The sequence below is a fragment of the Adiantum capillus-veneris genome, chromosome 12 (genome assembly GCF_014529385.1).
Source record: "Adiantum capillus-veneris isolate H3 chromosome 12, ASM1452938v2, whole genome shotgun sequence".
NCBI classification, from domain to species: Eukaryota; Viridiplantae; Streptophyta; class Polypodiopsida; order Polypodiales; family Pteridaceae; genus Adiantum; species Adiantum capillus-veneris.
Window position 1 is genome coordinate 18,913,963 of NC_140942.1, and position 121,896 is coordinate 19,035,858.

General features: G+C 43.9%; 5 protein-coding genes and 1 pseudogene across 8 annotated transcripts; 2 read left to right on the top strand and 4 right to left on the bottom strand.

The window, feature by feature from the left end:
* Positions 1 to 10,554: 10,554 nt before the first annotated feature.
* LOC147445398 (transcription factor RF2b-like) lies at positions 10,555 to 45,053 on the bottom strand. Of its 3 annotated transcripts, none has more exons than XM_086524906.1 (5): positions 43,779 to 45,053; positions 43,300 to 43,432; positions 43,096 to 43,180; positions 11,858 to 12,016; positions 10,555 to 10,765 (listed from the first exon to the last, which is right to left on the bottom strand). In XM_086524906.1, exons 1-5 carry the CDS (start codon positions 44,528 to 44,530, stop codon positions 10,686 to 10,688), a joined length of 1,209 nt encoding a protein of 402 aa, XP_086381032.1. In that variant the 5' UTR covers positions 44,531 to 45,053; the 3' UTR covers positions 10,555 to 10,685. The 3 variants fall into 3 exon arrangements, with proteins under 3 accessions (XP_086381032.1, XP_086381034.1, XP_086381033.1); XM_086524908.1 differs by having other exon boundaries at positions 10,555 to 10,758; positions 43,779 to 45,052; XM_086524907.1 differs by lacking the exon at positions 10,555 to 10,765 and having other exon boundaries at positions 11,492 to 12,016; positions 43,779 to 45,049.
* Positions 27,471 to 30,196, bottom strand: LOC147445399 (uncharacterized). Its single transcript, XM_086525958.1, has 5 exons — positions 29,297 to 30,196; positions 28,585 to 29,192; positions 28,119 to 28,485; positions 27,867 to 28,028; positions 27,471 to 27,746 (listed from the first exon to the last, which is right to left on the bottom strand). The coding sequence occupies exons 1-5, from the start codon at positions 30,194 to 30,196 to the stop codon at positions 27,471 to 27,473; spliced, it is 2,313 nt and encodes a 770-aa protein (XP_086382084.1).
* Positions 45,054 to 52,964: 7,911 nt separating the features above from the next.
* Positions 52,965 to 53,526, bottom strand: LOC147445400 (uncharacterized). Its single transcript, XM_086526022.1, has 2 exons — positions 53,333 to 53,526; positions 52,965 to 53,226 (listed from the first exon to the last, which is right to left on the bottom strand). Exons 1-2 carry the CDS (start codon positions 53,465 to 53,467, stop codon positions 53,005 to 53,007), a joined length of 357 nt encoding a protein of 118 aa, XP_086382148.1. The 5' UTR covers positions 53,468 to 53,526; the 3' UTR covers positions 52,965 to 53,004.
* A 9,120-nt stretch (positions 53,527 to 62,646) lies between these two features.
* Positions 62,647 to 117,587, bottom strand: LOC147445401 (SNARE-like superfamily protein). 2 transcript variants are annotated; one of them, XM_086524913.1, is made up of 4 exons: positions 117,219 to 117,587; positions 63,193 to 63,307; positions 62,996 to 63,117; positions 62,647 to 62,911 (listed from the first exon to the last, which is right to left on the bottom strand). In XM_086524913.1, exons 1-4 carry the CDS (start codon positions 117,404 to 117,406, stop codon positions 62,860 to 62,862), a joined length of 477 nt encoding a protein of 158 aa, XP_086381039.1. In that variant the 5' UTR covers positions 117,407 to 117,587; the 3' UTR covers positions 62,647 to 62,859. The 2 variants fall into 2 exon arrangements, with proteins under 2 accessions (XP_086381039.1, XP_086381040.1); XM_086524914.1 differs by having other exon boundaries at positions 117,231 to 117,579.
* On the top strand, positions 86,161 to 88,638 carry LOC147445402 (uncharacterized). Its single transcript, XM_086525959.1, has 2 exons — positions 86,161 to 86,596; positions 86,843 to 88,638. Exons 1-2 carry the CDS (start codon positions 86,161 to 86,163, stop codon positions 88,108 to 88,110), a joined length of 1,704 nt encoding a protein of 567 aa, XP_086382085.1. The 3' UTR covers positions 88,111 to 88,638.
* Positions 88,874 to 113,197, top strand: LOC147445403 (uncharacterized; annotated as a pseudogene).
* Positions 117,588 to 121,896: the final 4,309 nt, after the last annotated feature.

A 121,896-nucleotide genomic window follows, 5' to 3' on the forward strand; every position in this document is an offset into this window, starting at 1 on the left:
GGTATGTATTTATTGCTTTTAGTAGTAGGCATGAGCAAAACTTAATTATGTTTTTGTATCATGTGTTTTGGTTAGGTGGCTTCTAGCTACATCATGGACTGGCATGATTACATACTTAACCTTTTTGTGGGTTGTGGAGGTTTTGGAATTGCGAGTGCAGAGGATGGATAGCACTATGTGTGTTTAGAGATTAATGAGACTCTCCACAAGCAATGTCTCTCCACCATTGCATGTGGTCCATTGCCTGTTAGGGAGAGAGGTTAGTTTTTTGAGATATGGGAGTGACATTATACATTGGATTTTGGTATATGTTAATGGCTTTTCATGACTCCAATGGATGGACAAGTACAATGCTTTGGTTTTCATTGTTTTATCGGTAGTTTTAGTCAATGATTGTTGCTATGTCATTTTGTCAATGGTTTTGCTCATTGATGCCTTCAATTCCCTATGGAAGCCCTATGATGGGTGGATTTCTTTTGGAATGGCTAATGGTCATCATACAAAGGAGACTCTACAAAATTTAGGTAGAAATGTTTGGTTCTCTTGGTCATTGATTGTTGTTATGTCATTCATTGATAGTTGTACTCATTGATGCTTTCATTTCTCTGTGGAAGTCCTATGATGGGTGGCTTGCTTTTTGGAAGGGATAATGGTCATCAAACAAAGGAGACTCTACCAAAATTCAGGTAGAAGTGTTTGGTTCTTTTGGTCATTGATTGTTTCTATGCCATTGATTGATAGTTGTACTCATTGATGCCTTAAATTATTCATGGAAGCCCTATGATGGGTGTCTTACCTTTTGAAATGGCTAATGGTCATCGTACAAAGGAGACTTTGCCAAAACTTAGGTAGAAATGTTTTTCTCTTTTGGTCATGGATTGTTGTACTGTCATTTGTCATTAATTTTACTCATTGATGCCTTCGGTTCCCATGGAAGCCCTATGATGGGTGGCTTGGTTTTTGGAATGGCTAATGGTCATTGTACAAAGGAAACTCTACCAAAATCTAGGTAGAAACGTTTGATTGAAAAAGCTTGTATTATAGTTGAAAAAGAATGAAAATGAAAGCTTATAGAGGAAAAATCCCCTCCTCTTGCAAAGTGGTTTCAGTGAGGTCATTGCACCTTTCTCTTTTCCTTATGTAGCTTTTTGGTCACTAGTTTTCTAATGGCTTGCACTTTGTGGTTTATGTGGTAGGGGAATTCTATTGTTGTCTCTAGCGATGTCGAGGGATGCTTTTACTCTTTCTTCACATTTCTTACCTCCATCTATTATGTCCTCTAGATTTGTCTTCGTCCTTTAATCTTCTAAAATAGATTCTTCTTCTATGGGTTCCTTCATATGCCTTTCCACATCTATTCTAGCCAGAGGTTGCATAGTTTGATTGGCAGTGGGAGGAATAAAGGGTGGAGATACTAGCTCCAACACCTCTCTTGCTAGGAGGAAAGTAAATTGTGGTCATAAGAGGCTCTTCAGCTTGGTGCCTCTTAACTTGAGATCTACCTTTCCCGCCATAGGTCTTCAATTTTTGCCCTTGAGCTTCCTTGATTGATTCTTGTTGCAAGAACTCATCAAGCATCTTCTATCACTCATTCTTCACGATTTTAAAACTCTAATAAGAGTATCTTCTATCTTTTGTTCTTGAAGTTTCTGGGTCCTTGAGGGAAAAACTCCTTGTACCCTCTCAACTACCTCTCTAATGAACACTACAATGAATTTCTCTTGAGCCCATTGCTTTGTTTTTTTATCTTTATCTTGCAATTTTTGTGACTTCTTGGCCTTGGAGGCCAAACTTTTTTAGTTCTTCTTCTACATCTTGTTCCAAGGGTGCATCACCCATGCAATTTGTAGCCTTTTTTATCGCTTTCTAGTGGGCCTCCCAATTTGTCTCAGTTGGCTATTGTGCCACCAATGTGTGGGTGTCTTCCTTGAGAGGCACCTTTCCTGATGATACAATGGGGTAAGATGGAGGTGTCGCCTCTTCTTGACGTGTGTGAGCTTTTGTCTCTTGTTGTTGGTTTTCTTGTCAAGAGTCCAAATTTTCCAAGAAGACCTTTTTGTCACTTCCACTTATTTTATCAAAGAATAGATCCTTGTCTTTCTTCTTAAATGCTCTTCATGACAACTAGTTGCCAATGTTCATGGTGATTCTATGGCCCACTTTCTCTCTCTCTCTCTCTCAGTTAGACCTACGACATAAAAACAATCTTCTTCTTCTTCTTCTTCTTCTTCTCTCTCTCTCTCTCTCTCTCTCTCTCTCTCTCTCTCTCTCTCTCTCTCTAAGTTAGGCCTTGGATCTGTGGGAGTGGGAATCCTTAGAGTGACTAGGTTTGGCAATGGCCCTCTGCTTGCCTTTGGCCATTGTTAGCCCATTATGAGGCTGATGAGCAAGTAACCAATGGGGTGGTAGTTCATCCATCACCATGAAGGCCACACAAGTAAGTGCAAGAACCCCTCCTAAGTATGGTTTTTTCTATTTTAAGGGCTTTTAATCCTAAATGTTTGACCAATGTATGGTTTCATGAATCAAGATTGGTGAACATCTCCACATAAGATAGTTTGAAGTGCTATGTGTATAGCTGCATGTGAAGAGCCACTTCAAGGTGTTTTAAATTCTCCTATGTAGGCTTCTTTGTACTGTGAATTTTCAATGTCATTTCCTGGGAAGTCTTGCTACTATGAGGTGTGCTAGAGCTTGGTTCTCTTTCTTCAAATGTAGAGCCTTATTAATTATGCCTTTTATTGTCCAAATTTCTAAGTAGCTCATAAGACCTTTGGCCCAATTTGATTCTAAATGGCTCGAATTGTTTCTAAAAATTTCTTCAAAAATTGCATTGTAGACCCCCTCCAAAAGTAAAATAGACCCTTTGATCATGGCGATGGTGGATGTACTATCAAAATTTTGATTATCACCCCTTGTAAAACTAGATAGTTTCTAAATCACCTAATAAGATTTTTCCATCAAAAGTCTTGTGCTGCCTTTTGGACACCTTGGATCACGTTTTTGAAGTCATTTGGGCCCGCCAAAACTTCCTCTAAACCTTTCAATTTTTCAAAAAACTTTTTTGGTCCCAAATTGCTCTCCTATTGAAACCTCTGGATTATTATTTTTCTTCTTAAATTGCTAAAAGAAGGATTCAAATTGTTTCTAAATTTATCTGCTCAAAATTTGCCTTCCACCCTAAAGTGTTTTGCACAAACAAAGTTGCAAAATATTAGCAAGGCCCTAAGTGATAGAGTCGCTCATAGAGCACTCTATATGTATCTTGAAGTGGATTGTAATTTCTCTTTTCTTAGCCTTGGATTGGGAAGGGTCAACTCTTGCTCATTTGGACAACAATAGATATGTTGACCACTATTTGGTATACACATGTCATGGTAGAAAGTTGCACTCTTTTTTAATGAGCCTACCTTACACATAGATGTTTGTGTATATTGAACCATATCCTATTGGAGAGAGGGCCACCAATACCCTTAGAGCTGCAAAAGTCTGACCATTTGGTATGCAAAAAGATGTTTCCTTCAAGGTAGAACGTTTATTTCTCTTTGTAGAGGGAGGTCCTTGTTAGGGCAAGGGACTTGTTTTAACACTAGGTCATATTTCTCTGTGATACATGCTTTTAGGAAAAAAAATTGGCATCCTCTCAAGAAATCCTATGCTAAATTAATTAACTATAGGACCGTTGTTGTGAGGTTCATAAGGGAACCACTTTTGGAACCACTCAATTTTTTAAAAAGTGGCATCAAGAATGAGCCAATATGTTGTTGATGGCATAAACAATTGCCTAGATTTATACGTAAAAAGGCCATTCCCATTCCGGTGCTTTCAAAATAGGTGCACTTACAAGAGCTGCTTTGTGTTTATCAAAAGTAACAATGCATCATGGGTCCATTAAAAAGATTTAAACAACTGATACACAGGCCACACTCTATGTAAATGTAGATTAACCTTTCGTATACTGGCAAGGGCTCATCAAAGCTTGCAAATTGCGAGGGCTTTTAGGTTTCCACAATAACTGAGATTTTATCCGTGTCGATCATTATGCCAAGTAGACACAATGTGTCTTGGCATGGTGTACCATGAATTTGCGCTTCTTGAAGTTAAAGTAGGTTTGATAAATGTGGCAATGTATAAAGATTAAGAACATGTGCTCACATGATCCATATGCTCTTTAAAATACACCATAGGTCATCCATGAAAACCTCCAAGATTTCTCATGAATGTGTGGCACATGAATTGCTAGAATGTGGCTAAGGCAATCCTAAGGCCAAAAGCATCACTCAATATGCAATGAGTCCTCATTCCATTGAGAAGGCCACCTCATGTTGGTCTTGTGGTGCTATTGACACTTGATTATTGCTACATGCTCCAAAACATGTTCGATGATGCATTTAAATGCATGTATGTTTATCTTTAAACAAAATGATATCAAACATTGAATTTCTTTTTATAATACGTAAATATCCATATAAAACAAGAACCTTAGGATCAAAAGATGTTTTCACTAGAGAATATTTTAATCAAAGTATTATTTGATCAAATCATTGTTCTATATAACAACACCCATCTTGAGCAAAACCTTAATTGCTCTCACAGCAATTGGAGTTGCGTGAGATTGCATGAGCTTACTGAGTTGTTAAGAGCTTATATAGAATAGTTTTTTAGCATCTCAGGTAACTTCTTGCACTAAAATATTTTTTTAGACTAGTATAGCTTGTGTTTTCTCTGCTGATTTTTGTTGTGTAGAGGACTGCCTTGCACTTCAAGATTGGTCTGCAGGCACATAGGTGTGTCCTGTCGCTATGTAGACTTCATCTTCGCACTCTAGAAATACTTTAGAAACTAAAAACGTGACCCATGGTTGACCTTGTGGTTATACTCTAAGGAGGGCTAGGGAGTGCATATACTCTCTTGTGCCATGTAGATGTGCCTCATACTTCAAGGACGAGTCATGATTTAGTAGCTAAAATGTGTTGTGTAGAGGCTTACTTTACATGTCAAGGTTGAGATTAGGAGTGCACAGTATTAGATTAGGTCTCTCTTTTCACTACAAACTAGTATATGTGTGAGACATATAAAGATATCCCATAACACATTTTTCATTCATCATTTTCCACATGCAATGGAAGGGGAGTGTTGAGCTAAAGTTTGCATTCTCTCTTCCTCTTTATCCATTGCATGTGCTTACATACCTTGTGTAAAAAAATGTTTGAATGTGTGAAAAATGATCGTATTCACTGCTACTATCGAAATTTGCATTGGTTGTGTTAAAAATTGGCACTTTGGTATTGATTGCATGTGTGAGAGATGTTTGATTTTGTGCATAGTGATTTTGTTGATTATTAGTAGTGAAAACTATATTGAATGTATTAAAAATTGGTGGTGTGTATTGATTCTTGGTGCATATTTATTGTAGTAAAAATTGGTGATTTGTATTGATTGCCTCTAAGAAGTGTCTTGAGATATCATGCTTGTAATAATTCTAGAATAAATTATAATACTTTTTTTATTTATGTCGCTCATTTTTTTGGCTACCCTTCTAGACATGGAAGAGGCAAATCGTAGCATGATGATTGCATATTCATTGCCAAAAGCTTGCAAAGAAGGATTTTTGACACCTCAATTGCTACTTGACCTAAGCTATTCCCCAACCCGATCAATGATTTGACAAATTTTTGTTTTTCCCACCTACAGCAAGCTTTTCCACTTGTGAGAGTACACTTAGGTGGAATGAAAAAGTCAAAGGAAATGCAAAGGTGGAATCACAACCTCCAGTTGAAGGTGATTTGTTATGACCTTTGTTCAATGTACAAGAACAAGGAGAATATTGCTCTAAGGTTTTCATACACATGGACAGATATGTATCCATAGCTTGCATAGAAATTGATGCACAAATTCCTTCTAGAATACCTTTGTTTTACCGCCTTTGCTTTTTGTGCATAGTCAAGAAACCTCTCAAATATATCCTTTCAGGGAAGCTTACAAGCAACAAAATTCCCTTGCACTTTAAAGAAACGCTCCTTTATTCTACTTGCATTTTTGCTAAAGACATGGGGATAATGTTTACATCTCAAACACATAGTCTTCCTTGACAATATTTTGCACATACATCCACTTGTCCCCTCACAGCATATTGTAGAATATTTTGAAAAAGAAAATCTATTAATCAGGCATATTATCCAACTCAAAATGCACACCTGGAAGCACCAACAATATATTTAATGCAACTCTGATAATTTGCACATGAATATATATTGGAAGCAGTATGCATCTTGGAAACAAGTTTAGATATAATCAAGTAATGAAAATCAACACTAGCAATTTTGCATACAATTTATCCCCAAACATGACCTTATTAAGCATATGATTACATCACATCTTAGATACAGCTCTATAATGCAATTACATGCATGACATGCAATTATTGGTTATATAAAAAAATCACTCATCCTACTTTGGCGATACATCTTGAAGTGTGAGCACATGACTCCAACACAACATGAAGATCAATTTTTTATGAATTTATCACATTTATTGTCAAAAAATCATAAGCACAAGCAAAAAAATCTTGGAATTGTTGAATTGAGTGGTAACCACAAAGTAGCACTAGGGTTGAGTGAACACAAGCCACTTTTGTGGCTATAAGCAACTCCTTTGTATATTTTTGTTCTCATGACCACAAAAAATTTCATCGAAACCGCTCAAGGATTTGTTCTCAAGGCATGTAGGGAGTTGAAAAAAGTAGAAAAAAATAATCTCATATAAAATTAATATTTTTCAAGAGCCATGTTTTAGGTACAATTGAATAAAAATTGATGTAAAGATCTGATATTCCATGTAGATCCCCTAAGAAACCTTCAAAGTACAATGAAACTTTTTGGAAAAATACTTGGATATGTCCACAATAAGAATCCATGCATATACTATTTTTAGAGAAAAGATTGTCAATTGGTTCTAGGTCTCAAATACATGTAATCTGTCAGATTTAAAAACCAAATTTTTGCTTTTTACTAATTTTTAGAAACTACATTTTTAAAATTTTCACTTTTCTAAGATAAATGATATAATACTAAAATGTTTCTCTATGTGTTAGGACCACATTGATATCCTATGCTCATGGTTTCTTGAAAATTAGTCAATCTTTGTAGAATTTATGAACGCATTATTGTGGCTCAATCCACTTAAGTGGCTCAAACACAAACCTAGTGTTAAACTAATCATGTAAACATAAACATTGACTCCCTTGAAATGTGAGCATATGCTCCAATACATCATGATAGATTTAAAAGTTTTAATTGAAGTATTAATGTCTTGTAGCCACAAGATAATACGCAAAAAATGTAGGATTTTCTACAATTGTATGTCTCAATTCTCTACCCAAGAGTGAGTCCAAATCCACCACAAGGATGCAGACAAATCATATATCTATATTCATCCTGAAATGGGGAACAATACATCCAACACAACAAGATCAACTAATTTTAATCACCATAAATCCTAAGGTCTAAAGTAGCTCGCAGAAGCCTAAATTACCTATAAATACTCTAACACAATAGCAAGAAATTATTATTTCAAAAAAAATTAACTCTATTTTGTCTCCAAGCATGTTAGAAGCCATACTATAAGAATGAAGCGGGTGAACACACTTAGGACCACTAGAGAGAAAAAAATTCCCTCACTAGGAGGTTTTTCCCCCTTGGCTTGTATATATGCCCATTTTCTACGACAAGCCATATTTTTTAATTAGCAAACTCAGCAAGACTACCTCTTATGATGTATGCTCTTGAGTCTCTCCTTCCTCCATGTTCTTGTGCATCCTTGTAGTGCATTTCCAGCAATTGGTATCAGAGCGAGCTTCTCATCATATGCAGCATTGCTAGCATTCTCCTGGCTGACATTCTCAAATTGAGGAGATTTTTGGTGAGCGCTTGCAAAGCAACATGACCTTCAGGAGACCTCTTAAATTTTGGTATCCTCTTAATTTTAATTCGGACTCATTTCAACCTCCGTTTACACTACAAAAAGCAGTGCATAGGCAATTTTATCGTTTTGTGTAATTTTTTTGAAAGTGCGTGGTTCTACAAAGCAGATGCTCTATCATCTTCACTAAGTTGTGCTACATAGCTAAGTTGGTTTTGTGAAATTTTTCCTCTTTGCATCAATTTTGATATCGCTAGCCATGACTGTCACATGGCCGACAACAATGATGTTTTTCACGTGTTGTCTCTTGTGAACAAACTAGATGGGGAAAACTACCCACTTTGGGCATGCATGATGCAACATCTCCTTGTTTCAAAGGGCACTTTGAACATTGTGTGGAGTTATGACATAAGACGGTTGTTGAAGCAAGCAAGATGGGGTTAACTTTCATTGGTAGAGGTCCCATTATAAGGTGACTACTACCTTACGCTAGGCCAGAGCTAATTTGAATAGGCATGATTCAACCTCTAACATGTCAAAGAAGTGGTGGATGTTGAAAATTTTGGTTCGACCTTTGTAGCACCCAAGGGCATGCAAGAGTGAGGGTTAGCCATTGCCACCAAATTAATTGATGACATGCTTCAAGATAGAATGCACCTGCATGAAAGAGCCAGACAATAGAGGGAGAGCTCTTGCATTTAGCCAAAACCAATATAGTGAAAAATTAGCCTTGCTAGCTGCTTAAAAGGAGATTGTTTTAAGTAAGCATGAAAAACTACAAGAAGAAAGGAAGAAAGAGAAGAAAATGCTTTAGAAGTATCTAAATAACAAAAAAGAGGCGACCAAGAGTGGGCAAAGTTCACTGACCAACATCAACAAATATCATTGCATCTTGCAAAGCCGCTTAGAGCTTGGAAAGTGCTACTGCAATTTTTAAAAAAAATATTACGACTCAAGTTCATGGTTGCTCAAGAAGCTAAGGAGGAAAATCCTCTATTGCAAACGTAGCTCATTTCCACATAGGAAAATCTCATGAAGGTGCTGAAGGCCCACAACTACAAACATTTCAAAAAGTTAATCATAAAGATATCCAAAGCATGCATCTTAAAAGTCAAGAATAGCTAGGCAAAGTGAGGACCAAGGATCTCTTTGGGGAGGTATAAGGAGCCGCCACTCGTGTATAATTATGGTGCCTTTAAAGGCAAAAGGATACCTTTTTGGAATGAACACTCAAAGATTATGTCATCCAAGCTACGGAAACTACACGTCCATTTTTCACACACATTTGAGTCCTAATCAATGAAGAAATTCTACGAAGTGCGAAAAAGGAGGAAGAAGAAGGGGTGAGGAGGAGGAGGAGGGTTTGGTGGTTGGTTGGGGGGGGGGGGGGGCTTTGCTTAATTGATTACCTAGTCCAAGTCATTGAATTCACAATGCATAACAAGGGAAGCAGAAGAGATATGGTGGCTCAAGTGACTAGGGGCATGAACGCTCATGCTCATTGGCAAGGCTTGGAAAAACTAATCTATCGAGCTGGTTTCAAATACTTCTCGGTGGAATTTGACAACATTTGAGAAGGTAAAATCTATCCAAATTATGGATCTCTAACTAGATTTTGTAAAATTTGAGACCAATTTGGTTTCCTTCTCATCCACATTTGAGAAGGTAATTTCTCAAGTTGAACAAACTTTGGATAAAGCCAACCTACCCTTTCTCGAGTTTTGTCAGAGTCATAGGAAACTTACGGCTACCAAGGGCCTTGCAAGCTAGACAAGTTGTTGAATCTATAAGTGGAAACTATCCTTTTCTAAGTTTTCCATATAAGTAAAAACTTGAGAATGCTATCCTTTAAGTCTAGTATGCTAGAAAGAGAAAGAGACGGAAGAAACACATTTATGTGTGTCCTATGCACTCTGGCCCATATGATCAATACTACACCAAACACTTATTTGTACCTTCCAACTATCCAGCAACATGGGTAACCTTCAAAAAAAAATGTTGAATTATTCCATGGTTTTCGGAAGCTTTTACTAGTGCAATCACCATCAGGGAGTGGAACAATTCAAAATGTTTAAAGGGCCTCTACCTCAATACTTACATGCTTATGAGCGAGGCCAATATCAATAGTGTAGGGTGGCTAGTCAAAGGCTATTAGATCCAACGTCTTTGGATGAAGTTGAGTCGCTATCACAGGAAGTTTTGAACAAATTCTCACAATAATTCCCCCATTCTAACTTACCTCAACATTGTGAGCTTCTGTGAGGCCTCTAGGCACCGCATACCTAGCTAGGTACGATTGGGGGTAGCGAACCGCTGGCCCCCATCGGGCCGACAATCCCCTATCGCCAATCGTACCTAGCTAGGTATGAGGTGCCTCTCGAGCAAAAGCTCATGATGTTATGCATTGTTATGAAAAACACTGAAAAAGGCTCCCTTTTCTTACATGCGAAAATTTTCACATCTTGTTGTGTATACATAGGCAATTCCCAAAGGAAAGCAAGATTATTTGTAAAGATAACTTTAATCAAAGTTTAAGAGTAATAAGTGGATAACATGGGTAGTTTCAAGACTTGAGAGGCCAAAGAACTCTCAAACACGGTGTTCACATACCTGGGAAATACCTTGCACACGATATCTGTAAATGTTGCACTTGTGAAAATGGACTAAGCTCATCCATAACTTTACAACCAAATACTTGAGTAATGCGGATACTGTACAAGGAGTGAGATTACAAGAGTTGGGTCGCCTTCCAAAGTCTTCTCCTTTCAGGAGATGATATTTAAAGAACTAGAGGAAACACTACATTTTCCATCAGTGCAGTGCCAAGCTCTCAAAAACCTGTAAACTAGATGAACAACACATGAAGAGCAATGAAGCTTTTTTTTTTTTGGAAGTACATGGAAAAGTCGATAGAAAACATTATTTTGTAAATTGAACAACTCAAGATGTGGGAAAAGAAATTGCTTGCCAACAATCCCAAAAACCAAAACCTAACCAAGATCTTAGTGAGATTGTGTTCTAATCAAGACATCACAATTATACTTTATAGAGAAAAATTGTCTCCTTTTCCTAAATTTTGTAGAACACTATCCTCCTCCATTTGTAGAAACATCTGAGAGTTAAGTCATTAAAATACAAAGTAAGACTTGTCTGACTACCTTTCTTGCATCCTTTTATTTGGAAGCAAATTCAATTTATGGGTTTCTTCAAATAAAAATATCATTTCTGCATCCTGGCAACATTTATTTGACATATTGCAGTGGGAAGAAATTGATTTTCCTACCTTTAATTTGGTATCTCAAGTCTTAGTTACAATAAAGCCAATACCCCTTGATCAAGAATAATATATGCGCTATAAGATCAACTTTGACAATGTGCAATGACCGCAGTACAGTAAAGTAGGGTACAGTTTTATACAGGAAAATACAACGTATTATAATTAATATCATACGGTCTACAATCATGCGGTGTGTGTTTTCTTTAAACTCTTTAATTAAAAAGTATTTAATATTGTACGGTGTGTTGTATTGTAGTCTACTAGTCATACAGTCCAGTGGCGAAGTACACCATATTCGTATGATATGACTATTGATGAGTCTCTAGGTAAAAAGTGTTACATATATCTTTTGTCAAATACGGCAAAAAAAGTCTAGAACATCCCAGTGGATGCACTATGCCAGGATGCCATTAAGTACCACGTTTCCATCTGTTTTATAACACTGTACATCATGCCTTCTACAAAAAGCTAACATGGGTACCATGCAGTTGAGGAAAAAAATTGTAAGACACATGTGCTCATTGCTCTGGAACTGTAAATAAATGAATCCAATCAAAAAATAAAGAATAACATAAGGCCAAACCTCCATCCCAAACAGATCTAAAGAACCTTAAGAATTTGCATGCATGAATCTGCTCTCTGCTGATACCATCGTTATACCTGTTGACAAAATCCCTCCGAACCCATTGACATGATAACTCGTTGGCTGTCCCTGTATTTGTCTTTGATGAAGCTGACTCAGCTCCCCATTTCCACAATTGATTTGGCCTGTCACTACCTTTAGCCTCTGAACCTCCTCCCTTAAGGCATCATTTAAAGCTGCAAATAAAAATTTAAAATAAATACCTCTCTCTCTCTCTCTCTCTCTCTCTCTCTCTCTCTCTCTCTCTCTCTCTCTCTCTCATGTGAGAGCGCGGGTGTGCACAAGCGTGTGTGTGTGTGTGTGTGTGTGTGAGAGAGAGAGAGAGCGAGAGAGAGAGAGAGAGAACACAAACGCTAGATGTGGAAGAGGGGGCGATCAGCCCCCCATGACTACCATGAGCAAGAGACCCAATACAATCAGGTGTGTGATCTCTGTGAGATGTGGAAGTGGGAGGGTACCCCCCTGGCCCCATAAATTGATGCCCAAGGGGAGGTAGGGCAAGGCTTGATGAAAATCCCCACGACCCAACAGATAAATGATATATGCAAATATATGTGGGCGCTCGGACCAAGTACAACCTAGACTATGGGTGGCCAACCCGAAGACATACTAGCCGTACAAGTATGCCCTAGACCTGTGAAGCAGCAGAGTGGTGTAAGTCTAACACCCCCTCTCAGCACCTGATGCTGAACAAACCGCGTGGACCCGAAGATGTGAGGCAAATGATGAAGATGTCTGCTGCGATGTCCACTAAAGGACAATACTCCATGAGTGTAGCAGCAATTTGGGGTGTCCGAACCGCCGAGAGATCTCCATGGTAAAGTGCCGTCACGAGCAGTGTAGCAAACTGCTGTACTCCGCTAATGCACTGTGAAGATACTACGTGAAGGTCCCGAACTGAGTGTGAAAACAACTCCTTGTCGTAAAAAAAGTGCCAATAGACCTGCAAGTGTCCTGCCCAATAGGATCTGTGGTGTCTGTAGTCAAACCGTCTGGAGAAAATGGAGAAGCCCAAGAACCGTCATGAGAATGCAAGGAAGCATGTCAATGCATGAACCTGTGTAAAACTCTAGGAAGGCCAGATGTAGTAATCTGCGCCATAAACTCGTTGGAATCAAGGAAAGCCAGACTAAACAGTCTGCACTGTAGAAGCTATCGTAAGCTGCAGCAATCACCGAGAGACCGCACGGACTACCACCGGATGGCGTCCTGTCAGTAGGTAGGGTAATCCAAGATGAGAGGAAAGCCAGACTCAACAATCTACGCTGCGGAGGGCCTTTGAGAAGAGGTGTGGTCAGACCAAGCTGTCTGCACCGTAATTATCCTGTATGAAGAAGGGAAGCCAAACAAAGAAGTCTGCGCTATGAAGATCCTCTAAGAAGTGGAAAGGCCATACCAATCTGTCTGCGTCGTCTTGCCTGTATCTCTTGCCTCCAATCCTCTGATGTCAACCAAAACAGAATCCGCATCAACAACGCCACATCTCGGTGTGGCTCTCAATGTGAATGAGCTGGGAGTGGTCTACTACCCAGGTCAGGGGATAAGTCTGTTGTAAGGTTACCGAGGGTGAGTGTAAGCAACTCTGAAGGTAGCAATCCAAATGATCAGGAGTGTAGAAGATCAACTGCACTACCATCCAAGCCAAGCTCCGGGTGACTCCGGATGTAGTCGCACGATGCCTGAACTCCCGCATCTCGCGCCAAAGAACTGAAGTCCCACTCCAGTCTGTATATCCAAGCAATGAACCTGTCCAGGAAGAGATCCAAGATCCTCTCCCTAAGTCCATGTAGATGCTCTTGAGTAAGCAAGTGATCTGACATGTCGAGGTCAAATGGTAAGTGATTGTCTACCTAAGATGGTGGTGTCTTCTCTACGAATGTCGGAACCCCATATGCCATGAGCATGGCCATATCTCGTGTGAACTCCTCTGATGAGTGCATAGGTGTGTCCATAGCAAACCACAAGTCACCACCCCCTCTAAAGTACGCAACTGCCGAATGATGGCTGGAATGAATGGATCTCCCAAGGATCGTACGCCCGTAGAGGATCAAGCCGATGTCGAAGCTTGTACTGCAGCAGTTACTGAGAGACCGCGCGGACCACCATCGGATGGTGTCCTAGCAGAGGTAACTTGATCCTCTGTGAAAAACGCAAGCCAAGTGTCTATTGTCCACCCAAAAACGCAACTGCGAGGTGATGAAACCGCTGCTGTCCAGCGATTTTCAGCGTGCTCGTACGCTCCCGGCAGGGTCCGGAGCGGTGTAGAGGAGTATGGAAGGGTGGTGAATCACTGTCACTGCCCCATATGGGCTAAAAACAGAGAAAATAGCATAGTTACCCGGAACGGGAAACGGCGAACGGGGAACGGCAACATCTTTGAAATGTCATTCCTTGTTTCGGATACTCACGTTAGAAACACGGAACGGGGATCCGGAACGGGAAATTGCGATGGGAACGGGGACCTAAAAATGGCCTTTCCCTGTAACTATGGAAAACAGCAAGGAGTAATGGCTGAAATCTGTAGATTTGAAGAGGAACTTCGTCAGCAAGGCACCGGATGCCAAGGCCGGGTAGGTGGTGGCAAGATCCTGGGTCCAGAAGCTGAGCGCTGCCCTCCTATTGCAAAAACGCAGATCAATTTGCAGCCCACTTTTGCTACAATTTTTGGCACAAAAAACCTTTTGTTTGCTGAAAAAACAAAGCCTTGATGGGTACCCTAGGTGCCCACCAACTTGTGGAAGGTGTCAATGACACAAAGTGACCAATAAAACCGCCGAAAATGGGCTGAAAACCCAAAGACGCAGATCTGGCTGACAAACGCAAATTGAGCAAAGGAAGTTTCATCTAGCACACTTCGCACTTTCTTTGCAACAGTCTATAGACATTGCAGGAGAGTCAAAGTCATCAGGAGATCATCTTCTTCCTCCTCATCTTCCTCACTCAAAGGATTTAACACCATGTTGATTGCCACTCTAGATTTCTTAGGGGAGTCTTTGAATTTATGTTTGCCTACACATCCATAGCATAAGCTTTCCTTCCTGGCTTTTTCCCTTTGCTACGGGGTTTGCACTGAACAAATAAATACTCTCTCTACCATAGAAGAAACTTTCCTTTTAATATCTGAGAGAATAGTGGTCATATGCGGATCCTTAGCTTCCTTCCCCCACATTAGACAACAAGGTTGTCGCTATACGGTCATACGGTAAAGTACAACAGTTTCGTACAGGAAAATACTGTGTGTTTCAAATTATATCGTACGGTTTGGATAAATACGGTGTGTTTTCTAAAAAAAACTCTTTAAAACCATAAAACACATATACAAATTACCTCATAACTTAGGATTGTACCAGTCTAAGGTTAAAGGGCCTAACAAAGTTATGAAAAATGACCTAGGGAATGAGCACAAAGAACAAAGACTCAAGGTACAAGCTACAAACTTTATTAAAAAAAGGTTGAACCGTATTTGTATAAGTACGGCCGTATGAATGTATATCGTACAATCGTGGGGTACGAACAGTCATACACTGTACAAAAACTTCCAAGTCCAACTAGACTTCTGCATCACAAGTGCATTAGGGACTAGAGGACGTGGAGACCTGCTCCATGAGGATCTTTGGCTACGTTGGACCGACTCCTTTTTGCTATCCTCTAACACAAGCAAGTTCAATAGCCTCATTCAATACACTACATTTTTCTTTGTGCATAAGAGGCCTCAAAGTTTCTTTCAATCATAGCGTAAGTTTGTGCACTTGTAAGAAGTTAGGAATATGTTCTCACACTTTCAAAACAAACTCACAATACTTGTCCACATACTCTTGTACGGTCATGTTCTTCTAAGACAAAAAGAACCATGCATCAAGTGCACTACGCTCATCAACACTCATAAAATTTCTTGTGAACATCGCTTTGAAATGGGCCCAAGTCTTGGGCACTAACTTATCTTACTCTATCCTATGCCACCTTCTATGTGCAATATCTAGTAAATTATATGTACCATGCATATCTTGGCAAGTTGGCCTCATCATTGTAACTGTGTCACTGTTTAAAGCGTTGCTCCCATTTAGAGAAACATTGCTCCATTGTATTGCCCTATGGTTGTGCAAAGACCCATTAAATTTAGGAGGATTAAGATCTTTGAGCTGCCATCTCGGCCCCTGTAACAGGAAGGAACCACGTGCAACTGAAAAGAACAAACTTTTAGCACTGCAAAACAACTTGAGAGAGAAGAAGAAGAAGAAGAAGAAGAAGAAGAGAGTTTTAACGTCGTAGGAAACTATCCTAAGAGACCTTAAAGATCTAGCCGACAAGGAGTGGAACTCAAGACCTGTTATTCAAGAGGGAAATGGCATAACCAATCTACCACACTTGGGAGAGAGAGAGAGAGAGAGAGAGAGAGAGAGAGAGAGAGAGAGAGAGAGAGATCCACGCAAGACAAAGTGGTTGAGTTCACTCCGAGAGAGCACTAGCCTCAAAAGCTTGGCACCCCTTTCGGTATTTCTTTTTGTATTGCGCCACAATGGTACAACAATCAGAGCTTTGCTCTGCTTCCACCAACTTGGAATGCCAGAGTGAGACTCCCAAGTACATATTTAAAAGCCCTTGGCCCCAAAAGCAATTGCTATGAAAAGCTTTGCTGCCCAAAAGCTTCGGTAACCCAAAATCTGGCCTCAAACAGCCGCTTCGCGTTTTGCAGGTGTACGTATAGTGATAGCGTTTTTAGGGCTTACAAGATCTCCGTCGGTTGTCCACACTTAGTTTGAGTGGCCCTGACTCCTAGGGGTGGTGCCACGTAACTAACTTATGACATATCCCCCTCTTGCAAGAACAGTAATCCTCCACGATTAGAACTACAAAACTCGATCCGATTCTTTAGCAGGCACTCCCTTATGCATACATACCAATGCCCATCAATCCAGACATCATATTATCTACCACGCATTACACCATACAATTCCACAATCAGATTTCATCCAGTCATCTCATCCGCATCTCAGCTCTTGACATGCTAGCGTAGCAATGTTAGCCATCACACCCAGAGTGCGCTTATCTTTAAATGGGTGTCTTGACTCTTGATGCACTAAGATCACATACCCAGGCAATCTCATCCAATTTGGAACTATTGATGCATCAGACTCATATGCTTCACAAAATGCTTTACAGATGAGACAAAGTTCACATGTGCAAACATACAACATAAAACAACCGAACGCTCCCCAGACCGCAATCGACGTCGTTCCAAGGCCATATACAACCAAACGCTCCCCAAACTGCACCCTATGTCGCTCGAAGGTTTCCAATTAAAACTAAACGCTCCCCAAACCGCAGCCTGCGTCAATTAGAGGACCACATACAACTAGACACTCCCTAGGCCACAAAAAGCAGCATCCAGAGGTTCTCAATCAACATTGTAACTAGCATATAAAACCAGAATCAAGAAAATTCAATCAGCACCAAGACAAGTTTAAAACAGATAAATTCTATTTCAAACAGATAATTCAATCAACATCGAAACCAGCATTTAAAACCACAATGAAGAAAACTCAATCGGCACCAAGACAAGTTTAAACAGGATAAATTCTATTTCAAACAAATAATTCAATCAACATTAAAACCCACATTAAAAACCACAATCAAGAAAACTGAAGTGGCACCAAGACAAGATTAAACCAAATAAATTCTATTTGAAACAGATAATTCAATCAACATTAAAACCAGCATCTAAAACCACAATCAAGACCACAATCAAGAAAACTCAATCAGCACCAAGACAAGTTTAAACCAGATAAATTCTATTTCAAACAATTTGTAAGCAGTATTCTCAACAGGGTTCGAAAGTATCTAAATACAGAGCAAAACTAAAATCATTTCGGGTTGGTTTTTGGTAGTCAAACTTGGAAAGACGATTCGCCTGCCATCCTGCACCAAAGTGATGGTTCACTTTCAAATATGAATGGTAGCATTGTTCTTGTCGTGCCACGACAAGCCCAAAAGAGCATCGCAATGCCCTAACTTCATGATGTGGAAGCTGTTAAAGCTTTGGCATCTCCAGTGAATTGCCTAATGTGATCCCATTATTTAATTTGGCTTTTAGGTATTTATTTTACTTGTTTGTAAAAGTCTGGGTAGGGTAATTTACTGAGGTTGCTATATAAGCAACCCTTAGACCCCATCGTATTATGTATTAGTTATTCATAGCCAAGGTTGACTGGTTCAGGAGACTCTCTCTCTCTCTCTCTCTCTCTCTCTCTCTCTCTCTCTCTCTCTCTCTCTCTCTCTCTCTCTCTCTCTCTCTCTCTCTCTCCCCCCTTGGTCTCTACGCTTCCGCATCGTTGACTTTGACATGGTATCAGAGCTTCGTGCTCCTTGATCTTGGTGGAGCAAGGCGACTTGAGAAGAAGAACCGTGAAGGGAGCCGTCTACCACTACACCACCCTCGTCGGCGTCGTCGCTCTCTGCAATTAGCGTTTTAAAACGCTGCCCATTGGTGTTCTACTAGCGCTGCTCCCTGCATTCCAAAACGCTTGGCGTTTCTACCCCCCTCGCCGACCTCCATTGTCTCCCCTCTTGGTGTCCGCTGGCTCTCTCTCTGCAAGCGTTACAAAACGCTGCAAACTGAAGTGGCAACTACAGCACTTGCACAAATGACGTTCTCTTTCCTTCTTTGCTTGTCGACAGCGACCTTCATTTGCACGCAACATTTTGATACGCCGCGACTTCAGTACCTCCCCTTGCCGGCGGCGTTTTGAAACGCCTCTCTCCCCTTCCCTTTCCTCCTCGTGCTGCCTTGGGTCTCTGGCAACGTTTTAAAACGTTGTGGGCAGCTTTACCTTGGTAATTTGGATCCCAAGAGAGGGTATCACAAGTCGATTAATTGGGTTGGCTTGGGAGAGTTTTGAGAAGCGGCTTCGAAGTAGAGGACCTTGGTGCCCAAGCAAGTGAAGGACTTCGACTCTCCCGTTTTGGCACCGCTAGAGGACGACTAGCCCAAGAGAGAGCATTGGAGGAGTTTTCCTCTTGTGTGGCTTGGAGAAGTGTGAGCCAGGGCAATGGAAATTTTTTGGAGAGCAGTGTGGAACGGCTTGGTGGAATTGTACGGCCCTTGGAGTGCGAGAAGGAGCAAAAGTATCCAGATCTTGCAACCAACAAAGTCCCCCCTTGCTCAAGCGCTAGCAACATTGACCAAAACCAGCAAATGGCTATGGATAGCAGATCAACCATCCAATTAGCGGCCTATACATTGACACATTTCTCAAAGAAACCGACAAATTGTTTGGCTCGAGATTGTGAAACCAACTAGAGGACAGAGGCAAAGGCACGCTTGAAAAGGATGGCATTATTAGTACTTAGTTAGCTGCCTCGATCCCCACGAGGTCCGGCCACAGTTGCTATAAATGTGACATGACGCTTTGTTTGGCTCGAGAGTTTGAAGCCAAAGACAAAAGCAGGAACTCACAGGAGGACAAAGGCAAAGACAAGCTGAACAAAGATAACGGTGATAAAGATTTCACAAAGTATCAACTAACACATCATCCTTCTTGTAAACAATCACATCTTCTTCATGCAACTCATCAGGCTTGTGAAAAATCACATCTTGATCATGCAAATCATCATGCTTATCATTGTCAATCAAATCATCATGCTCATCATTGTCGATCAAATCATCATGCTTATCATCATGCAAAGCATTATCACTCAAATCATCATGCTTATCATCATGCAAATCTTGTGTATCATGTTGTGGAGAAGAAGAGACTGAGAGAGTCTCCTTTTCCCGAATCTCTTGCATCTGTGCCTGAACTTGAGAAAAGAGTCGCAACATCTCTTGCATTCTTGCTTTGGTCTCGCGATCAAATCTTGCTTGACTTTCTTTTTCTTCCAAGTCGTACTTACGTTCTATGGCTGCCACTTCTTCTTTGTAGTCACGATCTATGGCTGCCATTTCTTCTTCGTAGGCCTTTCTGTCTGCTTCTCTTTCTTGGTCTAACTCCTCCATAGGAGTTAGCGCCATAGTTACAGGGGACGGGGGGGACCGGCCCTAGGGCCGGGGGACAGCCGTAACCGGGCCGAGGACGGAAGGGGACGCCTTGGGACGGTCGGATCTCTGGCCGGACGGGCGGGTCGCAGGGGGACGGACCGGGGATAGACCGGATCGGACGGGGTCGGACGGGGACGGCCAAGAACGGCAGTTTTCAGGCGGGGTTAAGTAGCCGTTTATGACCGTTTTAAACGGCTATTTGCAGCCCAACTGCCATATTTTGGGGGGCCTTGGCAAGCTCTCCTCTCTACTCAATGCTCAAGCCTCATTGCTCAAGGCTCAAGCATGACCATTGACTACTCTACACTCTACCCTTGAAAGTTGAGTCTCCACTCTCAAGTCTCTCCCTCTTCTACCCACTTTGAAGCTCTCCTCTCCCTCTTCTACCCACTTTGAAGCTCTCCTCTACTCTCTCTCCACACAAGCTCTCCTCTAACTCCTCTAACTTCTAAGCTCTACTCTCTCGAGTCTCTCCACCATCATGTCATCTCAAGCCAGCTCCACTTCTCAAGCCGGTTCTTCTTGAAGGAGGCCCGCCGTGCAAACATGGTCGTGGTGGGATAAAGTCGACTTTAGCACGCGTGGCAAAGGTGGCAGTGCAAGACCATGGACATGCAAGCTATGCCCATACAAGAGAACTGGTGGTTCAAACAAAGTGCGAGCCCATCTTCTTCATGAACCCGGTCACGAGGTGAAGTTTTGCCCTCATGTAGCTCCCCAGAAGAAGTTGAATCTTCTTGGAAGCTCACGGTGTATGAGGTTGCGGAAGCGGCCAAGAGGGGACGTTCTCTCGGCCACGGCGACACCGCGAGAGCAAAGGGGAGCCAACCTTGAAGACATCTCTCGAAGCTTCAAGAGCCATGCATCTACACCGTCCTCTTCCGTTCCGTTCGCCAAAGCACTCTCAACGAAAATTGGAATCCTAAATTGAAGGAAGAGGTGGATAGGTCGGTTGCCCGATTCTTCTTCCACAACCACATTGCCTTCCATGCTTCGCGGTGAGGTTCCCTTGGCATATGCACATTGCAATCTTCCATTTAATAGGTTATAACTTCTCGACTCTCGACTCTCCATACTAACACAACATGCTCTATTTGTGTGGATAGGTCTCCATACTTTCGAACCATGGTTACGAAAATAGGGGAATATGGCTCCTGTTATGTGCCACCTTCATCGGAGAGGCTTCGCACCACCCTCCTTGACAAAGAGAAGCTTGCCGTGGAGCAAGCAGCCCAAGCAACAAAGGATTTGTGGGAGACCAATGGCGTCTCTCTCCTTGTAGACGGATGGAGCGACACCCGCAAGCGGTCCATCCACGGGGTGGTGGCCTACTCTCGGGGGGAGATGTACTTTGTGGAGTCACATGATGCATCCGATAGTGGCAAGGCCGCCGAGATGCTTGGTGTGGAGTGGACAAGCACCATAGAGATCACCGGCCCGGAGAATGTCCTTTGTATGGTTGCAGATGGAGAGGCGTCAAATAGGGCAGCCGGAGCTATCATTGAGGGCATGTATCCCAGCATCCATGTCACATTTTGCATGGCGCATTGCCTCAATAACCTCCTCAAGGACAACTTGTCATGGATTTCACCCACCATTGGTGACGCCTCTCGAAAAGTCTCAACCATCAAAAAGTACGCCATGAATTCTCAAAGAGGAGCCACTTGTCCTTGCTCAAATATTCAGAGACAAGATTTGCATTCAATTGGCTTATGCTAGGCCGCTTGTCTACATGTGGCGGAGCCTTAAGGGGCCTCTTTCTCAGTGATGAGTTCCAGGACATGCCGGAGTCTACATCAGCAGTAGGATTGAAATGGCGAGAATGGGCCGATGACGCCACTTGGTGGGAGGAGGTGAAGACTCTTGACGCCATGGTCAAGCCTATTCTACACCTACTTCGAGTGGTGGATGGCTTGCAGCCATGCATTGGCAAAGTCTACGAAGCCATGGATCGGATGATAGAGGCACTTGAGAAGCTTGTGCCTGACCCTGTTCAGTATGCGGAGATTCATGGCTTGTGTGAGTCGAGGTGGAATGGATACTACTCTCCACTTCATGCGGCAGCTTATGTGCTTGACCCCGAGTTTCATGGAAGGCGTCAAGAGACCGACAAGGAGGTGAGCAAAGGATGGCGGCTTGCATTGGAGCGCCTTGAGCCTAGCAGTGACATTAGGCGCAAGATTAGAGACGAGCTACTCAACTACAGGCAACAGAAGGGCTCCTATGGATGTGTAGATGCACAGCTTGATCGCAACAAGATTGGCTCGGTTTTGTGGTGGGAGGACTATGGAGGAGATGGCCCACACTTGCAGCGCTTGGTTGTTCGTGTCCTTAGCCAAGCATGTACCACTACTTGCTTGGAGCAACTATGGAGTGTGTACAGCCACATTGCCTCTAAGAAGAGGAATCGCCTTGGGGTTCAGAGGGCCAATGATTTGGTGTTTGTGAGCGCTAACTTGCGCATGCTTGCCAAGAGCGTCACACACAAGGCAGATCCTTTCACTGATGGGAGATGGCACAAGAGAATCCATCTATGGCCGATACTCTTTTGGAGGAGCTAGAGGAGGACTTCGAGCCTCAATGCGAGCCTCCCGAGCCCTCATACGTCGCTGACGACGTCGACTACGACGACGATATGGAGATTCAGCAGGCGAGCACTTCTTGAGTTTGATGATCATTGATCACTCGACTCTCGAGTCTAAACTCTTGAGTCTACGACTCTACCTACTACATAGCCCTTTGTACTTTTTGTTATCCTTGAGGCCTCAGGCTTGTCCTAAGTCCTTTAGGCTTTTTGACTCTTGAGCCCTTGTGGCATGCACTTCTCATTTTGTATCCATCGATCATCGATGTTTTATTAGCACATTTCCGCCTATATGGCTCGTGTTCTTTGGTCTATTTAGTGTAAATTTATGGTCAAAGTGATGCTCTATGTGTGTGGCATGTGTGTAGGTCAAAAAATGCCAAAAAAACTCTCTTTTTTTTGTCGTTCCGACCCCCGTCCCCGTTTCCTTACTTTTGCCGTCCCGTCCCCGTTCTCGACCCCGACCCGCCGTCCCATGTAACTATGGTTAGCACAATCCTTGACGTAGATGGGGAAGGGGGAGGGTCGGAAAAACCTCCTAGTGGGAAAAATTCTTCTTCGCCTCTCTCATGCTCATCACCTCCAAGCAAAGTATCCATTCCGCTTCGAGTGATGACCATCTACTGAAGTAGTGGTTTCTTGTGGGTTCTTGTGGTCTTGGGTTCTTAAGTTCACGAGGAACTTGGGTTCTTGGGTTCTTGAGTTCTTGAGGTTCTTGAGAGTCTTCTTTTGCTTGCAAACCATGTGTTCGAGAAGGATCTTCTCTTAACCCGATTTCTGCTCTTTTTCGCGGGCGCACCCCTTGGCAGCCTTGCGCTCACACCAAGGTTGCTTTTTACCACCTCACGTCGATTGGCCGGCTGCTAAGTGCACGGTCCGCTCTCAATGAGTGAAAAGAGACACAAGGGGAGGCTAGACAAGCCCTTCTTTCTTGGGATTCCTGTCACTCTTCAACAAAACACGATTAAGAATCGACACGCCCAAGTGAACTTGGGTTCGTGCAACCGCAACAAGCAAAAAAATTCTTGTGATTCTTGTGGTTCTTTCCTTGAGTGATACAGAACACTGCCAAAGCTCTGATACCAATGTTAGGTGCAGCGGAATGAATATTTGCGCTTTGCTCAAGATGAGTGCTCCGAACTGTGCTCAAGGTTCCTTTTTGTTCTTATGGAAGGGAGAGCCTTCCGTTCTTAATGAAAGAATGCTATGATCACAAACAAAGTGAATGGACACTGTGCGTGCAAGTGAATGAGACTGAGAGATAGAGAGAGAAGAGAGATACGACACCAAAGATGTTGTAAAACCCTCCTCCGAAGGCCCCACTCTCGTCGGCGAGAGTGGTCTACTTATGATTGCACAAACTGGTACAAACTGAATGCATGTGACTGATGCAAGTCTTAGGCTATATCGGCGATGACGACGGTGATGACGAGACCGACCTAAGGGCTGAAATCTGCAATCTTTTATCTGCTGTCCAAAAACGCTATGGGCTGAAATCTGCTACAATCCAAAAACGCTGATTTGGGGGCCTGTTTTTGTGGGTCTTTGTCGCTGAAAATCTGCAGGTTTAGGGCTGAAAACTGATGGTCTTCCGGGCCGAATCTACTACCTCTTTTAGGGCTGAATCTGCAAGTTGTTAATTGCTGAAAAACGCTGCAGGCTGAGGTATTCTGGCGGTGCAGATCTGATGCAAAAACGCCAAGCTGATGATGCTTCCAAAAACGCTAGGTGTTGTGGGATGCTTGCGAGAAGATCTGATGCAAAAACGCCAAGGTTGAGGCTTGTTGGCGATGGTGCAGATGATGAAAACGCTAGGCAATGGCTGATGAAGAAAACGTTAGGGGAGGTTCTTCTTGCTTGGAGGAAATCCACCAAGGGAGAAGTTGCCTGCTGAGCTTGGCTCCTGTTGCCTCTTTTGCCAGAAAGTGCTAACTCTGGTTTGCTTTATATATTAACTTAGCAAAATTGCCCTACCTACTTTCCAACAAAAGTCACTTAAAAATAATAAGTGAAAAATGTCAAAAATAGGTAAAATAGGCTAAATGCACTAGAAAATTCCCCTGAAGGATTCTGATGGATTCTGATGGGAATGCTTATGATCATGCTGTGTGCAACCAGAGGATATGCATCTATACTAAGTGATTGGGCATGCACGGTCTACGAATAGACTCACAAAAGTGCCAGATCACTTCTAATCTAGACTGACTGGACTGACGGAACCCTGGTCATGCTATAACTTGTCCACGGACACATAGGGTTGGATGTGTCACATGACACCCCCCCCTCCTTTGTCTCTATCCTTTCGCATTGTTGACTTTGACAGAAGCCTGTCTTGCCGTGATGCCCTTGAATGGTGGCAAGAAGGGCACCAATGAGGGGTACAACTATCGGTATCCCTAGACACACACAGAGAGAGAGAGAGAGAGAGATCTCCACTCGAGACAAAGAGTGGCGGAGTTCCACTCCCAGAGAGCTGGCCCAATACCTTGGCAACCCTTTCGATATTTTTATTGTCTTGCTCCACAAAGGTACAACTATCGAGTCTCTGCTATGCTGCCACCAACTTGGAATGCCAAAGTGAGAGCCCCAAGTACATATTTAAAGGCCCTTGGCCCCAAAAGCAATTGCTATGAAAAGCTCTACTGCCCAAATGCTTCAATAACTCAAAATTTGGCATCAAAAAGCTACTCCACGTTTTGTAGATGTTCGTACAATGGCACATCAACCGGTTCCGTGATTCCTGAGATGGTTCGCACAATTGTGCCACGTCAACAACAGCTCCTCGTTTTCAGGGTTGGTCCGTACATTTGTGCCATGTCAGCACTGCCGCGTTTTTAGGGCTTGCAATACTTGGTTCGAGTGGCCCTAACGCCCTAGGGGTGGTGCCAACTTGTAACAGCCCATGGCCCCCACTCGCCACTAGGACCAGCCTCATGATCATGCATTCCTCACTTGGGTGGTAACATCTCCTGAGTTTCAATTGGTTTGATCCTCGAGAGTGGAGATACATTTATCCACATCACCCTCAGCTACATTTTGTGGAGCAATGTCCTCATGGACGGAAGCTTCATCATTGTATAGCTCGTTGAAAAAAACTGACCCAATCAACAAAAAGCGGTATATACCAACTAAAAGAAGTTGCGAAAGCCGATATTCACACTAATTAACCTCTACACTTTGTACATTGAACATTCATCATCTTTAGCACACATTAATAAGAGGCAGACTGACCGAACTCGCATACATAGTCTCCTGCATGCGAAGTTATGCGTAATCAGGGACTTTCAGAAGCAATCAAGCATAATCACAAGCATATAAAAGCATTGGTTAGCATATGGAGGGAGTGAACTCAATAAAGACATAAAGTCAAGGTGGGATCAGCAACAAAAAGTATGCAACAGTTGGGCCACATTGCACTTTTGGATGCGGTCCCAATGAGGATAGATGGTCAAAAGACCAGTGGGAGTCCAACGGAAGCATCTCCTAAAAATTAGGGAACTACTATTTTGGGCCGTGAAATGTGTTCGCGTCATTACCTTCGGAATGACAAGGTGAAAGTTTTAGAACTCTGTCGCAACGTCAATTGGGCAACCAATCGGGAGATTTTTAAGCGGCAACCTCGAAACGGGAAATTGATTGTAAACGTGCCAAGTGTAACATTTTGGTGCACTTTCCTCATGCAGAAGAAGGTAGCGCTGATTTTTAAGCTAGGAGAGGACTCATTTGTTGTCTGTCACAGATTAAGAGCTATTGACTGCAAGCTTTCCATTCTATGTACAATGTGGTGCTAGGAGTGATGTCTTGCACACCTCACACTGCTCATGTTGTAACAAACTTGGACACTCCAAGTCAAGAATCAACCGCGACAGCACCAAATAACCACCTCAAAACAAGTCACAGATCACAATAGATGTACACTGGCCCGGCGGAGTTCCGTGCCTAGAGATATTGGCCCCAAAGACTGGCGCCCCTTTCGGTATTTCTTTTTATATTAATCAGATCGTAGTACAAGAGAGTGGCTAGGGTTTCACTCTCAAACTCTGCGTGCAGATGCTCTGAGAAGTGAGGCCCTCACCACTAATTTAAAGGTTACAAGGGATGCCCAAAAGCTTCAAATCAAAAGCAATTGCTCTCTCTCTCTCACAGAGAGTCAAAACTTGAAAGCAAAAGCATTCTCTCTCTCTCTCTCTTTCTCATTAGGTAGAGAAAAAGCAAAATTTGCCTCCGCGATTTTCGGAAATTAGGGTTTCTGGCAAAAAATTAGGGTTTTTGCTGTCCGCCACGTCATCACTTTGTGACATACCTACCTCTTGAAAGCATTGTAATCGACCGCGATTACGCCTGCCATAGTAGTCTCGTACGGTCCCGTACGTTTTGTACGCGTACGATGATGTGCGGTACTAAACGAACTAAAAAAAATTATGATGTACGATGACGTTATGTACGTTCAAATTTAAAAAAACAAATAATTCTCAAGTCTAAGGGCCTAAGGCTTAGGCCTTAATACTTACTTATAGAAACTTGACATTTGTATAGATTACAAGTTAGTAGTTACAATACTACATAGTACATAGTACAATGTAAAGAGTCAAGACTCAAAGACTAAAGAGAATGAGCATTACATAAACCAAAATGATCATTGAAATTTGATAAGTAGAGACCAAGTGGCAAGGGCTACAAAGTACTCAAAAAGTGGCAAGGGATACAAAAAAGTGGGGGGACCAAGTGGCAAGGGCTACAAAGTACTCAAAAAGTGACACACCATAATAGAGAGACTAAATAGTAAAGTCACTAGTCACTAGTGCTCTCATCATCTTCCTCATCTTCCTCTTCTGAGCCTTGCTCATCAACATCATCCTCTTCCTCACAAGAGTCGAAGGATGACGGCTCATAATCTCCATCACTAATGAGGTTGCCTTCATCATCATACTCTGGCTCTCGAGGCTCTCTATCCTCCATAGTGATGGCCGCCGCACAAGAGCCGCTTCCGGAGCCTCGCCGCACATAGGTCCTAGGAGCCTCCACGCCGCACATAGGTCCTAGGAGCCTCCGTGGGTGTTGTTGATGCTTTGCCTCTACCTCTTGTAGCCCTGGCACCTCTGTCTCTTGTAGCCGATGTAACTCCATGGATGACGACCTTCTTGCGTGATCGTGTGCGAGAAACCCGGTGATCAATCTCCTCAAGCTCCAAGTAGAGCTCACAAAAAATCATTTGCTCCTCAGGGTCTTGCTCTTTATTGACACTCTTTAGAGTGTCAATGGTAAGTGTGAGCTCATCCACGTTGACCTATTTGACATTTACAACATTGGACAATGAAAACATAATTAGTATATTCAAACTAATTAAAGACTAGACTCTAGAGTATAGAAAATGGAGTGAGTAGTGATTATAATTTATAATTTATACCTGTCGAGCCATAGGCATCTCATGCATAGAGCGCAACATGCGTAAATTGGAGCGACAATAGATAAGTCGCTCTAATTGCTTCGTTGAGAGCTTGTTTCGGATTTTGGTGTGGATGAGGGAGTATGCGGACCAATTACGCTCACATGCTCCCGATGAGCAATCCTAAAACACATCAAGAGAGGCATAAGCTATAAGAGACAATAGTTGAAGAGATTAAGCATAGAATGTAAAAGGTTGAGGCTTGTCGCTTACTTGGCCAAGAACCCTCAAAGCAAGTCGTTTGAGAGTAGGCAATTGATAGCCAAAGCTCTCCCACCAAAATAAAGGCTTCACCAAGGATTGCCGCTTCCAACACAAGTTGGAAGTAAATGCGGTGCCTCGTTGGTCGCTATAGTTGATTACCTCTTGGAGAAATGCTCCAATGTCCTCTTCTTTTAGCACCTTAAAGAGGTAATTGTTGCGCTCCTCAATAAGCTCTTGATTTGCAAAGAGTTCGGGCTTCTTGTAAGCTGGATGCAAGAGAGCCGCAAAGTAATGGATAGGTCTCTTCATCCAATCCCACCGCTTTGTGATTAGGAGGAGAATGTCGTCTCTCTTGGGAGAGTCCTCGAGGTAATCACTACAAGAAGAGAGAGGAAATGTACTAAGTAGAGAAACAAGCATGTAGAATTTAAATATATAGAGAATGACATATGTAATAATAAATATGTAGTTATACCGTGTTCCATCGGGAGCCCCATCTAGGATTGTAGACTTCTCAATCTCCTTGTAAGCTTCCTCCATGAAGTGCCATAGAAGCCCAATAGTTGCCCCTTCCATGTCGGTCATGCGGAGAGCCTTGTACAAGGGCAAGATCGCAACGACAAGACCCTTAATTTCTTGCCAAAACTCCTCCCACAAGCAAAGCCGTTGGATGGCTTTTGCATCTTGTTGGGAAGCGGCGGACTCTCCATTCATCCACTCCTTAAACTCATCGGAGACCATGGTCTTTTGTATTTTGTTTTGCACGTCATAGAGCCGCTCTAAAAGTAGCCACATGGCGGCAAAGCGAGTGGCCGATGGCTTCTTCAACTCAAGGTCGGAGTAGGTGCGGTAAATGGCAAGCACCCTCACTTTGCCATTGATGAAATTGATGATGGAGAGTGCTTGGTTGAGGATATCTTTCACCCAACCTAGCTCCCCTATGTCTTCAAAGAGAAGGTCAAGGCAATGAGAGGCACATGGAGTCCATACTATGGATGGAAATTCCTTCTCTAGCCTCTTACTCATTGCCTTGCAATTTGAAGCATTGTCGATAATCACTTGCACGACATGCTCCGCACCAACCTACACAAGAGGCATTTGTGACAAGAAGAGTTAAAACTTAAAAATTAAAACATAGGACTCATTGGCAATTGCTCAAGACATAAAGGCTCGATTTACGGTTTTACCTCAAGAATGGCTTGGCGAATGTGCTTCCAAATGAATGCCCCGGTCACTTTCTTCCCTCTCGAACCCGCATCCACCGCCCGTAAGAAGTACGTGCCAAGAGGACAAGAAACAAGAATGTTGATGATGCCCCTCTTCTTGCGGTCGCTCCATCCGTCGGAGAGGATAGAGCATCCATACTTTGCCCAACCCGCACGTACGGGCTCAAGTGACTTGTCAATCCTTGCCCTCTCTTCATCAAGCTTCTTTGTTCTCATGTCATGGTATGACACACCCGTCCACCCTTCGCATGGACCAACCGCCGCAATTGCTATGATCATCCTCTTCCATCGCTCCAACCAAAGAATGTTGAAGGAGAGATTGCATTCAATCACCGTGCGGGCAATCTCTATTTCCGCGATTCTTTGTCTCTCCTTGAGGAAAGACAAGGGGCCGGAGCATCCACCCACCGATTTCGCAAGAGAAGTTTGCTTTGCCGTCTTCGGAGGCCGGCCACCATCACTTGAAGACCCCTTGGACTTCTTGGACTTCTTGGAGGAGGCACTACCATCACATGAGGCCGCGGTGGCACCGGTAGCCATGGACATAGTTGGAGAGGCCTCTTCCTCCGAATCGGAGCTATCAACATCCGGCGACACGAACTCATCCGAGGTGACTCTACCCTTGCGTGTCTTCAATGGAAGATACTTTCTCTTGCATTCCGCAAGGATATCTTCGGGGATATTAGGACATGGCCCCGCTTGTCCTCCTATCTTTGTCAAGTGGATGATGAGACGGGTGACGGAAGAGGTCATAGCTTTTGGGCAATATTTGCACCACCACTTGCAAGAGTTTTGCTTGCCCCCCACCCGCTCAAAATATCGGCAATGCTTCTCAAAGGCTTCATGAAGAGGAGGCGGCATTATGTAGTATGTAGCTAGTAGCTACTAGTATACTGTATGATGTACGATGTATCAATAGATTAGAGAGAGAGAGAGAGAGAGAGAGAGAGAGAGAGAGAGAGAGAGAGACCCAAGGAAGCTTGAAGGAGAGACCCGTCACGGTGTCACCCAAGGGACCTTGAAGGAGAGAGATGGTAGACCCAATGGAGACTCGAGAGCTTGAGAGCTTGAAGCTTCAATGGAAGCACATGGAGATGAGAGGGTAGAGCATTGAGAGGCTTAGGGCTAAAGCTTGTAGCTTGTAGTTGTAGGTTGTGTTGGATAACAAAGGGGAAGGGTTGCTTAAATAGGAGAGGAAGAGCATGTGAGGCTTGACATTTGAGCAATGGGCATTGGCCCTTGGGCAATAAGCATGGCAATGTGCCAATGGCCCATGGGCAATAAGCATGGCATTTGGCTTCAAAGCTGCCTGCAAACGGCTCCAAAAGGCCTATAAACTGGACGTTGCAAAACGGTCAAAATGCTGCCAACGGTCATAAACTGCCGAAAAAAACAGGCCGGACGGAACGAACGGAACGCACGGGACGGGACGGGTCCGGCCGGACGGAACGAGAGGTTCCGTTCGACATACGAAAACTACCTTGACGCCTGCAAAACCGACAAAAGCCATAAACCGTCTTAGCAGACACTGACTGTTAGTACCTACGTACTAGGAACACACATCTAGCACATGTACAAAATCGACAGTCACATCACACGACATCACCAGACATCACATGACATTCAACATTCATTCGGATCTTAGACCATGATTTATCGGCAATGTGGCTAGCAATCACATCTAGGTCCAATCGGGACCTCATCGATGTCCGATTGACTAACCCCTATTGCAACCATGTCTATTCGAGATCAATCAGACCAAAATGCTGCAATCATTTCGGCTATCAGTTCCTGAACTCACAAGAAGTCAAGAACAAATCAGTATCATAATCAGGAATTCCATTTCATAAAGTCATCTAGCAGAATACTGTCAGCTCTCAGTATCCCTGAAGCTCAAAGAGACATCAGTGACTTTAGTATCAAAATCGAGGCATCTGTTGACAAGGGAGCGGAGTGACTCCCCTCTTGTGCATCCCATTGCACCAGATCTCTGGCCAAGCTGAAGTTCTGGGTTCTGTTTGGAGTAGACTATGCTAAACCAAAACATCGAGGTAAAGTTTCACAATCCGAGGAGTATCTGCTAGGTCCTCCTCCTCCATCCACTTCGCATCAAATGCAGGAAAGTTCTTGAACTTAACAAAGAACCGCCTTCGGACTTTACCTTTCTTTGTATCATTATGTGCCAAAATCTGTTCACGAACAAGGATCTCCTCGTTTTCTTCCACTTCGGGTTGCTCATCAGGCTCCCCATCATCAGGCACATCACCCTTAACAGGTTTCAAGAGATTCACATGCAATGCATTGTGAATCCTCCAAGTATCTAGCAGTTTCAATCAGAAGGAGACATCATTTATCTTTTCAGTTATCTGGAAAGGTCCGTAGTATCGCATACTAAGCTTTGGAAAAAGCCTCTCCTTTCCCTTTTTCTTTCTTAGGCGTGCCTTCTCAAAACGTAAGAGCACCCAATCATCCTCCTTCAATTTCAAGTCGCGACGATGGCGATCCGCTGCCTTTTTCTGTCGTTCTTGAGACTCCTGCAAAGTCTAGCGAACCTTGGCAAAAGCCGTATCCAAATCTCGCCAATATTCATCCGCTTCCAATATCTAATCTTTCGTGCTAGGAAGGATGGAACCTTTGCAGCACTTTCAACAATCTCACATGGCGTCTTCCCCGTCGAAGAGTGTATCGTGTTATTGTAGGCAAATTCCACCAAAGGTAAGTTCTTTTCCCATTGAGTCTTCTGATCCGAGATACAAGACTTCAATAAATCTAAAATCATTGAATTGGCAATTTGCCCGTCAGTCTGCAAGTGGAACGATGACGAGAACTGCAACTACGTGCCAATGTTCTCCCAAATTGCCTTCCAAAACAAACTCATAAATCTGGGGTCTCTGTCGGAGACAATCGTCTCAGACGTGCCATGTAATCGGAAAATCATCGTGATCTTTTTGTGTTTTCGGGAGATCAAAAATGAAATCCATTGCAATACTTTCCCAAGGGTGGGTGGGTATGGGTAGAGGCTGTAACAATCCCTGTGCCTTATGCCTGTCAAACTTGACCTTCTGGCATACCAAGCAACTACGCACAAACTCTTCCACATCCTTTTTGAGTCTCGGCCCAAAGAAGTATCTCTCTACCCCCTTCATGGTGGTAGCAATGCCGCGGTGACCCGTAAAAGGTGGACAATGGCATTCAGTCATAACCTTATCCCTCAACGGCTGTGTAACGCACAACATAGTCTTTTTCATCAAGTAGCCTTCCCGAAGGGAGTATCCAGCTACTGTCTCCCCATCCCGTATCCGTGTGAAAAATATCTGCAAAATCTGTATCTGTGACATAATGATCGACCATATCCTCGAAGCTCCTATGATGTATCGCGGAAACAACCAGAACCAACGGTTTCCGAGACAAAGCATCTGCCACCACATTCTTCTGTCCCTGCACATGGACAATCTGGAAGTGGAACTGTGACAAGATGTTCGCCCATCGCATCTGCTTTTCCGAAAGCTGCTTCTGTGACAAGAAGTAGCGCAAACTCTGATGGTCTATAAAGACAGTAAAATCCGCTCCGAGTAGGTAATGCCACCACTGAGTAAGAGCATGGATAACCGCCAAAAGCTCTTTCTCATAGATCTGTATTGTCATCTCCTACCTAGAGAACAAACGGCTCTCGTAAGCTATCACATGGCCTTCTTGCATCAAGACCGCACCTAGACTACGACCACAAGCATCACAATATACTTCAAATGACTTCTGCAAGTCCGGCAAAGTTAAATCTGGTCCTGTAGTCAATTTCTCTTTCAATGTCCGAAAGGCAGTCACCTCTGTGGGTCCCCACGAAAAAGGTACTCCTTTCTGTGTCAAGGTATGCAAAGGGGAAGCAACCTCTGCAAACTTTCGTATGAACCGCCTGTAGTACGAACACAATCCCAAGAAGCTTCTAACTTCATGGACATTCCTCAAATCGGGCCAATCACGGATAGTCTCTATCTTGGCCGGGTCCATTTGCACTCCTGCTTGCTGACACAATGTGTCCCAAAAAGTGTATCTCTGGTAGGAAAAATTCACTTTTCTTTGCATTAATCACTAACGTGTGATCTCGTAATGCCTGAAAGACTTGAAGCAGATGATCTCTGTGTTTTGCCTCATTCTTGGAGAAAACAATGATGTCGTCAAAGAAAGTGCCAACAAATAGCCTGTACTCTCGAAAAATCCTATCCATCATCCGGTTAAATGTCGCAGGAGCATTGGTTAAGCCAAAAGGCATCACCAAAAACTCAAATAACCCAAAAGTCGTCCAAAAAGCTGTCTTGTAGACGTCTCTCGACGCTATCCTGATCTGATGATATCCACTCTTCAAGTCAATCCTGCTAAAGCACGAGGATCCCTGTAACCTGTCGAGTATATCATCGATCCTAGAAATCGGAAATCTGTTCTTGATGGTGATTTCGTTGAGAGTGCTATAATCGATGCACATTCTCCAAGATCCGTCTTTCTTCAAAACCAACAACACTGGAGAGCAATACGGTGAAGTACTAGGCTCGACAAGATGCACATTCTCCAAGATCCGTCTTTCTTCAAAACCAACAACACTGGAGAGCAATACGGTGAAGTACTAGGCTCGACAAGACCCTTTTCCAAGAGGTCTTTCACTGGGTTCATAATCTTTTCATTCTGTACTCGGCTCACACGGTAAGGTGGCCGATTCGATGACGTGCTTCCAGGTATCAGATCAATGGTATGATCTTCAGGCCCTCTGAAAAGCAATCGGCATGAGTGGAGAAAAATCTTGGCGTTCTTTTGATCAGGTCAAAACATATTCAACCTTTATCCATCGTTCAGTTCTCTCCCAAAAGAATGAGTAAGAAACTGAAGTTCATCAAGTACAATCTCTAAGCCCTTCATTTATCAAAGTCGCTTTCTTGGCCCGGTAGTCAACCACGGCGTAGTTCTTGTGGTACCAAGAGATCCTGAGTAGAACGTCACTCGCGTGCCCTGAACACCCCTGTCATTGCAAACAAAGTTTGCCAATGCTCGGTGTAATGGCAACATCCCATCCGGGTGTCAGTCGAACTACCTCTGCCTGTGGCGTCAGTCTATCGGGCGTAATTCCAAATCGAGCCGCCAATTCCAAGTGAAAAGAAGTTGGCCTTGGCTCCTTCAAAAGAGCTTCCTGATCCTTCACTTTGCCCCAAAAGCGGCAAAGTTTGTACTTTCATTCATTAGATTCAGTGCAGGTCCCACGCCATGTGGTACCAGTTCTGCTTTTCTATCTGCCTTTTCTGCCACATTCCTCAGCTGCTCTCGAACTCTCAGACCTGTCGTCGTCTTTATCATTCTGTTCTTTCTGTGCCTTATTAAGGCACTTCGCGGAGATATGTCCTTGTTCCCCGCATCCAAAGCACTTCCCCTCTCTAATGAAGCGAGCTCTCTCCTCAGGAGTAAGCTTGGGTCGTGCATCATTTTTCTCTGGGTTACTCTTTTTCTTTCTACTTTCATTCCCAGAAGTCTGTTCGGCTCGTTGTGTCATGGCCTCATCTGTGGGGTAGGTCAGACTGCCAGAGTGAATGACAAAGCCCCGTTTCGCATGACTCATCAACTCCTCAATAGAAGCTGACTTTTGTTCCAAGCAGTGATCTCGGATCTCTGTAGGTAGACCCAAGGTAAACTGCTCAATCTGTTCTCTGAACGAGATCTTCTTGAATGAAGAGGCGGGTAGAAAAGAGCTCTAGAATCTTTCACAATAAGCATTGATTGTGTCTTTCTTGGTCATCCGAAGATGGTTCCAAGCAGCTCGTATATCTCATTCATATTCTTGCGTTAACCAAGAAGAAATAAAAAGCTTCTTAAATTTCAGTCATTTAATTGGCGCAGTCTTGTTTAAAAGAAGAGTGGACCACCAAGTACGAGCATTCCCCTTAAAGTCAGAGGTAGCTCTCCAAATCTTGAAGTGCTCTGAATAGCGTCCTCCCGCGAAAGCGATGTCAAACTGTTGTATAAAAGACAAAGCCTTAGAAGCATCTGAGTATCCTGAAAAAGTATCAAACTTGATCGAGTGGCCACCTTCCTTAAACTCTCGGACTTTCTTGCTTTCATCTTCGAGAAAGTCATACTGGTTGGCTTTGTAAAAATTTCTTCTTGTTCGCCTAAAAGCTTCCATGATCAGAATCTGAGTCCTCAGTAGAACTGTCAGTCTCTGGGCGAGATGTAGCCTTCTTTGCCTTTTTCTTGCCCTTTCCGAAGCTTTGTTTCTTGCTTCGCTTTTTACCTTTTCTGTCTTCTTCGCTCGAATCCGAGAAGCTAGAGGAACTATCAAAAGAAGAAGAAGAAGAAGAAGAAGAAGAAGAACTGGATACTCCTTCAAATCGAACACGCTTCTTCTGTTTCTTTGCCTTGTCGAATGTCGACCGACGACCAAAATATCCCGGGAAGTCAATGCCTTCCTTCTACTTTTTGCCGAGCTTTTTGCGCGTCAAAAAGCTGAGCAATCCGTGCATCAACCACGTTCTCCAGTTCCTTCTCCGTATATTTTCTTGGAGGCAGAAGGTTTCTTCAGAGCGGGTTTCGAGAGTGGTGTTGTGGTTCTTTGCCAATCCATTTGTACCTCTTCCAAAGAGGTCTGGTTCATATATTTTGCCATCTTCGGGTCCTTGGCAAAATTGAGCATCATCTTTGTTGCATCGCCGATCAACTGGCAATGCTCCATTTCTCGTCGCTTCGCCTAAGTAGGCCAAGGCGGGCCATACTCTCTACCGGAATCTTCGTTGTGATCCCAGCCCGCATCTCCAGATGCAGAGGGAGTCGACTGATCATTGCTTGAAGCCATAGGTGCCGCGGAAAAAAAAATTTCGGGGATCGGATTTCTCGTAGAAGAGAAATCGGCCGTACCCTGATACCACTGTAACAAACTTGGACACTCCAAGTCAAGAATCAACCGCGACAGCACCAAATAACCACCTCAAAACAAGTCACAGATCACAATAGATGTACACTAGCCCGACGGAGTTCCGTGCCTAGAGATATTGGCCCCAAAGACTGGCGCCCCTTTCGGTATTTCTTTTTATATTAATCAGATCAAAGTACAAGAGAGTGGCTAGGGTTTCACTCTCAAACTCTGTGTCCAGATGCTCTGAGAAGTGAGGCCCTCACCACTAATTTAAAGGTTACAAGGGATGCCCAAAAGCAAAGCCCCAAAAGCTTCAAATCAAAAGCAATTGCTCTCTCTCTCTCACAGAGAGTCAAAACTTGAAAGCAAAAGCAAGATCGCCAATAACATCCGAAATCCTGGAAAGGACTCTTGCCGGCCTACTCTGATGTGTGGGTCATGCGATACTTGAACTTCAAAAATGTCTACAAAGTCTTCTTCTTTGGGCCGCGCCGAAAGCGACACAAAGTCATCTTCAATGCTTTCACTTCGTCTATAGTCATGCGTCTACCTTCTTCAAGAATCTCCGAGGCTGAAAATTCCTGAGACCACTTCCAACACAAAAACATGAACATATCCATTCCATGTAAAGTGACTGGAAAAAATCTCGTCTTCTCTAAAGACTATGCATGCAATGTAGATGAACAAATAGACGGAATGCCAACCCATTCAGCACACACACGCAAACAATGAGATCGAATCTTGTGTTTCTGATCTAATGTGCGGCTCTTCGAACACAATGGTCAAGTGACGCCTATGCTCCTCTTCATTCTTCTTAAAGACTATCATGTCATCGAAGAACGTCCCAACAAACTGTTAATGCGAGCAGAATATCCGGTCCATCATTCTGTTGAACGTGCCACGAGCATTTGTTAGATCAAACGGCATCACTAGAAATTCATAAAGATCAAATGTCGTTCTAAACGCAGTCTTGTGCACATCCTCTGGCCTTATACGAATCTAATGGTACCCATTCTTGAGGTCTACCCTACTGAAAATTGTAGCACCCTCTAAACGATCGAGAATATCATCAATCCTAGGAATAGGAAACCTATTCTTGATAGTATTCTTATTCAACGCACGATAATCAATACACATGGGCCGTGAGCCATCCTTCTTCTGCCCTAGGTGTACTGGCGAGCAAAAGGGTGAAGAACTAGGCTGAATCAGTCCCTTCTCTAATAACTCCTCAACCTTGCCCATAATCTCTTTCTGTTGCGCTGCACTAACCCTGTAGGGAGGTCTATTTGGTGGGCTACACCCTGGCACCAAATCTATCCAATGGTCCTCAGGTCTCTCTAGCAGCAATTGCGACGGTAATGAATCAGAAAAACAGTCACTAAACTCTCGCAAAAATGCTGACCTTTCTTTATCTAATACAGATAAATTTGATTGACAATTATCTGAGACACCACATGCAAAAATCAAGTACACAGAAAGATGATTCTTTATTACAAAAGTGAAAAGCAAAAGCGAATACAATAGGGACAAACTCCCCTTTGAGCTTTACATCCAAAACATGAGTTTTGCCCCTATGCTGAAGGGTGATCGTCTTGACAAAGACATCCAACACGCCATGCGCTCTGAACATCCACGGAATTCCACGTAGTGCATCGCACCCTTCCAATGGCATGATATAGAACTCTTCTGTGTCCACATACGACTGAATATGCAGACGCAGCTTTCCAATAATGGGAGTAACACACTTTGAGTGGCCAGGACATGCCAACCCTGCCTATGCTGTGTACCCCATCTCTTCAGCTCTGATGCCCAGCTTCATAGCTAACTCTAGTGAGATAAATTTGGCTTTGGCACCTGGATCAAAGAAGATGAGTGCCGTCTGATCCCTAACTTTACCCCATGCCCTACACACACTCACTAGCATTTGTATTGGGCCTATCACCCACCATATCTGGCACCAAACCTACCGTGGGTTTAGGCTTCTTGCCTTTCTGGTCCTCTTTATCATCTGAGTCAACTGGTCCTTTCCTTTGTGGACAATTGGTAGCAAAGTGACCACGTTGCTCACATATAAAGCATTTATTTTCAGCCATTAGGACCTTCTTTTCCTCGAGCGACTTGCACACAAAAGGCTTCCTTTTCTATTTCTTTGCCTGCGCTCCAGAAGTCACAGCTGAACCCTTGTCTTTGGTGGCCTTTTCTGACCCCTGTGACGCTTCAGGAGACGTTTTCACAAAGAGCTTCTTCGCTGAATTTTTCTTTTGCTGCCCTCCTTTCTCGTTGCTCGGAAACCCACTATCCTCTCCTTTCAACAAGGCAACAACAGTGTTAGCAACTTCCATAAGCTGAGCGAGGGTAGCCACTCTGTTCTTGGTACAGTAATCGGGAAGCCCTTTAGGCAGCCCACAACAATACTTCTCTATTTGCTCTGTCAATGACACAAATCTGTAGGAGGTCACTGAGAGTAACGCTTTACAAAACCTCCGATTGTACTCTAGCAAGCTTTTGCATGTAGCCGAAGTAAGCTAGTGCCAATCTGTCATGACGTCGGCTTCAAATTCATTTGACAGCCAAGCAGATGCAAACATTTGCTTGAAGTAAACCCAAGTGGCGGGTGCCTGTCCTTGCATTAACAATGTCATCCACCATGTAAGCGCATTGTCCTTTAAGAAAGTGGCAGCTTTCCTGACCTTAGAGGCCTCTGTAAAATTCCCTCCTGCATAAGCTGTATCAAACTGCTGGAGGAAAATGAGAGCCTTTGCTTTATCCTCGAAGCCAATGAAAGTGCTGAACTTTACAGCTGCACCACCTTCTTTGTAAGCTTTCGGCATTTCTAGCGTCCCCCAAATTGTCATAGGGGATAGTCTACAACATGGGCATTGTAGTAGGCATGACCGGCACATCTTGGCCATTCACATTTTGCGTCAGAGGTGCGATATCTGGCTGCTGCCCAGAAAAACCAGCATGCCAAAATGACCCTGTGGCACCCCAAATTGGCCCTGGTTGCATTGAAAACCTTGCTGCATACCGATGCTACCATGCATGGAGTTTGGCATCATGCCTTGCATACCCCCAAACACCGTTCCTGGCATGTACGGCTGACTTCCAGGCACATAACCAACCATACTTTGGAAAACTAATCCACCCCCGAAATACCCAGGATGTACAGTGGGTGGTGGAAAATTGGGCGCATTGCCTGGTAACCAGTTCCCTATTCATTCAAGACAGCATGCGGGCTCTAAAAGGTGGCGGGCCGAACTGGCATAACCTGTGGAATAGGCGTTCTGGCCACCTGTTCAAGCACGGGAGGAACTTGTTTTGGAGCCCCTGACTCCGCAACATGCGAGTGTTCCCTATCCTGCTGAGTCGCATAAAGTACTTGGGCTTGAGTCTCAACTCTGTACGCGGTGTAGGTTGCCTATTTTGCTATTGCACTGGTGGCGCTTGCAAGAACTTTATAAACCTTGGATTTTGCGCCAGTTGCGAAAAGACATTCACCGCGGCAACTAACTGAGTCCTGAGCATCATCCTCAAGTTGCCGAGTCATAAAGCCTTGTACTACTGGAGGGGCATTCACATCAATAGGAGGCACAGTCTAACGTGGCCGTGAGCTCTCACCAATCTCGAAGACCATAGGAATTTCCTGTCTGTCCTTCGAAGAGGAAACCTCTTCCATAATGCCCTTCCCTTTGTCGGCCATAGTGTAATCCCGCATTCCTGTACTCTGTCTTTACCCAAAACAACCGAGGCTCGCTCTTTGAGGAAAAAGTGATTGATGTCCCGGCAATGGAACCTTGAAACACACGTGTGGGGCGGTAGGCTTTGGCTTTCACCCGAAATTCCTTACTTTAGACACACACAAAGAGAACGTGCAAAGGAAACCTGCGACGGGAATTAACACTTAAAGCACACACACGGCTCCGATTCTAGAATGCTCCAAGCAGACGCCGACAACTTGTAGGCCCCAAAATTGGCGCCCCTTTCGGTATTTCTTTATACTTTGAGAGGGTAAATTACAAAGTAGAGTCTTGGGAATCCTTTACCTGTATCCCACTAGATACCACCTGTTTTGGCCAAATTTCGGCAACATAACAGCCCCAAAACTTACGCAAAACCAATTCCCCTGTTGGAACTCACTTCCACTGGCGTAAACCCTCTGATTCCTACCCGAAAACAGTAAATTCAGCACGCTGTATTTACTGATTTTTGCCCCGTTTTCAGCCTTGAACAGTCCCCGAACTCTCCTCTGTCAGTGGGGCACTGTTCCCAATGGTTTTGGCGTCCGTTGGGCTGAAAAACGGTCAAATTACAGCACATATGCAGCACTGAAAACGCACCTGTACGGTGAGGTTATGACCCTCACCGGTGCCTGCTTTGGAGTAGCAATTATCTACCCCTGTTCCTGCTCAAGGAGGCTCTTGCCTCAGCATAAAAGCATGAAACCACACAGCTGTACATCCGTCAAATGAAGAGCCCTCTTGTGGGGCATCACTTAACTACACGTAAGGGGGGGGGGGGAGAGCAGTGTGTAATGTGCAGGGCATCACTCCTAGCACCACAATGTACATAGAGTGGAAAGAAAGCACTGCATAGCTCTTAACTTGTTGGCAGGAAGCTTGCAAATGAGCCTTCTCTTTCTAAATTCAGCACCAATTTTTCTGTAAGAGGCAAGTGCACAGATTGTGCCACTTGGCGCGATTACAAGCTTTTTCCCGTTTCGGGGTTGCCGCCTAACAATCTCCCAACTGGTTGCCCAGTGGAATTCGCGGTCGGCAAAGTTGTAAAATGTTCCCCTTGTCATTCCGAAGGTAATGACGCAAAACATATTTCACGGCCCAAAATAACAGTTCTCTAATTTTTACGAGATGCTTCTGTTGGACTCTCACTGGTCATCTAACCATCTATCCTCATTGGGACCGCATCCAAAAGTGCAATGTGGCCCAACTGTCGGATACTTTCTGTCGGTGATCCCACCTTGACTTTATGCCTTTATTGAGTTCACTTCCTAGTATCCACCAACTTGCTAAGTGCGACAGGGGGACCTACATGACCTTGCACTGAGCCTAGACATCCTCTTACTATACGAATTCCAGTGCCGACCAACTTCCCGTCTGTGGGTGAAACTACCTTCACGTTGGCCATACAATGTCCGACCATTCGCAACTTCAAAAAGAGGGTCTCAAAAATAAAACAAAAATCATTGGAAAGAAACCAACAACTAAGGTTAGCAATTGCCACGTCCTCGTGACATAGTTAACACTTGCCACGTCCTCGTGACAAATTCCCAAGACTCTACTTTGTAATTTACCCTCTTAAAGTAAAAAGAAATACCAAAAGGGGCGCCAATTTTGGGGCCTACAGGTTGTCAACGTCTACTCAGAGCATTCTAGTTTCCGAGCTGTGTGTGTGCTTGAAGTGTTAATTCACATCGCAGGTTCCCTTTGCAAAGTACTCTCTCTCTCTCTCTCTCTCTCTCTCTCTCTCTCTCTCTCTCTCTCTCTCTCTCTCTCTCTCTCTCTCTCTCTCTCTCTCTCTCTCTCTGTGTGTGTCTAAAGTAAAGTAAAAAATTTCGGGTGAAAGCCAAAGCCTACCGCCCCATGGGCCGGTTTCAATAACTTATCAAAAATATGGATAGCTTATCACTACCTTTGAGAGCTTCTCATTGCCTTTGATAGCTTACCACTAGCCTCGAAAGCTTATGGTTGCCCTTGATAACTATGATAACTTATCAAGCCATTGACAGCTTTCCAAGCCCTCAAATAGATTATCACCTATTTGATAACTTATCATTGCCTTGAGAGCTTATCAGGCAACGAGACACTCATCTACTGAAGGCAAATACCTGGTCGCCTTGCTCCTATGAGGCCATCCTCTGCTCACCCCCTCCTTGCTCCTCTGCGCCCAAGTGGCGAGCAGCTCGGAGTTGTTTCCTCTACGCCATGAATTTGCCTTCTCAAGGCTCGCCTTCCCACGACGCACGGACTCTGATACCGAATGTGAAGAGCATGCTTCCCATGTTCTTTCTTGTTCACACACCCCCCCCCCCCCCCTCTCAGCTCTGCCTTGCTCTCCCCCTCTCGCTCTTGCTCTCAACTTCTTCTCCTCTCTTCCACGCTCGTCCAAAACCCCTGCAATCGATGGCATGCTCCATCCGACCATTTTGACCTCCCCTTGGGAGTGCGCCTGGGCCCAATTCCCATAGGGCTTGGCCCTTGCAACTTCCCCCTCTCTAGAGACTATCCCCCAACCGGGCCTCTGGCCTCGATGCCCCTCGCCGAGCATGCCTGATCAATTACGGGCTTCTCGACCACCTCGACCAGTACTAAAAGCCGTCATCGTCTAACAAAAGAAATCCAAATAATCAGAACAACATAAGCTATTTGAAGTATCAAGTACCTGAGGACGAGGATCCATAACAATTGTTACCACCATTATGTGTCATAGGTGCACTACAGATAGCATCTGCAGAAACTCCATGAGAACCGAGAATGACATCTACCATTGATCCTCTGTCTGGAACACCTCCCGGCAAGATATCACTCCACTCTCAGAGAGATTTGCTCTAATACGTCTGGTAGAAATATGCACACGTCAATACTAGACTGCTGCTAATACAGCAAGATCACAAGACCCTGCCTACCAAGCTTGGGAGAAGAACATGGGACTCTATTAAGCCACCACATAAACTGCAAGTTGTGTCAATAGTACTTGGAAGCACAAGATCTGGAAGGAAGTAATGCGCGCAAAACTGCCTACACACGAGGGGCTAAAGCTTTCAAGTGCGTGTCAACTAGACCTATCTTGTAAATACTCTTACAGTAGTGACTCCATTGAAACATTTTAATAGCATTGAAGAATTTGGTAGTAAAAATACCATCGCACAGTTGAGCTTGTTGTTCCATAGACTGGAGCCGGAGTTTCAGTTCACTATTTTCTGATGTCAATCCAGACGTATCCCTCTGCAATTGAGAAACAAATCAATAGGAAACCGAATCGTAAGAGTACTTCACAGATACAATGACAAGAAGTGCCAAAGACTATAATCTGTCTTCTGTCCTATCAATGCTCTGTTTGGTACCTGCAGCATGGTCAGTTGAGCCGATAAGGTCGTAGCCTCAGTCTGAAGTGTTTGTACTTTTCGCTCTAACTCCGCTATGTAACGAGTCTTCCGTTCTTTTGACCGCGCTGCTGACTGTCGATTTGCCAGTATCCTGTTTGCAGTTTATAAAGGCCAGTAACTTATATAAGATGTCATCATGGTTGCAAAATTAAGCACAACCCTAGGAGGATCATAAGTAGTGCGCCCACAAGATATCAAACAACAGTCCCATGCCGCTGTACAGATAATTTATTGACTTTAACACAAACCAGATACAACAACAAGCCTAAGAGATCCACACATAGTGCATAATCTAATTCCAATTTGATGATAGCCTAATCACAAGTCTATCTTTAAAAACTACAATGCTCCCTGGAGTCAATCAACCTCATACAACTTGCATGGTACATGGCCTCCGATGAAAAAAAAAGAAACCAAACCATCCACAAGCATCTAACCTCTTCACTCTCTTGGGATCGATTAATGCAAGCTCGGCCAGTTTGTTGGAAGCCATAGCCTTCTTGACCTCGATGGACTCAAGGATTGGGTACTCTTGCTTAATTTCCTCCAAAGGACTAAGGTGCCTACTTGACGCCATTTTCTGTGTGTCATTCCCTGAATGAGCATTAACACCATCCATTGAAACACTGCGCATGTGGTGTGGAGGCAGCAAAGAGTCGGAATCTGAAAGTGGCAATGAGCCATTGGCACTTGCCAATGTCTCCGCACTTGAGTTGAGCTGATCCACATCAATGTACATGGAGAAAAGGTCGTCGCATGCTTCATCTGAGACAGTGGGAGTTTCAAACAAGGCAGGCTCGCTCTGCTCAAAACATACATCATCAGGTAACCGAAATGGGACCTCCGAATGAGCTCTTCGGTGACCTCGATGTCGAGGTGGCATATCGGACATGAGATTCACATCTGTGCTGAAATTAAGCCCCAAGAGAGTCCTCGTTTCTGGCGAGGTGGCACTGTCCTCCATTGACACATCAGCAGAAAAAGATCCACCTGGCATGGATGTGTTGGAGAAAGAGGGGGAAGGCTCTCTCTTCACAGCCACATTGTTTGGCAGGGACCGAAAATGGTCCTGGTCTGACCTTGTATTCACATTCACATGCGCGGCGTGTTGCGCAGAGGCTGAGGCAGATGTGAGATCAGTTTGAATGCGTCCTACAAAAGTATCATACACCGGTCCAGGACCCCCCATGTTAGCGCGGAAATGCGAGGAAGCTCGTGCGCGCACCGGCACAGTGTGCCCCACATGCAGGAGCTTAGAGCTAAAACATCTGATGCAGAAAATGCTGCAGTAGATCTCAATGAGCTCACGCCTCACATTAGCTAGCTCATTAAAGAAGCTTGCAGGGTATGAACCAAAAACAATGGCGCAGCTGCAAGAACCCTACTTCGCCTACACTTTGAAGAATGTAGGATTGGCAGCCTGCAGGTTAAGGGAGGGGCTCACCGTTCCCATAGTGCTATGATGATGGGCGATGTCGGGAAGCAAAAAGGCCAATCCATCACTAACATGGAAACAGAAGCGAGATAGGGGGCTTGCGTGCGTGTGTGTGTGTGTGAGAGAGAGAGAGAGAGAGAGAGAGAGACTCACCTAGACGAGTGTGCAGGGTGCATGAGCGAATAAGAGAGAGAAGAGAGAGAGAGAGAGATCGCGCACATGGATGATGGCAGTGAAGAGCTCCTCACATGGGCACACGCCAGGGAGCATAATAACAAAGAGATACCAAGTTGAGCGTTTGAAGTGGACAAGAAAAGACAAATCAGCGGTGGGCTGCTTCTGCCATTATCCAAAAGCGACTAGGGAGTCGGGACTCGGGAGAGCCCGCTGCCTGGAGAGGTTTTTCTCGTGCCATGAAAGCCACGGAGTTTGCATCAAGAGAGACAAAATGTACATTACCATAAGGGTGTTCGGCTCCGGTTGATTCGGAGCTCCCGGGTGACGGTGGGACGGTGACCACCCGATTTCGGCTAGCCGTGGCACGGGCTGCGGGGATGCGCGATGGACTCGGTTGGGGACGACGGATGATGGGACATAGTCCTGATCTATGTTTTCTCCTCACCACACCGTCTAGGTACTACGGATGCGTGCGAGGGTTTGAGAGCGCCCGATAACGGGAGTGTCCCCCTCCACTTCATCACATGGAGGTAATCGGGGGAGTCCGCCACGCACGGGGACTCCATGACCTAGTTTCAGGGCCGTCGGCTTGTAGCCGGTAGGTCTGTTCGGTGAGCGTCGGTAAGGCGCCTCATGCGGACAGGTGATCCGTTTTGGACGTTCAAGTACTCCACGCGGAGGTCTTGACTTCCTCTACAAGCTCATCTATGCACATTCACAAACGCGCGTCCGAGGGGCTCTTCGTTCGCAGACGAAGGCTACGGCAGATTCGTAGTCAGTTTATTTCGGCGAGCGTCGGCTTGGCGCTACGCGTGGACGGTATGTCCGAATTGGACATTTAGCTGCTCCACGCGGAGACCTCGGCTTCCTCTTCGAGATCAGCCATACACATTCATGAACGCGCGCCCGTGGCGCTCCTCGTTCTCAACCGACAGGCTGCTGGCAGATTCAGCCCACCCCGACCCGAGGCGGTCCGGGGCTCATTTCGGCGATTTTCCAAGATAGCCCAAAGTGGCCTGAGAGAGTTCCAGAGGGACCTCTCAGATACGCGCTCAAGGCCCGAATAGCCTCGTTCGCTCAACTTGAACATACAGACGCTTCCGCACTCAACTAAACTTCAACTCCACGCGGTGCCACCAAGGCTTCCACGCGCGTCAAGCAAGACGTGATCTTGGGCCGTTTTCTGGACGAGCCCATCAACGAGCCACCAAAGGGACTCAAGTCAATGGATGCGAGCCTCCCATCATGTGAGCTCTAAGTTGCGGGCCCTTGGCCTCTTGGTGAAGGTGTTCATCTTGAGTGTCCCGGGAGTCCCCGTAACAAAGGGAAGCTTGTCTAGAGAGCGCTGAGGTTACTCAAAATTCATAAGGAAAAAAACTACAAAAATGTTCCAACCAAGCCACAGCATCCTAGGGAATCTAGTTTTGCCTCCCCTCCCTTCTTGATCCTTTGCACAATTTTCTTTTGAAATATCCTGCGCAATTTCCCTCTCCCATTCATCCAGTAAACATAGTTCCCTTCTTCAGCCTCTACAGGTCAACCTTGTTCGTACATAAAGCTCTGCAACATCTTTTACAATGGAACACCTTTTCTTCCACAAATGAATTTGTCCAAGGCATTTCCGTTTCTCTTGCAAGTGAGAGATCATCAAGAAACATTTTTGGCTTTCTAAAAGAAATCCTTAGTGTTGGGCTAGGTTAAGAGGACTTTCATAGTTTTCAGTGCATGATAAAGATTTACTTTTCATTTCACATCTTGTCTTTACTTTTCTTAGATTCTATTGTTTTAGAATGCTAGGCAACATTTACTTTCTCTGCATGCTTGAAAATGACTTTAGAGATCAAAACATTAAATAAAATATTCATAGGAGTTTGATCTTATGATGCAGTCTTCGAGAAAGTCCTTTTTGTCTAAGCGGCAAGTTTTCTCCTTATACAAATAAAGAATGGAAATACTAGTAGAAATTTTTAAATTTGCAAAATATTCAAACTATTTTCTAGTATATTTTATCGAGTTTTTTCTCTTTTGCCATCCTTTGCAACCGGCTAATCTCAATTTTCAATCGGCTTAAGCCTAAGTTCAGACACATCTTTCTCAAACACTGAGGTATTGATAAATGATTCCCTCATTTGAAGATTTCAAAAAAAATCACTTCACTAAATTGTTTAATTATTTTCTATGCTTATTTGAAAGCGCATTAAAATATTCTTTTGTTTTGATTTTTAATGTGTCTTTTTATTTTACTTCCTTTTTGTTTTATTTTGTTTCAAAATACTTATGTGCAATGTGCACCAAGTACCTTATTATTGGGACCCTTTCATAATATATAAGCCATTTGCGAGTAGGGAGTACCGACTAAAAGAACATAACAAAATAGCATGATTGAGACTTACCTTAAATGTTATTTAAATTTTATTTGTTTTCTCTCACATAACCTTATGTAGACCATAATGAACTTCACATTGTTTTTTTGGAACTCCATAAGGCCATTGTAAAAGGGTTACATTTTGGGTGCAATTGTGGACCATTGGTTAAAAAGCTTGTTGATAAGTGATACATGGCAACAAACTATCTTTTTTGGCTTTTTAAAAGAAGCCTTAGAGATGTGTTGGGTTAGGATACTTTGCAGTAATGATTGAGACTTATCTTAAATGTTATTTTGGTTTTACAATATTAAATGGATATTTTTATTTCATCTTAATTCTAGTAAGTTTTATACTACATACATACACATACACACACATATATATTAATTAGTTATATATATATATATATATATATATATATATATATATATATATATATATATATATATATATATATGAGCAAACCATGATAAAGAGAAGAAAAACCGGTGCAATGATGTCAAAATTTAGCTCAAAAATCTGACAAATTTTAAAAAATTTACTAGTATATTTGGTTTGCTTCTTTGCGAGGAGGACACTCGATCCCTTAATAAAAGAGATACTCTTGAATAGTGCTTCACCTTCTATAATTCTAGTTAAACTCAACCTAAAGATTTTATTACTTTCTTATTGTTTTAGAAAGCCATTGTGATCCTTTCACTTGTTAGACATGGAGTTTGGTAAGTCCCCCCATACAAATAAAAGTTGCTCTCTCGCCATATCATCCACAAGTAATTGAAAGCAATTCCACATCATCTCCTAAGGCTCCTGTCACAATGGGACGGGCAAAACGCAGCCCATTTGAGATGACATGTCCTCATAGGCTGCACGAAAATCAAAAGTTGGTCTCTTCACATTGTCAGAGTGCCAGCCTTACCAGGTCGGCCATCTTTTCTCTTGCGTGGCCATCCTCCAAAAGTGGAAGCACGACGTAGCTCACAGGCTTTGAGCCCTGACACCCAACGGGAATCGTGCATGCTATACCACCTGGCTACAGGCTATTCGTTGAAAAATATTCGCCGTCAGTAGTTATATAGCCCAGTGTGACATTGTGAGGCCACCTGGCCATCCAAAGGCAAAGTGGACCGGTGCCCCAGTGTGATAAGGACCTAAGATCAGTTGTTTCCAAATACACTACACTTTGGTCTTTTTGTGAACAATTAGAGTTATATATGGTTGTAATAGGGTGTTTTTTTATGCAAAGTAAAAAGCCAAAGACTAGCAAAGAGTCCCTTCGTTTGCATGCGATAGAGTGAGGTCCGCCCACGGGAGGAGGTTGAGAAAAAGAAAAACCAAGAAGTGTTAGGTTTAACACCTAGAGGATAGCCCATCCATAGGTTTATTAAATTATTGATAAGGATGGCTAAAATTGATAAGGTAACTCTTGGAGAGTGATGGCAAGGGTTAAATCTCCGAAAAGAATTAAAAGAAGATTTTGGCAACTCTAGAGTCTAAACTTAAGACAAGGTACAACTATCCATGGTACAACTATCCATGACAAATGTTTGTCCATAGGGAAGTCCCAAAGGGTATTTGAAATAGTTTTTGTACTTTATGGGGAAATTTTGAAAAACATTGTGCACTACCTTCAACTTTGGAAAGGAATTGTCTATGAAAGAACGCTAATTTATGAGAGAAGGGAAAGGCTTGTAAAGAATTCCTTCTTGGGTTAAGTTTGTTGATTTGATAGAGAAAGAGTTCTAAGCTTTACAAGAGTGTTGCTTAGGGATTTCAAAATATAAATTGAAGCTCAAGGAAAGACTTGTTGACCTTTTATAGGAAGAAGTGTAAAGTAACTAAGACACATTCAGAGACTGGCTAGTTAATTGTACACATCTACTTTGTGTAAAAAACCGTGCCTAGTGAGAGATGATGGTAAGTTATAAGGATTCCTTTGAGGTGCATGGTTATGGCATGGGTTGCTATAAGATACATAGAAAGGGGGGGGGGGGGGGGGGATCATTATAATGTGGCAAAGGAACCATCCAAAGCTTTTATTGCTTAAGGGTAGAACTCTTGTCAGATTATGGTGGGGAGAGGAGTTGGATTCTTGGGTTGAGAGTATAGAGATGATAGGTCAAAGGGTCTTAAATGGATAAGTTTTTTGGCTTGTGGTACATTGATAGGGAGAGGGTTTACGTTTTTGGGATTTGGATTATAGAGATAGATTGCTATGGAAAAAAGTTTCTTAACAGATTGCATGGTGGTTTGTGTATAGATCGTGGGTTTTTTGTTATGGGTATAAAGCTTATACTCGTTTAGTAAGCATGGACGCTTTTTAGTTGAAAACATAGCAAAAAATTTGGATATTGAGTACAAGAAGAAATTAAGGTAAAGAAAAAAAAAGTGTTTTTAGTAGGGCGAGAACTTAAGAGAACTTGTTGAGTAAACAAGGTTGTGCATTCTATACAAGGTTGAATGATGTTAGCCAAACAACCTAGTGTAGGTGAGGCTTTGGGCAAAACAAGTTGAGCTGGATGAGGCTAGAACCTCGAGAAGGGTTGAAAGATTATAAAGTGTGTGGAGGGTTATAAGAAAAGGTAACAAGGAGGCCAGATTAAAATAATTCAAAAGGGATGCTCTGCCATAGTGTCACCAGTGGGCCTTGCCTTACTTTTCCCATTGAGACAAGGGGAAGTTGAACATGGATTCAAAGGTCTAGAAGCACGAGAGAGCATCCGTTGTAAGAAACAAGCTTCCCTTTCGAATGATAGACTAGAAGAAAATGTTTTTCAAGATTAAAGAAAATTGAAGTAGGTGACTAAGGACTCTTCTCAAACCAAAAAGTGAAGGAAAAACCTACCATGATGTAGTTGCAATAGCTCAAGCTCTAGACATTTGGAGAACTAATAGAGTGGTTGGTTTGTTGTAGAAGTTTGAGTTCAGGTTTATAGACAACTTTGATGGTAGGGGATATGTCAGCCATCTATCCTCTTGGGTTTGGTTGTTCTTTAACCTATCATCATAAGCTTTCAAGATCGCATCCAAAGGGTCAAACACTTTGTCGACCAAGACTGGAACCTCCCGAGTTAGTTTTTGACTCTTTAGGTCCCTTTGCGTTTTTTGTTCCTTTCTTGCTCTTGTCTAAGCTGCTCTCTTGTTTGATTCAGTTTAGTTTCCAAAGCCGCTCTCTCCTTCAGCCTCTTCGCTTTCATTTTGTCTCGTTTGCCTTTCCATGATCTTCTTCTAAAGGTTCTCACCAATATGTTCTCAAATTCTATTTGAACAAGCAATGTGGCTTCTTTAACTGGTTTGTTTTTGGAAGCTTCTTAAGCTTGAGCTCGAGTCTCGCGTTTAAAGGAATGACGGGTTCTACCTCGGATCCGCTTGAAGAAGGCATTACGCTTACAACATTCATTGTTGCTTCCCCTTTGTAGTTTAGATTTTTAACACAATGTTGGCGTAGATGGTCGGTCCCACAACCGTCACAGAACACAAATAATTCTATTTGTTGACCCTTGTTTGGAAAACTTTGTGGCCAATGATCACCTCCACATTCATAGCATGGACCTTCTTGTTTCATAGATGGTGATCCAGCCAGTGGTTGTCCTTGTCTAGTAAGAATGCTCTTTGAGCCATACTCCTGATGATTGGCTATGAACATGAGCGTATTTTCATTCATGGAGTACTGATTTCTTGTGCTTGTGCATTTTGACCATGCATAGAACTTCTACTAATGCTTGATGGTAACTAGAGGATGGAAGGTTCTCCAAGAGGATTAAGGTCATTGTATTTACTACTAGATGCCCTTGCTAGGATGGATAACATCACTTTTGAGCTTGATGATCAAAAGCACACCATCATGAAGGAGGATGAATGTCAAGTCTGCACCACAATGAGGGATAGATAGGTGAAGAGGCGACAACAAATAGAGAAAGGGGGACACCCTCCTAATGGGTCTATAGGGAGAGGGTAAAAACATAGAAGAGAAAGTGTCTTTATGGGGATCCCATTATTCGCTTTCACAAGAAACGAGAGAAAGACTGATTTGTCTCTTCTGTAAAAAACAGAGAAAGATTGTGTGTGTTGCACCACGAGCTTGTGTTGATAGGGGGCATCCCTTCAAAATAGTGAATGAATCTACCAAGGTTGGATTTGTGCTCAACAAATAAAACTTTCCAAATTTTTCTTTCATGAAGTAGCTAGTTGGCGATGGTTTCTCACAACATACGATAGAGGATTTATGCCCCACAATGGATAAAGGGCTCAAGTAACTAGAGAAGCAGTCTAGGAGATGTAGCAAGGCACATTTCATGATGACATAAGCATTCCAAAAGGCACATCAAAACTAAAATGAAGCTACCTTGGAAGATGGGCATGAAGGGAGTGGACCGAAAGAAAACACCATTGCCATAGAGGTGATGATGGGTAGACCCTACAACAACAAGAATCATCACCACAAGAGTACAATGGAGCTTCCTAGGTAGGGTATGTGTGGAGATGTTGCAAAGTGGACATGGAGCTGTAGAGGAGCATCTGACTAAGAGGCTATGGTTGATTGCATCCATAGAATTTCGTTGTCTGTTGAAGGTATATAACGTGTAGGGGGAAAGCCAAATTTATTGGGTGATGGAGCAGGAAAGAGTTGTAGTGTAGCATGGCTAGGTTAGTGATAAAGGTCTATTGGCCAAAGAGTTTTGAACTTTAGGTGCTACAAATTATTGTTGTTTGAGAAGGCCGCCAATACAATGGTGATCATATACACAGGTAGTCGTTGGAGCCCGTGTGTGTAGTTCACTAGCCATTGTTGGTGCTTGTGGCTACCACTATAAGTGATGTGAGCAGGTGGATTAGAATCATGGGCTACTAAAGCTATTCATTGCATGCTTTTCCATACATGGAGAAGGCATAGGGCCATAGAAGTCCACCGCCATAAGCAACGAAGAGGGGGCCAGGGGAAGCAAAGAAACGAGGCAAGGTTTGAGAGATGGTGGTAGTTGGCCAAGTAACAAAGACAAAGAGGAAGCTGTCCAAACTTCAAAAGGTTTTTCAACAAAGCCAAGATTAGAAATGATGCATTTCTTTGATTTAGGTGTTGAAGCTAAGCAATAGGAGACCTAAATGGTTAGAATAGTGCAACACTTATCATCTTTAAACTCATCATGTAAATAAAATAACAATTATAATTACCAAGTATGCAAGACTTTTCATGATAGTAAAGTTGGGGCAAAATAGAAATGGGGGTTAGGGTATGGCATAAAGCTAGTAAAATGTTTTAATGTGTGTGGAGAGAGAGAGAGAGAGAGAGAGAGAGAGAGAGAGAGAGAGAGAGAGAGTACTACTAAGGTCAACACTTTTCAACCTCATAGGGTCTCATCAAGGCCAATACAGTGTTCCCAAAAAAGCATTTTACAAGCAAAAAGAAAAACCTACTACTTTCAAAAATTTGGATATTCTCCCAGCATGAAATTTCAAAAAATAAACATGCGAGGATTTTAATGTCATGCTCAACATGAGACAGCTGAAAAACTTTTCCGTTCATATTAACATGTAAAAAAAGGACAAATAGAGGTATGTCACGCCCTCCATCTAGACCCTCAAACAAAGGATCAATCCATGTACATAGAATATCTCAAGATATAGCCTTAACTACTTATTGTTGAAGAGCTTATACACATGAAATAACCCCGTTCCTCTTTAAAATTTTCACATGTAACTCAAATCCTCTAGGCCGGTGTATGCTAATAGCAAATACAAGTGTACAAAACATAGAGCAAAAGCAATATCAGACTTGAACATGCCCTCTCCAATGTCCAATGATAAAGCAATAGCAATATCAGACTTGAACATGTCCAATGCCCTCTCCATGATCTCGAGGGGGGACGCACCCATGAGCTGTAGCGCCAGCTCCTCATTAATGGCTTCCTCCTGCACAATTTTTGACAAAGGCCAACTTATCCAAATTAAGAAGCAGCAAGGCGTGAATTTTTAAATGCCAGACTGAAACTAAAACTTGTAGAGTAGTTGCACAAACCTGGAGCAACAATAGATGCATAGACATGGAAGCGAGAGGTGCTTGAAGTTCGTAAAGTAGATGCTCGTGCATGGCTTGCAAATAACTTGCGGCCAACATGCGGGCCTCGAGAAAAAATAATGCATTGGACCCCATCCCACGTAAGACCTCCAAATGCTCGTGCAACCATGTACCTTCGCTCGTGAATTGTGTTGTTGAAATTGCAAAGACACCTGGTGCATGCTTTGAGATGCAAAACCACTATTGAGATTTGCCCTTTAAAGCATTAGGAAAAGAAACTTAGACCTTAGGAATAAATGAAGCACACCAACCATTTGCAATCACCATCTGACTCAAAAGCTCAACTTGAATAGGCTAACCTGTTGCTCACCTTTACATAAACACTTTGCCTTTTCAAAGTTAAGTCATTCCCTAAAGCTAATGTTCGAGGAATCCTGCAAAGCATTATAGGCAAGGACATGATAGAGAGTTGGGGAATCGAACCCCATTATCATTTGGAAATGACAAAATCAAGCTCTCTTGGGGAGGTGAGGACTAGGGAAGTTGAGTCAAAGCTCCCCTATGCCGCACCCTCGGGTGTGCAAAAGACATGAATAATCAGTAGGAAATAGAAAATATTATTAAAAAAATAACAAAACTCATGAAAAGCTCATCAACAAGACCATTTCTTTGATGCGTCTTTGATATAATGGCAACACACAAACGTGCTGCCTCATCTATTTTCATTGGCAGTCAAATCAAAGATGGGTAAATCCACATCAACCATACATGAGTGAAACATGATTGTCTATTATGCAAGATCTTAATGAAACCCATACACATGCCGTGATGTTTTTGCACCATCGGGCCAGAGGTTGATAGCTTCGGTAAAATCAAATGAGGCTAAAGGAGGCCCCTTGATAGACATGCCCATCAATACATCCAAATTCCTTGTTTCCAATCTGTTGCGAAGCTTACGTTTGATAATGTTTTGTACACTGATCTCGTTTCTTCAACAAAATTTACCGTTTTGCAAAACTTTCAATTTTTTTAGTGGCCGATAAAACTCCAAACTTCACAGGTCCATTGTAACTGTTTACAGGTTTTTTGTGAACACTAGGCCAATACAATCTTTAAGATATGGGATTTTATAGAAAAGAGTATCGACTTGGGTTTGTAAGACCAAAGTTGGGTTAAGTTTAGGTTTGTGGTTCTAAGTAACTCTATATAAGAGGGTTAGAGGCTACACGGGTGACTCTTGGAGAGTGATGGCAAGAATTAAATGTGTGAAAGGAGTTAAATGGAAAATTTGACAACTTTTAGGTTGGACAAGGTGGAACTATTTGTTATAGACGTTTATCTATATGGAAGTCTCAAAAGGTATTTGACACATGGTTTGTGTATTTTATTAGAGGTCAAACTTGAAAATAATATTTTCCACGCCTTGAACTTTGAAAATCATTTTTTTCTCAAAAGAATGCTAATTCATGAGAGAAGGGAAATGCTTGTAGGCTAGACCACTCCTTCTTGAGTGAAGGGGTTTAGGTTGATAGAGAGATATTTATAGAATTGCTATGTAGGGACCTCCAAATATTAATCGAATCTCAAAGGAAAAACTTGCATACCTTTGTAGAAGTCTTAAGCAACCAAGATACATTCAGAGACTGGTTGGTTAATTGTGCACAATGTATTGTGTATCAATTTAGCAAAAAATTGTGCCTAGCCAAAGATGATGGTGTTTTAAGGATTCCTTTGAGGTCATGGGTTGCTGCAACTATGTCTTTCATATTTTGGGAAGGAGGTCTATTAAGGGGAATCTAGGAAGATGCTCTAGTGGGTTTGAGGGAGAGGGAGAGCACAAGAAGATTTAGAAAATTTCTCATGTAGGAAAACAGAGTCTTTTCCAGTGTTTTTCATACAATGAATAACATAATGTGCTTCTGTTCAAGAGGCACCGGAAACCTAACTAGGTACGATTGGGGTCAGGGGACTACCGGCCCGGTGGTCCCTTGCCCCCAATCGTATCTAGCTAGGTATGCGGTGCCTCCCTCACAGAAGCTCATGATGTTGAGGTAAGCCACAATGTGGGAATTATTGTGAGAATTTGTCCAAAACTTCTTGTGGAGGGGATGATTAGAATGTGACAAAGGAATCATTCGAAGGTTTAATTGGTTAAGTGTAAAACTATTATTGAGAGCTACGGTGGAGAGAAGGTTGGATTCTTTGGCTAAGCGTACATAGATGATAGGTCAAAGGGTCTTAATGGTTAAGTTTTTTTTGCTTGTCAGGCTGATAGGGAAAGGGTTTCTTGCCTCCCTCCCAATTTGATTTTTCTTTATAGAGCATAAATGCACCAGTAAATTATTTTCATCTTAAAAATACACTATTCACAGCCAGTTTATCTCTTCTTGAAGCCTGTTGGCAAAGTTCAAAGCCTCTTCATATTTGTTGGCAAGCTCTAGAACTTCATCCTTCATCTCCTGCTAACTATCAAGTTAATTGTTAAGGACCCTTTGTATCCCGGGGAGTATGGTAGGTCCCTTTTCGTATAATCAGAAACATTTCCTAGGCCTATGGGCCTTTCCCTAGATGTATCTAACTCTTTACCCCCTCGTTGGGTGATCAGATTAAATTTTGCTTCTCTCTTATAAATTCAAAGCGCGTATTTGGTATTAAAAGAAAATACACTATTAAATATGGAGTACCCACAACCCAAGCTCTAGTACCCTTTTTCAAAGTTTGCATTTTTCAAACTTTGCCTTAATCCTTGCCTTACAATGCTTTATTTCCATCTTGCTCTTGCACCTGTACTTCTCCTCTAGATTAATATCTTTCCATTTTGATTCTAGAAGCCTACAAGCTTAACTCAACACAACTTTACCTCTACAAACCCAACTTAGCACTTTTAACCTTTGAAATCCATCACTAGAAAGTATTGCATTTACTCTAATGAGACCCTTGAGGTGGAAATGTGTTGGCTCTTTTCCAAAAATCTCTCTATGGTTTTCCAAATCTCCCTTTTTTCCCCTCCTTATCTACATTATTCAAAAATTTCACTTTTTTTCTCACCCCTCTAGAAAAGTCTCGCATGTCCGCCAAAATTTGCCGCGCACTGACTTAGATAGTGACCTCTACAACGTGTGGTGGGCATGCAAGCACTCCTCGTGACCTAAAGCTTTTGAGTCACAGGCAATATAGCTCAGGAGAGTTGGACGTTGGACTTAGTTGCACCATCATGAACACCGAGGGTTGGGGGTTTTCTTTGCATTGAAGGGTATGCATCATATGAAAGAAAGTTAAAAGAGGTCCTTTAAGGCCCCAACGTACTTGCCAAAGGTCCATCTACGTGCCTTTGGGAGACTAAGAACAAGCACAACTACTCAGCGAGGAGAATGCAATCTTTGAAGTGAGTTTGGATTGTTGTTTTTTACTATTATTTTGAATGCTTAGCAAAACAAGTGTAACATGTGTATTGTATTTGTGTACCATATTTCAATTTGATTGTTTGAAATATGTTTCTTGCAAGCTGCAAAATACAAGAAAGAAGTGCATAAGAATCTCTATTTTGGAAGTTGGTGGTATCTAAGTCGAAAATTAAAAAGGATTATGAACATTGATGGTGTGAGGCAAAGAAATGTGGAGTGGTATTGTTTTTTTTTTTCTATTTTTATCTCACTTATCACAACTTTGAGCCACTCTTGATGTACCAGGTACCAAGATAGTCTCTTACTTCTGTGTCACTCCTACTTACGAGTTTATGGCCGTTTTTGTGAGGAGTTAGAGTCTATATATGGTTATACTAGGGCATTTTAAGCAAGTAAAAAACCAAAGACTATCAAAAAGTCCCTTGATTTGCATGTGTTGCCCAAGGAGGTTGGGGATGAGATAGCACACAAGCGGAGGTTAAGAAAAAGAAACACCTAAGAGTGTTTCTTAAGAGTTGGAGGATACTTATTAAATCAATGATAAGGATGGTTTGAATTGAGCAAAGCATAGGTGGTGGACATTTGCTCGAAAGGCCAGTAATTTTGCTAAGCCCGAGGGATGTTCCTCTTTGCAAAAGAATGTTATGCAAGTGCATAAGGACTCTAGAGAGCATCATGATGCAACAAAATTTGGATAGAGCATAAACAAACCATCGACGATGAGAAGGAATGTATTTTGTTATGTGTGCATACTAGTCCGTATGTCATGAAGAAGTCTTTACCTCTTGAAAGTTATTTACATATGTACGGGTTTCAAAGATTCATGCAAACTTTAAGCATGCTACTGCGAGTGAATTTTAGCCTTACATTGGCAAAGATGTAGGAAAAATTTGGTATTGTAATTCAGCATGTATGCTTTGAGAAGCTTAAGCATGATCTTAAAAGTAGTTCACTCTTCCTATAACAAGTGGACGAGAGCACTAACGAACATGATTTTGTATGTCACACACATTAAAAATGAAGGAATTAGATGTATATATACAAAATTTGTGAAACTTTCATAGTTGAACGGTGCAAGAGAGGCTTTGTAAGTTGCTTTGAATGAACTTTTAACAAATTAATTAAATATCAAAATAGCTTGCCTTATAAAATACACGAAAAGGTAAAAATTATATAAATGTAAAACTAGTGCAAAGCAAATACTCTCTTCGTGTGTACGTGTGCACGTGCACATGCTTAGGATGGATGACATGTCGTTATTTCTCTATAAGATCTTGTGTAGCACATACATGATCAGGGTAAAATGATTGCTCCTTCCCTGAGTTCCATCCATCAGACTTTGGTAAGGAGATTCCTCCAAGAGGAAGAAATAAGAAAAGAGAAGGTGAGAATTAAGGACAAGGACAATGCAACCCTTTGTTGGCATACCTTGGATTTATTAGAATACAACCGCATCAATGGCTAAGGCTCATACAAGCTACATATATGAAGGTAGAAGCTCTTGCACATTGAGGGAATTGATTGACAAAGACAATTTAATTGTGGGAATCTTGTTAGATAGTTTTCTTGATGCCACTCAAGACACGTATATTTGCTCAACGCTTCATTAAGTGCATAGGTATGTGTGAATGAAGGTATGGTATGCACGCATGTATCGACCTTGTTCCCCTTGGCTCTTGAAAATAGCATGATATGAATATGCCAACAGATATGTGACGCGTCCTTGGTGGAGTGTTAAAACCTATAGCTGGCTAAAATTTTACACAAAATCCCAAACACGTCCTTGGCTATTCAATGACACAAACAAGGTTTTCAGCCTTCATGGGCTCTATGAAGATAAAAGACACTAGGGTCACTACGGTGATTGCCCCCCCTTAACTCTACAAATGCTTTGGCTGCATAAACAACATCTACATGTGAAACCTTGAAACTGCATCAATTCATGGTTAGCAAGTAGTAACAAGGGTGTAACCTCTAGCCAAGGCCCCAACACATGCCCCAATAGCTAAATTTAAAGAGGAACCTCATCCAAGGGGTTGCTACTTCCGCTGAGGCAAATTTTTTTTACCATCATTGGACCCAAAGGAGGTTACAAAATTGCTCAAAAGCATGATGCCCCCAAACATTCATGGTGAGGACAAGGACTGCAACAAGGATATGGTGGATATTTTCCTTAGTAAATGGTTAGGTAGACATCGTTTATGTCATACTCTTGATGCATTCAAAGCATTGCAAATGAGTCTTAGCCTAAAGGCAAGGCCTACCAGTGGTGGATGACGTACAAAAGACCACTGATGAAACAACGAGCGATCCTCATAAACCAACTCAGATCTTAGTGGGTGGGGTCTTAGCACACCATGTCTTTATACATAACCATGACACAATTATCTATGAGGATGATTTCAATTGAGTACACAAAATAGTCAATAGAGGGAACACACTCTATTTGTTGGAGTGCAAAATCTATGTCTAATGTCATCGAATCAATGCCTACCGCTCAATTTTGAGACACATGGGGAATCACAATCTATAAGTTCAGGCGCACACTTGCACGGTTAGCGAGTCTTTCCAAGACATGAGAGAGTGAAAAAATCAAACCATAACCAGCATGTGCGCATTGAAGGGGCACTGCATGACCAAATCAACCTCACTACCAAGGCGAATACCCCACCGTTCCTTGATAGGGCTTGGAATTTGAGTTAAGGCTTAGGTTGGGGCCACAACAATAAGGAAAATGGGAAAGCTAATCATGTTTTTTGTTTTGGATCATTCATTATGGATAATTATAACGCCCTAATGATACTCGCACTTCAACATGGGAGACCGGAGATAATAGTCCCAAACCAGCTACCCTAGGAGATCATTTGGAAGCTACATTCTAATGATACTCACACCTCAACATGGGAGACCATAGATAATAGTCCCAAACCAACCACCCTAGAAGATAATTTGGAAGCCACATTCTGATGACTCTATATCAGGGGAGAGGGATCTAAGGATTTCAAGCCATTTCATTTTCAAAAACTCTGTAAGAGCTATAATGGTACAAGGCTACGACATACCCACATGACCATCTAGCCCAGCTTACACGTGGTCTATGCAAACAAAGTAACAAATGTGCACACCATGGTTTAAGGATTTGGCCTCACATTGGAAGGCAAGGCACTAGCATGGTTTCAAACCCTGAGTCCTTTACAATTTTAAGTTCATGATCTAAGCCTTTGTAGAGGAAAACACACAACCTGTCCTAAAACACCACACTCTAGCACAAATTTGAGTTTTACATAGGACATCAATGAGACTGTGAGGGATGGCATAGTTCAAGAAAAAGTAGATTTCCACGTGTCCCACAAGAGAAAAATCATCTGAAAAAACGTTGATTTTTTGAGCTTCCTAGTGGGACTCAAAGATAAAATCCTCCACATCCATATGTTTAATAAGCATCACACTAGGTTGAACAAATGTTATAGGGCTGTTTTTCTCTAGCTAGATAATTGTGGCTTGGGAGGAGCAACAAAGAACGTGGATGCCACTTCAACGGCCTCTAATGCTACCTCCTACCATGCCAACTATGTGGCTATTGTTGACCACGTGCTTTGAAGGATGAGGTTGGAGAACCGGGGCCCTACTTACTATGTGTGGAACCCACTGTTCTATAGTTGAGCTTATGTCTACGGAGTATGTGGAGGTAACCATCCCATGGGGGCTTACCAAATAGTTATGAATGTTGCTCAAGGGTGCTAGTGGACTGCTATGGCGTGACGTATGTAGAAATTTATGATACACAACTTTTAGAGCACGTGCACCTAATCATCTTAGAAGAAGGACCAATGTACCTCTTGCGCAAGGGCATGAAAACCCTTCAGTAGCGGGGGGGGGGGGGGGGGGGCTCCTCAAGGCCAAATTCGGATTTAGGTACCCAACCTCCACTTCCTAGACTAGTTGCAATTAATATGTGGACATAGTGACAGATGAAGGAACTAGTGAGCATATAAGGACCTAATGTTGATAGGCAACTACCATGAAGAAGAGGATGACCCAAGTTACTTCCCCTGGGGATTTCTCTTAGTCAAGTATGTGACTAGCAAAAATATTCTATCGATGGCACTCAACCTTTTATGCTTATGAACCCCCCACATGCCTGGACCTAATGATGGGATGACCACTTCCACAACCATCAAAAGATGGGGTTGCTTGTTTCAAGTGTAGAAGAAATCACTAGATGAGGGATTGTGGCTCAATATTGTGGTGAATTCCATATCACTCATATATCTTCATTTCTCAAAGGGTAGTGCCGATGCTTTCCTCCCACCGGTACATTCACAATGCATTTCACATAAGTCTCTTGAGACCTTTCAAAGGATCCTATCACCTCATCCAATCGATGATAATCCACCACTACTAGTGGACCGAGAAGAACAACTATGACACCTAGAATCTTGGTTGTACCTCTATTGGCAAGTTTTTGAACAACTTGGAGGCCCCTGCAACGTGGCAAAAGAGAGCAACCCTAGGTGGCCAAGGCATTACGTGGGGGTATTTTGAAAAAATATGTCAAGTTTGCCTCGTGGCGGCCAAGGTGAGGGCAGTTTACCCCCCCCCCCCCCCCCCCCCCCCCCCGGACTAAGTGACACGGATCATTTAAGAGGGGGGGGGGGGGATCAATGGACGGGAACTTTACGCACGACTGTCGAGGTGTTCTGGGCGTAGATGGCTTATTAAAACTAAACCTGACCAAGGGCCTTGTCCGGGTTTAGTTCTAAGCCATCCAGGTTTATCGTTTATATCATTGTGTAAAATGGGAGTTCTTTCACATGTGCGCGGACGGGCGACGTGGTTAGCCCATGCTTTCAAAAGCATTGGGGTGGGACGTCGTGGGTTCCAATCCCAACCCATCACCGACGCCTCCATTTTTAGAGTGCACTCCTCCACCTCGAGATGCCCGCCGTCCCCTTACTCGCCCCCATGTGTCACTTAGTGTCGTGGACCCCCCCCTCCCCCCCCCTCCCCTCCCCCCCCCCTCCCCTTTCCTTCCCAATGCCACGTGGCAAAAAGAGAGGTGCGAGTAGTACCCCTCTCTCTCTCTCTCTCTCTCTCTCTCTCTCAAACTTTACCGTCTGAGGGTTGTGCTAAGCATGAGCACGACAGGAGCCCACAACAATATCGCACGAAGGCCTGTTTGAGGGCAGGCATGAGCGGCTTAGCCAAGGGCATGGGAAGAGTTGGACAAGGCCTCAAGAAGGCTATGGAAGCTTGGGCCATGGCTTTCGCTCTTGGGGGGTTCCACAGGGTATGGCAGGCATGGAGTGGCTCAATTGAGGGCGCACCATCGCTGAGCAGGGCAAAGAGCCAATGCTGTGGGGCCTGTATTGGGTGAGAATTCAAAGGGATACAAAGGGGGCCAAAAGTTAGTTTTAGTAACTACTCTACAAGCTGCTAGGAAGAAGTCGTTTTAAAGATACTGCACTAAGCCAGAGCACGACGCTATTATAATTTTCATTCACACCTTTCTCATGCTTGATCATGAACAGCCTCTTGATCCATCTAATTGCTCTCTCTCTCTCTCTCTCTCTCCGGTTGGTTCTCTCTTTTCCCTCTGGGTAATAAGTCTTGAGTTCAAAACTCGTTGGACAGATCTTTGAAGTCACTTGGGTTTGCATTGAACAATACATGGTTCAAATAGTCTTTACATCTTGTGTTGAAAACCTCACGGATTTGTCAATATCTTCAAGGTTTAACAATACTTGGTAAATAGCCTTTAGAACTTGTGTTGAAAAAGCTCATGGATTTGTCATTATTTCTTCCTACCAATAAAATGCTCAATTACTCATGGACTTCTCCCAAAACATCCATCACATAGGAACATTAATAGATTGCCAAAACAAACGATTTTAAAAGATAGATGGAAAATTATGAACTCATTAATTTCATATTATTTTCCAAATGATCATTAACGTCCTCTGGCATCTTGTGATGATAACATTAGAAAGTAAAAAACCTTGAACAGGAGAAGATTTCATCAGATGGTTGAAACTAACATCAAATGGTGTGGAAAATTTAGATTCTGGCTGTATATCCAGGCTTAAATGATACAAAAAAGGTTATGTAATCACGTGAGACTACCTACTTCAGGGTTTTCACGTACTGGTCAAGGGCGGCATTGAACAATTCGCACCTGCCCGGAAACATCCATATGTAAGGGGAGAGAAAAATACCCCAAATTGTCGAAAGCGATGCAAACAAGTCCCAGACCACTCACCTGAAATGCTCACTGGGTTTATAAAGGGGATTCTTTATGACATACTCCACGTAGATGTTGCTGTAAATGTGGCGTAAAGCTTCACGAAGATCACCCATCCCGGGGTCTGTTACCAGAACTATCTATGCACAAAATGGTTAGAGGTGTCAAAAGACTGAATTATCCTTCAGCATTACCTGCACATTATCACAGAGTACCTTGATGCCCGATGGTGTTTCCAGAAGGCTCAACTTGTAAGTGTTCGTGGAAAAGGCATGAAATGAGCAGCCTTGGCCAGGTAATTGTGGCACACCCAAAATCCCCTTATCATTACTGAAAAGGCACAAATTCTTGATGAGACCAAAGCTGCAACTAAAAAAGAAACATACCAAGATTGAAACGACCTGAAAAGAACCAAAATATACGAATAATCATTGGAATCATTCATTAAAGCCAGCACACAGCTACTCAAAGCTTGTAGAGCACGCCACCCATAACAACAAAATTGTTCTCTGCCTAATAAGCTGTTTCCTTTCTGAAAGAACCTGCCAGCACACAAACCTTTCCATATCTATACAAAGCCCACATTCTCATCAACGTAACTCGAAGAGAGACAAAATAAGGAATCTATTGAAATTTCAACTTTAGACAAGGCTAAATCCTTTCTAAAACTTCTGCATATGTTCAATGTGGTGCCTTGATCATAGTTGCAGTGCAATGGGTGATCATACGCCCATGCAATGAGCGTAGAGGTATATAGACAATACCATCATTGGGACCACGGCATGTAGCTCATTCTTGTCAAAGGTGGCAACGGAAGATGCAATGAAGACAAGAACTGGCTCGTGATCCGGTGGACACCTCGACTCCGATCTAGAACACCTGCAATGCCACATACATGAACAAGGCACCTGCGAAGAAGAGAGATCACTAAGGTAGAAAGAGACGGGACATCTGAGAGAGAGAGAGAGAGAGAGAGAGAGAGAGAGAGAGAGAGAGAGAGAGAGAGAGAGAGAGAGATCGAGATCTGGGAAAGGCTCTCCATGCTGATAACAAGCTGCTCATACAAGTGACAAGGGTGGTCCGGCATAGAACTGTCATGCCCATTGGATAGACCTGAGGTACACAATTGCAACTACTATTGACACTGCCAATTGCTCCTGCACATGAGACCACTAACATGGTCTCCACATGGGCTGCCCTAGCCTCTTTAGAAAGCAAGGCTCTGGTGCAATCTCCTCCTAGCAAGAGAACTGATTTGGAGGGAGAGGGACATGCCTCATGGCAAGGGTGCCATCTAGAGAGCATAGGACATCTCCACTCCACTGCCTCCACCCTGGATGTGGTGCTCTGCATCAAGATGATCATCATCTCTGTCTGGGTGCTCTCAAAAGAAAAACGCAAGGAGAAATCCCCCTGCTGCCCATCATCTGCCTGGAGGTGCTGCACTACTGCGGGGGCTGATCTGTAGGACAACGTTAGGCTGATTTGCACCCAAGGGCTCGATGCAAACACAATCTCCCTCTAGGGTAGAGGGGCCAGTTGTGGTACGGCCCCCAGAGAAAAGACACATGAACCCCTAATTTTAATATGTTTGGGGACCAAAAGAAGCACAAAAAAGTGGAGTTGAAACGGCTAGTTCATTTGAAATAAAGCTTTCTCATTGGCTAGGGCGTGGGTTCAAGACGTTGTGGCTGCATTTTACCTCTTTTGGCCCCCATTGGTGTTCTTATTCATGTCGATTTTTGATACACTTGATTCCGAAATCGCGCCACGACTACCGACTTTCAAACCCGACCAATCCCAAATTATTTTTCCTGAAAGCTTATGAAAAGGCGATTAAATTGAGCTACTCAGCGCAAAAAATTGAGCTCGGAGGAGGGAGATTCAAGCTCCCCCAGTTACCCGTCCCCCTAGTGCCCTGCCTATATACCTCCATAAACTTGGGTTGGCCAGCTGTCCACCAGCCCCACGACCTCTGAAAAAGGAGAAAAATAGTAGGCACTGGCACTGGATGCCCAAAAGGGCTCTGGGAAAAAACAGACAAGGCTAGGAAAAATACTCCCAGCTTGCACGAGCCTAATGGCCATGGAACCAAGCCAAAACTCAAGGCTCAACATGGCTAGACATAACCCCACATGAGAAAACAACCTTGTTGAAGTCCCCCCCAATGCACCACTGCTCTGCGTGAGGCAGGCCCTCCACCAGGAGAGACCCCAACTCAGCCCGTGCACTCGCCTGCTTGGGCGCATAGACGTTCAAGAAGCCTACACGGCTCCCTTGAACCTGCATGGTGACCCACTGGGCCCTGTGTGGCATCACAATGCCTCTGCCCACAATGGCATGTTGCCATGAATCTGCAATGGTCATACAAACACCTCCCTGGATGCCACCTAGCCCAAAAGCAGCTGACCAAAATGTCTTATAGCGGCCACGCAAAATTTGTCCACATCCCGAATACAGCTCTCACAAAGGTGGTGCTCCTGCAGCACGAGAATATCAATAGGACCACCCACTAAGCATTTCTGCAAACCCCATCTCAAACAGCCCCAATAACGAAGAGGCGCGCAACAAGAGATCTCTAGTCAGATACCCCGGAGGTTCTCCACCCATGCTGCAGTTAGTTCTCCATGCACCTGGTACAGCGGTGTCACGTGCACATGGCTCTATGTGCCATGTGGACATGCTTCATCAACTTCTAGAGCCAATTTTCCAATTTTGGAACCCTCTTGCATAGATGGTTTGTACACACGTTTTGACAGATGTTATTACACTTCGGTGGGCATTTGACATGACGAAGATGTAGGCCTAGGTTAGAGGAACGTTTTGGTCCAATCGGTTCGTCAAATGGTTCACCGAGCAATGCGTTGTCGCTCATGTGCACTCATTTGCACATTTTCCCCGACTTGACCTAAGTTTCCTAACCTAGCCAAAAGTCATATAAAGGGAGCACCTAGGCCAGCGTTTTCGGTCATCGAGAGCTAGCGCCAGCAAGAGCCGAGTGTTTTTTGCAGTTCAGCCCCAACGTTTTGCGTCTGCTCCCGAGCCTCGCGTTTTTGGCCTCAATCCTTGCGAGCAAGTTCGGGATCAACATCTGAGACCAGTGTTTTCAGATTTTATTAGCCCTTTCCCTCGCCGAAAACGGTCCAGATCACCAAACACTAGCCGATTTGTAGCCATTGAGCTTTCGGCAGCACATCGAGCCTCTCTCCCGGCCATTCCCTCGCTGCATCGAGTGCTCACATCGTTGTCCATCATCTGCTCCATCATCAGCCTCGTTTTTGGCCGTGTTTCTCAGGACAGATCTGGTACGTTTTGCGTTCCAGCTCTGCGTTTTTGCAGCCAGCTTTCCGCCCTTCATTCCTCTCACATCGGGAGCACAATTCAGCCCCAGATCTACCCCTTGGTGGCCATCCGCAATCCCACATTGAGAAGGATCTAAAGGTGCATCAAATCAGCCCCGGAGGTGCCTTGTCTTGAGGAGTTACTGCGGCAACATTCACCATCGAGTCAATAGAGTCTACACTTGAGGTATTGCATGTGTGTACATTTCATTTACACAATCAAAAGCATATACCACGTCGGAGACAATGTGGGGATCCTTGAGAGGGTTGGTTGGGACCCCATCATGTGTCATTCTCTCTCTCTCTCTCTCTCTCTCTCTCTCTCTCTCTCTCTCTCTCTCTCTGTGTGCACATCTCTACCGCTCTCTCTCATTCCCTCTCTTCACGGAAATAAAAGGAACCATCATTCATGCTAAAAGCATTCATTAACGCAAGGAAGGAAATAAAGATTTGTGGAAGTGTAAATGTAATAGACTTGGACACTCCAAGCTGAAGATCTAATGCAACACACGCGAGAAAACTAAAAGAACTCAACAAAACAGAGAAAGACAACACGGCACAGCAAAGTTCCGCGTCGAGAGAGTCTGGCCCCAAAGACTGGCGCCCATTCTCGATATTTCTTTATTATTATGCTTCACAAGGTACAATATCTGAGGGTCGTCTTCTCTCGACAATGCTCCCAAGCTAATCTGTGGGAGAGAGGCCCTGGCAATTCTTTTAAAGACTCCTTGGACAAAAGCATCAAGTCTAAAAGCATCTTGCCTCAAAAGCTGGCGTTGCAGGCTGCTAACGCGTTTTACAAAAATCCGTACGACTACCACGTCATCAATGCAAAACGCGGGGGTCTAAAAGCATCTTGCCTCAAAAGCTTGCGTTGCAGGTTGCTAGCGTGTTTTACAAAAATCCGTACGACTACCACGTCATCAATGCAAAACGCGGGGATCTGTACGACTGCCACGTCATCCGCGCATATCGCAAGCGTCCGTACAATGCCACGTCAGCAAGTTTTTTGCGTCTTCCTTGAGTGGTAGAATGGGCCTGCTTTATTTAAATACCTAGTGTCCATAGGCCCCATCGGACAGGGGCCCATAAGCTTGAACTTTTAAAAAAAAGGCCACTCGACAAGACTTGCAAGTTGGTAAATCGTCTTCCTCACGAGGGGTTGGACCCCTCTCTGTCCAGAGTCCTTACTCTAGGTCATGCCATGTCATCACTTTGTAATATACCCCCCTCTTGAAAGAATTGTAATCGCCCTCGATTACGCCTACAAAAACCGACATAGGACAAAAATTAGTTCAGTAAACATTGACTTTGAGTACCGACGCACTAGACCACATTTATCCAACACTTGCACGAAGACGACAATCACTGAGCATTCACATCACATTCACATTGCTATCCTCGTCGAGATCTTAGATGGAATTCATGATCATTGTAACTTATTTAGTAATCACACCCACACCGCACTGATCTCTGACAGATGTCTTGGTTGACTAAATCTCGTTACTATCATATCCACATCATTCCTCGGGTGGACAAGACATAAATGTTGCCATGAGAGAGCACATGTATCATTTCAAGAATTCCCATTTCAAAGTACTTTACATAAAGTCATTCACCAAATACTGTCAGCCTGTTAGTATCCCTAAAATCTCAAAAGAAATCTGTGATTTTATTCCATCGAGGTAAAGCTGTGACAAAGGAGCGGAGTAACTCCCCTCTTGTACGCTCACTGCACCAAATTCAACCTGCCAATTCATCGGTAACTCTTGAAATAGTCGGAGCTAGACCAAAAGCTTCAAGGTAAAGCTCTAAAATCCGAGGAGTATCTGCTAGGTTCTCCTCCTCCATCCATTTTGCATCCAAAGTCGCGTAGTTCCTGAACTTAACTAAATACTGGCATGTCATCTTACCTTTCACTTTTCTTTCCTTGTGAGGCAGGACCTGTTTTGGAATGAGAATCTCCGCTGCTACTCCTCTGACTCCCTATCCACTGACACTTCACCTTTGAAAGGTCTTAATAGACTCCCAAGAAATGCATTGTGAATCTTCCAAGTATTTGGTAACTTCAATCTGAAGCATACATCATTGATCTTCTCTTGAATTTGAAAAGGGCCATAATATCGCATATTCAACTTTGGAGGTAGGTGTGTCTTCTCAAACCGTAAAAGCACCCAATCATCCTCCTTCAGCTATAAGTCACGTCAATGCTCGTCTGTTGCCTTCTTATGTCGTGCTTGAGACTTCTCAAGAGCCTCGCGCACCTTGGCAAAAGCAATGTACAGATTTTGTATGTACTGATCTGCTTCAAAAATCTTATCTTCGCTGCTTAGAACAGGTGCAACCTTCTTCACACCCTCGATAATCTCAAATGGTGCCTTCCTCATAGACGTATGAACCGTGTTGTTGTCAGCAAACTCCACCAAGGGCAAATACTTCTCCTATTGAGTCATCTGATCAAAGATGTATGAATTTAGTAAGTCCAAAAGCACTGAATTCGCTATCTTTGACTGCTCATCTGTCTGTGGGTGGAAAGAGGACGAGAGTTGTAACCGTGTACCAATATTCTCCGAGATTGCCCTCCAAAACAAACTTGTAAAGGGGGGATCTCTATTTGAAATTATTGACTTAGGGATACCATGTCATCGAAAAATCTGCGAGACAAACAGTTTAGCCAAATGATCGGGGTTAACTGTCTTCTTGACCAGAATAAAGTGAGCATGTTTGCTAAATCTCTCGATGACTATACCTAGATGAATCCAAGATAAGCCGAGATTCACCCTTAAAGGAAAGTGCAAGGTATAGACCCATGGTAGTCAACCACAAGACAATATAACCATCAACTTTATCATGCATAATATTGACAAAATACCACGACATCCCCACTAACGTTGTCACTGCCCAATAGTGGGTGTAGAACTATGTACTCAAACATATGCTCCCAAACACAACACACACTACATGCACACACATGAGCATACATCAGCACAAAGTTCGGCGTACTGAGTTTCTATCATGACTCCGGAGATCAAGGGTAGACTCAGCCATAATGAAGCCTAGAACTAAAAGAAGCATTAAATAGGAAAAATTAGCACAAAAATGAGGTAGTTGATAGGGCATACGCAACAAAAGATAGAAAGAATTAGCACAATTGCTAAATCTGTCAATGCCATCATGCCCACTCTGAGACTTGGGAAGATAAAAAATGAATTCCAATGCTATACTTTCCCACGGTCGGGTAGGTATAGGTAAAGGTTGCAGAAGACCTGGTGCCTTATGCCTGTCAAACTTGACCTTTTGGCATACTAAACAATTGAGAACAAACTCGTCTACATCCTTTTTGAGCCTCGGCCAGTAGAAGTACTTCTCCACATCTCTCAAGGTGGTGTCTATGCCACGATGGCCCAAAAAAGGTGGACCGTGGCACTCTGTCAAAACCTTATTCCTCAATGCCCGAGTAACACACAACATTAGTTTTTCGCATCAAATAGCCTTCCTTTAGGGAATAGCCTGCAACTACCTCCCCACTTTGTAACGTGAACGATGTCTACAAAATCTCGATCTGTGGCATACTGATCTACCATATCCTTGAAGCTATGATGATGAATCTGAAATAGCCAAAATGTGGCTTGCGAGACACTGCAACTGCCGCATAACTTTGGTGGTCGGTGAACACTGTAAAGTCGGCTCTGAGTAAAAAGTATAGCCATTGGGTAAGAGCATGGATGACTGCCAAAAGCTCTTTCTCATGAATATGTGCAACCCACTCTCGTCCTGAAAACATTCTACTCTCATAAGCTATAACATGGCCCTCCTGCATTAGGACCGCTCCGAGACTGCGACCACACGCATCACAGTAAACTTCAAATGGTTTTTGCAAGTCTAGTAACACCAACACTGGACAAGTTGTCAACTTTTCTTTGAGAGTCTTGAAGCACAAAAAAGGAACCTCTTTTTGTGTCAAAACATGCAAAGGAGAAGCAATCTCCCCAAATTTTTGAATGAACTGCCAATAGTAAGAGCACAAACTCAAAAAGCTTCGAATCTCGTGTACATTCTTCAAATCTGGCTAATCTCGAATGGTATCAATCTTGGCCGGGTCCATTTCTACACCCTCCACATAGACAATTATATCCCAAAAACTCGCTCTTTTTCTGTTGTGCCAGTGCCTAAAATACCCGTAATAGATGGTGTTTGTGCTCTGCATCACTCTTGTAGAAAACGATGATGTCGTCGAAGAAGGTGCCCATATTCTCGAAAAATCTTGTCCATCATACTATTGACCGTTGCAGAAGCATTTGTGAGACCGAAAGGCGTTACCAAATACTCGTACCATCCAAAGAACGTCGTGAATGCGGTCTTGTATACATCTCTGGGAGCGATCCTTATCTAATGATAGCCACTTTTCAGGTCGATTCTACAAAAACATGTAGAAATTTGTAGCCTATCCAGTATATCATTGATCTTGGGTATTGGAAACCTGTTCTTAATGGTGATTTTGTTGTGCGCCCTGTAGTCAATGCACATTCTCCAAGATCCATCTTTCTTTAAGACTTAACAACACTTGCGAACAATAAGGTGATGTATTGGGTTGGATGAGAACCTTCTCTAGAAGCTCCCTCACTTGGTTCATAATTTCCTCGTTTTGGGCTCTGCTAACTCTGTAAGGTGGCCGGTTAGGTGGCATGCTGCCAGGAACCAAATCAATGGTATGATCTTCAAGACGCTCACGAGGTAACTCTCCTGGTATGCCTTCAGAGAAACAGTCAGCTTGAGTTTGTAGAAAGCTTGTAAGGTTAGACAAATTTGACATTTTATTGTCATCCACCTCATGTAAGTAGATCGAGTAAACAAACAGACTAGATTTCATTAATTTGGAAATGGCCGAAGCCGATACAATTAAGACGGACTCGCCCTTTAATTTTACATCAAGAATTATATTTCTACCCTTCTCATTCTTCAAAGTTGCTTTCCTTGCCCTGTAGTCGACCGCAGCACTATTCTTGTGAAACCAGGGGATTCCCAAAAGGACGTCACACCCCTCCAGAAGCATGATGTAAAAGTCCTCATGCCCTAAATACCCCTGACAATGCAACCGAAGTTTGCCTATGACAAGTGTAATGGCAACATCCCGTCCTGGTGCCGCTGGAATTGCCTCAACGGATGGTCCCATTTCCTCTAGCATAATTCCAAGTCGAGCCGCCAATTTTATTGAGATGAAGTTGGCCTTGGCTCCTCCGTCGAAGATCAGGACTTCTTAATCTCGTACTTTGCCCCACGCTCTACTCAGCTTTGTACTTTCGCCCATCTGGTCAAGGTTTGTTACAAGTCTTGCTTTTGTCTTTCCTTTCATTGCTCGCTCCTCTGCTACTCTGGAACTCTCTGGCTTTTCCTCTGATTGTTCTTTAGGCGCTTTGTTGGAGCACGTGGCAAGTACATGCCCTTGTTCCCCACAACCGTAACATTTACCCTCTTTGAAGTAGCTCCGCTAACAATCAAGGACCTAAAGGTTTCTTTTTCTATTGCTTTCCCTTTCTTCTGTTACCATTGTTTGATTCTTGTCCAGTGCGAATTGTACCAGCTTGTCAATCGTGTGCGTAAGAGTGCCCCCATGCATTGCAAACCCTTGCTGGGCATACCGCTCCAAGAGAATGCATCAAAACTGGGGGTAAAGATATAAACTGTTGGTAGCCGGATCATTTCTCAACTCTCAAGTGCTCCACCTTTGAGGAAAGAGTCGGAAACCTGAACCTCTCGTCATATACCACATGCCAGAATCTCCAAGCTGCTACGGGAAATTTAAAGAATGGGACAACCAAAGCTACTGAGAAAGCAACTGTCCGATGACTAAGAACCAAAGAATTGCACCAACCACCATATAGAATGATGAACTACAAACTCTATGTGAAGGAGCTTCATTGGAATTGAGAGTGAAACTGCAACTGATCTTCATCTGTTTGGAATACATCCCGAGAAGATATCACCCCCCTCTCGCGGTGAATCGGGAACTAACATCCAACAGAAAGGAACACAAATCAATACTGAAACTGCAACTAATAGGGCAAGAACAAGGTGCTACTGAAAGCCACCAAATAGATTGTCAATCTTGTCCGCTACACATGTACTAGAACTGAAAGTAGGTCGTCTGCGGAAACCGACTCCCAAGCTGGCTCCACATTTCTCTCTAAAGGGAGAGCACCCGAAACATGGATAACTGTCATAACTCTTTTAAGAGTCTCTCTGTGTGTAACTTGATCACCCGACGTAGGTGAGTCCGAAAAAAAATATACATCTGGAACCTGGAACCAACTCTGGGAGAACCAAGAAGACTGTCTCCCCGTTGTAAATAATGCCGACTGACTTTAATTGCCTCCTAGTCCAAGGACCACGATCCATCTGTACGAAACATGCCAGTCTAAAGATAAGGGAAGTAGGTGTGTCCTGAATGGTACAACCTCCAAGGATCAATCTAAAAGACAAGGTATAGGAAACATAATTACCCGGAACGGGAAATCGGCGGGGAACGGCAACGGGCATGGTATGCCATTCCTTGTTACGGATACTCACGTCAGAAACACGGAACGGGGATTCGGAACAGGAGCTTGGAATGGAAACGGGGAACGGAGACCTCAAAATGGCTATTCTCTATAACTATGATAGGAAATACTGCTTGGATGCACTAAGTGTAAGGTGCAGCGGAATGAATGTTGTATTTTCTCAAGATTAGTGATCTTTATTTGCTCAAGGTTCCTTTTAGTTCTTAGGGAAGGAGAGAGCCTTCCGTCTTATGGAGAGTGCTATGATCACGAACAAAGTGAGTGGATATTGTGCATGCAAGTGAATGAGACTGAGAGAAAGAGAGAGAAGAGATACGACACCCGAGAGGTTGTAAAATCCTCCTCCGAAGGCCCCACTCTCGTCGGCGAGAGTGGTCTACTTTGATTGCACAAAGGTGTACAATGAGTATGCAATGGACTGATGCAACTTGGACTATGCCGATGTCGACGACGGTGATGACGACGACGACTTGATGGCTGAAATCTGGGATCTTCTATTGGCTGAATTTCGTGGCTGTTTCGGGGCTGAAAATGACTGTGTCACTGCTATCTTGAAGGCTGAAAACGTTGGACTTGTCGGGGGTCATGCTGATGGTAAAAACGCTGATGATGAAGCGGGTTCATGCTGCGTTTTGTTGGGCTAGCTTCTCTGCTGTAAAACCCTGTCAATGGCTGCGGTCTTCAAGGCTAAAGGGCTGATGAAAAACACTGGATCTGGCAGTGAATTCCCTGCTGAAAAACGCTGGAGGGACAGGTTATTCAATGCTGAAAAAAACGCTGGAAAGGGCTGGTTGCTAGAGTTAGTAAATTTGTTGCTCTTGGCTGAAATCTGTGAGTCAAAATCGCTATGGGCTAGGTCTGCTGCTGATGATTAAAAACTCCAGAGGGTGGATCTTGTAGGCGAGGCTTCTGTGAAGAAAACGCCAAGGAAAGTGAGTGGATGGAGATGGTAATCTGCTGGAGGTGCTGAGGGGGGGTACTGCTGAGAAGTTGCCTGTTGAGCGCGAAGCTCCTGCTGCCTCTTCTGCCAGTTACTGCTAACTTGGGTTTGCTTATATATTAACTTAGCAAAATTGCCCTACCTACTTTTGTTGGAAAGTCATTTAAAAATAATAAGTGAAAATAACCAAAAATAGGAAAATAGGCTAAATGCACTGGAAAATTCCCCTGACTGAATCTGATGGATTCTGAAGGGAATACCGATGATCATGTTGTGTGCAACCGGAGGATATGTATCTATGCTAAGTGACTGGGCATGCACGGTCTACGAATAGACTCACAAAAGTGTCAGATCACTGCTAATCTAAACTGACTAGACTGACTGAACCTTGTTGTGGTGTAGCTTGTCCACGGACACATAGGGTTGGGATGTGTCACGTGACATCCCCTCCTTTTCAAAGTGAGGTACTGGTACCGAACTGTATGGCGTCGAGGGAGATCGCCAACAGCTTCCGGAATCCTGGAAGGGACTCTTCACTGACCCACTCTGCTGTGTGGGTCAAGCGGTACTTGAACTTCATAAAGGTCTACAACGCTTGCTTCTTTGGGCCGCGCCGAAAGCAACACAATGTCGTTTGAATCTCCTTTCTTGCGTCAACTTCGTCTAGAGATCTGCTTCTTTCGTCTTCAAGAATCTCCATGGCTGAAAATTCTTGAAACCATCTCCAACACAAAACCATGAACATACCCATTCCATGTAAAGTGAAGGAAAAAAATCTTGTCTTCTCTACAGACTGTGTATGCAATGCAGATGAACATAGAGACGGAGTGACAACCCGTTCATCAAACACTTGCAAACAATGCAATCGAATCTTGTCTGTTTGATCGAAATCAATCAATTGTGGCAAATCACAATGGAAATGCCTATGCTTGGTGCTCATACTATCATGTGCTCGTTTGGAAACTGTGTCATGCCAAAGAAGAGACATAGAATGGGACTTCCTAACATACAGACTTTTCAACTTTTCATGAAAATTCCGCATACATTCGTGCTCATCCATGAGAGAAACGTGTTCAACATACAATATGTCATGCCTAGGAAAAGGGATCACATAACGATGCTGACTAAAATACAGGAAACCGTCACGAATGAAACACTCGAACAATGCGTGCGTAACAATCATGCGAACACATAATACTTCTTGTGAGGGTTCTTTGGACCAAGGCTCGAGAGCCAAGATCACTTCTTCGGGATTGATCGAATCTGCAACGAGGTTAGCTTCGCTAGAAAATCATTCACTAATACCTCATCCTTGTGAACAATCACATCATCTTCATGCAACTCATCATGCTTGTGAGAAATCACATCTTGATCATGCTTATCATTGTCATTCAAATCATCATGCTCATCATTATCATTCAAATCATCATGCTCATCATTATCATTCAATTCATCATGCTTCACACAATCATGCAAATCCTATGTGTCATGCTTTGGAGAAAAAGAAATTGAGAGAATCTCCTTATCCCGAATCCTTTCAACCTTGTCCTGCATATTAGCAATGAGAGATGGAGAAGGAGCAATGTCAACTCCATGAAAGACAGTAGGAGAATCAGTTTTGGCATTGAGAGTTAAAGTGTTAGCCTCAAAATCAATGAGAGCGTTAGTCTCACGAAACCATCGAATGCCCAAAATCATATCACATCCTGAGAGAGGAGAAACAACAAATCTTCTAGTGAAGGCAGTCTATTGAATTACAAACAACACATCAAGGCATTCCTCTGTGATGAGAGCGTCCATACCGGGACAAAAGCCAGAGACCTCGATAGGAGATCTCGGACTAACCTCGAGGCGGGCTCTCTCAACAAGAGAGGAACTGATCACATCATGCATACTACCTGGATCAAACAATATGACAAAACAGTGCCCCGACGTACGACCATAACATTTAATGAGAGAATCATCAATGGGAGGGTCCTGAGAAACTTGGGGCACACTCGTGTTATCATTCATTGCATTGACAGATGTAGTGGGTGTTGTGGGTTCTTTAGATTCATTCGATTCAAGCTCAGGACATGTTCTTTTTATGTGACCCTTAATGTGACAATGAAAACAACGACCTTCCTTAGAATAAGTGCTTTGTTCTTCTGAAGTGATGTAACCTCCTACAATTCCTTGTGCTACCTTTTCATATGGAGTAAGCTTAGGTTTAGCAGTTGTGTTAGCCTTACCCTTAGATTCATTGGAAGAATTCTTTGATGAGAGACTGTTGGAAGATTGGTTAGAAGAGTTATCATTCTTACCATTCTTACCGTTCTTACTGTTCTGAGAAGTCTGCGAGGTACTTGTGGAAGTCTTGTTCTCCTTAGCCTTTCCCTTGTTGTGCTTCATCTCTTAGGCGAGAGCAATCGCTACCGCCTTGTTGAGATCGATTAGATCGAGTACCTCGACATCGTACTTGATATACTCGTCCAATCCAAAGAGAAAAGCCTCTTTGCGCTCATCATTTGACATGCGTAATTGAGTGCCTAGCTACAAAACACGATTAGAAAAAGACATGACTGGCATACCATTTTGCTTGAGAGCTCGCCAATCGTCCTTCAATCGTGCAAGGTACTGAGGTGGCATAAACCGCGCCTTGAGCTTGTCTTGGAAATCAACCCAACTAAAAGAGAGGGGCGTGAAATCGTCGGCTACCTCTAGGTGCGCGGCTAATTGTGCCTCTTGCCATGCGTGGTACCAATTGATGGCATCACCGGCAAGGTACATAGCTGCCGTCAAAACTTTGCTATTTCTTGTCTTCTTAGTTGTCGCAAAATAAGCATTTAAATTGATGCAACCAAGAATGAATAACTGTGGCATCTATCTTACCGTCATACTTACTGAAAGTCAACTTTTCTGTAACTGGATGGTTGAAATCCGCATCGTGGCTTGCGCCACTTGACGAACTCCCACGATCTTTGGGTGGGTCGGTTTTCGAGACTAGTGCTTGTCGAAGCAATTCTTGAGTGCGTAGCTCTCGTTGAGCTTCACGCTCGGTCTCCAAGGCCAATCTATGAGCAATACGATCAGCCTCCAAAGCTGCGTTTCTTGCCACCTCTTCCGTCTTTATGAGTTGTTTCCGTTCTTTGCGTTCGTTGCGCTCGCGTTCTAAAGCAAGTTGATTGTCTTCTTGTTTTGCGGCAAGTCTTGCGTTTCTTTCATCGCGCTCACGTTCTTGAGCAAGGCGATTTGCTTCTTGTCTATCCATCATGGCCATATCTGCTTGACCATTGCCTCCATAGGGTTTGGTGCACTTGGTGGCGTAGATGGCAAAGGGAGAGGGTTAAAGAAATCATCTCCGGGTGGGGAAGAGTCTTCATCGCCTCTCTCATGCTTATCACCTGTATGCGAAGTATCTATTCGCTTTGGGTGACGACCATGCACTATGATCTTGGGTTCTTAAGCTCGCGAGGAACTTGGGTTCTTGAGGGTCTTGAGGTCCTTGATTCGTGAGAATCTTGGGTTCTTGAGGTGTTCTTTCGCTTGCCAATCGCGTTGGAGAAGGATCTTCTCTTCACCCGAGTTCTACTCCTTTCTGCGGGCGCACCCCTTGGCGGCCTTGCGCTCACACCAAGGTTGCTTTTTCCCACCTCACGTCGATTGGCCGGCCGCTAAGTACACGGTCCGCTCTCAATGAGTGAAAAGAGACACAAGGGGAGGCTGGACAATCCCTCCTTTCTTGGGATTCCTGTCACTCTTCAAAAAAACACGATTAGGAATCGCCATGCCCAAGTAAACTTGGGTTCGTGCAACCGCAACAAGCAAAAAAAATTCTTGTGGTTCTTTCCTTGAGTAATGCAGAACACTTCCAAAGCTCTGATACCAATGTAAGGTGCAGCGGAATGAATGTTGTATTTTCTCAAGATTAGTGATCTTTATTTGCTCAAGGTTCCTTTTAGTTCTTAGGGAAGGAGAGAGCCTTCCGTCTTATGGAGAGTGCTATGATCACGAACAAAGTGAGTGGATATTGTGCGTGCAAGTGAATGAGACTGAGAGAAGGAGAGAGAAGAGATACGACACCCGAGAGGTTGTAAAACCCTCCTCCGAAGGCCCCACTCTCGTCGGCGAGAGTGGTCTACTTTGATTGCACAAAGGTGTACAATGAGTATGCAATGGACTGATGCAACTTGGACTATGCCGATGTCGACGACAGTGATAACGACAACGACTTGATGGCTGAAATCTGGGATCTTCTATTGGCTGAATTTCGTGGCTGTTTCAGGGCTGAAAATGACTGTGTCGCTGCTGTCTTGAGGGCTGAAAATGTTGGACTTGTCGGGGGTCATGCTGATGGTAAAAACACTGATGATGAAGCGGGTTCATGCTGCGTTTTGTTGGGCTAACTTCTCTGCTGTAAAACCCTGTCAATGGCTGCGGTTTTCAAGGCTAAAGGGCTGATGAAAAACGCTGGATCTGGCAGTGAATTCCCTGCTGAAAAACGCTGGAGGGACAGGTTATTCAATGCTGAAAAAAACGCTGGAAAGGGCTGGTTGCTAGTGTTAGTAAATTTGCTGCTCTTGGCTGAAATCTGAGTCAAAATCACTATGGGCTAGGTCTGCTGGCAGATGATTAAAAACGCCAGAGGGTGGATCTTGTAGGCGAGGCTTCTGTGAAGAAAACGCCAAGGGAAGTGAGTGGATGGCGATGGTAATCTGTTGGAGGTGCTGAGGGGGGGTACTGCTGAGAAGTTGCCTGTTGAGCGCGAAGCTCCTGCTGCCTCTTCTGCCAGTTACTGCTAACTTGGGTTTGCTTACATATTAACTTAGCAAAATTGCCCTACCTACTTTTGTTGGAAAGTCACTTAAAAATAATAAGTGAAAATAACCAAAAATAGGAAAATAGGCTAAATGCACTGGAAAATTCCCTTGACTGAATCTGATGGATTCTGAAGGGAATATTGATGATCATGCTGTGTGCAACCGGAGGATATGCATCTATGCTAAGTGACTGGGCATGCACGGTCTACGAATAGAATCACAAAAGTGCTAGATCACTGCTAATCTAAACTGGCTGGACTGACTGAACCCTGCTGTGGTGTAGCTTGTCCACGGACACATAGGGTTGGGATGTGTCACGTGACACTAAGAAGAACCACCGTCGCACCACAAATCCAAAACACAAAGCAACCACCGAAGTGGCCAAAGAAGAACATCCGTAAAGAGAGTAATTGTACTGTGGGCTAAAGCACATCAACCTAAGCCACAAGAAATGGGCAAGGAAACCAAGGACTAAGGTACTCCTTAGAATGGAGCACCGGAAGTCAACTGAAGATAATAACGTGGAAGCTTGTAACCGGCCTGTAGGGCGGTAGACTTTGGCTTTCACCCGAAACTTTACTTTAGACTTTAGGACAGAGAGAAGCTTTGCAAGTAGAAACCTGTAACGGGAATTGACACTTCAAACACACACGGCTTGGCAGCCAAAAACGCTACCAAGCAGACGCCGACATCTATTGGCCCCAAAGATTGGCGCCCCTTTCGGTATTTCTTTATTCTTAATGCAAAGAAATGATCCGATCACTTTCACCTAACTCCCACCAAGCTGTCTGGACCTGTCCATGGCTGTAATCGTAGGTTTTTGACCCAATCTCGCCAACATAACGACGCAAAATCCCTGTTGGTGAAAAGTACACACCTAGGACGCTTTTCCCCGCATTTTGAAAGCTTTACGGTGAGCTGCAGGTCAATTTCAGCGGGCTGTAATTTTCTGTTTTGCCACTGTTAGGTGCCTACAGCCCTGTACGCGCATCCCAAGGCCCTTCCGAGGCTCCCCTGGCAATTCTCTGCAATTTAGGTGTGAAACCCTAAACCTGCAGAGAAACACAACAAGCTGTAATTGTCTGTTTTGGATTGTTTCGAGCGGAGCGAACACGTCTACGCGTGTCTCAAATGCTTCCCCACGCAATGGGATAGTTCCCCTTCGAATCGGATGAGTTTTCACGTGAGATAACTCTCCGATTTCGCAGTCCTTCGCGATGGAACTGTGCGTACCTGTCACGTGCACATCTAACCCTATGTGTACGTGGACAAGCTACTTCATGTCTAGGGTTCAGTTCAGTTAGCTGAGCTTAGGAAGTGTTCTGGCACTTTTGTGAGTCTGTTCGCAGACCGTGCATGTCCAAGCACTTAGAGTAGATGCATATCCTCTGGTTGCACACAGCATGATCATCAGCAGTACCATCAGATTCCATCAGGAGCATTTTACAGTGCACAAAACCTATTTTCCCTATTTTAGCCATTTTTCACTTATTATTAATAAGTGACTTTGTTGAAAAACTGGGTAGGGCAATTCTGGCAAGATAATATATAAGAAACCTAGTGCTAGTGTTTTCTGGCAGAAGAGGCAGCACGGACCAAGTGTTCGACAGTGCACCTTCTCAGCAAGACCCTTCTATAGGTAACCTAGCGTTTTCAGCCACCAAAGAAGCCAGCGTTTTGCAGTTGCAGATGAAGCCTGGCGACAACAGATCACAACAGACTCCCTAGCGTTTTTGCAGTTTGCAGATCCCTTAGCGTTTTGCACATTCTCTGCGATAGAACACCTATATGTATCAACGTTTTGCATTTTCAGCAGTCAACATCCATACCGCAGCCCCCAAACCTCGCAGGTCTCACCTTTCCGTAGCAGATCCTCGTCGCACAGTCAGATCAACAAGCGTTTGCAGATTCAGCCTGCATTCGCAGATTTCAGCATCCGCGTCTTTTGCGCGTCGTCGTCGCATCGTTGTCATCGCCATCGTCACCGACATAGAGTCAGAATTCAGCAAATACACAATTTGCAGATTTCAGCCCTTAGCGTTTGCAGATTTCAGCCCGTCTCATCGTCGTCGACATCATCGGCAAGTCCATTGCATTGTAGAGATTTATGCAATCAATAGTAGACCGCTCTCGCCATAGAGAGTGGGGCCTTCGGAGGAGGGTTTGACAACATTTTGGTGTTGTATTCTTCTCTCTCTATCTCTAAGTCTCAACACCTTCATTCACAGTGTTTACCACTTTGTTTGTGATCATTTGCACTCTCTCAATAAAGGAACAAAAGGCTCTCCCTTCTGTAAGTAAAAGAAACCCTTGAGCACAGTTCGGAGCACTCATCTTGAGCAAAGTTCAACATTCGCATCCGTTGCACCTTACAGTACTTGTGGGGGATTAGCAATTAGCTAATGTGATTCCTGTTCAGAAGGTTCTTGCCTTGGCAAACGCGCATAAACCCTCAGGATTGTACATGGTCACTGAGTAGCCAATCTAGTGGGGCATTACCTTATGTGCCAAAGGGGAAAGAGAGATACGCGAGAGCAAGTCATCGCGTTGCATGAGACAAGGGAGAAGGCAAGCTTCCATTAAACCTGTAATGGCATTGTGATTTGAGGTATGAAGTCACGTAGAACCTTGTTCATCCCATTCATCATATGTGCAACTGAATTTGTTGCTCCTTGAGGTAACGTACACATCCTTACCAGTCCCAAAGGTGTTTTCATAGTTGTCAGATCTCTACTCTCAACATCTATCTGAAATTGATCGTATCCTGAACAGAGATCCCCCATTGAGTAAATTGACCTTCTTGCAAACGCCTCTGTAAACTCATCCACTATAGGTTCTATACCCACATTCCTGATGGTAACCTTGTTTATAGGTTGCATATCTTGTATGAATCGCAAAGCTCCATTCTTCTTAGCCAGAGTGAACCACCTGTTCGAATATGGCGCACAAGAAGGCTCCAAGATACCCATGCTAATCTTTTCATTGAGTGGTTCTATTAACTTTGGTAAATGTGCTTTCGGAACCGGAATTGGGCGTAGATTCCAAGGTACATGAGGGATAGTGAAGATCACCATAGGTGCAACAACATTAGGATCAACACACCCTATCTCATGTGGCTGGAAAGCAAAAGCCTTACCATGTCTTGAAAGCATTTCTCTAGAACTCTTCTCAGCCAACTTTTATCTCTTTTAGGAATTCCATTATGAACTTGTGTCCAGTTCTTTTTGGATCCCTGAGACTCGGCTACAAAGAAGCTTGCTCTAGCTTTTTCCTGCAATCTGATGGTAAAGGTAAGGCCACTGGTCTCACTTTCTTTGCCACCGTTTTGTACTTGGTCTCCACACACACTTCCGGTCCTTCATTAGCATTGAAATCTTTTTTATCTTCAAAAGCCTCAATCACATCATACATTTCCATAGAGCATACTTCCACAATGTGGATTCCATCTTGCATGCTAGAATCCATTATAACTTCAAGCTCAAGCATAGTATCTACATGAGAAACTTGTTCAAAGAAACCTGAAATGTATTCACTATCCTCTATGAAACCATTTTCTTTCATGTATTTCTGTACACTATATACATATTGTCGCGCACTTCTTTTCATATCCTCAAGCTTCATAAAACATAATGACCCATGCTCTGTTAATCCCTGGAAACCTGTAGAAAAAGCTTCTTCTCACTTTGGGTCAGGCGAGAATCTTTTTCTTCTTGTACCATTGCAATCTCGCTTCACAATGGTACATGGCCAAAACCCCTTGTCTCCCTATACTCTTTGAACTCTTTGTTCGCTTTTGGTAGAGGATACTCACGAAGACTATTGTGGTTCCTCTCGTGATTCTCACACACAGTCGCTTCCCATCTCTGCTCTTTACCCTAGCATAAGCAGAACCATCATCCAAGACCTTTGTTTCCATGCGAACGGCTGTGATGTATGGCTGCCCAAGGATAAGAGGATAGGTAGACATCTCCTGCACAAAGAAATTTTGCTCATCCTTCACATTACCAATCGTCACTTTCACATTTGGACAAGCCCCATACAGCTCTCCTGATGAGTTATTTGCAGCTCTAATCATCCACCCATGCTCTGTGTCTATCGGCCACTTACCCTTCATGTAAAGACTCTTGGACATAAGATTGATCTCAGAGCCATGATCTATCAATGCAACATATCACCCACCTTGACTAGGTTTCTATTGTAGCTGTTGCCCAATGACTTTTGGAGTAGTGGCTTTTATAGGAGGCTTCATCATCATCATCATCATCTGCAAATCGAGCATGTGCATCTCTTCAAGAAGACTGGTAGCATCCTACCACATTTTCATCACAATCACTCTCTTGGACATGTATTCCATGTGCCTTAAGTGACTCCCCTTCACCCTCAGACTCTAGAGGAATAGACTCAGTGAGAGTTTGCCTCTCTCTTTTTATGATATCTATAATTTCTTCATGAAACTCGCGTTTAGCAATGCCAACACCCAAGGTAAACTCAACTTTGTTATTCAAAATCCTTTCTTCCAATACCTGCTTTAAGTTTGTGGCAGCTTCAATGTTAGATTGTAGTTTGTATGCAGGGCCTTTTGCTTTAGCTTTTCCTTGCTCTTTCTTCTTCCCTGTAGATGCCTCCTCCATAGGAATCTTAGGAGGAGGCACATGTGGTGGAGCCTCATAAGAAGGTCCTGGATCCTTTCTTCCACCAGCTCTTGTAACCCTCTTTGAAGTAGAAGGACCTGCATCTCCATTCTCACGTCTGCGCTTCTCTTCCACAATTGCTCCATTTGTTATAGCATTTTGCAAGATAGGCATGCACTGATAAAGAGTCCACAGGGTCATCCCAACCAGTTGTATGGCGTATGCAATCACCAGTTTCATGTAATACCTGTTTAGTTACCTTCCCTTTTTTGGTTGAGGCTACTGCATATGGCCACAAGCTATCAACCTCCTCAAAATCATCTGGAGTATACTAACACTTTCTTTGGAATTAGCTCTATCTTTGCCCCATAGGTAACAGCCTCCACTGTAGAAATAGCATGACTAGTTTCCATATCCTCCACTAACTTCCGCATACCTCCTTTTCCAAAGTTAGTTCCTATGGCATACCTGTCTCCCGCAGATGGATCTTGCCATCCTTAAAAAACACAAGATCTCTTTTTAAGGCATCACTAAAGCTATCACAATCCCTTTTGCCATGGTCCGTGCCATCACACCATATGCATATGTGCACAAATCCTTCTTTGCTTTGGGATTTTTGTCCTGCAGCAGGTTGTCGTTTCTCTTCAAGCCTTGTTAGATATAACTTCATTTCTTGCATGCCCTTAACAAGCTCATCAAGCATTGAATTATCACCTTTTGGACTCACAACAGTAGGCTTTGGTGGAATCTCTGACGTGCTAGGAGGAGAGGTAGTACCATTCACCACCATCTTGTCCCTACGACGTTGCCTCTTAGCAAGCAATGAGACTGCGTCTTCAACCTCTTTCCACTCAGTCTTTAGACCCTGTTCTGTATTCTTGTCTTCAAGGAGTAGCTCTAGCTTTTCTTGGAGCTCATGACCTGTAGCTTGAAGAAACAATTCGGTCTTTCACTATCCAAAGTAGCCCGCTCTGTTCCTGACAGTTGAGCATAGCGTCGTTCAAACTCTCTCAACAGTTCGGTGATGGAAAGTCCTTTTGGCTTTGCAACCCATTCCAAGAAGGTCCTTTTTGTAACCCTTTCAGAGTCCTCCATGAAGTATTCCTCCTTTAGGGTTAATTTGAATTGCTCCCAACCTTCTCCATGCTCCTCCCTAATTCCCCTTACATGGTCTCTAATCTTGGGAACCACAACAAGCTCAAAACTACGAATCATGTCCACCTCTGGAACCCGTTGTAGCTCCATCTCCTTTACATAACCACGAAGAAACTTTGTGACATCTTTCCCTTCAAATTGGTCCATTCTTTTCACAATAGCTTGAAGGGCTTTGGTTGCTGACACCTCCCTTCTTTCTGCAACCTGTTGTTGTTGCATAAACATGGCGAATGCTTGAAACATTTGCATTGTGCCTTGATCAAAACGCATACCTTGTTGCTCTTGTTGATCCATAGCTTTAATTATTTGTAATTAACCTTTCAAAACAAGTATTTGAACCCCCACCCCAGCTGCTTCGTGTCGGGTTCACCAAAAATGTCGGAAAGTGTGCGGTCTAGCTGGGAAGGTGCAAAACCTCTGGCTGTGAGAGTTCGTGATGAGAGTCACAAACACTTTGTGAAAAAGCGTTTGTGAAGAATCACCAACCCTCTTTCTAAGGGTGACAGAAAATCTAAGAGCGTTCGTGACAGCAAAGTCACAAACCTTCTTTCCTATCGTGCTTGGAGTCTGTTTGTTTTTGTAGTCGAGATTATGATGAGAGGATCACCAAATCACATTCAATTTCACTTTAAAAGACCATTGAAAAACACTAATGTTTCAGCCATGAAACCTTGATGCTCATACAAGCACAATTCTCAATCAAAACCCAAACCTCTTTCATGGTATCATGTAGCCTCGCCCCCAATTACATAGTCGTAACATCAAACAGTCGAAAGGAATGCTCGAGCTTCCATCTTCTTGGCAAACATTTTCTGATTTTGCACAGATTTAAGAGCTTCTATATGGAAGCCCAAACACCATTTTGATAAGGGGAAACCCTAATTCACTCCCTCACAAGCTCAGATACAAGATTGCGAAGAGACGGCATTGCCCTACACATAGATTGAGCAACCATGGAAGCCCTTACACAGTAGAGCAAAATTGCTGGTCTTTTCTGTAAAAAGCCCCCTTCTCTCTCTTCCCCACGGCAATATCAGCTGATGTGTCAATGTTTGGGCCATTTTGCCACTTTGGACCAAAACTAGGTCATTTACAGCTCATTTTAGACCCAGCAAATGCCATTTTTGATGCGAAAAATCCCAAACAGAGTCAAAAAAATACCTAAATTTATGGGATCACTCGCATAAGAATAAAAAGCATATATAAGCATCATTTTCCATCAATATACCATTTTGGGTCACTTTCCATGCAATTCTGCAACGGCACTTGTTAGCTGCTAACTTTGGCAGTTTTTGTCCGCATCAGTCTTTATAGGCGAGATGAGTGTGCCACCATGAAACACTTGGAATATGTACATTGTCAAACCAAATTAAGCATCTTATCAAGTGGAAAAGCATGCAAATGCGCCACACCCAGGGCCACGACTCCCCGGATAGGTATGTACATGATAATGACCGCAGTAGACGCTTCAACATATATCACAATATGTACATGATTGCTTTTATTTGCATACATCGAGAAGTGTCAAGAGTGAGGTGAATGTTTTTATTTCACAATATGTACGTGCCACGGCACGATAGCGTGCTGTTGTGTCACCCGAGCTGCTGAGCGCGCCCACCCCACCTGCACAGCACCTCCAGTACCTGCCTGTTGCTGCTGCTGTTTTTCCCCTTCGCCATTCCCCTTTTCCATCCCCACTCATGATCACCTCTTGAGCAAAAGGACTCAACCGAGGAGTGGACACACCAAGAAGACGCAACATGGCCAAGATGGAAGATTTGACCAAAGACACCACCCTTGAAGAAGAGAAGATGAGGCAAGCTCAACGCCTCAATGTACAAGTCACTGGCATAGCTAAGAAGGAGGGATCTACCCCCGAGAGGGACGGGAGGGGGCTATGTAACAAGCTTGGGTACAAGGAAGAAGAATCACCTCCCTTCACCAAAGCATGGAGAGCCGGCAAGGACCCCAACAAAGAGAGAGCTCTCATCCTCCAATTCCCCAATGATGAGTTACGCTCCACCTTCCTCCGCAAGAGGGTGATCTTGAGAGGGCTTGAAGGTCCACACATCTACCTTGATGACGACCTCACAAAGATGCAAGTAGCACACCGGCGAGCATGCATGCCTCGGGTGCATCAAGCCCGCAAAGAGGGAAAGCGGGCCTCCTACCAAGATGGTCGGGTCATCATTGATGGCAAGACCATCGCATAGGGATTCACGGCCTATGGGACCCGGGAAGAGATCCACCTTGCGGTTTGGAACTGCAACGGAGATCTATGGACACACCCAGAGAGACTTGAGGAGGTGATGAGAGGCCGGGATATCATTTTACTTACAGAGACACACGAGAGCCCATAGAGAGGATTACCACGGATACATGGTTTTCAGTGGGAGTCTTTACATCGAGGATGTACACGCTAGCACACATCCCATGGCTCAGGAGGAGTAGCCATACTCTTTAGACAGGCTCTTCACAGCAAATTACAGATTGTTGCCCAGGACCCACAGGCCCGCCACGTGTGGATTCGCTTTGAGCTCTCACGAGACAGGACCGTCTACATTGCCTTGTGCTACTTTGCTCCCACAGGTTCCAGATTCGCCTCTACTGAGCAGGAGTCATCACCGACAGAGGCCTCACCTTATGCATGCCTTTCGGAGAACATTATGGAGTACTCAACACTTGGTAAAGTTTTCCTTATGGGGGACTTCAATGCTCGTACCCGCAGTGAGCAGTGTGAGGCATATGACCACAAGGACCTAGAGATACTACACACTCTACATGAGGAGGCTTCGGTGAGAGATTCAGCAAACGCGGCTCCAGTCACGGCCTACGGGCGACATCTACTTCGACTTGGCTCCCAGCATTGTCTTGTTATTTATAACGGGATGGCCCAGTGGCCCACTTCAAGGAGCTTGACTTGTATGCCGCATGGAGTTGCACAGGGAGGGGGGAGTATAGTCGACTACATTATGGGACCCAGGGAGGCCACCCACCTCATTACATCCTTCACCATCCCACCCATACCCATTGGAGCCGACCACACATACCTTTCTCTTTCCATCACCGGAGACACCATTCCACATAGCTCTATAGCACGCACTCCACATACCACCATCCACCTCACACATGAACTAGCCCCTCTTTACTCGGCCGAGGTCGAGCACGGCCTATGCCTCTTACACCCATCCACACCACTCTCAGTTCTCACATCACATATCTCCTTCGTCCTCCACACTTCAACCATTAGCTCTTTTCCACACACAGGACGCACCCCCCCTCCTGGGACTATGCCCCAGAACCGATGGTATGATGATGAGTGCAGAGAGCTATACCGATGCCTCCACACACGACGGGCCCTAAGAGAGATCACAGAGAGAGAGGCCAAGCAGCAGATGAAGACACTGACATGCCGAGAGCGGCGAGCATTTGAGGAGGCACAGGAGCTTGAGCTAGATCGCCTATTCATGAGCATGGATAGTGCAACGGCATGGCGCACCCTCCGCGAGCCACGTCTGACTACACCTATTGAGGATCCACAGATATGGCATGTTTATGCAGAGAGACTATATGAGGTGCCTAGACAGCCTCCCATCCCACAGCCACTCGAGCCACGACCCACACGCTCCATCTTCACAGCAGTCATGGTAGAGAGCCATTCACCGCATGCAGCACAGACGATCAGCCGACCATATTGGATTACAGAGTGAGCACATCATATACGCGGCATCCACTATCGCCCCGTTGATTGCACATGTCTTCAACCAAGCTATAGGGGAGGGCTTCCCAGGGAGTGGACACAGCACACCATAGTGCCTATCCACAAATCTGGCGACACCTTGGACCCAGGGAACTACAGGACCATCATGATTGGCCACACGATGGCCAAGCTGTATGGCGCAGTACTTGAGGCAGAGCTCAGTTCATATGCAGAGACCGAGGGTCTACGAGCCCCAGGCCAGGCATGTTTCAGACGAGCTTTCTCCACCATCTGCGTCCTGCGCTGCCTCATTGATGGGGCAAAGGCGCGGAAGAAGAGACTTTACTGCTGCTTTGTGGATTTCCGCAAGGCCTTTGATACAGTTCCACGTGAGAGGCTCTTCCAGCGCCTCCAGAGTCTCAGGATACCAACAGAGATGATTTGGGCCATATACGCTCTCTACGAGCGGGTAACTGGTCGCGTTCGATGCCCAGGAGGTTTATCAGAGACCATGCTAGCACCATTGGTGTTAAGCAAGGATGCCCACTCTCCCCGACACTATTTGGGCTCTACATCGACGAGATCTCCGACTACAACTGCGAGCAGGAGGGAAGGGGAGCGACTTGGCAGGTACTCCAGTCCACATCATGTTATATGCTGATGATATTGTGTTGATTTCAGAGTCACCCGAGGGCTTGCAGCGCCATCTTGGAACCTTGGATGATTTTTGCATACACAGGGGGTTGACTGTGAACCTTGACAAAACGAAGGTTATGATCTTTCACACATCTAGTGCAGTGAGGAGCGCTACCACCTTCACAACAGCAGGACGGGTTGATGTGGTCACCTCATATGTCTACCCGGGAGTTACATTCACCAGCCTACCAAGACCATTCACTATGAGGCAGGTAGCTACTGGCAGGCTCACTCGAGGGTATGCAGCCCTCGCCATGCTAGAGCGGAGATGCCACCAGGCACACTTTTAGGAGCCTCGCATGAAGGGGTGGCTTTTCAACACCTTAGTCACCCCGGCCTTGATGTACTTAGTAGCAGTATGGGCGCCAGGATTGATAGATGACCAGTGGGCCCAAATTGAGAGGCCACAGATATGTATGATTTCACGCTTGCTCCGTAGTAAGCACACAGTGCCACATGACATTATCAGAGGAGAGCTCGCCACACCACCTATGGTAGTAGAGGCACTATTCCAGACAGTCTGTTTTATCCAGAGGATGAGAGAGATACCTCTCGACAGACTTACTCGCAGGGCTTTTGAGGCAGCTATACAGCTATCAGAGAGTGGGCATGAGAGAGCATGGTACTTACAGGTCAAAGCATGGTTTGAGGCACACGGTCTTCATATGGAGAGTCTACCACCCTTCCAGTACGACCCTGACTCACCCTATGTTCACCTCTCTCGCAGCGACAGGAACCTGGTGTTGAGACAGGACCTTTGGCAACTATACATCAGGAGAGTTTGGGAGTCACCAGGCTTGGGAACGAAGGTGTCCGACTACAAAGACGAGTTCCTTACCATACTACGTGATGGGTTCATATAGAGACCACGCTACATGGACACATACATGCCACATAGCTCACGGGTGGCGATTGATCAGTTGAGAGTGGCATCACACAGGTTAGAGATTGAGATTGGGAGACATACTAGTGTCCCCAGAGAGGAGCAAGTCTGTAGAGCATGCACAAAGGAGGTGGAGAGCGAGGAGCATTTTGTGTGTCGATGCAAGGATTCCCGAGATCAGAGACAACTAGGGAGTTTTTACCCCCCTCTTGAAATCTCAAACGTCCTCGTTTGCATCTATGTCGTACATGCTTACTGTCAACACTGATGTATTCAACACCTGTCGACACATATACGACACATACATGCTCATTGTCAACCCTGGTGTATTCAACACCTCGTCGACTCATGTATTGCCTGCGTGTGAACCCTGTCCCAATGACATAGTGGTAGCTTCGCACTCTGCCATTGCTTTGAGTCACGAACTTTCCAATGACAAAATGGTAGCTGCACATTTTGCCACTGTCTTATAGTACACGTTGGATCCCGTAACACTTTCGAGCATACCCAAACCGACAGTTTAAGAATGCAGTTACACATGTACTCTTCAATAGAAGCAATCACTGTATCCTTGACAAACTGACAAGAAATACTCACTTCTATAGCACTAATCAAACTTTTGGACATTCCATAAGAGCAATTGCCAAACTGACAATCTGTACAGCTCTAACATTCATGTAACAGGTATTTGATTTGAGCTCACTTTAAATACCATGTACATCATTTGTTTCAAAAGCCATTGTCACACTGACAATCCATGTAGCTTTGAAACTCAAGGGGTCAAGGTAGGTTGCAAATCGAAGGCTTCCAGGTAAAGTGATAACACAGTTGGTGACTCTGCAAGTTCACCTTCTTCCATCCACTTAGCATCCATTGGTGGATAGTTTCTGAACTTTACCAAGTAACGCCTAGCAACCTTGCCTTTCACTTTCCTTTCTTTGTGTGCCAAAATCTGTTCAGGGACCAAGATTTCGTCAAGTTCCTCGACTTCCGGCTGATCTTCAGCTGGTATATCTTCTGGCACATCACCCACATAGGGTCTGAGAAGACTCACATGAAACGCATTGTGAATCTTCCAACTGTCAGGCAATTTCAGCCTATATGCAACATCACTGATTATGTCGCACACTTGAAAAGGCCCATAGTAACGCATGCTGAGCTTTGGAAACAGTCTTTCCTTGCCCTTCATCTTCTTTAACCTTGCCTTTTCAAACCGTAGAAGCACCCAATCACCAAGTGAATATACCACTTCACGACGGTGACGATCAGCTGCTTTCTTTTGCTTTGCCTGAGTCCTTTCTAAGGCCACTTTGACCTTCTTGTACATTTCATCCATGTCCTGAACATACTTATCTGCTTCAAATATCTTGTCCTTTGTATGCAGTATGGGAGGAACTTTCTTGCCACCTTCAACTATTTCAAAAGGTGCCTTGCCAGTTGATGAATGCACTGTATTATTGTATGCATACTCCACCAATGGCAAATACTGCTCCCACTTTCCTTTATGCTCTGACACATAGCACTTCAGCAGATCTAGGACAGTAGAATTTGCCTCTTCTGACTGCCCATCTGTTTGAGGATGAAATGACGAAGAGAATTTGAGCGTGGTGCCCATATTCTCAAACAAGCCTCTCCAGAACAAACTAGTCATGCGTGGATCACGGTCGCTAATAATCGACTGTGGCATGCCATGATACTTGAAAATATTGCTCATAAACAAGCGTGCCATCTGATCTGGCTTTATCTTCTTCCTGACAGGAATAAAATGAGCCTGTTTGCTGAATCTGCAAATAATGGTCCAAATACCATCATTTCCTGTCTGCGTTCTTGGAAGATCAAAGATAAAATCCATAGCAATACTTTCCCATGGTTTATCTGGAATAGGTAGTGGTTGCAATAACCCTGGTGCCTTTTGCCTGTCAAACTTGACCTTTTGGCATATTAGGCATTCTCGCACAAAGGCATCCACATCCCTTCTCAATGTAGGCCAATAGAAGAATGTCTCTACCGCTTTAACTGTAGCATCGATACCACGATGCCCTGCATACGGTGGGACATGACTCTCTTCCATAACTTTGCGTCGCAATGGCTTTGTGACACACAATCTGCCATGCATCATCATGAACCCGTCTTTAAGAAGATAGTGTTCATGACGTTGTCCATCCATTAGTTGCTCGAAGACCCTTGCAAAATCTTCATCATTTGCATACTGTTCTCTCATATCATCAAGTTCATGATGATAAGGAATCGACACAGCTGAAATTTGTGGCTTCCTTGACAAGGCATCAGCCACAACGTTCTTCTTGCCTTCCACATGCACAATCTGAAAATGGAACATGGACAAGATATTTGCCCATCGCATATGCTTCTCAGATAACTTTGTCTGTGTCAAGAAGTATCGCAAGGTCTGATGATCCGTTTGGACAACGAAATCTGCACCTAGCAGGTAGTGTTTCCAACTTAAGAGCGCATGAATCACAGCCAGTAACTCTTTCTCATAGACCTGCATGGTCATCTCTGGCCCTTGCAAAATTCTGCTCTCATAGGCTACTACCCTGCCATCTTGCATTAGCACAGCACCAATGCTACTACCGCAGGCATCACACTGGACCACAAATGACTTCCTAAGATCTGGCAACACAATGACTGGATCCGAAGTCATCTTTTCCTTTAAGAGATTAAAAGCTGAAATCTCTTTTTGTGTCCATCTAAAGGTGGCTGCCTTCTTTTGAAGAGCATGTAAAGGTGAAGCAATCTCAGCGAAATTTCGGATAAACCTTCTGTAATAGGAGCATAGTCCCAAGAAGCTTCGGACATCATGCACCGTCTTCAAATTTGGCCATGACTTGATCGCTTCAACTTTTGCAGGATCCATTCTGACACCATCCTTTGAGACAATGTGTCCCAGAAAGTGAATCTCTTCCAGAAAAAACTCACTTTTCTTTACATTGATGAGCAACCTATGACTGCGTAGCTCTTTGAACACAATGGCCAAGTGATGCCTATGCTCCTCTTCATTCTTTGAGTAGACTATCATGTCATCAAAGAATGTACCAACAAACTGCTGGTGTGGACGGAAAATTCTGTCCATCATCCTATTGAACGTAGCAGGAGCATTTGTGAGACCAAAGGGCATCACTAAAAATTCGTAAAGGCCAAACGTTGTTCTAAAAGCAGTCTTGTGCACATCCTCTGATCTAATGCGGATCTGATGATACCCACTCTTTAGATCTATCCTGCTAAACATAGCTGCTCCTTCTAATTTGTCCATAATATCATCAATTCTAGGTATAGGGAACCTATTCTTGATGGTATTCTTGTTCAGTGCACGGTAGTCGATGCACATACGCCATGAGCCATCTTTTTTCTGCACCAACAATACTGGAGAACAGAATGGAGATGAACTGGGCTGAATCAGCCCCTTTTCTAACAGCTCCTGTACTTGGCCCATTATCTCTTTCTGCTGAGCCGCACTAACCCTGTACGGAGGCTTATTTGGTGGGCTACTGCCTGGCACCAAATCTATCGCATGGTCCTCGGGTCTCTCTGGCGGTAATTGAGACGGTAATGAATCGGAAAAACAGTCACTATACTGTTGTAAAAACATTGACCTTTCTTTATCTAGCACAGATAAATTTGATTCATCACAATCTGACACTTCACGTGCAAAAACCAAGTACGCAGAAAGATGCTTTTTCATTACAGAAGTAATAGCAGAAGCTGATACAGTAGGAATAGACTCCCCTTTAAGCTTTACATCCAGAATATGAGTCTTTCCCCTGCTCTGTACAGTGATCTTTTTGTTGTAGGCATCCATGATTCCCTGTACACGAAATAACCAAGGAATACCTAACAACACATCACATCCGTCCAGTGGCATGATGTAAAATTCTTCGGCATCTACATAGGACTGGATATGTAGACGCAACTTTCCAATGATGGGTGTCACAGCCTCTGTATGGCCAGGACATGCCAAACCTGCCTCTGCTGTATACCCCATCTCTTCAGGTCTGATTCCCAACTTTGAAGCCAATTCTGGGGAAATGAAGTTGGCTTTGGCACCTGGATCAAAGAAGATAAGCACTGTTTGATCCCTAACCTTTCCCCATGCTCTGCAAAGCTCACTTGCATCTGAATTTGGCTTGTCGCCCACCATATCTGGCACTAGACCAGCCATGGGCTTCTTTCCTTTCTTGTCTTCCTTGTCTTCAGAATCAGCTGGCCTTTTCTTTGTAGGACAGTTGTAAGCAATGTGGCCAGGCTGCTCACATATAAAGCATTTGTTCTCTGTCCTCAGGACCTTCTTTTGCTCTTCTGACTTGCGAGGAAAACGTCTTTTCCATTTCTTTGCTGGTCCTTTTTCTGATTCAGCCGTAGCTTTGTCTTTCCCTGCGTTGGCTGACTCCTGAGTCCCTTTAGGAGCCTCATTGGGAACGTGCTTCTTGGCTGAATTTTTCTTGCCTGATCCTGCCTTGACGCCAGTGTTAAATTCACAATCTTCTCCCTTGAGCAAACCATTGCCAGTGTTTGCTACCTCGATGAGCTGCGTCAAAGTAGTGACTTTTGTCTTCGTACAGTACTTTCTCAATCCTTTAGGTAGGCCACAACAGTATTTTTCAATCTGTTCTGTCAATGGCACAAACCTATAGGAAGTTACTGGAAGTAGAGCTTTCCAAAACTTCCGATTGTAATCATCCAGATTTCTGCAAGTGGCAGCATTAAGCTGGTGCCATTCTGTCATGACATCTGCTTCGAAATCATCAGATAACCATGCTGCTGCAAAAATCTGCTTGAAGTAAATCCATGTGGACGGAGCTTGCCCTTGAAGCAATAAAGTTGTCCACCATTGTCCCGCATTCCCTGTCAAGAAAGTGGCTGCCTTGCGGACCTTTGAAGCCTCTGTAAAGTTTCCCCCTGCATAGGCCTTGTCAAACTGCTGGAGGAATGAAAGAGCCTTCTTCCTGTCATCAAACCCTGTAAAGGTCGTGAATGACACTCCTTTGCCACCTTCTTTGTACGGAGTTGGCCTCTCCAGCGGCGTTAAATTGTCATATGGAAGTGACTGAAACATGGGAACACTAATAGGGTTCATCTGTGTTCCTTGGCCGCTATTAACTTGACCTGGAAATGCCATATTTGGCTGCTGATTTGTAATTCCAGCCATACCAAAATTTGCTTGTGGCATCCCAAATTGTCCCTGAGTGCTTTGAAACCCTGGTTGCATACCCATGACACTGTACATGGGGTTAGGCATCATCGTTTGAGCACCCGCAAACACTGTTCCTGGCGTATAAAACTGATTTCCAGGTGCATGACCAGCCATGCTCTGAAATACCGATCCACCTCCAAAATAGCCAGGGTGTACTGAAGGTGGTGGGAAGACCTGTTGCATAGCCTGTAAGTTGCTTCCCTGCCCATTAGAACCAGCTATAGGCTGCTGAAAGGTGGCGGGCTGAATTGGTACAGCTTGAAAAACTGGCATCTCAGCCACCTGTTCTTGCACCTTAGGCATACGTTGTGGAGACTGCATGTTCTCCGTCAAGTGTACAGGTGTTTCCATTGACTGTGCGGTATGAATCACCTGTGCTCGAGCCTTAACAGGCTTTTGAATATGATCCAGTGACCCAACTTGCTGAGACGGAACAGGAGGTTGCAGAAAGGCTAAAAACCTCGGATTCTGCATTACTTGTGTGAACATAGCCACAGCAGTAACCAACTGGGTCCTGAATATATCATCATCAGTCTGTGGTGGTCTTGAGGACTCACCCACTTCATGTGTCTGTTGACCCTGTGAAGAGGAAACCTCTTCAGTCACATCATCTGGTCTGTCAGCCATAATTACAATTCCCTGTGTCTGGTCTATGATCCCCTGTGTCTTCAAGCCCAAAACTGACCAAGGCTCACTTCTATGGAAAAAAGTGATTTAATCCCGTCGATGGAACCATGAAACCGGCCTGTTCAATCCAAAAAGGGCGGTAGACTTTACTTTAAACCTTGATTTAGCTTTCACCCATTATTAGTCGTCTATTTTACCTGTACTTTCAAGACACAACAAAGGGGAGAGGGATACAGGCTGCTAGATTGCACCTGTATGAGTAGACGGACACCAGATTGGCCCCTAACTTAGGCGCCCCTTTCGGTATTTCTTTATTGTTCAAAAGAGGGAATAAACGCTGTGGTTCCCTACAAGCTGCCCCGCACAAACTCGGCTGAATTTCCACTGTTCCAGCCTGATTTCGGCAGCATAACTGTACTAGAACCCTTCACGGTCAGTATTCCCACGCATTGACTGACTTTCCCGACGCATACGGGCACTTTGCAAAACCTGGCGAGAATCTGCAGCACGCTGAATTCTCTGTTTTCAGCCCTGAAAATGCTCCAGATCGCCTGTACAGCGGTCCCCTTGCGTCCCCGAACCTCCTGGGGGTATTAGGGTCCGTTTAGGGCCAAAACCCTAAACCTGCAAAAATACACAGCAGGCTGTAATTCACTGTTTCGGGCTCCGTTCCGCGTGCCGGTCGCATCCCTAGCAAGTCCTCGAGCTCCCGCACCTGTAGGGCTACTTGCCCTTTGAATCGGACGAGATTTCTGGCGTGAAACCTCTCCGAATTCACCTGTACCTGCGGGGGGATTAGCCGCTAGCTAATCCAGTACCTGTGCAAGAGGCTCTTGCCTCGGCAATCGCGCATGAACCCACACAACTGTACATTGGTCAAATGAAAAGCCCACTAGAGGGGCATAACATACTGCCAAAGGGGAGAGAGAGGGCAGTGCGTAGCGTGCAGGGCATCACTCCTGGCACCGCACTGTGCATAAGAGGGAAAGCAAGCACTCCATAGCTCTTAACCTGTGACAGAGACTTGCAAAATGAGCCTCCCAGCTATAAATCACGTTTTTGCCTTCTCTATAAGTAGTAAACTGGCCTCAGAGTGCCAAGTGTCACTCATTTGTGCATTTTCCCGCTTTAGACCCTCGGGTCTAAAAATATCTCACCTGCAGCCTCTGTTGACTTGGCCACAGAGTAACAAAATGATCCCCATGTCAAACTGCACGTAATGACGCGAAGACATTTTCAGGTCCCAAAATAGCAGTTCCCTAAATTTTAGGAGATGCTGCCATTATATCTTTCTAGGTCATCCGACCCTCTTTGTACACTGTGGCCACATCCAAAACTGAAATGTAGCCTCTGTAGCAAAGGATTCCACTTTGGCTAGTCAATGACCCCACTTGGCTAACCATAGTCCTTGTCCAACCTTAGTGCTCTCTTGCCCTCAGGCCTGGACTCCCTCTGGACAGTTCCACACTAGCTATGCAATGCAGGGCAGTTAGATTTCCCGAGGGGTGTTTCCAAAAAGTGAAAGTAAATAGATAATAAGAAAGAAATCAACAAAAAGGATAGATAGTAGTCACACGCTGGTAACAGTTTCTTACTAGATATACAAAGCCATCGGGACATACTACTACAGACACACAGCTACACAGACAGAGGGGAGACAGTTGCAGCTCACAGACTTCTTTCAGAGGGTTACAATCTGCCCCTCATCTGACTCTCAAGAGGGGAGTGACACTCCCACAGACCGAGGCAAGCCGAGCCAGACGGCGACCACCAATTAGTGGCAACAGGGGTGCGAGCCTCCACCATCGACAGATTGAGGAGATCCGGGCCCGAGAGCGACGTGCCACTGAGGAGCAAGTGGCTCAGATGAGGGCCGACCTTGCAGCTTTCATCCGGGGAGCCCTGGCACCAGACCCGCCCATGTACCACATATTACACCCCCCCATTAGTACAGGATGGAGCTAGATAACTTGATGCACTCTCATGATTGTACTACCCTGAGCACATAGACATGCATATACCCTTAGAGATAGAGCTCCATCCCTCCTCAGATATCCCTTGGATATATCACCATCACCATCACCATCTTCAGCACATCACTACTTATTTTTAGTTCAGTTCAGTTTTGTATCAGTTTTATTTCATTTGTCTTTCCGATATACAGATGACATACACTGTAACCAACTTGGACACTCCAAGTCAAGAATCAATCACGACAGCACCAAATAACCACTTCAAAACAATTCATAGATCACAATAGACTTGCACTGGCCCGACAGAGTTCCGTGCCTAGAGATATTGGCCCCAAAGACTGCCTCCCCTTTCGGTATTTCTTTATGTATTAATCAATGTCAAAAGTACAAGAGAGCGGTTAGGGTTTCACTCTTAAACTGCGTCCAGATGCTCTGCCGAGTGTAAGCCCAAACCGCTTATTTATTGTTTACAAGGGATGCCAAAAGCAGAGCCCCACAAGCTTCAGTTCCAAAAGCGAAAATCTTTCTCTCTCTCACACAAGAGAGTTTTAATAAAATAAAGCAAATAATCTTTCTCTCTCTCTCACACAATTTGCGTGGAGAAATAAAGCAAAAGTTGACGCAAAAGCAGCAAATTCAGCCAGTGCCATTTTCGGATTTTCATCTGCTGCTTTTAGGGTTAGGGTTTAGGACAGGTTTTAGGGTTAGGGTTAGGGTTTTTGGCAGATTTTAGGGTTTGCAGGTTTTAAGGTTAGGGTTTGCAAAATTAGGGTTTTCAGTAGCAATCAGGGCTAGGGTTTCCCGCATGCTCTCGGGCAGATACGTCATCACTTTGTGACATAACCCCCTCTTGAAAGCATTGTAATCGCCCTCGATTACGCCTGCAAAACAAACAGAAGCCATAAACCGTCTTAGCAGACACTGACCGTTAGTACCTACGTACTAGGAACACATATCTAGCACATGTACCAATCGACAGTCACATCACACGACATCACAGGACATCACTAGACACCACAAGACATCACATGACATTCAATATTCATTCGGATCTTAGACCATGATTTATTGGCAATGTAGCTAGCAATCGCATCTAGATCCAATCGATGTCCGATTGACTAACCCCTATTGCAACCATGTCTATTCGAGATCAATCAGACCAAAATGCTGTAGTTATTTCGTCTATCAGTTACTGCACTTAAAAGAAGTCGAGAACAAATCAGTATCATAATCAAGAATTCCATTTCATAAAGTCATCCAGCAGAATACTGTCAGCTCTCAGTATCCCTGAAGCTCAAAGAGACATCAGTGACTTTAGTATCAAAATCAAGGCGTCTATTGACAAAGGAGCGGAGTGACTCCCCTCTTGTGCATCCCACTGCACCAGATCTCCGGCCAAGCTGAATTCTAGGTTCCGTTTGGAGTAGACTATGCTAAACCTAGTTCCAAAACAAACTCGTAAATCTGGGGTCCCTGTCGGAGACAATCGTCTCAGGCATGCCATGTAATCTGAAGATCTGGGCCACAAACAGTCTCGCTAAGTGATCCGGCTTGACTGTTTTCTTCACTGGAATGAAATGAGCCTGTTTGCTAAATCTGTCAATAACATTCCAGATACCATCGTGACCACTTTGTGTTCTCGGGAGATCAAAAATGAAATCCATTGCAATACTTTCCCAGGAACGGGTGGGTATGGGTAAAGGCTGTAACAATCCCTGTGCTTTATGCCTGTCAAACTTGACCTTCTGGCATACTAAGCAACTGCGCACAAACTCTTCCACATCCTTTTTGAGTCTCGGCCAAAAGAAATCCCGGAAATAGCCAGAACCAACGGTGTTCGAGACAAAGCATCTACCACCACATTCTTCTGTCCCTGCACATGGACAATCTGGAATTGAAACTGTGACAAGATGTTCACCCACCGCATCTGCTTTTCCGAAAGCTGCTTCTCTGACAAGAAGTAGCGCAAACTCTGATTGTATGTAAAGACAGTAAAATCCGCTCCGAGTAGGTAATGCCGGCATTGAGTAAGAGCATGGATCACCGCCAAAAGCTCTTTCTCATAAATCTGTGTTGTCATCTCCGGCCTTGAGAACAATCGGCCATAGTTACCTGGAACGCGGAACGGGAACGGCGACGGGATCCCCCGCGGAACGGGGGAACAGGGAGGGGCCCGGAACGGGAACAACGCGGAACGGGAGGCATAAAAACACCCAAATAATGCAATTTCAAGCTCTTTGTGATTGAATAGTAGTAGTATCAGAGTCCTTTGACTCTTAACACTCACAAAACACTTGATTTGAAGACCATTCAGTCTTACTATGACAAACGTGTGTCGTGTAGACTTGAAAGCTTGAGAGGGGGAGAGAGGGAAGGGGAGAGAGACTCGAGAGAGAGCTTAAAGTTGAGAGAGAGAGGGAGGGAGCTTGAGAGAGAGGGGGAGAGCTTTTAGCCTTGTAGACTCTAGAGTCTAGACTTCAAAGCTTGAAAGAGGCTAGAGCTTGAGAGTCGAGAGTCGAGAGGGTAGATCTTTAGCTTTGGCTCTTGAAAGCTTGTGTGCATAGTGAAGGTAAGGGGTGGGGGAAGGGACATTTAACAAGGGGAAGGCTCACAAGACAAATCACCAAAATCTGAAAATCTGCCCATTCCCAACCGTTCCGGACCGTTCCAAGCCGTTCCGGTACCAAAAGTCCCTGCGGAACGTCTGGCCGTTCCGGACCATGTAACCCCCCCGGAACGCCGTTCCGGCGTTCCCTGCCCATGGGATGGCGTTCCCCGGTAACTCTGCAATCGGCTCTCGTAAGCAATGACATGGCCTTCTTGCATTAAGACTGCACGCAGACTACGACCACAATCATCACAATATACTTCAAATGACTTTTGCAAGTCTGGCAAAGTCAAAACTGGTCCTGTAGTCAATTTCTCTTTCAATGTCTGAAAGGCAGTCACCTCTATGGATCCCCACGAGAAAGGGACTCCTTTTTGTGTCAAGATATGCAAAGAGGAAGCAACCTGTGCAAACTTTTGAATGAACCGCCCGTAGTATGAACACAGTCCCAAGAAGCTTCCAACTTCATGGACATTCTTCAAATCGTGCCAATCACGGATAGTGTCTATCTTGGCCGGATCCATTTGCACTCTTGCTGCTGAGACAATGTGTCCCAAAAAGTGTATCTCTGAAGCAAACGATCTCTGGTAGGAAAAATTCACTTTTCTTTGCATTAATCACTAACTTGTGATCTCGTAATGCCTGAAAGACCTGAAGCGGATGATCTCTGTGTTCTGCCTCATTCTTGGAGACAATTGCCAACAAATATCATGTACTCTCGAAAAATCATGTCCATCATCCGGTTTAATGTCAGAGGAGCATTGGTTAAGCCAACAGGCATCACCAAAAACTCAAATAACCCAAAAGTCGTCCGAAAAGTTGTCTCGTAGACGTCTCCCGGCACGCTCCTGATCTGATAATATCCTCTCTTCAGATCAATCCTGCTGAAGCACGAGGATCCCTGTAATCTGTGGAGTATATCATCGATCCTAGGAATCGGAAATCTGTTCTTGGTGGTGATTTTGTTGAGAGCTCTATAATCGATGCACATTCTCCAAGATCCGTCTTTCTTCAAAACCAACAACACTAGAGAGCAATACGGTGAAGTACTAGGCTGGACAAGACCCTTTTCCAAGAGGTCTTTCACTTGGTTCATAATCTCTTCATTTTGTGCTCGGCTCACACGGTAAGGTGGCCGGTTCGGTGGCGTGCTTCCAGGTATCAGATCAATGGTATGATCTTCAGGCCCTCTAAAAGCAATCGGCATGAGTGTGGAGAAAAATCTTGGCTTTCTTTTGTTCAGGTCAAAACATATTCGACGTTTATCCATTGTTCAGTTCTCTCCCAAAAGAATGAATAAAGAAACTGAAGTTCATCAAGTACAATCTCTGAGCCCTTCATTTGTCAAAGTCGCTTTCTCAACCCGGTAGTCAACCACGGCGTAGTTCTTGTGGTACCGAGGGATTCCGAGTAGAACGTCACTCGCGTGCCCTGAACACCCCTGTCATTGCAAACGAAGTTTGCCAATGCTCGGTGTAGTGGCAACGTCCCGTATCCGAGTGCCAGTCGAACTACCTTTGCCTGTGGCGTCAGTCTGTCGGGCGTAATTCCAAATCGAGCCGCCAATTCCAAGTGAAAAGAAGTTGGCCTTGGCTCCTTCAAAAGAGCTTCCTGATCCTTCGCTTTGCCCCAAAAACGGCAAAGTTTGTACTTTCATTCATTTGATTCGGTTCAGGTCCCACGCCATGTGGTACCAGTTCTACTTTTTATCTGCCTTTTCTGCCACGTCTCTCAGCTACTTTAGAACTTTCTGGCCTTTCTTCATCTTGTTCATTCGGTGCCTTGTTAGGGCACTTCGCGGAGATATGTCCATGTTCCCCGCATCCAAAGCACTTCCCCTCCCTGATGAAGCGAGCTTTCTCCTCAGGAGTAAGCTTGGGTCGTGCATCCTTCTTTTCTGGGTTGCTCTTTCTCTTTCTACTTTCATTCACTAAAGTTTGTTCAACTCGTTGTGTCATGGCCTCATCGGTGGGGTAAGTCAGACTGCCAGAGTGAATGGCAAAGCCCCGCTCATCAACTCCTGAATAGAAGCTGACTTTTGTTCCAAGCAGTGATCTTGGATCTCTGTAGGTAGACCCAAGGTAAACCGCTCAATCTGTTCTCTGAACGAGATCTTCTTGAATGAAGAGGCGGGTAGAAAAGAGCTCCAGAATCTCTCGCAAAAAGCATCCAGTGTATCCCTCTTGGTCATCCGAAGAGGGTTCCAAGCAGCTCGTATATCGCGTTCATACTCTTGCGTCAGCCAAGAAGAAATAAAAAGCTTCTTAAATTTCAGCCATTTAACTGGCGCAGTCTTGTTTAAAAGAAGTGTGGACCACCAAGTTCGAGCATTCCCCGTAAAATAAGAGGCAGCTCTCCGAATCTTGGAGTGCTCTGAGTAGCGTCCTCCCGCGAAAGCGATATCAAACTGTTGTATAAAAGACAAAGCCTTCGAAGCATCTTTGTATCCTGAAAAAGTGTCAAATTTGATCGACTGTCCACCTTCCTTAAACTCTCGGACTTTCTTGCTTTTATCTTCCAGAAAGTCATACTGGTTGGCTTTATAAAAATTCTTCTTGTTCGCATAAAATTTTCCGTCATCGGAGTCTGAACTGTCAGTCACTGGGCGAGATTTAGACTTCTTTGCCTTTTTCTTGCCCTTTCCAAAGCGTTGTTTCTTGCTTCGCTTTTTGCCTTTTTTGTCTTCTTCGCTCGAATCTGAAGAGCTAGAAGAACTATCAGAAGAAGAAGAATTGGGTACTCCTTCAAAGTGAACATGCTTCTTTTGTTTCTTTGCTTTGTCAAATGTCGATTGACAACCCAAATAACCCGGGAAGTCAGTGCCTTTCTTCTGCTTTTTGTCGTGCTTTTTAGCTTTCTTCTGCGCGTCAAAAAGCTGAGCAATCCGTGCATCAACCACCTCTTCTAATTCCTTCTCTGAATATTTCTTGTGAGCAGAAGGTTTCTTGAGAGCGAGTTTCGGGGGTGGTGCTGTGGTTTTCTGCCACTGCTCGTGCACTTCCTGAAAAGAAGTCTCGCTCATGTATTTTGCAAATTTTGGGTCCTTCGCAAAATTGAGCATCATCTTTGTTGCATCACCGATCAATTGACGACGCTCCATCTCTCGTCGCTCCGCCTAAGTAGGCCGAGGCGGGCCATACTCTTTGCCGGAATCTTTGTTGTGATCCCTGCCCGCATCTCCAGATGCAGAGGGAGTCGACTGATCCTTGCGTGAAGCCATAGGTGCCGCGGAAAAAAAAATTGGGGATCGGATTTCCCATAGAAGAGAAATCGGACGTGCTCTGATACCACTGTAACCGACTTGGACACTCCAAGTCAAGAATCAATCACGACAGCACCAAATAACCACTTCAAAACAATTCACAGATCACAATAGACTTGCACTGGCTCGGCGGAGTTCCGTGCCTAGAGATATGGCCCCAAAGACTGGCGCCCCTTTCGGTATTTCTTTATGTATTAATCAATGTCAAAGTACAAGAGAGCGGTTAAGGTTTCACTCTCAGACTCTGCGTCCAGATGCTCTGCCGAGTGTAAGCCCAAACCGCTTATTTATTGTTTACAAGGGATGCCAAAAGCAGAGCCCCAAAAGCTTCAGTTCCAAAAGCAAAATTCTCTCTCCCTCACACACAAGAGAGTTTTAATAAAATAATCTCTCTTTCTATTAGGTGCAGCGGAATGATTGTTTGGGCTTTGCTCAAGAAGAGTGCTCCGAACTGTGCTCAAGGTTCCTTTTAGTTCTTATGGAAGGGAGAGCCTTCCGTTCTTAATGGAAAGTGCTATGATCACAACAAAGTGAATGGACACCGTGCGTGTAAGTGAATGAGACTGAGAGATAGAGAGAGAAGAGAGATACGACACCAAAGACGACGTAAAACCCTCCTCCGAAGGCCCCACTCTCGTTGGCGAGAGTGGTCTACTTATTGATTGCACAAAGTGGTACAATGACGATGCAATGGACTGATGCAATCTGGGACTATGCCAATGACTACGACGACTTTAGGGATGAAATCTGTGGTCTTCTAACTGCTGAAAATCTGCAAATCTTTGGGCTGTTTTGGGTGGCTGAAAATGACTGTTTTGGCTGCGTTTTTATGGCTGAAAATGGAGGTCTTCTACAATGCTTCAAGGCTGAATTGTCTGTTGTCCAATAGGGCTGAAAACGTTGCTCCTCTGCTGCGGCACGGCTGAAAACCAAAAATGCTGGTACATCTGGGAGCTTTTAGCAAAAACGCTGGTTCACCTGATGTCTTAGGCTGAATCTGCAAGTGCAATGACTCCAAAACGCTAGTGATAGGCTGAAGTCAGAAACGCTAGGTAACTGGGAATGCTTGGCGATGATGCAATCTGAAAAACGCCAAGAGTTGGGGAGTTACTGGCGATATGCAAAATGAAAACGCTGGGCTGATGTGTATGGCGATGTTGGAGACCAAAAACAACAGGGGTTCTTGCTGCCATGCTGGGGTCCTGCTGAGAAGGTGCCTGTTGAGCATGTGCTCCTCCTTCTTGCTGGGGTCCCTCTGAGAAGGTGCCTGTTGAGCATGTGCTTCTGCTGCCTCTTTTGCCAGAAAGTGCTAACTTGGGTTTGCTTATATATTAACTTAGCAAAATTGCCCTATCTACTTTTGTTGGGAAGTCACTTAAAAATAACAAGTGAAAAATACCAAAAATAGGGAAAATAGACTAAATGCACTGGAAAATTCCCCTAACTGAATTTGATGGATTTTGAAGGGAATACTGATGATCATGTTGTGTGCAACCAGAGGATATGCATCTATGCTAAGTGATTGGGCATGCACGGTCTACGAATAGACTCACAAAAGTGGCAGATCACTGTTAATCTAGACTTGACTGGACTGACTGAACCCTGATCATGCTGTAGCTTGTCCACGAACACATAGGGTTGGATGTGTCACGTGACACTTTCTCTCTCTCACACACAATTTGCGTGGAGAAATAAAGCAAAAGTAGCTATGCACTTCCTAAAATCAGCTCGTCAATGGTGGGCTAGCCTTCGTGGAAATGGTGAAGCCCCAAAGACATTGAAAACTCTACAAGTTTCCATCATGAAGCAATTCCTTGCAAGCGATGCAAAGGACAAAGTGCTTACCGAATGGCGCAGCTTGAAGCTTCTCTCTCATGAGTCTATCCACAAATATGTAGACAAGTTTTGGGATTTACATCTCAAGGCTACTGTCTTTCAAAAGATAGACTTTACCGAGCAAAGGCAGCAATTCTGTGCGGGATTACCTGAAGAGATGGCCGAATACATCAACTCTCAACGGCCTGGTACTATTAGCGAAGTAATCCATCACACCATGGTTGCTTCACGCATCAATTTCCATCAAGGGGCTAGACGTAATGTCAAGCCCATGGAAAACAAAGACAAAAATGATGCAAAGGGGAAAACCAATGTTCAAAATACTTCCCAAGTCAATAACAACAACAACAACAACAATCGGTCCAAGGAGAAGGGAGTTTACAAAGGTAAAAATAAACTCTCTCCTGAAGAGCTTGAAGCTTTTCGCAAGGACCATAAGTGTTTCAAGTGTGGGGAGCAAGGACATGGCTATCGTTCTTGCCCCAAGAAGAATACTCGCAATGAGACTCCTAGGGATTCCACTATCGAAGCTCCAAAAGAGGATACTCATTGCAAAGGATCATCACTTTCCTATGCTTGGGAAAAGGTAAGAGAGCATGATGCCTTCATCTTGTTTGACCCTGGCTCTACTCTAAACTTTATATCAATGGAGTTGGCCACCAAGTTGGGCATTCAAGCTTTTGAGATAGGAGATATGGTTATGGCTGACGCAGCTTTCAAGGGACAGCAAGCCTTCGTTACTCCCTTGATTGGGAAGTTGAAGCTTCATGTCCAAAGCTATGTCGACAAAGAAGACTTCTTCATCTCTCCTCTCCAACATGAGGATGCTATCCTAGGGGCGCCATGGTTTGATCGCATGGCTACCAACATAAAGTTCCTTGAAAGGAGAATCTACTTCACCTACAGGGGAAAGAACATGTATATAGATGCTAGTGAGCGTGGTCGCACTATTCCACTTGTAAATCCTCTTTCTTTTGATAAGTCAATGAAGAGCTCAGTTTCTGCGTACATGATTTTTGTCAAAGAGTTTCTAAAAGATACTAATGTTTCATCAAATGTAAATGGTAGGAATCAATAAGAGTTAGACTTGTCTAATTTTCTAAAAGGATTCCAAGATGTGTTCATCGATGATATCTCTATGGACTTACCTCCAAAACGAGGGGATGATGACCATCACATTGAGCTCCTTCCTGGAAGCTCACCACCTAACAAGCCTCCTTATCGAGTCTCACAAGCTCAACAAGAGGAGATCATGAGGCAAGTATAAGAGCTGGTAGACAAAGGGATGGTGAGGCCTAGTTCCTCTCCCTTTTGTTCTCCAATCCTTTTAGTGCAAAAGAAAGATAGTACATACCGTATGTGTATGGACTATCGAGCACTAAACCATATCACTATCAAAAACAGATTTCCCGTACCTCGGGTAGAAGATCTGTTTGATAAGCTACAAGGCTCTACCTACTTCAGTAGGATTGACCTTAAGAGTGGCTATCATCAAATAAGGATAGTGGATGAAGATATCTTAAAGACCGCGTTTCGCACAACGTTTGTTCTTTATGAATATCTAGTCATGCCTTTTGGCTTGACCAATGCACCAGCTACGTTCAATCGTTTGATGGAGAAAATTTTTAGACCATACCGCAAATTCACTGGAGTGTTCTTTGATGATATCATCATCTACTCCAAGTCTTTGGAGAAACATAAGCAACATCTCCAAGTGATTTTTCAAGCATCGAGGGAGAACAAGCTTTTTCTCAACCAAAAGAAAAGCGAATTCTTCCTTCAAGAGATTCAATACTTAGGTCATATTATCTCTCACGATGGTATCCTTATGGATCCATCAAAGTTAGAGGTAATAAAATCATGGCCTAACCCAAGAAATCTACATGAGTTAAGAAGCTTTATTGGTATGTGCGCATACTATAGACGCTTCATAGCAACATTCTCTCAAGTAGCAGGACCACTACACGACTTAACTAAGAAGAATGTTAAGTTTGTATGGGCTGCTAAGGAGCAAAATGCTTTTGAGAATCTCAAAGAGAAGCTTACTTCCCAACCAGTCCTCGTGCTTCCGGATCTCTCAAAGCCATTTGAGGTCCAATGTGATGCTTGTGGTGATTGCCTTGGAGCAGTTTTGCTTCAAGAAGGGCATGCCATAGCATATGAGAGCCGAAGGCTCAATATTGATGAACGAGTCTTGGGCATTTATGAGAAAGAGCTTTTAGCTGTTCTACATGCCCTAGACACATGGAAGCACTACCTATTGGGGACTCCATTTATCCTACGAACCGACCATCAAAGTCTCAAGTATTTCATGACGCAAACCAAGCTTTCCGACAAACAAATGAGGTGGGCAAATTTTCTTTCGCAATTTAATTTCCATATTGCTCACATAGCTGGTAAGCACAATCAAGTGGCCGATGCACTTTCACGACGACCCAAACTTAATGCGGTGTCTATAGCTACTCACAATGATCTATCCTCTATGATAGATGAGTATGCTACTGACCTTGACTTTAGAGACATAATGTCAGCCCTTGCTTTGGGGAAGAAAGAGGAACCATTCACCTTGCAGGATGGTTATCTTCTCCACAGCAATAAGCTATGTGTTAGAGTGTGACATGAAACGTTTCGTGGTTTCGCCCGTTTCGGGGTTTCGAGGTTTCGAGGTTTTGAAACGTTTCGTTTCAGGGCACAAAAATTATGAAACAAGTTTCGTAGAAATACATTTAAATAAAGATATAAAAATATATATTTATTTATATATGCATGCATGCATGTACGTATATAAGTATGTATCTATGTATGGATGGATGGATAGATTAAAGATTCATGTGTGTGTGTACATACGGACTAGTAAACTGGTTTTATTATGTACTCTTGTTAGTGTTTATACACATACATATGCATATGTATAAGTACACGTGTATAATAGACATACATACATACATATACGTGTGTACATATATACATATATGTACGTATGTATATGTATGTACAATGTGCATAAAAGAGAGGCAATAGTGCAAAGAGAGTACAAAAAAATCTTTTTAAACTACTGAAATTTTAAAAAAATCGCTAAATTTTTTCAAAAAATTGACTTTTTTTTTTTCGGACAGTTTCCCGTTTCGTCAGTTTCGCCGAAACGTTTCGTCCATTTCGGGGTTTCGAGGTTTCATACCTATGAAACGCATTTTTATGTCACACTATGTGTTACCCATTCCCTTCGTGAGAAAGTTATGTATGAATCCCATGCTCCTCCATATCAGGGCATAGAGGTATTCAACCTACTCTTCGAGGAGTAGAGACGTACTTCTATTGGCCTACCATGAAAGTGGACATACAAGAGTATGTTTCAAAATGTGTAGTATACCAAAAGACCAAGTATGATAGAGGGAAGCAACCTGGATTACTCCAGCCATTGCCTATCCCAAATTCACCATGGGAGAGTATATCCGTGGATTTCATCTTTGGATTACCCAAGTCTATCCATGGGAAAAAAGACTATTAAGGCACATCAAATGGCAACTCTCTTCATATCTCAGATTTTCAAGCACCATGGATTACCCACATCCATCGTGTCAGATAGAGATCCTAAAATGACCAATAATTTCTGGAAAGGTCTCTTTGAAAATCTAGGAACAAGATTGAATTTCTCTTCGGCCTATCACCCACAAACGGATAGCCAAAGTGAGATAGCCAAACTTACGATACTCGATCTACTCAAGACTTATGTTACCGAAGTAGATCAACGCTCACAATGGGAAAAGTACCTACCTCTTGTAGAGTATGCCTACAATAATACTGTACATACTTCTACAGGAAAAGCACCTTTTGAGATCATTGAGGGAAGACCTAAAAGTCCCTTGCTACTCAAAGTACATGGGAAGATCTTCGTTGCCGATGAGTATAACCATGACCTACAAGAATCTTTTCAAAAGATTAAGGAGGCTATATCCATCTCTCAACAAAGGCAAAAAGCTGTTGCTGATAAGCACAGAAGAACCTTAATGTTCAAAGAAAATGATTGGGCCTTACTCAAGTTTCCTAAGGCTCGATTAAGGCAAACAAAAGGCAAAAATCTTACGGGCCATCAAAAGTATTATGCTAAACTAGCAAAAAGATACTATGGTTCTTTCCAAATCTTAAAGCCCATCAATGAGACGGCTTATCAACTCAAGTTGCCGAACCATTGGCTCATACACAATGCCTTTCATGTAAGCCTACTTAAGCCCTACAAAGGAGAGCCACCAACTGAACCAATTATTGAAGACCCTCCCGAAGTTGAAGACCAAGAAGAGGTGCTACAACCCGAAGCTATCCTTCGGCATGAAGACAAGGTACTACGACATCGTAAGATTATCCGACGATATCTTATTAAGTTCAAAAATTATCCTTTTGAAGATGCTAGATGGATGCAAGGAATACAACTTAAGGATAATATGAACCTTGTCAATGCTTACAATGCTACATTAGAGTAAGCAAATGTACAAATTTTTTTTAAATGACTCCCGTTTTTTTCTTATTAGACTAGTCCTCTTTTTAATTGTGCACAAATTTAACTATTATGCATGCTTAGAATCATGTTTGTGATGATGACGTCTCTCAAACACCAAGTAGAATTTGTCACTCTACTTTGGGAGAATGAAATGGACTAAAGAGCAGACATGCTTGCGGCAGCTATGTCTCCCAAGCACCAAATGGATTAGTCATCCATCTTAGAAAGATGTGTTAGGTTAAAAAAGGGATCCTCTACCCGCTAAGTAAAATTGACTAATGACTAAGGCTTTATCTCTTCTACCTCATAGTCGAGGACGACTATGATTTCAAGAGAGAGGTAATGTTCCTCGACTATGATTTCAAGAGAGAGGTAATGTCATAAAATCTAATATCTAATATCTAATATCTAACCAACCCAAATGATTTTCTCATATTAAATTAATCACTTAATGTGGGAGAATAAACGAGAACAAGGGTTAAGATATAAACATGTGCTTATAGATCTATCTCAACATGGGGCAAATGGTAAAGGGGCCCAAATGAGAGATGGTCTATCAAAGAGCAAGGCTAACCAACGGAGCATAAGACCTTAGGGTTAGCTTCATTGAAGACCTCCAATAATGTGTGTAAAATTCCTTTGACCTTAGGTAAGCTAGGGCTGACCTTGAGGCGCGGGAATCCGACCCAGCTCGAGGTGCTTGTCCTGCTTATCATGCTTGATGACTAAGGTGCTTGAGGTGCTTGATGATTGAGGTGCTTGAGATACTTGAGGTGCTTAATTATTGAGATGCTTGAGGTGCTTGACAAGCTTGAGATGCTAGGGTTGCACTTAAGGTAAGAACCTTGCCCCCAAGCTTAAAGTGCTTAACGACCAAGCTTGTGGTGGGAACTGGGCCTATGTATGAGGGGCTTGAGGTGTCAAAAAGTCAAATATTCAATCCCTACAAGAAGGGGGCGAGCCCTACATGAGGGGGGATGAGAGAGAACACCCACACACTCACACAAGGCATGCATGGTATAAAGAAAGCAAAAGGGACACTTGTCAAGTTCCTCCTCATGTTGCCCTCATGGTGTGTTTGAAGCCTATTGGTTGGCCACCCAAGGGGTCCAATAATAATTTAGGAGATTTAATTAATTGATTTAGCATTTATCTAGCCCTCTCTCTCAAAGGGGAAAGGGGGACACTTGTCTCAAGGCTACCCTTGCTGCTTGTAATGTTTCCTGCTTGTGATTGGCTAGGCCTGGAGGGGTCCAATGAGCTTCAAGCATGAGCTACAAGGGGGGGTCGACCCAAGCAAGCTAGGGGGTTGCTTAGGGGGTATACTCACCCACACACACTCACAAACACTCTCATTGTGTGCTATGCAAAGTGCAAGAGCTCCCTCTCCTTCTCCAAGCAAGTAGAGGTTGAGAGCCTATACCAACACTCTTGGCTATGGAGTGCAAATCCAACCAAGAGCCATGCTTCAATGCTTAAGTTTGCCATCTCCTTCTTCTTCATTACTATGCTATTATGTATGCTAGCAACAAGATTTATGATAAGTGAGGAACTAATTCTTTCTCCTACGAAATGTTTCTTCTTCCTCTTCCCTACCCTCATTCCCTACTAGCTCTCTCCACCTTCGAAGGTGTTTGAGGTCTTGGGACTGAGGCTTGGGATAGTTAAAGCTTTGTTCAAGTTTATGCTATGTTTGTGATGCATGAAGCTTTCCATCTTCATTGCATCACCTAGGTCACAAGGAACACAAAGATTGTATTGTAACAAGTCTCTCTTAATGGGAGAAATCATAATACAAATGCCTATTGGAGGGGGGACCGGCTCCACATAAATCCGGTCCTCAACTGTTGTCATGTTCTCTAAATTCTTCCTCTTGCAAAAGTATTGTTTATGCCAAGTTAACTAATTGCTATGATTATGTTGCTATCTTCAACTATGTTCACCCGCTATGCTCACAAAGTCATTTCTCAAAAGTACTCTCATTAATTTCCGCTACTCTCAAGTTAAATAGGCCAATTCCATTACACTATCCCTCTCTGTGGCAAGGACGAGTCTGAGACTTGAGTGGACTCTGGACTCTGGACTGAGTGATGGACTAGCTTCAGGCTCAGGCTCTTGAGTTCTCTCATCACACAGGAGACGACCTGGGGGTGACAGATCTGGTATAGACTTTGTGGCCGTTGGCCAAGTTCTCGGTGACACCTCCGGACACAGCAGGATGTAGCACATTGTGATACACTTTTTTGCTGACACGCAGAGTCCACCATGCTATGTATACGTACATGAGGACTCTTGGACAAAGGAGGTAGCCCGACGGACGGCACGCTCTTCTTGGGCTTGGGTTGGACAGTCTCTTCAGTCACGACTATCTCGGGGTCGCTCGGATGCGGATTGCTCCCCATACAAGCCGGCCTCGAAGATAGCGATTGGCTGTTCTTATAGCATCGGTTTTCTCTCGCTGACTCCATGAGGATCGTCTTATGGAATGTGCAGGATTAGGTGGACCCCAGTTTCAGCGGCAACGGGGTCCCTTGCCTCATGAGCTTCAGAGATGCCTTGTAAGTGGTGTGATTGATATTCTTATGCTTCAAGAGCATCATCTTTGTGAGAGCCGCATTAGACAATGTGGTCAGATTTTGCGTGGTCGTCATGAGACATTTTGGTCAACTGCATTTGTGCCTGGAGTCATTCAGGGAGGGCTATGCATGACTATTGCAGACTCATGACAGCAGGCCATTGTGGACAAGAGGTATTATTGTGCCAAGCAGGGCCTAGTGGTTTACTATGCAGGTTCAGGGTTGCCTCATGGGCTTCCTGAACATCTATGCGCCCAATGCGGCGAGTGCACAAACTGAGTTTTGGTCACATATTGTAGAGGCCTTGCCACATGCAGAGCAGTGGTGTGTAGGGAGAGACCAACATGTTGGAGGACCCATCAGACAGGATTGGAGGTAGCCATGCTATTGTGCACGGGGCTGAGTTGGCAGATTGGGAGCGTCTATGTATGACCTTGAGGGTTTCATGTTTGGCAGCATACAGGCTTTGTGCCGCTCCCAAATAGCTTGTCTTTCTCTCACTCTGACCGCAGAGTAGGAGGAGCAAATCTATCTCGGATAGATCACTTCTATACCAGTGACCACTTCTATGACATGGGTGGATCTGTTTGCATTCTGGCAAGGACCACTTCTTCTAACCATGCGCCAGTGATTCTCACCGTGATAGACAGAGGAGTGGGACTACAATGTTGCGCATCCCTCAGAGGGTCCTGCTAGATCCAGAGCTCAGAGACTCCCCTACTGGTAGAGTGGCCTCTCGACTCGCTGAGCATAGTTGTTTCTTTTTCCAGGAGTTTGCAGCTCGCTTGGTGGCCGCCAGGGAGGAGGAGAAGCGTCTCCGACGGGGCATTGTTTCCGTACAAAGGATGCAAGAGCACCACCCAGATAGCCCTTGGTTGGAGGAGCAAATGCAGCAGGCTCGACAGGAGCTGTCTAGCATTGAGGATTGGTGACACAAGTTTGCCTGTCATCCGTAGGCATCTCAACGAACCTAGGTGGGTAACAGAGTTACTGGGGAGTTCTTTTAGACGGTGGGGCCCCGCCATGCGCAGTGTCAGCCAGTTGAGGAGACCCGACAAGTCAGTTACTACACAGCCTAAGGATATGTGTGCAGTTGCTACGGACTTCTACCGTGTTTTGCTGTCAGTTGAGCCTCAGTCAGAGCGTCAGGCTGCATGCAGTGAGCAGGTTTCGGTGCAGGTCCCTAGCCTTGTTACTGAGGAGATGCGTCAGAGACTAGAGCTTCCTCTCCAGCTAGAGGAGCCCCATGAGGCCCTCAGAGCACTCCCCCGAGGTAACTGTCCAGGGGAGGATGGTTTGACTTTTAGCTTCTTTTTGGAGTACTGGGACTTGCTTGGTTCGGATCTTTGCAGCGTCTATCAGTACATCTTACACACTGGAGAGATGCCTGACAGCATGAGTGAGGCCTTGATCTATCTTATTCCCAAGGAGGGAGGCTCCTTGGATGAGATTCGGCTGTGGCGACCCATAACCATTCTCAACTCAACCTACAAATTCTAGCAAAGGCTCTCAGTTTGAGATTCAGCCACTTCTTGAGAGCACCATACATGGGACTCAAACCGGTTTTATTAAGGAGTACAATATCCTTGACAACATTTTCACCTTTTGGAAGGCGTCTGCCCTCGCACGTCTTTGAGGAGAGGATCTTGTGATACTCCTCAATGTTGAGAAGGCTTACAACAAAGTTGACTGGGACCTTTTGGAGCACACTCTACGCAGGATGGGTTTCAGAGGAGTGTCAGCTCTCTACAGGTGTGTACACAGTCAAGTGCCCTTGGAAGGGGGAAGAGGGGAACACTTCATGCTCACGCGTTCGGCCAGACATGGTTGCCCTCTTGGCCCCTTCCTCTTTCTGTTCTATGCTGAGGCAATGAGCAGTGTCTTGACTTCACAGCAGGTTGGCTTGCGGGGTTTAGAGCTCCCTATTAGGGGAGACGAGCTACTTGACGCTAAGTTTGCTTACGACTCAGCCTTGTACTTGGAGGGCCAAGAGGCCAATCTGCATAGGTGTGAGCAGGCTCTTGAGGTGTTTTGTTGTGCATCAGGAGCACTGATCAACTAGAGGAAGACAGTGGCTTTCTAGGTTGGCGGTGCTCCTACGCCTGATTGGTCGCAAGGTAAGAGCTTCACGTGGATTCCCCTAGGGACTCCAGTCTGATATCAGGGTTACCCGGACCTGGATGGTTATTTGCGGGGGAAGTGTTCATCGGCGACTTTATGTTTATATGTCTTGTAACATGCATATGTGAGCATTTGTGTTGCATTGTGACGTGCCAACCACCGAATATTCCTAATTGGATGAGATTGCCTGGGTATGTAATTTTAGTGCATCAAGACACCCGTGGAAGATTAGTGCGGTCTAAGTGTGATGGCTAATTTTACTACGTCGGAATATCAAGAGTTCCAACCTGGACGAAAAAAGAGGCCAACTCCTTCATCAAAGAGCCGAAAGGAGAAGCCAAATGCATCCTAGAGAAGGTGCAAAGTCTGGAGTACCAACGTTGTACAGAGTCCAAGTAATATAAAGAAATACCGAAAGGGACGCCAGTGTTTGGGGCCAATACTCTCTGGGGTGGAATTCTGCCACTCCGTGTCGCGTGTCGTCTCTCTCTTTCAGTTCAATTGTCTGTTCAGTGCTAAAAGTCTGATTAGTCTGTTCTTTTTTATTGGCACGTGGTACCCATCTTGTGACACTTTGGGTTCTTCGGCTGATGTCAGCTCTTTCCATAGCTCGACAATACACTTGGGGTGTGGCAGCCTGATCTACTCTCACGGGCCCGACGCTCCATTTTGAGTTGGCTTCCACCAGCAGGATGATAGTGATCCAGGCCGGTCGACCTACACTCAAGCTTGCCACAGAGCTTAACCCCTAGGAGTGGTGCAGTGAGAGAGGTGTGTTGGGAGGTCATCTGTGGCCTGACACTCTGGTTCATTCGATGGCCCCGCTGCTTCCGCATCTTCGAGGCTCGTCTTGTCCCACCGGTAGAGATTGTTCGCGACTTCTGGTTGGAGCTGACTCACACTCTCAGGGTCAGTTCGAGAGACTTCAGGGCAGCTCTGACCGCATGAGGAAGTGCAGAGAGGTTTTCCTGCGACTCTGGCGTCTAGGGCATTTCTTCACCATGGTCCAGGGTGCACCTAGATGGCACTACCGGCCACCAATGTGGCTTTTTCCTCCTCTCATTTTGTGATTTAGCCCTCAATTTACATATTTTGTTTACTCACTGGGAGGGTCTCCCAATTTTCTTGATGGAGCCCTCTCTAGTAGAGGTGGTTTGTAGCCCTATGAGCAGTTTGATTAACTAATGAAGGGATCTTTTTCTTGGGGGAACAAAAAAGTTGTTAGGGTCTCTTCTCTGTCCAAGTCTATTACATACCATGTGGTTTGTACCATTGATGCATGTATATGATTGATTGATTAATTGATAGATATTTACCCTAATCTGTTCTGCAAATGTAATCGAGGACGATTATTATTTTCTCAATAGGGAGGTATGTGGCAAATCAACCCTCAAAGTGAAGCGCGTAACACAAATCAGCCCTGAAAGAGGGGAGCCCTCTTTTTTATATGTCGAGGGATTGGATAATTGAAAAGCAAAAGGTCGGACAATTGAAACGTCAAAAATCAAACAAATAAAAAGCCAAACGTCGGAGAATTGAAATCCAAGGGTCAAGGGCACCTAGAAGGCGATATAAAGACCTCTTAGGAGCATTTGTAAGGATCATTAGTTTTTGGGCGATCTCTCTTTGAGCATTTGTAAAGACGATTCATGCTTTGAGCTTTCTCAAAGACGATGAAGACTTGAGCACTTTTGAAGATCAAGAAGCCCTTGAGCACTTTTTGACAACTTGTATTGGGCATCTTTTGCAATATAAAAGAAATACCCTTCGAGGACGCTCGTCACGCTTCTAGGAAAGAAAATCCACCTTCCTGCGTCTCTTGTGTTTGCTCTCTCTCTCTCTCTCTCTCTCTCTCTCTCTCTCTCTCTCTCTCTCTCTAAGTTGAAGTGTCTGCTATTGTGATTCATCATCTATCCTTAACGTACAGAAAGGTTTCACTTGCCAAGAGGCGATGCACGAGACTTTTGCTTTCAAAGCATACTAGGGTCGATGCCCATGTCGAGGCCCAGTCACAGGTCTCATGTGCATGCAGGAGAAGATGGAGTAGCAGTGGCAATTCTGTGTACCAACTTCCAAGAGTCTATCCATCAATGGCATGTCACATTTATGTTGGACCACCCTTTGACACCTATATAAGCTGCTTTGTATCAGCATGGAGAGCCTTTCCCAGAACTCTCTCTCTCTCTCTCTCTCTCTCTCTCTCTCTCTCTCTCTCTCTCTCTCTCTCTCTCTCTCTCTCTCAAGTGACGTCTCTTTCTACCTCAATGATCGCTCTTCTCCACAATCGCCTTGTGTGTGTATGTGCCATTGTAGGTGTTCTCGTGTATCAGAGGATCCTATAGGAGTTGAGCCATATCGTAAACGAGGCGTTCACCACATCGGAAGCCAATCCATTTCTTGATCGCATCTTCCACTGCCTATTCTGACAGCTGAAGGGCGGTCTGTGACAGGTTTTGAGGCGAAAAGTTCCAACTTGGTAAAGACTTGTGCTCCTCACATCAAGCAAATTTATGCACGAGGTAATGAAGCTAAGGATTTCAATCTAACTTGCAAAGGTTGAGCTGGTGTACCATGATGTAGCTTGAAGAGCCATCTTATCCCTTTCCACAATTTCACTTTGATGAGCTAGATAGGGGTTCAGGGGTGGATCTAAATTATGTAAACCACTAGCTTGCTCCTTGGTACGCCTCAAGCAACTTCTTCAGATGTGTGTGTGTGTGTGTGAGAGAGAGAGAGAGAGAGACCGAGACCGAGACCTGGTGGGATCCATTGTGTGTGTGTGTGTGTGTGTGTGTGTGTGTGAGAGAGAGAGAGAGAGAGAGAGAGAGAGACCGAGACCAAGACCTGGTGGGATCCATTTTGACGGTGAAGGATCGGAGGGAGAAGAGAAGGCCAAACATGAGCTTTTGATCCTGTTGCGGACTGAGAGTAGTGAGGGGGCGGTACCAGAGATGGTAATGGAGGCACGCGCCCAGCCTGTTGAAAATGTACATGCACCTCATGCGCCCCGGGGTTGCCATTGGAGTATTGTGCTCTTCCTTTGAGCCTCTAGATTCTACAGCGAAGTCTGGTTACGAGGGCGGCACGGGCCCGATCACTGCTTCTCGCCCCGGCATGTATCTTTCCCACTATGGTTCAACCTTCGAGACTTGAGACATGAGGGTGTGGGTGAGTGGGCACAATCCAGTCGAAGTGAAGCTTCGAATGGTTTTTTTTTTTTTTTTTGTTTCTTACAGACGGAAAGGACTTTAGCTAATGCTTCCACGTATGTATATGCATCCAATATATGAATCCCCACTCTTCCTTGTGTCTCCTTACAAGCTTGGTTGTAACATTTAGTCTATCCTAATTTAACTCCCTGCATGGAACTTGATGGCACAAATAAAGAAAAATTAATTGAAGTCGCAGACTAGGGTAAAAGCTCCATCATAAGGTCGCTAAAATTAGGCAAAGAGGCATTCAATAAACGAATAAGGAGAAAGCTACCACCATAGCTTGAACCATTGTTTGCACGAATAAGGAGCTTACACTACTTTTCGTGCAACCACTCCACCCATACCGCATTGTGCTACTTTTGGGGCTATGAAGCCACAAGTGAAATGTAAGGGAAAGATCTAACCACCAATGTGGGTGTTGTGATGTCATTAATTGTCTATGTGTGTGGTCTCAGATGGAGCAATGGATAGTGGTTGTTACTGAGGTTCCTATTTTTGAATGTTGAGTTGAAACAACGTTAATGTTATCGAGTCTTTGGGTGCCTCTGTACTTCGTAGACTTCTCCGTCTCTAGATTGTCAATATGAGGGACAGCACGACCAAAAGGCTAGCCATGGCAACAAAGGAAGGTACCAAGAGCCTCATATAACCACTTATGAAAGTGTCACTCAACCATGTGCATTTATAACCTTACCCATGTCGCACTTTCTCCCAAAAAGATAGTGAAGTAGCACTTTTCCTTACTCTTCTTGTCCAAATAGTATCCTCATTCAATCCCATGCCCTTGCTCAAAACTCTAACCATGAATCAAAACAAGCGCTCAAAAAAGAACCACGAGGCATCAATAGAACAAGCAATATCTCCTTAACAAAGATTACACACATTGTTAATTGCATAAATTCAAGATAACTTAGAAGTGGGGAGAGAGAGAGAGAGAGAGAGAGAGAGAGAGAGATGACTAGAGAAAGGAGGTAAATAAACCACTTTACAAGCCTAGTGGAGTGCCTCAGTTCTTCCTATCCTCCAAGTTGCTTCTTATATCCAAGAGAACCTTCTTATTGCAGGGTCACTTTTGTACTTTCTTCTCATATTTGTACTTGTTGGGTTGCTTGGCCTTCTTCTTAACACTATGATTGGAGTTATTTTTGTTGTCGCAAAGCCTTTTTTTTCTTCATGAGTCATTCCACCCCTTGTTGGAGGGCTTCCAATTACATCTTGAGTTCCTCATTCACGTCGAGAGTTGCTTCTTCTCCACAATGGTATTGTTATGAGCGCGTATAGAGCTAGAAGAGAGCAAGAGGAGGTGCTCACAATGTACAAGAACTTGGACTTGATGATAAGCTTAATATTGCTTATAAGACTTTATACTTTATTAAGAGAGCTAGATATAAGACTTGGATTACATGACTTGAGTACAAGACAAAGCTTGATTGCAAGGACAAGACTTGAACATAAGACAAGAACTAGAAGAGGGATTTCCTCATAGGAGCCTCACAACTGGTGTTGGCAAGACTGAGGGGCTTGTGGCCCAAGACCCCTATTTATACTAGTGCTTGAGGAGGTTACTTGAGGAGGTTAGAACTTTCTAGGTTCTTCTTGAGGAGGTTAGAATCTTTTAGAACCTTCTTGATTCTTCTTCAACTTTCTAGAGCTTTCCAAAAACTTCTAGATTCTTCCAGAATCTTCTCCAAGCTTCTAGAAACTTCTTGATCCTTCTAGTTCTTCTAGAACCTTCTAGATCCTTCTTCAACTTTCTAGAGCTTTCCAGAAACTTCTAGATTCTTCCGAAATCTTCTCCAAGCTTCTATAAACTTCTAGAATCTCCTTTATACTTTTAGAACCTTCGAGAATCTTCTAGATTCTTCTAGAGTTTTCTAGTGATGATGTAGGCGATGATGCAGGCAGCGACTGACTCTCAAGCATCCATGACAGGTATTAGTTTCTACAGTCTTGTACAACCCCTTGTATTTTGTAATCGGCATAAGTATGAGATGGCATGCTCGTGGGTAATTTTCTACCTGGTAGTGTAAATGCAACATTGTCTTAGCTACTTGCAATTGCACTTACAAGTTTTCTAGAAACTTATATACCAATTTTAAAGCCTCTTCCAGTCAAATGGTTGTTGCTTTAGCTAAGATAGCTCCTTGGTCAACGTTTCAATAGCACTTTGCAAGTTAAACTATAGACTTTTCCTTGCTTGGTAAGAATCGTTACATACTTTTGCTTGGCAATTCATGTATCTCATGGTTGAGCAAGAAGCTATGTAGAGTAGTTGGCTTTACCAGATTGCTTTTTCATCATTGAAGTCGCTTCTTTAGATGCTCTCTTTGCTTCAACAATGCATACATGTAGCACTATAATGTGTTATTCTTGCTTACTTTTCTTCTTGTTGAGCTCTATTACTTGTGTAATATTGAGGTTAAAACTTCATCAAGCTCATCCACTTTGACTTTATGTTTTGTTTTTTCCTTCAAAGTAGTAGGATGGCCTTGTAACACATATGTGGTGGCGGTAGCTTGCGCTTCTCCAAAATTCCTTATATTTGCTATCTCTTTTAACATCTACGTCATGGTTGCAATATCAAGTTTGTCTATAGTAAGTTCTCTTACTCTTCTTTGAGAATGAGGTAATGCAACTTGCTCCACAGATGCTTTTTGCCTTCGATATGGATCTTACTATAAATTGAGTTATGGAATATATTTTACCTTCTTCGTCATCGACACTTGTCCTTATAGACTCAAACTTTGGTGGTTTCTTGTCATCTTCTTCTTCTCTTAGCCTCTTGAACCTTGTAGCTCTTGCACAATTTGTCATAACAAATTCCTTACCTCCATTTGAGGTAGCAAGTTGTTCACCATCTATTGCATCAAAGCCTTGTTTATGGGCACTGGCAATACAAAAGATTAAGGCAATTGGCTACTCCGTTGGCCTCTGTCATATTTCTTTTTTAGCTTTACATAATCTAATATTTGGGTTTTTGAGCCTCCTGCTTTGAAGGCTTCTTCTCTTTTTTTTCCTTCTAGAATTTGTATGTGCTGAATTTTTTTTTTAAAAAAATCTTCTTCTAGAACTTGTATGTGCTGAATTTTTTGAACTTTTCAAGCAATTCCCTTCTACATGTACTCCGCATATTCTTCTTGGCTCATGTACTGAGTTATTTTTTCCCCTTCCCTAATATATGTACACATCTTTAGGTGGCAATGGAGGAGGTGAAGTAGTGAAAAATGTTGAAGGGTAGAATCCTTGTAATTTTCATTGTGAGAGCATAATCTTGGTGTGTTCCTCCTCCTCACTTTTGTAATCTTGGTGTGTTCCTCCTCCTCTCTTTTGTGATCTTGTGTTTTTCCTTCTCGGTCCTCTTTAGCGTGCTCCCTAGTCACAATTTCTAAGTGTGCCTTAGTTGCTTCTTCTCCCTCTCTGAGTTTGTATAAAAGTTCTTCTCTCCCACTTGCACAAGCTTTCTTTAAGTATTCTTTCTCAAAGTCCGAGATCTCTTCTAAAGAAAGAAAGGTCTTTCTGCTTGTAAACTATCTCTCAATTATCAAATAAATTCAATGCGTGCTTGCCTATTAGGTTGCATTTTCTTTCTTTTTCTCTTTTGTAATAGGATTAGAAAGTATATTCTTTGGTAACACGATAACGAAAAAAGTCCGTGTTTTAAACTATCTCTCATTGAGTATTTGATAAAAGCACTTCAATGCTTGCTTGCCTACTAGGTTGCATTTTTTTGCCTTTGCTTTTGAAGGAGTGGAATCTATTTATGGCATTCAAGCCTTCACAACCCATCCTTTTGAGAGTCAATGCCATCTTGGATATAACATTAAAGCCCTGCTAGGCCATCCTAGTGAGAGCCACTACCATATCAAAGACAACATCACAGCTCTTACATTTGAGCTCTCACCTATTGTTTCTAGTAGCTTGCTCAATTAGCTCAATATTTTTCCTAGCTTGATCCCAAGTCACGACTCTCTCACGAGTGTGACAAAGTGGATGCTCACTTGGGTATTGACTTTCAAGGATTATATATATATGTGTGTGTGTGTGTGTGTGTGTGTGTGTGTGTGTGTACTTGATAACTTGTAGTGTTGTGTAGAACATTGTACTTGATAGCTTGATATAAGGATCGTAATATTTGAAAGACTTTCATTCTCTACCAAGCTATGAGCAATCAGATTATCTCTTGGATTTAGATTCTAAACTTGTTAGACTAACTTTGCGGCGACTTCTATGTGGAAAGTGACACCCTTGAAAAATTTTGACTGTGATTGTGTAGCCCTTTCCTAACTTTTTCTAGA

Bases quoted from the DNA above. Each gene is read 5' to 3' on its own strand.
- LOC147445399 (XM_086525958.1), bottom strand. From the start codon at position 30,196: ATGCCGCCTCCTCTTCATGAAGCCTTTGAGAAGCATTGCCGATATTTT. The intron at 29,193-29,296 runs GTAAAACCGTAA...CCTCTTGTGTAG, and splicing joins TTCGCCAAGCCATTCTTGAG to GTTGGTGCGGAGCATGTCGT. The intron at 28,486-28,584 runs GTATAACTACAT...CTCTTCTTGTAG, and splicing joins GGGGCTCCCGATGGAACACG to TGATTACCTCGAGGACTCTC.
- LOC147445398 (XM_086524906.1), bottom strand. From the start codon at position 44,530: ATGGGGGGTCCTGGACCGGTGTATGATACTTTTGTAGGACGCATTCAA. The intron at 12,017-43,095 runs GTATTTTTACTA...TTTTATTTGCAG, and splicing joins ACAAGCTCAACTGTGCGATG to CTTTAAATGATGCCTTAAGG. The intron at 10,766-11,857 runs GTATAACGATGG...TTGTTCATCTAG, and splicing joins CGGAGGGATTTTGTCAACAG to TTTACAGGTTTTTGAGAGCT.
- LOC147445400 (XM_086526022.1), bottom strand. From the start codon at position 53,467: ATGGGGTCCAATGCATTATTTTTTCTCGAGGCCCGCATGTTGGCCGCA. The intron at 53,227-53,332 runs GTTTGTGCAACT...AAAATTGTGCAG, and splicing joins TGCATCTATTGTTGCTCCAG to GAGGAAGCCATTAATGAGGA.
- LOC147445402 (XM_086525959.1), top strand. From the start codon at position 86,161: ATGGCCAAGATGGAAGATTTGACCAAAGACACCACCCTTGAAGAAGAG. The intron at 86,597-86,842 runs GCAAGACCATCG...CCCATGGCTCAG, and splicing joins TGGTCGGGTCATCATTGATG to GAGGAGTAGCCATACTCTTT.
- LOC147445401 (XM_086524913.1), bottom strand. From the start codon at position 117,406: ATGGCAACCCCGGGGCGCATGAGGTGCATGTACATTTTCAACAGGCTG. The intron at 63,308-117,218 runs GTCTCTCTCTCT...GTGCCTTTTCAG, and splicing joins CCCACCAGGTCTTGGTCTCG to TAATGATAAGGGGATTTTGG. The intron at 62,912-62,995 runs GTGAGTGGTCTG...GTTTCCGGGCAG, and splicing joins AAACCCAGTGAGCATTTCAG to GTGCGAATTGTTCAATGCCG.